At 48.6% G+C, this 137,923-nt stretch overlaps 13 protein-coding genes across 19 annotated transcripts; 6 read left to right on the forward strand and 7 right to left on the reverse strand.

Annotated features, from left to right (window-relative positions):
• Positions 1 to 4,456: 4,456 nt before the first annotated feature.
• On the reverse strand, positions 4,457 to 8,792 carry LOC108938870 (tissue alpha-L-fucosidase-like). The gene is made up of 8 exons (XM_018759836.2): positions 8,065 to 8,792; positions 7,806 to 7,940; positions 7,252 to 7,389; positions 7,037 to 7,142; positions 5,957 to 6,157; positions 5,586 to 5,776; positions 5,217 to 5,316; positions 4,457 to 4,986 (listed from the first exon to the last, which is right to left on the reverse strand). Exons 1-8 carry the CDS (start codon positions 8,415 to 8,417, stop codon positions 4,855 to 4,857), a joined length of 1,356 nt encoding a protein of 451 aa, XP_018615352.2. The 5' UTR covers positions 8,418 to 8,792; the 3' UTR covers positions 4,457 to 4,854.
• Positions 8,793 to 9,301: 509 nt separating this feature from the next.
• zbtb8b (zinc finger and BTB domain containing 8B) lies at positions 9,302 to 13,482 on the reverse strand. Its single transcript, XM_029248537.1, has 4 exons — positions 13,330 to 13,482; positions 11,510 to 12,534; positions 10,377 to 10,555; positions 9,302 to 10,297 (listed from the first exon to the last, which is right to left on the reverse strand). Exons 2-4 carry the CDS (start codon positions 12,525 to 12,527, stop codon positions 9,992 to 9,994), a joined length of 1,503 nt encoding a protein of 500 aa, XP_029104370.1. The 5' UTR covers positions 12,528 to 12,534; positions 13,330 to 13,482; the 3' UTR covers positions 9,302 to 9,991.
• A 12,638-nt stretch (positions 13,483 to 26,120) lies between these two features.
• Positions 26,121 to 29,608, forward strand: heyl (hes related family bHLH transcription factor with YRPW motif like). The gene is made up of 5 exons (XM_018759867.1): positions 26,121 to 26,200; positions 27,669 to 27,735; positions 28,279 to 28,362; positions 28,685 to 28,766; positions 28,942 to 29,608. Exons 1-5 carry the CDS (start codon positions 26,121 to 26,123, stop codon positions 29,571 to 29,573), a joined length of 945 nt encoding a protein of 314 aa, XP_018615383.1. The 3' UTR covers positions 29,574 to 29,608.
• Positions 29,609 to 35,857: 6,249 nt separating this feature from the next.
• On the reverse strand, positions 35,858 to 41,595 carry LOC108938886 (plasma kallikrein-like). The gene is made up of 14 exons (XM_018759857.2): positions 41,350 to 41,595; positions 40,922 to 41,078; positions 40,477 to 40,592; positions 39,920 to 40,079; positions 39,614 to 39,732; positions 39,236 to 39,395; positions 38,729 to 38,835; positions 38,435 to 38,594; positions 38,140 to 38,267; positions 37,794 to 37,995; positions 37,017 to 37,180; positions 36,699 to 36,794; positions 36,212 to 36,351; positions 35,858 to 36,105 (listed from the first exon to the last, which is right to left on the reverse strand). Exons 1-14 carry the CDS (start codon positions 41,414 to 41,416, stop codon positions 35,947 to 35,949), a joined length of 1,935 nt encoding a protein of 644 aa, XP_018615373.2. The 5' UTR covers positions 41,417 to 41,595; the 3' UTR covers positions 35,858 to 35,946.
• A 282-nt stretch (positions 41,596 to 41,877) lies between these two features.
• Positions 41,878 to 47,767, forward strand: LOC108938912 (plasma kallikrein-like). The gene is made up of 10 exons (XM_018759912.2): positions 41,878 to 41,978; positions 42,122 to 42,278; positions 43,081 to 43,193; positions 43,356 to 43,515; positions 44,917 to 45,032; positions 45,187 to 45,319; positions 45,491 to 45,597; positions 45,841 to 46,000; positions 46,597 to 46,700; positions 47,302 to 47,767. The coding sequence occupies exons 1-10, from the start codon at positions 41,918 to 41,920 to the stop codon at positions 47,310 to 47,312; spliced, it is 1,122 nt and encodes a 373-aa protein (XP_018615428.1). The 5' UTR covers positions 41,878 to 41,917; the 3' UTR covers positions 47,313 to 47,767.
• Positions 47,768 to 47,824: 57 nt separating this feature from the next.
• Positions 47,825 to 50,371, forward strand: ppie (peptidylprolyl isomerase E (cyclophilin E)). The gene is made up of 10 exons (XM_018759913.2): positions 47,825 to 47,984; positions 48,196 to 48,294; positions 48,389 to 48,432; positions 48,580 to 48,606; positions 48,748 to 48,829; positions 48,923 to 49,023; positions 49,151 to 49,274; positions 49,464 to 49,649; positions 49,771 to 49,913; positions 50,138 to 50,371. The coding sequence occupies exons 1-10, from the start codon at positions 47,954 to 47,956 to the stop codon at positions 50,204 to 50,206; spliced, it is 906 nt and encodes a 301-aa protein (XP_018615429.1). The 5' UTR covers positions 47,825 to 47,953; the 3' UTR covers positions 50,207 to 50,371.
• Positions 50,372 to 51,139: 768 nt separating this feature from the next.
• LOC108938911 (homeobox-containing protein 1) lies at positions 51,140 to 57,363 on the reverse strand. Of its 4 annotated transcripts, none has more exons than XM_029248239.1 (11): positions 57,006 to 57,363; positions 56,631 to 56,733; positions 55,615 to 56,014; positions 55,136 to 55,221; positions 54,431 to 54,541; positions 53,481 to 53,609; positions 53,019 to 53,172; positions 52,820 to 52,902; positions 52,347 to 52,442; positions 52,026 to 52,120; positions 51,140 to 51,821 (listed from the first exon to the last, which is right to left on the reverse strand). In XM_029248239.1, the coding sequence occupies exons 2-11, from the start codon at positions 56,707 to 56,709 to the stop codon at positions 51,675 to 51,677; spliced, it is 1,380 nt and encodes a 459-aa protein (XP_029104072.1). In that variant the 5' UTR covers positions 56,710 to 56,733; positions 57,006 to 57,363; the 3' UTR covers positions 51,140 to 51,674. The 4 variants fall into 4 exon arrangements, with proteins under 4 accessions (XP_029104072.1, XP_029104071.1, XP_018615424.1 ...); XM_029248238.1 differs by having other exon boundaries at positions 52,026 to 52,150; XM_018759908.1 differs by lacking the exons at positions 56,631 to 56,733; positions 57,006 to 57,363 and adding an exon at positions 56,394 to 56,462 and having other exon boundaries at positions 52,026 to 52,150.
• Positions 57,364 to 59,223: 1,860 nt separating this feature from the next.
• Positions 59,224 to 60,020, forward strand: LOC108938868 (gap junction beta-4 protein-like). The gene has a single exon (XM_018759833.1). The coding sequence runs from the start codon at positions 59,244 to 59,246 to the stop codon at positions 60,018 to 60,020; it is 777 nt and encodes a 258-aa protein (XP_018615349.1). The 5' UTR covers positions 59,224 to 59,243.
• A 4,156-nt stretch (positions 60,021 to 64,176) lies between these two features.
• Positions 64,177 to 64,974, forward strand: LOC108938867 (gap junction beta-3 protein-like). The gene has a single exon (XM_018759832.1). It carries the CDS (start codon positions 64,177 to 64,179, stop codon positions 64,972 to 64,974), a length of 798 nt encoding a protein of 265 aa, XP_018615348.1.
• A 1,534-nt stretch (positions 64,975 to 66,508) lies between these two features.
• On the forward strand, positions 66,509 to 70,241 carry tmem54b (transmembrane protein 54b). 2 transcript variants are annotated; one of them, XM_018759920.2, is made up of 6 exons: positions 66,509 to 66,849; positions 67,601 to 67,797; positions 68,073 to 68,132; positions 68,480 to 68,662; positions 68,859 to 69,005; positions 69,231 to 70,241. In XM_018759920.2, exons 1-6 carry the CDS (start codon positions 66,819 to 66,821, stop codon positions 69,444 to 69,446), a joined length of 834 nt encoding a protein of 277 aa, XP_018615436.2. In that variant the 5' UTR covers positions 66,509 to 66,818; the 3' UTR covers positions 69,447 to 70,241. The 2 variants fall into 2 exon arrangements, with proteins under 2 accessions (XP_018615436.2, XP_018615437.2); XM_018759921.2 differs by having other exon boundaries at positions 69,234 to 70,241.
• A 1,013-nt stretch (positions 70,242 to 71,254) lies between these two features.
• hpca (hippocalcin) lies at positions 71,255 to 91,424 on the reverse strand. The gene is made up of 5 exons (XM_018759922.2): positions 91,195 to 91,424; positions 74,868 to 74,985; positions 73,271 to 73,552; positions 72,104 to 72,209; positions 71,255 to 71,975 (listed from the first exon to the last, which is right to left on the reverse strand). The coding sequence occupies exons 1-5, from the start codon at positions 91,347 to 91,349 to the stop codon at positions 71,878 to 71,880; spliced, it is 759 nt and encodes a 252-aa protein (XP_018615438.1). The 5' UTR covers positions 91,350 to 91,424; the 3' UTR covers positions 71,255 to 71,877.
• Positions 91,425 to 103,801: 12,377 nt separating this feature from the next.
• nt5c1aa (5'-nucleotidase, cytosolic IAa) lies at positions 103,802 to 112,498 on the reverse strand. Of its 3 annotated transcripts, none has more exons than XM_018759887.2 (7): positions 112,033 to 112,498; positions 110,607 to 110,651; positions 109,237 to 109,404; positions 108,529 to 108,658; positions 105,992 to 106,114; positions 105,658 to 105,842; positions 103,802 to 105,467 (listed from the first exon to the last, which is right to left on the reverse strand). In XM_018759887.2, the coding sequence occupies exons 1-7, from the start codon at positions 112,174 to 112,176 to the stop codon at positions 105,111 to 105,113; spliced, it is 1,152 nt and encodes a 383-aa protein (XP_018615403.1). In that variant the 5' UTR covers positions 112,177 to 112,498; the 3' UTR covers positions 103,802 to 105,110. The 3 variants fall into 3 exon arrangements, with proteins under 3 accessions (XP_018615403.1, XP_018615404.1, XP_018615405.1); XM_018759888.2 differs by having other exon boundaries at positions 111,006 to 112,111; XM_018759889.2 differs by lacking the exon at positions 110,607 to 110,651.
• A 2,472-nt stretch (positions 112,499 to 114,970) lies between these two features.
• On the reverse strand, positions 114,971 to 127,874 carry hpcal4 (hippocalcin like 4). The gene is made up of 4 exons (XM_018759890.2): positions 127,741 to 127,874; positions 119,168 to 119,335; positions 118,682 to 118,897; positions 114,971 to 118,495 (listed from the first exon to the last, which is right to left on the reverse strand). The coding sequence occupies exons 2-4, from the start codon at positions 119,327 to 119,329 to the stop codon at positions 118,298 to 118,300; spliced, it is 576 nt and encodes a 191-aa protein (XP_018615406.2). The 5' UTR covers positions 119,330 to 119,335; positions 127,741 to 127,874; the 3' UTR covers positions 114,971 to 118,297.
• Between the last annotated feature and the right edge of the window lie 10,049 nt (positions 127,875 to 137,923).

Raw genomic sequence — 137,923 nt, forward strand, 5'->3', positions numbered from 1 at the left:
TAATACATTTAGTTGTAATAATAACATAGGGCTGCTGCTATTTATTGAAATTGAAAAGAAAATATGAAATATATAGCCCATGCTTTCTAACATCACCATGGGTTGTATATTTATTTTGGGACTGTAATAAAAAAAAGATATTTTTAGATCCCACTACTACCACCAATACACTAGGCTCTTGTATGTTAACTTATCTTTTTTTTGAGGTGGAAGTGTGTGTTTTCCCCTCTGCAGTTCCACTTGTGGCCACAATATGTAAGAGCAGAATGAACTGCAATACAGGAGGTCCGGCTTTCCTCAAAATACCCCACTTACCTTAAAAAGAACACTGTCCTGTCCAAAAGATGAGGGCATTGTTTTACTAATCTGCAGCAGAATCTAACAGACGTGTACTATTTTATGGGAGATGTATATTTTTAAATGTGTAACGTTATCTACCTTTTTAGATCAGAATAGCATATTTAACTATATTGTGTATAGAGAAACGTGAAATATATGAATGAGAAACTGCATTAATAGATAATGTAATTCAATCGAAATAACAGATGGGATCTTTAACGACGGTACATCCCAGGGCCGTAGGGAGGAGCTTAAGTCAGTTTCTACAGGACGTGCGTTTCTAGTGTGCGGTTATCCAGGTTCACAGGGTTTGACTGTGCCAGTCACAGGTGCCAAGTGTCGCTCTTACTCTGTCTACCGCTCCCTTGCCCTCTCTGTCTCACCTGCTCTGGGGATGGCTGGTCACCTGGTCACCCCTTGACTTATTACCTGTAGCGATGCCGGGACACTCCGTTTTTATACTGAGCCAACAACACGTGCCTGAAAACAAAGATTTGTGTGGCTTATTTCATAGAATATAGAAAAATACTATGTTACCTTCAGATTAAAAGTGTATATAGATTTACGTATCATACTGAGTAATTTTTCAACAGAATGGACATTCTATTGTACAGAAACTTTACTGTTTTGAGAACTGACATATGAATACACACGCATACATGCTGCACCTTGGCAGTCTTGGATTTGCATTGAGATTTGTATATAGTCAACACTCATTCTCCTTTTAAGTCATGTTTAAACTCATTTTCTGCGGGATTACCGAAAGGAGACCGGGGACTTTTACACCAACATCATGTTTTTGCACTTGTTTCTCTTTTAATGCAAAGGGAGAATTTTTGTTGTCCGCTCCTGTATATAAGAGCCTGTCACAGCATTAAGGATGTTTGGTGTTTAACTTTCTTTGGTTCCTCACCAAGACAGAAATTTGGCTGACAAAAGAACAAATACCAGTGCCAAACACAGCTGTTTTTGCCTATACTTTTTTAAGAGAAGATTTTAAAGGAAAAAAGAGCTTTACTTAGAATGGCTGAGTTTTGCATCTGCCTTCTAATGTGGTAAACTGATCAATTTATGGATTGAGAGGGGTCCCTCAGGGGTCAGTCTAAGGATCAATAACAAACAAGCAAGGCAGTTCATCGTTGTAAATTTGGCCGATTTTCTTATTTACAAACAATATTCAGTACTGCTGAATCCCTCTTCCAAAGATTCTGCAGGTCTGTGCTTTCCTAGAAGAAATGTTTTCTATGTATGCAAAGGATTCATCCTTTTTACCACATACCTTTTCTCTCAAAATGCTCAGTAAGAACTCAAGCTGTAGTTTCTATAATAAGCACAATGACTTTTGGCACTACTGTTTGTACTTAAATGTGAAGAACTTTCCGTCACTGAAATCACCACCGCTGTCCAAGGACAACCTTACACTCCAAGGACTTAAGAGTAATACAAAGAAAGAGATCAGATCTAGAGAGAAAATGAGCTGTCTCGTTGATTCACCTGGAGCAACAGCTGTTCTGACTGGTCTCATGTATTTCACCAGGATTTTCACCTCCTCATTAATTCAGTAGATGACCTATGTTTGGGACAAAGGGGCATCTTTGGATTTAAAAAAAATATATATATAAAAAATTTAGACTACTTCAGAAACATCCAGCTTGCCTTTAATGCGGTCCTTATTAGAGAAATGTGCCCATTTCATACCCATGCTTTAAGAATTTATGACAGTCTCCATGGAGATGTAAATACTCAAGGTCAACAGTCTAATCAAGGGTCATCTGAGGACAGCGATAGTGCTGAATAATGTCCTTCCTGCTGCATGATGTAGCTTACCGAGGGGTACAGTCTCCGATGCTTGTTCACCTGGGACACTGAGCCATGAGCTTGCCGTCACTGCGGCCGACTTTTACATCCCATGGGGAGAGAGAAGCTTCTCTCCAATGCTGCTGAGGAGGTATCATTGCTAAGCCCCGCCCAAACACTACAGTACCTATTCATTCTGTAGACTTCAACATTGCCCTCCTAACACACGCTGACATCACACGCTGTACGCGTTGTCACCGTTAACAAACCCCCATTACAGGAAGAGACAGTGACACTTCCTCCCCTCTCCCATACCCTACGAGCAGTATCTCCCACATAAACACAAGTAGCACTGAGGACTCTAGTCGTGTGCCATCGACACACTGTGATGTTGACCTTTTGACTTAGTTCACACACCTGAAGCACCTGAGCACTGAGAATTACACGGGTCTTACATGACGAGTAATTACTGTGTAATTACATATACCTCTCCCGCTCAGTTTTATCATGTAAATATCTCTGTGGTTATGGAAGTTGCTGTTAATGCTAATTAATATTCTGTGTATTACTATAATTATTACTACCTTACTTATTACTATCACTGTCAGTATGAAGTGTTATTTCAATTACTATTAATCCAACTCTGTATTCAACAGCAAGTTTGTAATAGAACAAATATATAAGAAGATTAATTTTTATTGCTGCTACCAAGGGCAATGCTGGGACTGTGTTAATGGTCCTCTGTGCGATCGAGGCGGTTCTCCTGCGGACGGTTGCATCAGGAGGTCCGGACAAAGGGCTCAAACACTTGGAGGCGAAGATCTCACAGCATGAGCTAAACTTCCCATCACCTAAGGATTCTTGGACCATTTTAGAGCTTGTACATATGATGGAAAACAAGACATGGAATTATTAGCCGATTTTTCTTTTTGAGTACAAATGTTTTGTATGGACAAGTCGGTCATGTAGCAGAACACACCCTTCTATCTTCCTCTCGGTCTTTACCATCAGTTCTTGGAGACTCTGGGGTTGGCCGCACAACGAGCATCAGTGGAAGACTGATCCTTGCAGGGGGCTCCACTTCGTTTGCTCGATTTCTGATTGATGGAATCACATTTTTGATAGTTACCTGCTCGTCTTACGAGGTGCCCACTTAATGACACCAAGAGCTGAAAGTATCCCCCCCGCCCCCGTCGCTTTAACTGGTCTAACCCAGATCAATTGCTCCAGCCAATAGCAATAGTGACATCCTAGAAGATGAATCACCTGCCTTTCGTATCCAAGGTCTCACATTTCAAATAACGGTGGCTGTCCAGTGTGACGCAGTAGGAGCAATTTAATAGAGTAGCTGAAGTACTGTAGCGCAGCTGAGGTGTAACTCAATCACATCTATTGATCCTGTTTCAGTCTTTGTTTCCTCATCCAGGGGCGTGTACTGATCAATGTCTGCTGGCGCCAACACGGAGAGCTGGCACACTGTGATGTGGTTGACCTCACACAGAATGTAACACTGTTGCCATTGTAAACATTTTATATTACTATAAAGCTATTTTTAGCGAGGAAAGACCCGTGTCCGTTTGATTTCCTTCCTTCTCCTTGTTGGAGTATGTCTTACCTGCAGTGAAAGGCACCCTCCCTGCACCCTTTGGAGGTGGTCATTACAGGTACTGGGCTGCAGGTGGCACCCTAACTAAAGAACTACACTTGGGCACGTGCACATGTTGATGTCTGGGATTGAAAGAGCCCTGTAAGGAACGTGAGGGCGTCAGGTAGTGGGATGGAATGATGTCACATATTCACTGACGGTTCAGCCCAATGGCAACAACTCGGCCAGTTCACATCTGGACCTGTTTCCCAGGAGCAGCCTGGTCTCACATGGACAGGCTCATGTTCACCAGCTCTCACAGGAACAACACGCCTCATGTATCTGATCCACCACTCATGGGGTTTGGGGGTGGAAGTCAGAGCTCAACCAATAGAAAGACATGATGGCGGGGGAATTGGAGGGAAAGAACATCCAAATTAAAACGTGAGCTTCACACCAACTGTAAACAATTACCATAGAACAATTGGGGGGGAAAAAAAATGCAGTTTCTCAAAAAACACAAAAACAAGTTTATGCATTTCATAATTATAGGCACTCAGAAGACTGGATCCACTATTATGAAATTTTGTGGGGACATTTGTGGACAATATTCAAATTTACTGTACTTGTGAAAAGTACACACTTTTTTAGGGAAAACACGTTAACCGCAATTAAAAAAGTGTACCGTACTGCTGAAGAGCAGTAAAGGCCACTGATATTCATATTTGAAGCTCCTTCTACGGATGCAAAAGCATATTTTATTCTGAAGAAAACATGTCATTGGAACAGCCAAAGATTTTAAAAAAAAAGGGAAAAGAAATGATAATCGAGTTACCTGCAGACAGACTTGGCACAATAAAGTATAATGTGAAAAAAGCAAGGTAAAAATTAAACCTGAGTAAAAGTGCACTTTCCACTGACACACATCCTGGAGGTGTCAATCAGTAGATTTGGTCGGATCTGATGTGAATCACGATTTACAATCTGTGCGGTTTTTTGTTTTTCTTAGATTAGGGGCCCTGCACAGCCCTAATGTTCTTGGCAGCGCTGAGGAAACACAGTGGTCATTACTGCAAGCAGACCTTCACCACCCCAGACAGAGAGGGGCCCTGACCACAGCCCCTCCCTCAACCTCATGCCACGCCGTCCAGTCGCAAGGTCCAGCCATGACCACCGGCAAGGCTCGTGACAGGCAGAGTGACCACCAGTCCAGAGGGCTGCAGGGCTGACCACTTCAAAGGCGCTGGGTACCCCAGCAGTGTCACCTGGGAGCATTGGAGGTAGGGGGAGGGTGTATTAGCAGACCAGGGGAATGAATTGGGATGAAAACAGCAGGAAAGACAGCACGTTGTAGCGGGACTTTTAAACTCCACCCAAGACAGCGTTGTACTTATTTGATCAATGTAGCTTATTTTGACAATTTGTCCCTTAAAGGGCCACAGTGCTGCACAATGATTGTGTCCCAGAATTCCTCACATTTGACCAATCTACTCACATTAGTTTGGGGCAGCGTGAGCGGAGTGCTGATCTCAACTGTGTAATCGGAGGGCCACGCCAGTAGGATGGCGTAAACCTGCTGGCCTTTGGATGTGAACCTGAGGACGGATAGGAACAAAACCGAATTAAATGCAATGACGACAACAGAACGATGCGAGAGCAGCTCTGGCAATGACATCATGCATCGTCTGACCAGATTTCCACATGCGAACCCGAGCTCTAACGTCCACTGCACAGCCTTGGGGATAAAAACAGTGATAAACGACCACTGGAACGAACGCGAAACTTTACCTCACTTACTACGGTGGGTTTTAACATTAAAAAAGACCTGCCGCGTGGCTTTTCCAGCAGAGGGGCCGCAACTCACCACAGCGGCACAGAGGAGTTCTCCATCTGCACCCTCCAGGGTCGCGAGGCGTAGATGGCCTCACCATTGACGTGCAGCCAGTCGCCCAGGCCACGCAGGCGCTCCTCGAACACGGGCGGGATGGTACCGTCCACCGTGGGGCCCACGTTCAGCAGGTAGTTCCCCCCCAGGGCTACGGTGCGCGTCAGGTCCTGCTCGGACATGCGGGAGAGGAGGAGCTCAAAGTCAAATGACTTGTCCGGAGGAGCCGGCTTCAAGCACAATCTGCTCACGCGCTGTGAATGCTGGGTAATACCAACAAGCCGTCACCAAATCACCTAATAGGACCAATCAATCGATATTCCTGAAGAGGCCGCACATGCTGGACTCACGTCTATGATGTCGGGCAGTCGGAGAAGCTCGTCCAGGCGCATGTTCCTGCGGTTGCCCCACGAGTTTGTGTCCACGGATGTGCACTTCTCCCACTTGTGTTTCGGCAGCTGACCCGGCGTGTACTTGTCCTCGCAGTTGTAGTAACCGCCGTGCTTGCAGCTGCACCCATCGCCCCACCGGTCATTGGTCACCACCGTGTCCTGCGAGCAGGGTCAACGACACACTGTAACGTTCCAAACTACAGCTTTGACAAGTTGTACCGGTCGACACATGGCTCCATGTACCATCCAAGGTCCAAATAAGTGCGGAACACACCTCAACCACTTCAATTAATACACTTCATAAAGCGGTCACGCAATTTGAGCATCTCGATATGACTACTAGCACGTGTTCTCCAGCATAAGAAATGTCACTGGGCACCTGCAGGAAGAGAAACTCAACATAGTGGTCAACAAAGGGTCCCGATCAGCTCCTATCTGAACATTTTCACACCAGACCTTGTGATTTAACCTCCAAATCCCCGAGGTGACAGGGATCCAGCTTTCAGTGTAACTCTCATGCTGCAATGCAGATAAGTGGGTCCTGTGCAGAAATTGTCACAAAGATGATAAAAGATACAGGTTTCACCATTTACAGCATCTGCTTTGGCCTTTTCAGGAATTTCAGGTGTAACTCTGCGAGTCTACAAATGTCATACATTTACTCATTTAGCTGACGCTCTTCTCCAAAGTGACTTACAATGTTAAGGTACTTTACAATTATTCACTCATTTATACAGCTGGGTAATTTTACTGGAGCAATTTCAGAGTAAGTACCTTGCTCAACGGTACTACAGCCAGAGGTGGGGATCGAACCTGTGACCTTTGGGTCCAAAGGCAGTAGCTCTAACCACTATATACTTACCAGCTGTCCCATTTATTTCCCCATTAGAAGTTAGGGTATTTTGACTCCCGCATCACACTTTAGGGTTATTAATTCCAGGGAAACCTGTACTAAGATGTTTTTTGTACACTTTCGTTTAAAACACAACGCCAGCAGTTGATCATGGCGAAAAGTAAAAGGAGAGGAGCATCACACACCTTCACGGGGCTGCGGTTGTAGAGCCAGGCAAGGAAGCCGGTGGAGTTCCAGTACGTGTCCTTCGCCTCCCAGTCTCCGTCCGACCAGATGAGGTCCGGTTTGTACCTCGAAGCAAAAAAAAACTTCACACGTAATCTTTAAAACCATGACATGTGACAGACACACACACATCCCGCTGTAATCAAAGCCAGGCAGGACGGTTCACCTGTGTTACCTGTTGACCAGATCGTACAGCTCTGGCAGCACTTTGTGGAATACGTATCCCTGGGTTCGAAAGCCGGACTTCTTGTCAGCCAGGTAGAGGGGGTTGAACCACTCAAAGAGGGAGTGATAGAGACCATAATGCATCGACCTGGAGGGCAGCAGAATATGAGCGCGCCATAAAACACCGCATGATCAACACATGATGAGTGGCTAATGTCATAAAGTCTACCACTTCTAGAACACGGTTAATGGACAGTCAAACGGTCTCACAGTCACATTTGGGCTCCCAACTTTGAAAGGGAGCATTTAAAAATTATTGTCCACTTTTGGATGAGTGCGGGCATAAGACAAGAGTCACTGGGTCACTGATGTCGTATATGATCATAGTGATTCTCTATAAGAAACGTTTTTGATGAATTTGCTCCACCTAGAATGTTTAGTTTGAATAAGCACCTTTATTTCACCCTTTTGACTTGGCTTCTCATCCGTCACACCTGTTCCCCACCTAACCATCAACGTCTACAAAGGAAGCGTGTGCACGAGAGCGCCCACGCACACACACACCTCTTCCTAACAGCAGCGCCGAGCTCCCCCACAATGTCCCTGTGGGGTCCACAGTCCACGGAGTTCCAGTTCCAGGAGTGTGCCGAGGGCCAGTTGGTGAAGCCCTCGTGGTGTTTGGAGGTGAGCACCACGTACCTGTGGAGGGGTCAAGCACGGTAAGGTGGATGCGTGTCCGGGTGCACGAGGGAAAAGGACAGCTGACAGGTTCAGTACACAATCCCTCGCTGACCCTGCGGTTGCGGAGGAGAACCGCGCTCACTTTGCACCGGAAGCCCGGAAGATCTCGGCCCACTGGTCCGGGTCGAAGAACTGGGCGCGGAAATCGGGCGCGAAATCGGGGTAGCTGAACCCGGGGGGGTAGTTCTTCCGCATGAAGTCCACATAGCGCGGGTCCTTGGCCCCCTGCCAGTGCCACCAGAACCACTCGCTGCCGAAGCCGGGCACGGCGAACACGCCCCAGTGCACGAACACGCCCAGCTTGGCCTCGTCGAACCAGGCGGGCAGCGGCCGCGAGTCCAGGCTCTCCCAGTCCGGGCTGTATTGGCCCGCGGCCCCCGGGACCAGGACCGTCGCCATGGCGACAGCCACCAGGACCCCCCACTCAAGGAGCATCCTGAGGAGAGCAAAGCCGGAGACCGAGCTGGACTGACGGAGCAGAGTGGTGGGGGGGAAAAAAAAAAAAAAAACTAACTGCAGAACTGCGTCTCACGCAACAAAATGTGGGTAAATCGAACCGAATCGAGGCAACAAAACAGATCCGGGCAAAGCCGAGATGAGCTTGGCTGAACTGAACTGAACAGAACTGAGTCGCGGAACAGAAACTGCAGCCGCTGGGGCTACAGGAGACGCGCGGGCAGCGGAAGCGACAAACAGCACCTCAGCCGCGCGGCGCCTTTTTAAAGAGCCGCTGCCTCGCTTTTTCACGTTTTTTCTGACTACGCTGAAACGCCTCACGGCTCCCCTTCGCCTGCTGACGGCGGCACAACTCGAAACAGCGGTCACGTGACCTCTCGCGTGACTCGCTCACGTGACCACCGGTGACGGAACCCTGTTTGGTCACGTGATTCAAATCAGCATCAGCGCTCCGCTGCCCCGCTGTGCGGTGTAACGTGTCTTCGGAAGATACGGCGCAGCGTACTTTGACAGCGTTAAACACTGAGGGATGGAGAAAAGCGTCCACAGTTCGGTTACTCACCGACATTTCATTGCCGAATAAATTCAGCGCACGAGCCGCGCTCGCGCGTGTCCTTCCCCCGCTGCCGCGCTGTGCGCGCGTGCTCGTCTCCTCGCTCGGGGCGGTTCGAGAAACCTGCGCTCAGAAGCGTTTTGTTCCGAAACGTTTTCCCTGTCCTTTACAAGTAAGCCGGTAAAAATGCAGATTTATTACCGCAATCACAGCTTTACAATAGTTTAACACGTTACAGACACACACCGAGGGGCTGCGGCAGAATTTTCCGACTTTTTTCTGTCAGCTTCCGTACCACAGGCAAACGGGGCATGGATTAATCTTTATTTAACATTAAATAATTAAGTTTACATTAATCACTTCGTAAACATGGCAGAAGTCCGAAAAATGGGGACATGAGAATCAGTAATGACCTGCAAAACATCACATGTAAATACAGTACAAAAAGTAGTGAACAAGAATACCAAATAACCAAGCACTTGAAACTGAAGGGAGAAAGAATTAAACACACAAGCTTCCCACCGCTGAACGCTGTTCAGCATATTCATTTTCTCCAAAAATGTTTTTCAAAACTATACTTTGGTATATTACCATGTCATAAGGTATTTACACAGCATGATGATCTGCAGCCTGTCTTTCGTCCATGAGGAAACGCGCTCAGTGAAGGACACTTCTTCCAACATGACACCTCATGACACACAAAGGGGAAAGAAGAAAAACTGAAGTATTTAAGCAGGTTCCTCTCTATCGACACCCTCTGACACGGTCCAAACGCATCTGTGGGCCCAGATTCGGCGGCTCGGGATGCTTCCGTCCTTTCCTGTTCGAACCCGTCCTGCTGCGGTCCTTCATAAAGACGGGAACACCAAGATGAATGAAGCGCCTCGAGCGACGCTTGTCGGACTGCCCCGAGGACACGAGGGAGGGAAAGGTGGGCCGTCTCCGCGCCCCCTCCAGGAGACGACAGTGTCCGTAGGTGCGCGCTACTCCCCAGCCCACGCTACACAAGCCCGTCGTTCTCTGACAGCTGCCTCTGCAGCTCCCGCTTGTCCTCCACTTCATCGCACTCGCCGCTGGGCTCGGCCTCCTCCGCATCATCCATGTAGATGGGCCAGTCGCCGTCGCCCTCACCTCGTTCTGTCACCTCTGATTGGCTGCTCAGGTTAATGGGGGTGGAGTCCTCGTGGGTGGTGGTGACGCAGGTGCAGCTGTCACAGAGGCCGAAGCGCTTCAGTCCGTGGGACACGACGCCCGTGAAGGTGCGCCGGCAGCCCTTACACACGATTGGCCAGTTGGAGCGGTGCACCTGAAAGACACACCCACGCAGGTCAGTCAAACCGATGTCCAACGCACACGTGCATACACACACGTGCACACGCACTCACACTGAGCGAGTGGCTGCGCAGGTGCTCCTGACGAGTGAAGCGCTTTCCGCACGTCTCGCAGGGGTACGGCCTCTCCCCTGTGTGGCAGCGTATGTGTCTCTTCAGGATGCCCTTCTGCTTGGCTGTGTAGGGGCAGAAGGGGCAACGGTGCAGCTTCACCGGCACCACGAGCCCATCGCCTGCGGGAATAGATCAACACGGGCACCGTGGTCACTCCCTGACCTGGGCACTGGACCTGAACCCACAAGAAAGACGCTTGGAAACAGGTCAAGACTCTGCAGCTGTAGGGGGAAAAAAACCACTTGAACACAGCTGTTCTCCTCTCCTCTTATTTGGTTTTTACACAATTACCCAGAATCCTCAAGCCAAGAGGTTCTTAACCTTCAAGAAGATATGGACCGCTTCAGGCATCTGATGAAAGCTAAGGATGAGTTCTAGAGAAACAGCCATGAATAAATCCAGAGAAAATATTGCGCAGAAAATTAATTACATCCACATAAAAGTATGTCAGACAGTAACAGCATAGTAATAATTTATTTTTACCTCATTTTTAGTGACAGTCTATTTCAAAGCAACCCTGCGCGTTGAGGAGCTGGGTTAAGATCACCACTCTAGTCTAAAATATGACAACGATGCAGGGAAATTTTAACCAAACTATGACAAGAGACTTCAGAGTGTGTTTTAGGTAGGCATTAAGCAGCATAAACCACCCTGGACAGATAAGTTTTCAGCTCCCCTCATAAATTTCGCATGAGCTAAGCTGCTTAACGCCCCCCTCGTCGTCACGCCAGCTATACAATCGCATCACCAGTACCGAATCCTAATTCCACCTGCCGCACACAAACAGGACCCCACCCACACGGCGTGTATCTGAACACACTTGCCGTCCTCCGAAACGGGTGTGTGATGTATCCTGAGAACAGCTACGGAAAAACACTGAGGTTTAAAATAGCAGTCCAAACGAGGATGGTGGTGGTGGCGGCGGCAGGCCTCCCTCCGGAACATCACGCAATCCTCAGCAGCTTCAAGAAGTCAGCTTTTGTGGTAAAATCAAAGTAAAAACTGCACTCGGGTAACTACTTGTATGTGTGCCAGTGCGTGCGGGAAGGTGTCACGTGTCGCAATGCCTTCACCTGTTTCCTCGCCGTACCAGTCGCTCTGGATCTCCATGATGGAGGACCCCCCCAGTCCGAGACCCTCGTCCACGCGGGCCCCTCCCACCCCCGTGCCCAGGCTCTGGGCAAAGTGCTGCACGAGCTCCTCCCTGCGCTGCTCAGTCCCACCCCTCAGCAGCACTTCCAGGAACTGCTTCATGTGGTAGTTGTCGTAAGGCAGAGACGAGAGTTCGCCACCCGGCGTCTGGCTGGAGGGGTGTGGCCTGTCGTCCAGGGGTGCAGCTTGAAAAAGGGGCAGGTCCTTGTCCTCAGAGGAGCGCTCCGCCTCCTCGTCGGGGTCGAACTCCGTCTTGGGCTGCACCAGGCCCAGGAGGAAGCCGGAGGACGAGTTGACCTTGTCCCCCTGGCTGCCTTTGAGCGCTAGGTCCACTGGGAGGAAGCTGGGAAATTCGCCACGGGAGCTCTCGCTCTCCGAGTCCCTGCCGACAAGGGCCGTGGGTGTGGCGGCAGGGGGTGTGGCCGCCGAGCTGGGCGCGTCCGAGCAAGAGAGGGCACCGCCATCTGCCGGGGAGTCGGAGGAAGCAGCTGCGGCGGCCGGAGTGCCGCTGTCGGCCAGGCCTTGGCGCTCCCTCTCCTTGTCGCGTTCCCGCTCGCGGTTGCAGATCTCCAGCGAGGAGCGGATGTAGGCCTTGCAGAAGCTCACCACGTCGGTCATCTGCAGGTAGCTGGCGGCCGACATCACCTCGATGACATTGTCGCTGCGCAGGTCCAGGCGGCCCGAGTACAGGAAGTCGAGCACGAGCGAGAAGGCCTCGGCAGTGACAATGTCCAGCGAGGCAGTGCTGTGGCGCTGCCCGCTGTCCTGCAGGTAATGCACGAGCAGCGCACGGAAGTAGCCGCTGCCGGCGAAGAGCACGTTGCGGTGCGCCTTGAACACGCGGCCCTCCACGATAATGCTGCAGTCGCAGAAGAAGTCCCGCTTGCGCTGCTCGTTCAGCTCGCACAGCAGCTTCGACTGGTACGACGGCACCTCCATCTTCTCCCTAGTCGCGTGCCGCAGACCACAGAAGAGCGTTACTGAACACGCTCGTTCGGTGCGTCATGCCATTCCCTGTCCCACCCACACGCGCCCACGCACGCACACACAATCCAATGCTCCTTTGACCCCTGCGACTCTGCGAAACCCCAGGGTATCAACTTGGACTGCACTGAGCGGTCAGTGGTCTGAGCCCCCCCACCCGAAATACCTAGATGGTGGTGGTGGGGGTCCAGGCCTGATCCCATCCGACAAACCGTAGTCGTTCTGGGAATCTAAAGACAGCAAGAAATCTACACACAACAACACACTGATTCCACACTAGACTAGTGACAGTGTTCTGGGTCCTTCTGGATCAACGAAGAACCAATCTGTCAAATCAATCATCATGTATCAGTAACGTCAAGAAATACACTGAAAACAAACTGATTGTGGTAAAACTGCTGTAATAAATAACACCCTAACGCGCTAATAATACACCAGTGTGAAACACCACTTCCAGACCAATAACAAATAGTATTTGAAAATGAAATACTACAGAAGAGAATGATGTACTAAAGCGCACAGAGCAGAGGGGTTCAGGATGAAAACACACACACGAACACAGGGGTCCGACTCTTCAGATTATCATATTTTTAATTAAACGATTTGAATTAGTTCCTTGCACCAAATGCAGACGTGTAAACCCACGGCGAAGCCCCACGCGCATCCTCCCCCCCACCGAGCTCAGTGTGACACGTCTTTAAACGGCGACAGTGAGTGAGAAACAGACACAAACACACCGCTCTCCGACTCGTGTTACCTGGACGTCGAGGACCGCCGGACTCTTGCCGTTTCGCTGCTCACTTCTGCTATTGTCGCTATTGTCACTATTGTCAGTACGGCTCCTGCTCGCACTCCGCTCGCTATTCCCCTCGCACGGATCCCCCGAACGCCACGCCGCCGCTCGCGCACGACGCCGTCAGCTGGCACGCACAGGTACTGCGCCGAGATCCAATCAGAGCGCGGGAAGTGCGCAAGCGTTTTCCCTGCTTCTGGTATGCTGGGAAGTGCAGTTTTTTTGTTTGATTCCCCAAGTTCTGCGCCTACAGCGTTTGTCAGTGATCAACCTTGTCCACGCAGCTGAAACCTTCCCTTTATGTAAGGTTTCTCTTTCCGTTGTCACATCACAGCAAAACACCGATACAGACGAAGGAAAAAGTGTACCACTGTAGTAAGATTATTGTTACCACATCACGAAAGGCTTTTATTTTTATTCTCGGATGGCACTCCGCACAAAAGCGAGAAGCGCTGAAGTTAAAATACACCGAATGTGCAAAATGGGTTTATTCCGCATGCAGTCAGTTTGCATTGTTATTAACCACCAAAATACTGATTTCAGTGAGTTTTTAATTTCAGGGTCATTCGATATTTGTAAATGTGCACTGGTAAAGGCATTCTAAATGAAAAAAAAAAACGTTTTCCTGTATTCTCAGACAGAAAAGGGGTTAAAAATAAAGCAGTGTTCGCAGCGATCTGCTTTTATTCCACTTCGCTGAAGGTCCAATAACCGAGGACACGGTGGTTTCCGCACCGCCTGTGTTTTACATTGTGGCCGACAGGGGGCGCCACAGCACCGGTGTGAGAGTGCCCTGATTTCTACGGTGCCATGAAGGTTTTTTCTGCTTATAATAAAGGCTCCAGTTCCAAGTAGGGCAGCGCAAGTAAATGAGAACAAAACGTGTTCAGTGTTCAGAAGGAATAAATGACAGCCTACAGACGTGCAGAGCGAAAGAGAAGATGCAGCTTTGTTCTCTTTGGGAGATGAAAGCGCAAACCAAGAAAGCATGTGAAAGTGAACTTTGAAAATGAAAACAAAAACAGAAACGTCCCACAAGCACGACCGAAATCGTGATCCCGCAGTAGGAAAATAAAGGGTGGGCGAGGCACGAGATGGGCGCATGCAGAAACACGCGGGGGCTCACGGGGGGCCCTTCGAAGGTGGTGACATCTGTTCCAAAACAAAGGATCCCCCCCGAGCGGCGGCACGGGATCGACGGGGGGGCCTCGCGACGGCCCTTTCTTCGCTGGCCTGTCCCTCGCTGGCCTGTTCCTCACCGGTCTCTCACCCACATTGTCCCCAGGCGGATGCATGTTTACACGCTTTTGCTCGCAAGGAAAATAAGTCCTTTTTCATTCCCGGGCCGCGAAAGTAAACGCGGCGGTTCCTGCCCACCGCGCCCATGGCCTGCTCCGCCGTCCGCCAGCTTCACAAGTCTCTCTCGGAGGTCGTCGGGTTACTTGTTTGTTTAAGGAATTTTCCCATGGTAAACAGAGGAATACTGCCTCGGGAGACACATGGAACACAAAGGCTTTGTCGTGGCTTTGCGGGCCGCGTGGTAGACATTCATGTATGGCCCCCCCCTTTGAACACGGTATTTATAGACTCCCATAAAGTCGTCTTCGTGAACGCAGTCTGCACAAAAAATAATAATGATAAATTTCTTTGGTCTCAGAACTTTAATCATAACCTGTTCTTTGGCTGCAGCTGTGAACATTCATGAACCAGGCCTGGAACCCGGTCGCAAAGAATGGAGCTGCATGACCTGCCATGAAGAAAAAGTTTTACCTGCAGCTCCATGTGATACATAAGGCTCCCTTGCGTTACTAATGATTACCACCCTTAATGTGGAGATCATTTTTACATTGAATTTTTAAGGGTCCTGTGATTGGCTGCTTGGTGGTCCTACATTCAAGGGGGTCAGAGCAAAAAGTCTGTCAGTTGTCAGTTTTGGCCCCAGTGTGGTGTAACAAGCTCCCTCCGTCCCTCAGAGCTGCTGAATCCCATTCAGCATTCAAGAAGGGGCTCAAACCCAGCTCTTTCGGACTCGTTTCCTCTGCCGATCTCCTGTCAGCTACATTAATGAGTCCAACACTTACATTACACGTGCAGTGCGCCTTGTAGTACCCAATTCGGGTATGTGTATGTGCGACAAATAAGCAGACAAATTTGCATAGTACAAAATTCTGCAATTTGACAGTCATGCAGCTCCATTGTGAATATTGTGAACATCCTTTATTCAGTGGTTAAACTTTTTGTATTGAGTGTTTCATTTTAATATTAATCTGTACTAGAGTTAAATATGGTAAGAGTGTACCCAAGTGTTCTAGTGCCCTGAGCGGAGACCTGAAAAGAAAGGCTGCAGATGCTAGATGTCATAAAACTGATGAAAACAAAAGAATGTGACACTGTTCATTAAACAGGTTTTATAGCATATCATAGTCGTGCACCATCAGAGACGATGCTCAAATAAGAGCTTTTTTTAAATACAGTATTTATTGTATTTTATTTAATGTGTTCTGCCCCTAACCATGTTTTCCTGTTGAAAGCAATATTTTGATTCCACAAATAATATTAGAGCAGATATGGCTGTATTCACAAGTTGAACATCACTTCTACAGGTGGCTGTTTGTAAGGTAGCAGGTAGCGTAGTTGTTTAGGCTGCTCCCTTGTACTTTGGAGACCAAGGTTCAAATCACCCCTTGTGCTGCAGTACCCTTGTTTAAAATCCCTGTGCAATATTGATAGAGTAAAAATTACCCACCGGTGTAAATTGGTTTGTCAATATGGAGATAAGTGTCAGATAAATAAATGTAACGGTGATATAAGACAGCTGAGCTGCTTTGTTGGTCCTCCTTCTGTATCCAGAGCTCTTTGCCTGTTGATGATGCACTTTTCTTTGCCCTGATTTGTGCATCGCTTTGCAGAGAAGCACCTTCCACATGCATAAATATGAACTCACAAATAAATACGAATGTAAATGCGAAGAGTTCTGAGAAAACGATAAACCACCGATCGTTTCTTCATAACCAGATATAGGTTTTTTTCATGTTCCCTTCTCTTCTCATTCGTCTCATTTTCATTTGTTTGCGTCACAAGCGCTTTTCTCCAAAGTGACGTGTAACTCCGAGTAAACAGAAGTGTAAACGCCGGCAGGGAGACGCAGTTCAGTTCGGAGATGCAAGTTCGTCATGCGGCCGAACCCGAGACCTTTGGGGTAAACAAGGAATTTGGAGAGAATGAGCACAGTGTCATCGGTGGGACGAGAGCCAAGTCGCACCCGAGCCGTGGAGGCCTACGGGGCATAAGAGGACGAGGGAAACCCTTTCTGTCTGTAATTACCTCTTGGTCGTCCTCCACGTCTTCGCCCCCCATGGCTCCTCTCCTCCAGAAATAATCACGTCCCCCTTTTATTATCTCACATTCGGAGCGATTCGAGAAAAGGGTGACGACACGAATGCAGCGCCCACACGAGCGTCCGCTTGGACTTCGGTTCACCTCACCGTGTCCTTTGCCATCTTTTTGTCCTTACCACAGTCACTCTTTTACATCATTTATTCATTTACCTGTATCTGCTGACAATGATTTACCCCTTTATTCAGCTGGGTAATTTTACTGCAGCGGTGCAGAAAAAGTACTTTGCTCAAGGATACTGCAGCAGCAGATGGGATTCGAACCTGGGTGCTTCAGTTTTAAGGTAATGGCTTTAATCGCTACGCCACCTGCTACACCGCTAATGTGTGTTAGAACTTGCATTTTAACAAATTAGAAATTATCTCAATGGTGGGCGCAGCGGCGTGGTCTCTGGTGGGTCTGGGGTTTGAGTCCTGTTTGGGGTGCCTTGCAACGGACTGGTGTCCCGTCCTGGGTGTGTCGCCTCCCTCCTTGGCCTTGCGCCCTTTGTTTCCGGGTTAGGCTCCGGGTCACCGCGACCCCCACTTGGGACAAGCGGTTTCAGACAGTGTGTGTGAGAAATGATCTCAAAGAGGTGCTGAGTTGTTTAAAAGGGTCCATCTGGATGTGCAGGTTATGGGCTCAAATCCCCATGTGGGATGAGCTGGCAGGGACACTTGAGACAGACAATGCAGCATAACTGGCCTCTGAAAATAAGTGATATAAAACATTGTGGGAGGGAAAAAAACCTTTTTTTTGGTGCGTGTGCTGAGAGAACGAGCGAGAGCCAGTAAAGCCATTATGGTAAACCTCCCGAGAGAGGAAACGGGCCTCTCTGTGCGCGGACCGCCAGCGCCAGCGTCTCGTACCTACTGCCCAGCCGCCGCTGCGCCGCGCTCTGATTACAGGCTCGCGCCTTTGTAATTAAGTTCAAACATAGCAGCGTGGCGGCGTGGGCCGGAGCCCACAACCCCCTGGCCATCGCACTGCCTTCCTCTGGACCGCGCCAGCACCCTGCAGCCGTCGTTGCTCACGCAAAGCGCCTCGGGCCACACACTCGGCCCCGGGGAGGGAGCCGACCGCAGGACGCGCCGGGACCGCTGACCCACAGCCGCCTCGCTATTGCTTTTCCCACCTCCCGTCAGGCAGCTGCCCTCCATTTATTTTATTACTATTATTTTTCCCGCTGCCGTCTCCAGCGCGTCCAGACCTCTCACTTGTCACCTTCTCGCCTTTCTTCCACTTCTCCTCCACACCCTTCATAATCCCACTCCCGCCGATCTAAAATTAACTCAGAACGGCGCGAGGTGGGAGGCCGATGCCTTTTGGATCACCGCCGCCTGGGAACACACACTTGTCCCATATAACACACATTCGTACAATTGTGCCCCAAGCGCTGTTCATCTTTAAAGGCATTCTTTCATAACCTGTGAGACCGCAGTAGAATAGCTGGACTTTAGGGTTAAGTTTAGGGTCAGGGTTAGGGTAATGGTATGGGTAAGGGCTTAAAGTCATGGTTAGGGCTAAATTTAGGGTTAGGGGTTACGGTTATAGCTTAGGTTTAGGGGTTAGGGTTAGGGTTTAGCGTTAGGGTTAAGAGTTCCTTCTCGTGTCTTTGTGAGTCGAAGTCAGATTTAACAGTGTGTCTGTTGAGGGGAACCTGTATTGTCAGCTGATCCACATTTATTCAGGACAGGATTTTCGAAAGGCGGTCAAAGGGTCTCCATCCCTGTAGGATGTGACCAGTCCCCACAACCCATCACGAGCCCAACCCTAACCCTAGCTCTTTACCCAAACCTTGACCCTATCCCTAACCCTAACTCTGACACTAACCCCAACCCTCGGCCGCTTGGTAGTCCCACTTACAGTGATTTTACAACCAAAAGTCTGTTTTTTGGTGTGGTGTAAAGGTCTCCTTCTGCCCCTCAGAGCTGCCGAGTCCCCCTCACATTCAAGAAGGGTCTCAAACCCAACTCTTTGCTAGGCAGTTCTCTCCTGATCTCCAGGTCTCTCCATAAACAAGTTCAACACCATCTACTACGATTATCTATAAATTTGACATTTGAACGTTACTTCTGTAGGAGCTACTGGAGGGACGTGAACCAGCAACACGGTGGTGTCAGGCAATCAGGCCGTCTGTCGATAATCCTTCGTCCGTATCTGAAGCCCTTGATCGGATGTCGAACCAGTCGTTCGCTCGGAGTTGCGCATCGTTCCGGGGGAAAGCGTTTGAAGGACGGATGCAAATACGAAGGCGAGAACGCGCTTTACGTCCAAGAGCTGCAGGCACGTTCCGCTCAGAAACTCAGCGTCCCGTCACCTCGCCTGTGCCGGAGCTCCAGCCGCAGAGAACGCGAGGTACGGCGTCGGAGTAACTCAATAAAGGCGCTAACTGGCAGCACGTTCCCTCGTGCGTGTACGGTACTGCGCGCACAGCGGACGAGCTGCTCACCTACGGTTGCAGGGTTGCAGTCGCCCTCCTTAAAGTAATACTACAAACTATTTCTGCAGTGCAGCGTGGGCTAAGAAAGCAGAGCGAATTATTTTTATTCCTTCATATTTCCTTTTAATTCTTGTGCTGGGCCCATAAAAGCGGCAGCGCCGCATGTGATGTGGTCAAAGGCCTGAGTCACAATGAACTGATTACGGTCGAGTTTGAAATCCTTTGAGTCATGGCACTCAGTGACATTCTTTAGGCTCTTAAAAATAGTAACAGCCTCCTTTTTTTCACTGTTGTTTTTCTCTCTCGGTGTCTGTGGGGCATCCTTTCTTCGTTTGGAGACCAGAATCATAACCAGATATACGTTTTTTTCTTCTTCTTTTTTCTTTCTTTTTTTTTCCCTCTTCTTTCCTCTTGCGCTCGTTCCTTCTGTTCTTAAAGCCTGTTTAATCTTGAGGGGAAAATTGACTTAGCGTGGGAACGGCGGAATTCCTCGGGGACGAGGTTTTGTTGTTTTAGAGTCGCATGTTTTTTTTTTTTTTTTTTTTTAACCCCCCCCTCCCGAAAAAGGAGACGCTTGTGCCAAACCCCCATAAAGTGAGTTTGAAAAAACGAAGAAGAAAGGGAGAGGGAAGCCGCAACGCCGCGACAAAGATAGGGCCTGTCTGCAGCTAAAGAGCTTTACAAATGACAGTGTTCGAGGGGGGAGAGCAGCAGAACGAAGAGCGGCGAGGGGAGGGGAGGGGGCGCAGGAAAGAAATGTCGACGGGCTGGGGGCGGAAACGTAGCCTGCGCCACATTAAAGAGATGAAAAAGAAAACAAACAGAAAAACATGTCTGACATGAAGACGCTGGTTTCTGTAGCGACGCACAATGCCCGCCTGCAGCCCACGGAGGCCTCCCCGTCCCGTCTGGGCCCCGGCACCAGTGAAAGTTACCGCAGTCGGGCCCTCGTTCGGGGGTCTGCTCTGTGGGAACGGCCTTGAAAGGGACCCGCGCGGGGCCCACAAAGGGCCTTTTTGCTTCCCCTCCTCGGCTTTCGCCCCTTCATTGATGCGCCGGAGCCGGAGGAGGCGACCCGCGCCGTCACGGTGAACGGCGGCACTTTCCGCCGCGGAACGGCGTAGATGCTGCGGGCACGGCAGAACCATCTGGAATTCCGCTGCACGTGTCCATGGGACAATTCCACGGGCGATACGACGCAGGACACGTGGAGCCGTCGCTGTGCAAAAGAGGGACCTGGGTTCCAATCCCACCTCCTGCTGTACCACTTCACCAAAGTACTTAGACGGTCAAATTTGTCCAGCTGCGCGGCGGTGGGAGCTGCTGATTGTAGATCCTCAGGCCAGCGGTTCGAATCTCACATACTGTACTCCAGTAGCACCCTTTGAGCGAGGTATACTTACGCCGCACCGCACCGGGTAAATGGTTGTGAGTCGCGTTGGAGGAAACTGAAACTGTCCTCTAAACCAGTGTGAATCGGTCAGTGTACGAACGAAACATCGTAAACTATTTTGGTGAAAATCGTCAGGTAAATTATTGATAGAATAATGTGCGCTGGTGACTATGGGGTGGCACGGGCACTGATGGGTGAGGGAACCACACAGCGTTGGGGAGAATCGATGGACCCAAAACTTCGAAAGAACTTCGGCCCACTGTTGGCCAGTAAATTCGTTCGGTTATTCGTCGGAGCGAAGGGCTTTAGACTCGTTCATTTTGTCCGCCGAAGGGGACATGAGGACGGCAGAGCGATCCCCACAGTGACGGCCACGGTAAACGCTACAGCGCACTCGTGAACCGCACGCTGCTGAAGAACCTGGAGCTCCCAGAAGTGCCCCGGCACCTCCGGGCACCAAAGGTGCCAAAGTCAGCTGGGCTCGGCCCTCGGGAATCAGCGCGTCGTCAGGTGTTCGCCTGCATCGCTCAGCTTTTCCATCACGGGTCTGCAAGTTCTTCTTCTCCTCATAATCCCAGCTTCATAAAGGGGACGTTGGAAAGAAAAGGGCGACGGTGCCGGTTGTCTATCCGCACTCATTGTTACTTTTCCACCGCTGTTATTTGCATATAAATTTGTCTGCTCGTTTCCAGCTAAAATAAAAGAGGAGATTACAGAAGGAAACGAGCAAGATAGCAAGCGCCACAGATGGACACCTGGTTGCCACGATGATGGACTTTGCGGGGCTCTGCAGCGATGGGACGCTTCGCGGTGGGGCTCCGTTCATCGATAAACAGACGAGTTGCCATGACAACGGACAGTCGCAAACGATGCATACGTCGATCCGTGCGTCCCGTGCGCGTCCTCCAACATGCGTGAAATTGTCTGTCTCTCTTCACATGGTGCTTCTTCCGCTCAGGAAGTTCACGGCAGTTTAGGGGAGTTCGAAGCGGTGGCTGGAAACCGCGGTACACAGAGTGTAACGGATATCGTATATTGGACAGCAGAATGGAACAGCTCTGAGCAATAATAAAACGGTCTGCTGTTTCATAACTGCAGAATTAATCATAGCTGCAGGGGGGACACAGACGATGGACACGTGAAAGGTCTTCAGGGGGCGCAGTGCTTAGGGTCGATACCTTGCACTCGAAGGACCTGGGTTCAAATCCCACCACCTCCTGTAGTACCCTTGAGCAAGGTACTTACCCAGAACTGATAGTGTACATATTACCCGGCTGTATAAATTGGTACACCACGGTAAACTGATTAATGTGGTAAGTCACTTTGGGAAAAAAAAAGATGTGAAATAAATGTGTGAATGTTATTTGGCTCAATGCCCTGGGAAGTGTCTCTGCTCACGTCTGTGTCTGCAGGAGGCAGGGTTTCTGCGTACGAATCCCTGTGGGGGGGACAGTCCCCGATGGGGCAACCGGGGTAAATTATGGGGTGTAACTGCCATCACAGTCATTCACATGAGGAGCCATAAGGGTGCGTCCCCAGAAAGGGGAGGACAGGCAGCGGGCGCCGGGACGCCTCACTGACTCAGTTCCGTTTAAAGTGGTTCTGATGGAAGGGAAGCATCACAAAGAGCACATTAACAAGGGGCGGTGTGAGTTATTATTTGCATGAAGGATGTTTTAGAACTGTGAGAATGGCGTAAGCTGCGTCAAACAGCACCAGCACTGGTCAAAAGTTTGAGCACGCTTGCTGGAAACTTTTTTTTTTAAAAGTTTGGCATTTGTTCGTTTAAGCTTTACACTTCATTTAAATTTTTCATATACAGGACACTATACTGTACGTTAAACCTAAGACAACCTTGAAAGATACATTTAAAAAGACAGATGATAAATGTTGTTCTAGTGTTAAAAAGTAAATGTTTATAGGAAATTAATAATGGACTTAAGGGGGGCGCAGTGGGTTGGACCGGGTCCTGCTCTCCGGTAGGTCTGGAGTTCAAGTCCTGCTTGGGGTGCCTTGCGATGGACTGGTGTCCTGTCCTGGGTGTGTCCCCCTCCAGCCTTACGCCCTATGTTGCCAGGTTAGGCTCTGGCTCCCTGTGACCCCATATGGGACAAGCGGTTCCACGTAATGGGCTGAATGAAAGGCATAAATGCAAAGTTGAAAAAACTTATTTGTAACATATTAAACGTTTGCATCCCACCATTTATGCAGTCAGAGAGGTTTTAAAAATGTTACTGCATCATAACCGATGAACCGCTCGGTGGAGACAGTGTTCGTTCGTTCGCCAGCTATTGGTGTCCCTATGTTTCCAGGACAGACTCTGGACCGCTGGGACTCTGATTGCAAAAGGCGATTAAGGACAGCGAGTGAGTGAGAGTGAACACGTGATAAGGACAGTAACGGGGGGGTGTTTTTACTTTCACTCTCGCGTCCAGTTCATCCCATACAGATTGTTGCCCAGGTCACCCAGGTGCGTTCACTGGTACCACTGGTTTCACTCTCAACCTGCAATCCACACAAAGAACGGTCCACGTGAAACGACCGGGACCGTAGGACTTCCCTGGCGCGGCTCTCGAGATTGGAAGGGGGCGAAACTCGGAGCGGCCCGCCTGATCGCCGGAAGGCTCTGGATTCGGAACCTTCCGGAAGCGTCGTTCAAAATTCTTGCCGTTGCCGGAGACATGATTCCTCCTTGGAAAAAGGTCCCCCACTACGACTTCAGCCTAAGAACGTGACCCAACGTCCCAAAGTCTTTGTTATGGAACAAAAACACAATGAAAAACACAAACACACATCTCACACACACTCGCACACAAAGAAAAACATAGCTGCACTTTCTTCTCATAGCTCATATTTTTCATAAGAGGAAAAAAGGATTATTCAATAAATAAAGGAGTGTAATTAGAAACACTTTGCCGCACTTTGTGTGTGTGTGTGTGTGAGTAATAAAAATATGAGCTTGTTAATTTCAGTCGAGAAAGATGCCTTGTTGTGGCCGGGAGGAAGGGCAGGCAGGAGGCATTGAAGTGGCCCGGAACAGCAAGAAGTCCATGAGAACCGCTCCTCCGCGGCCTGCCAGTTTCCAGCCCCCCACCCTTGAACGGCTTCAACACCAACTTATGGACTCTACTTGCTGGAGTTCCTCATGTTTGGAGCAATTTTGTGTGTGTGTGTGTGTGTGTGTGTGTGTGGAGGTGGGGGGAGTGTAAGCCTGTATAGACATCAAAACCAGTGGGCTTTGGGTGTGTGTGTGTGTGTGGGGGGGGGGGGGCGCTGAACAGGAAAAATAATCCGAGCTCAGAAGGAGAAAGCAGAGCTTTTGAAGTTAGGAGCGATAGAAATAAAAAAGGGAGTCATGATGGAGCCTCGGCTCCAGGATTTCACTCGTCCTTCTCTTTCCTTCTCTTTGGGGGGGTCAGAAAATGAAATCCAGATCTGGCCGAATCAGAGGAGCCCCACTAATGAAGGGATCTGGAGTTGAGGGGATCGAGGGGCTTCGTTTGCGCCGCCGCTGACTCACGCAGAGTGAAGTACGACTCCGGCACGGTCCGAACTCACCCGGTTAGGCCACAGCGCACGGGCGCCGAGCCGGGGGGGGGGGACGACGACACATCAGCAGAGTCTGGGGCGCGATGGTGACGTCTTGTGGTGACTGAATGGCAGCCTCACGTGACAGCCAACAGAAGGCCGCTGGCGATCTACCGGTCGAACCAGGGAGCTCAGCAAGCGACCAAGTCATGTTCCGGTCCAGCGACCGCGATTTAGCTGAACGTGCAGCTGTATGGTGTAACATGATGCTACGCTGAAACAAAGCGCTCAACGGCGGTCAACTGCTTCAGTGACAAGTGTCACGTTTACACAGAGGCACAAACATACACCTAAAAAGTAAAAAATTACCCAAACATGACCTTTTATTCCAAAAACTTCACATTTTATTCATCTTTCACTTTTCTGCAAAGTCACTCAAAATACTGAGCTGCTTATTATGATGTACCTATTTATACAGCTGGGTCATTTTTACTGCAGCAATTCAGGGTAAATACCTTGATTAAGGGTACTACAGAAGGGCTGGGACTCAAACCCATCTCCTTCAAGTGCAAGGCATCAGTTCCAACAACTCTACGACCTGACATCCTGCATATTTTACCATGGTTTCTGCTTGTTGTCATTTGCAGCATTACAAATCAGGCCAGCAATTCGGGACTAGAACCCACACCCTTGTGCTCACCTCAGTCTGTGCCCTTAGTTGTCCTTTCTGCATCTGGAACCCATGGCCCATTGTGAGTAAGACGGGGTTCTCGTACTGGACATGGTGGGATGGAGGGTATGGTGATGTTACTCCCTCATCTGGTGCTGGGGGTGGTCTTCTGTTGCCATGGAAACACATGCCCAGCAGCTTCACACAGTTACAGAGGAACTGGGCGTCGAACGCTGTGAAGAAAGGAGTTTATCCTGTGTGTGGTGGAGGTCTGTGTGTGTGTGTGTGTGTGTGTGTGTGTGTGTGTGTGTGTGTGTGTGTGTGTGTGTGTGCATGCGTGCATATGTGTGTGTGTGTGTGTGTGTGTGCAAACACACCTTGGACTAATGTCCCCCTGACTTCAGGTCGCACACAGCTCAACGGAGTGTGTAAAAGCCATCTAGGTGGAACAGGTGAGGAATGACTGACGGCAGGAAGTGGTGTGTGATACACAGTAAGAGGGGATCAGGGGGTTAAAGCCCCCTGTTAACAACCAGAAGAACCAGGGTTTGAATCCCACCTCCTGGTGTTGTGCCTTCAATCAAGGTATTTACCCTGAATTGATAGAGCTGAAATAACCACGGTATATAAATGGGATAAATCAATGTAAGTAGTTGAGTTTACAAACCTGTCTCCTTGGGGAAACGTGTTGGATTAATAATCAATAAATAAGAAATAGAGGGACTTATAGGAGCAGGTTTGAGATACAGGATCTACAAGTGACCTGCGAGTGCAGTGATTCCTGCTTCAACACACATGCACATGCACACACACACACACACACACACACACACGCACACACTGTGCGTGTGTATGAGAGAGAGGGACTTAGAGCGACAGAGGAGCAGCAGAGTGACCCCCAGCAAGGAGAGAGAGACAGAGAGAGAGGGAGAGGCTGGGGCACCAGCGCTGGGGAGGGAAACTCGGGGCCCCCACACAAAGCTGCACAGCAGGGGCCTGGGGGGGGGACAGGCGAGCGGAGCAAGAGGCAGGGAGAGAGAGTGACAAGGACAGAATGACACACTCTGGGGGGCACAGAGGGAAGGAGGAACACACCCAGTGCTCACTGACAGCAGGAGAGTGAGTGAGAGCGAGAGAGAGAGAGAAAGAGAGAGAGAGAGAGAGAGAGTGGGCACTGCCACTCGGGGTTGCCCACTTTCCGAAGCTCCTCGCTGGAAGCTCAGACCAACGAGGCACCATACACTCGCACTCCAAAGACCAGCCGGCGCCTCCCTGGAGCATCCAGCCCGAAGCATCCCGCACATCGCCGGCCGCTAGCGTCACTCCCCCCGCCTCGGGTCCCGGCCATGAAGAGACCCTTCGACTACAGCTCGCCCGACACAGACGGCGAGGAGCTCATCGATGTTGGCCAGGAGGACGGATACTGGTGAGGCCGGATGACTAACCGTGACCTGTTAACCTGCACCTGTGTAACCATAGCAACCCAGTCACCCTGAACATCAGGGAACCTCTCACAGTCCTCAGTGACTGGAATCGTAAGGCAATTTATTTTTATTTATATTTATACCTATAGTTATACAGTTCTATTTATTTATGTTTATATTTCTTTTTATATTATTTTAAATGTGTGTGTGTTTGTGTATTTGTTTATTTTTATACTTATGTTTATCGATGTTTGTTTTTCATATATTATTTTATTTATTTTACATTTCTATATATGTTTATATCCATGTTTCTATTTATATGTTTCTTATTGTTAGAGAATAGGAGCACAGTAGTATGGAAAACATCTTTCTCTCCTCCTCACAGAATTCCTGACGTAATAATTTTTCCTAACTTTTGTTTTCCGTTTTGCGTCGTCGACTCGTGTTGTGAATGCTTAGAAGACGTGCGAGAGCTCTAGAAACCATGTGCAGATTGGCACCGAGAGCGATAAAAGATGCCCAAGAAATGATGTAACAGTGGAAATGTGCTCCATTGATCACTCAGACAGGGGGGAAAACGTCGCCTCTTCATTTTGAACTTTAAAAAGAAAAATAAAAAAAACAGAAATAAGCAAAGGATTTCCTCTAATGTCCATGGTTTCAGCTTCAAAGCGTCTCAGCCGGGGTGTCATTCCAAACTGGACAAACGTGCCAGAGACCGGGAAAGAAATCTCAGGAAATAAAACTTTTTTTATGCCGTTTGGGACTCATAATAAACACAAAAGTATCTGTGCCGGAGGAGCCTCTCAGGCCAATTGCACAGAAAATATCCAGAAATAAAAATATACGACATAGAAAAACACCACTGGCTGTGATGAAGACATATATATGTACTTTATAATAGAAAATAAAATACTTTATTGCACTGACTGTACAAATTAATGCAGTTTCTAATTACAGTGCATCCTGGACATTGTGTTGCGCAAATACAAACAGATTATTTTTCGTGAGAAGACCCTCAGTGTCTTCATTTCTCTTTGACTGTTTGCATATGATCATATTTCTATATAATTTCCATAACAATTCCGAAAGATGACAGCTAACCTCGTTAAGGTGGATTCCTGCTTTACCAGAAATTATTTCTAATTTCGGAACAACCTGTTTCAATAAGCCTGTAAGATTTATGGATGATTTTTCAAATGAAATTAAATTAAATGAAACCAGAATCAAATGAATGAATAAAATGAGATCAGTCACTTCTGTCTCAACAAGATAATAGTTGCTGCAGGTTTTTTTTCCTCCTTATTTCTATTAAAAAAATATGTGTATATACAGTGTATATATATATATATATATATATATTGCAGTATTCAGGGATTTTAGCAGGTGGCTTGTTGGATCAACGTCCACACTGCTTTCTATGTCATGTCGGAGGGATGTTGATGCTGTCCACCTGCCTGTTTTACACAGTCCCGTCACTGGGTCCATGTCCCCTGGGAGCGCCTCGCAGATTCTGGCTCGCAAGAAGCGCAGAGGGGTAAGTGAGTTCTCTGTTGCCCTGCTGCCCTCCCTCCCCATACACACACTCCCTCGCTGTCATCTGCTGACCATTGACACATTTCTGTACCTCCAGTTGAGCAACAAGTGAACTAGTATCGTTACCCAGGGGTTGCAGGTTCGACTCCTGGGGAGAAAACCTGTAGTAATTCAAACAAGGACTTCTGGTAGTGTAGTGGTTAGCGCTGCTGCCTTCGGACCCAAAGTCACAGATTCAAATTCTACTTCCAGCTGTAGTACCCTTAAGTAAGGTACTTACCCTAAATTGCTCCAGTAAAAATTAGCCAGCTGGGTAAGTCATTGGAAGACACTTTGGGGAAAAAAGTGTTTGATAACTGTAACTGGGTCATTAAAATGACAGCATCGAGTGGTTGTGTTTTTTCAAAATCTGCATCCAAAGTGCCTCACCTGTTGAGAAATGCCCGCTCCGAACTGTGGGAGAAGAGCGACAAGAATAAGCGTCAGTGTAAAACTAATGGTTCTTACCGCCTTCATCGCTTCTTCTCCCATTTTTCCTCCTCAGATCATTGAGAAGAGGCGCAGAGATCGGATCAACCACAGTCTTTCGGAGCTCAGACGTCTTGTTCCCAGTGCTTTCGAGAAGCAGGTGATGACCCTTCCTCTCGGATGACCGCAGTTAAATCACCTCCACCTTGAGTAGTCAGCAGAATCGTTTGCTCCACAGACAAGTCTGACACGGTGACTTCAAAGTTCACCTTTAGCCGGTGGACAAGACACGGGGAAGGAAAATGTGGTAATTAACCACATTTACGTGCTGGGAGTAGCTAGTTGAGTTGAGCTCTGTGTGGCTTTAGAAATGGAACACTACATTGAGCAGAGTCTTGGTCTATTAGAGAGCGGTCGATGGCATAGAGTGAGGAACGCACCCTTTCAAAGCTGAGAAGAAGCCCATGTTTCCCCCACTGCAGGGTTCCACGAAGCTCGAGAAGGCTGAGATTCTTCAGATGACTGTGGATCACCTCAAATTGCTCCATGCCATGGGGGGAAAGGGTACGTACACCTGAACCATACTTACGATTTTAGCCCCGACCTGATCTAGGGGTTCGTAAATATGAAGGATGGAGTAAAACATAGAGCGTATGAGGACCCGGGAAAGGATTCCGGTTTGTGCAGACACTTCTTTTCCAGCCGATAATGATTTGTAGCCACCTTGTCTCTTTCTCAGGGTACTTCGATGCCCGCTCCCTGGCTGTAGACTACAGGACGCTAGGATTCCGGGAGTGTGTGGGGGAGGTAGTGCGATACCTGAGCTCCCTCGAAGGAAGCGAGTCGCAGGATCCCATCGGCGCCCGGCTGGTCTCCCACCTGAGCCACTGTGCCAGTGAGCTGGACCCGCTGTTGCAGAGCCCTACCAGCCTACCGTTTGCGCCCTGGCCATGGGCCGCCTTCCCCCAGCTCTCTGTCCCACCTGCCTCCCCCTCGGGACCCTTCCCTGGGGCCACCCGCAGGGACCTGCCACCCCATGCAGCCACCCTGCTGGCAGCCTACCCCTCTCCCGCTCTGCGTGCCGCACCCATTGGCTGCCTGCCGGCAAGCCCACCCACAGCCGTTCTCAGTCCAGCAATAGCCTCGGTACGAAGGGTGCCTGCCCTTCCCTCCCCCACCCACAGACTGCCGCTGCCCTCCCCGGAAGCCCGGGGGACACCACCCCTCCTGGTGTCTCCATCCCCCTCTGCTACGACACAAGTGTCATTCAGGCCCTTTGCTCCGCTGGGTTCCAGCAACGGGCAGCGCGGGGCAACTAGCAACCCTGGCAAGGCCTCTCAGCCCTGGGGCACGGAGATCGGGGCGTTCTGATGTTGGACAGGGTGCGCACATGAGAACACCAGGAAAAGTAGACAGGAGAGCATCGTGTATCAAGAAGGTCTTCTCCGCCCTTCCTTGCTTCAGGAAGACATTGCTGATCTATGTAAGACCTCTACCCTCCATCTCCACGTAGAGATCAGCCCAGTTTGTCCCGTCTTCTTCTTCGCTTTGCCAGCATGGCCTTTGGAAAACTGGATTTTATACTCTAACCATGTCTGCACCTTCCAGTTAAAAACCCCTCAAGAGACTGTCGGTGAAGAAGAGGAAAGGAACCCAATGCCGTAGCTCTAGACGTTAACCTCATTAGCCTCCATGACAAACAGCAGGTAGGGGCAGCAGATGGGGCAGTGCTTAAAGCTGTCATCTTGCACTCAGAGGATGCACTATTCAGCCCCCACCTCCTGCTATACTACCCTTGATCGAGGTCCTTACCTTGAATTGCATCAGTAAAAAATTACCCAGCTGTACAAAAGGGTAAATCATAGTAAGTAGCTACACTTTGCTGCTAATGAGCAAATGAACAAGATCTCTAGGTGGAGCTTAAGCAGGGCTGAGATGTTGGAGATGACGGAGAGAGGGGAGAATGAGGCAGCAAGGTCAATGTGCAAGTTCCACTGTCTCACCCCAAGGCTGAAGGGAAAGAACACCTCTTGGGTCAACCACACACACACACACACACACACACACACACACACATACACTTCCAGATCATCCTATCAAAAGAGTGCCTTCCCAGCCAGAACGTGCATTTACGAAATTTGTTTGTTTGTTTGATGGGTCACTTGTTTGGGTGATGTTTTTGTATCCCTTTCATTGTGCTTCAGCTTTTAAAAGCATTTTATTACTCTGAATGATCCTTTTTCTATTTGAAATTTGTTCAAGGCCTTTATGTTGTGGGCTTCTTGGATGCCATTAAAAGAGATTCCTGAGAAGACTAAACACAGAGGAGAGATTTTTTTTGTGTGCGTTCTCTCTGCATGTTTGTGGTTCTGTCGTATATGTGTGTGTGTGTGCGTGCGTGTGCCAGACGGTCCCACTGCTGTTGAACATCCAAACATTTAACCAACGACTGTCTCAAATCCACCTCTTGGTCTCAGTGGCACGTCCAGCCCGAGAAGCCAAACATCACGGTTTCCTTGTGACCGTCATGCAAACAGAGAACATAGTGAGCACGGTCAACATGGTGAAGACAGTGAGCACAGTTCAGCGCTGCATTCCACATGTTCCTGGAGGTTCCATTTCGAATCTCAAATACATCTAGAAGCTTAAAGCCCTCACAGCATTTAGCAGCACGTGGATGAAAAAGAAATAAAAAATGTACCGCATTCAAGCCCATTTGCAATAAACTGCTTATTTATATTACTGGATCTCTACACAGCGTCAGTCAAAAGTTTGAGTACACGTGGGCAACTGGGGCAGCATCTGTATGGCTCAAAACGGACCGAAGCATGACTGCAAAGCAACGCACAAGTGTGCAGCATCTCTGGGAACCGCCGCAGAAGAGCTGCAAAGAGATGTGGGTTGGGAAGGGATACCAGTATGAGGAGATATGCCAACAGGGTACTTCAGGATCTCAAAACTTCTTTTGAGATTTCCCTCTCGGACTTGTTAACAAATGACGAGGAAAGGCTAGTCTCTAGCTGGTGTACTCAAACTTTTGATGGGTGCCGTACATTTATGTGGAACACAGGGACAGGGCAGCTCGAAGTCGGCCTTGCCCTGACGCGAGGTGCGAGCTTGTGCTTGCCGACCGCGAACGAACCCTGGGAAAAGCGGGGCGCGCTGGCGCAGCCCGTCATTTTGGTTCGGTGGAAGCGAGCCGCCGCCAGCTCTGTCATTGCCCGCGCCTCACGGTTTGGTTAACCCGAGCGCGTCTCTCCCTGGTGGGAACCCCAGACAATGGCAGCGAGGCCGGAGCCATACCGCAGCCTCCCCGCAAGCTGCGTTCCGGCACTCCCACCCGGACATAAGTAGAGGGCACCGGGACGGCGTTCGGAGGGAAGTGGCGCTGATTATACATTAGCCCACGAGGGGGTGTCTGCTCTGTCTGCCTGACGGGCCGAGGTCACGTGACCGCAGTTCTGCACAGCTTGGCACATGACGGCGGCCAAAGTTGCCAATATTAGGGGATCGTGAGCTAAACCGCTAGACAGCACAACGTTGTACATTTACCTGCCAGGACCAGGGTACAAAAACTGGGTACAAAAATTCTGTATCGCAGACAGTTTTGCTGGAATTTTTGGTTCACGGGCCCAAGGGATGAGCAGGCGTTGGGGAACTTTCACTGGAGGGATCCATCAGAGTGTTTCCTACTTATGCTCCATCTGTTATTTTCCTTTCGGGAGCACAAATGTTTAGTAACCCTAGTTTTCAGACTAATCCAAGGAACCCAGCAGCTCTTTGCCACCTGCTGCAGGAAAAAGATTAAAAAAAATGAAAGATTTTCTCATAAAGTCTTCTAATATTCTGCAGACAAACACTTGACTTTTAACTGAATGTAAAAGAGACGCTTCCAAGTACGAGTGTAGCGCTGCTTTGCCCCGTAGCGTCTCGTTTGTTTCCCACCGCTTTCGGCCATTTTGGGTGTCGGAGGAGGATGGAAGAAGGTACCGGAACAAGGGTGGAGACGCCAGTGCACGATGGGGAAACTTTCAATGAAACTTTCAGAAGACGGCGGTTCGTTGAGTCCAGCGCAGTCGGTCAATGAGCTGAAACATTTGGATCACAAAAGGGGAACGCGTGGCTGCAGCGCCGCCGTGCTAACAGCTAACAGGGTTTCCGCTGGGAGCTGGCAAGGACGGGGCCCTCTGTCGAACATCAGCCTCATGCAGCAGCGTGGCCCTCAGCCTCAGTTGTTCAGGGGCCCTTTTTAAAGACAGGCTTTGGGTGAATCCATTGCTTTGTCTTCGTGGAGGGATCCACACACAGAACCTGCAGGTCAACAGTGGTCCCTCATTTTGGGGTCAGGAGCCCCTGGGCTCTTTCACTCCGAGATGTTGAGAAAGAGGGATAAAGGCCAACTGAATCACATCGAATGACATGACGCACTTTAAATTATTCCAGTGCTAAAGCATGTGATCGATGGAAAAGCCAAAGAAAGGTTTCCTCATAAGCGCCTAGAAATTGCGGAATTGTCTATTTGAAACGTAATTTCGAACATTTGGTTGCGTGAAATGTCTGTGTCACAAGCTATTTCCTTATTTTTCCACTATTTTCTTTATTTTTTTCTGCTTTTTAAACATTTTCCCTCATCTCCAGGCCCCAAAATTTCATAGGCCCCAGACACCGAGCCCGCAGTGTCTCATGGGAAATCCGGCACTGAAAGGCAAAACAGGTCTGACGTCTGAATCAAACTTCATCTCAGAAGAAGGAGCCAAGCTCTCACACACACACACACACACACACACACACACCGTCCCCCAGCATTCCGCAGCAGTGCAATATTCCACAACAAACGCGTCACATCCAAACGAAGTTCAGAGTCAGGCGACCCCCAGCGGACGGGTTGGCGTTCACCTTGAGACCCTGTTGGCGCCCGACTCTAAACAACGTGTAGTAAACAGCGCGAGGCCTCGCCGTCAAACTTTCCCTCCGCCCGGGCACGCTTGGCGCGCTGCGGCGCTGCAGCGGCACGGGAAGTGGACAGCGGGCGCGTCTGACAGACGTCGGCGGTGTGTGAGAGCGCGGGTCCTCAGCGAGTGAAGTGGTCGCCCAGCAATCCCCAAAGCGAAACAAGAGCACATTCCTGGGACCGGAGGGGAGGCCTGTTTGGTGCCAACCGAAGGCTTGTTTACCAGAGTGGGCCTCACTCCCAGTGTTTGTGTTTGCGTGCGTGCGTCCGTCTGCGTGCGAGTGTGTGTATGTGCACGCGTGGCCGTACGTACGTGAGCGGCAGCGGCTATATTAGGCGTCCTTCCCAGCCTTGCGTACACGGGTGTGAAGGACAGCAGCGCCGACGAAGCGACTCGCAGGTGGACGACGGAACCCTGTTTGTTTTTCGGGCGTGCGCCTAAAACGGCGCGTTTACGAAAACGCAGGACTCGTGTTCTGATTTTATCTTTCGGTTAAAGTCGCAGTGTTTGCGCAGCTTCCCACAAAAAAAACGGGTGCCGCATTCTGCCGGTTGTCTCCCAACACGCTGCTCGTGATTTGCCCGGATCGCCGTTCCCCCGTCATCATCTTTTTAAAATAAAGTACCTTGAGACGGTTGCTTTTTAATTAAGGTGGCACGCGATTAAAATGGCTTCGGAAGTCGTCATTTAGTTGTCTTGCATAATTCTAGTGCGGCAATAACCAGAGGTCCGTGCTCACCCTGGGAACTCTTGTCTTCCCAGCAGTGTTAGAAAGAGTGTGTGTGTGTGTATGTATAAACTGAAGCGTAATTACATGGGTTAAGTGTATATTAGTGCCAGCGTAAAGTACTGGGCGGGGGACACGGTGGTGCTTGGCGGGATCCCACTCTCCGGTGGGTCTGGGGCTCGAGTCCTGCTTGGGGTGCTTTGCGATGGACTGGCGTCCCCCCCTTCCCAGCCTTGCGTCCTGTGTTGCCGGATTATGCTCCGGTTTGCCGTGACCCTGCTTGGGACAAGCTGTTTCAGACAGTGTGTGTGTGTGTGTGTGTGTGTGTGTGTGTGTGTGTGTGTGTGTGTATGTGTGTGTGTGAGAGAGACCCCACATTACCTTGCTATCTCTCTGTGGTGTTTTGTCTGTTAAAGATCGACCGTGTCAGTGCATGGCTGCAGTAACAAGGGTCCGTCTCCCTGTAAACTGCATGTGTGTGCGTGCGTGCGTGCGTGCGCTCGTGTGAGGCCGGAGCGTGCATGGGCCGCGAGGGCTGGCGTCGCGGGGGCCGAGCGGCGGTCTGCCCGCGGACTCTCGTGCGAGCGGCGTGTGGAATGCTGGCGGAGCTGTCTGTGAGGCTGGCACTGCTCTGGCGACAGACGCAGCCGCGGTACCGCAGCTTCCAGGAAGGGAGACCGCAATCACACAAGAGAGGCTTTCCCACGGGGAGGGGGCCCTGCGAGAAAGCGAGACCGTGGCGGTGCATGGGGCTGGGGGGTGTTGGATACACACACACACACACACACACACACACACACACAGAGAGAGAGAGAGCCATCCTGCTGTTCCCTTCTTCAAATCCGAACAGAAATCATCGTACATGTCCGTGTAGGCATATGTCAACATACATGTCAGAGGTTTTCATCGTAAAGGGACCTGTATTTACTGAAATTAATGCAAATAGAAGTTATAATTTTAATACCGTGTCAACTGGAAAGTTTATGGATTGGAAACTTTCTATACGCGTTATTGGAAGTTGTCAAATGACTGCATTTCAGTTACATTAAAATCAATAATCGATACATTTTTTCACATAATAGTAAAATTTTCCAGATTGATTTAAACGTTCAAATAGCCGTTTAAAGCAGACAGGAGTAAAAGACCGCGCTGGACACTGAGGACATCAAACACAACTATAAACCGGTTAAAAACTAAAGCGCTGCTATTGCGCAACACAACCATAACCCTGTCAACACTAACCCTAACCAGGACTAACCATGACCCCGAGTACCAGTAATGCTCACTCGGAGTGACAGTAGTTATCATTTCCCACTTGTGCTCAAGCGTGAAAAACCGCATTTGCACCTATAGGTTCCTCGCTGGAAAACTGTCCAGTACAATGTAAAACAATGTAAAACAAGGTTAGTAAGTAAACGTGTGTGAAAAAGACTGCCCTCTTGTGGAAGAAAGTCATTACACACACACACACACACATTTTCAGAACCGCTTGTCCCTTACGGGGTCACGGGGAACCGGAGCCTACCCGGCAACACAGGGCGTAAGGCCGGAGGGGGAAGGGGACACACCCAGGACGGGACGCCAGTCCGCCGCAAGGCACCCCAAGCGGGACTCGAACCCCAGACCCACCGGAGAGCAGGACTGCGGTCCAACCCACTGCGCCACCGCACCCCCATAGAAAGTCATTACATTTTTGAAAAAAAAAAAAAATTAATAATAAGAGTAATTATGTAATTACTGCTGGAGTAATTAAAGTAATGAAAGCACCTCTGTGGTGTCTGCCCCCTCGTGGCAGGAGCCCCCCCGGTCGCTGCAGTACCTGGGCGGTACCTCACTATGGAGACAATCATGGCAAACACACGCTTCAGCCTTTGCAGATCACCACAGATGTGCATCTTTATATCACAATTCCAGAAAACACTAGTTTTTCTAGGAAGAAAATTACGTCCAGAAATAGGTTTTTCCTGAGTATATAGACTCCACGAGAAGGTGATTCTTCCTTGTCCTTTATTGCAGATATTAATATGACTGTAAGGTGTTCCTGTACACCTGCCCATTTGTACAATCAGCCGTTGACGGAACTGAGGATCCAGTCGGTGAAGCTGGCTACTCGTGCGTACACACCAGGCTTCTCCGCCTCACCGCATCCATCCCCCCAGCTGGTGATACCTGTCAGGTACCACTTGCCATCAGCCTGGCACACCAGCGGACCCCCAGAGTCTCCCTGGAATGCAGAGGGGAAACACGGTCACTCGACACCAGCTCGACTACGAGAGAAAAGAACGAGTCTACCTTCCTCAGGAGACCAGGTGATGGAGTGTGTACTGTACCTGGCAGGTGTCTACACCTCCCGATTTGTATCCAGCGCACAGCATGGTGCCGTACAGTCGACTCCCTGGCATCAGCGATGCACAGGCATCAGGTTTGATGAGGGGTACCTGTGCCTGCTGGAGAGCATTGGGGAGCTCACCTGTATGGGACACACAGGACAGGACCGTCTCCGGGGTAACATGGGACACACACACACACACACACACACACACACACACACACACACACACACACACACACACTGGCTGAAGCCACTTGTCCCGAGCGGGGGTCGCTGCAAGCCGGAGCCTAACCCAGCAGCACAGGGCGTAAGGCTGGAGGGGAAGGGGACACACTCAGGACAGGACGCCAGTCCATCACAAGGCACCCCAAGCGGGACTTGAACCCCAAACCCGCCAGAGAGCAGGATCTGGTCCAACCTGTTGCACCACCGCACCCCCCACGGGACACACACTGAGGGTAATTTTCCAGCAATAGGGTTACTACCTGTGGTTATTTTTCCCCATCCGGTCACCCAGCAGCTCTGGGACCAGAACCCTTCCTCCTTCTGTGTGCTTGCGAGGCAAATCGGCTGCTGAGTTTCTGCAGATATGAAAATCATTTAGAGGCGCTTGTATAAAAACGGAACAATACAAGGAATGACCGACAACAAGTTGATGGGTCCGCACACGATGTTCAGCAAAAGCAGCCATCTCCAGGTGACAAAGAATTAAATGGTGAGGGTGAGGTTTACCGAAACGTCTTGGGCGGGCGTTTTCACCAAAGTACACATTTCTCCGTCGCTCATTCTGACGCACTGCGTACCTGAGTATTCAACAGGAGTCTTCAGTTTGAAGAGGGCGATGTCGTTTTCAAAAGTGTTATCATTAAATCCTTGGTGCTTGACGATTTTCTCCACTTCGTGGGACTCCTTCGCTTCGGACAGTTTTATCATTCCCGTCACTACACTGTAGCTTGAGGGGTTGGACCTGCAGTTGGAAACCCAAGGTGAAAAGCTTCCCAAATGCCCTTGCAGGATCATCACATTGTTTATATGAATTTACACAGTTATGGCTGAGTTGTAAAAAGTTTACAGGTACCTGACATTTTAAATCAAAGCAACTTACAGTGTTAAGGTACCTACAGTTACCTGCCCATTTATACAACTGGCACAATTTACGATAAGTACCTGGCTCAATGGTACTACAGCTGGAGGTGGGATTGAAACCTGCACCCTTTGGGTCTAAAGGCAGCAGCTCTAACCACTATGCTACCAGCCGTCCCAAGTTCAAGCAAACATTGATATGAGATGGGGAAATCTTGTGGATTCACCTGCATAGGACTGATATAAACACCCATTTCTCAAGTTTGGTTTGCTGAGCTTCATAGTAAATAATTGAACAAAGGCACATGTTCCTGGAGCGTGTTATCTGTTACAGTCATGCAATCCTTCACGTGCTATCTGGGCATGCTGGGTTAGCAGCTCAGACACATTCTGTGACTGGATGAGACACCCCCCTTGACCTACCAAACAAGTCACCTGTGAGTGTTGCACCTGTGATGCAAAGCTAGCGAAGATGTGGAAGGGGCCAGCAGGTTTACCCTTTCAAACAGTGAGCAGCAGTGACCACCCAGCGTGGGTTGATGATGGAGGCACCACACAAATGCATGTCCTCCCCACGGCTGTCCTTCAGCTGGAGCGAGGCCTGCCAGGGCCATGAGCCAGCCTCCGCCTCGCTACCTCCCACTACCTTCTCCTTGTGTTTGTGAGCCAAGCCACAAGTTCCCGCTTCAGGAAGCACTCCTGTCGGACAAGGAATAACATTCCAGTTTAGTTTTTTCCACTTCCTGATTCCTTTATGAAAATATACTCTTAAGCATTTAGTTGTTAAAATATCCTGGGTGAAGCAAAACTCGATTGATAAGTCTGGTGAATGCTGATGCCAACCTGGCAATTTGTCTTCCTCACTCGGTTTTTTGCAGGTCCTCAGGTGAAAGCCGGACACCACGCTCCTCTTGGCAATTACCTTTGGAGGAGAAGGAATTGTAATCACCTGCTTCAGGTAGCACCTATTCCTGTGGAAAGAGACCAGAACAGGGTTGGAGGGCACAAGGCTCTGGTCAACAGGCCCTGGTCATGTTCAAGTAATAATATTCATGTCTGCTTCTCCAAACAACATAGTCAGTCCTGGGTTTGCGTGTCTGCTGAGGTGCTATTGAAGATAGATGAAGGCAGAACACACCTGTAGCTGGGGTCATGGAAGGTGCTATAGATGTATGTGTAAAACTGGCAGTCAGGATCAGCAGAGCACGTCTCCTCGCACTCAGTGGCACTGTTACGTATGACATACTGCCTGTCGTACCCCAGGAAATCAACATTCTCGTACCTCTGTAGTGTACAGACTGGGAGAGGAGATAAAGAATGCATGTTCCAGTCCATTTGTACAAGGGACTGGAGTTGAGAAGCTTTTAGAATGAGCCAGAAAATAGAAGGGACAACAATGCAATGGGAAATGGCCTTACAGCACAGATCTCACCATTTGAAGGGTCGCAGAAACGGGTTGGGAACCCTGACATTATCTCAGCTTTGGAGATGGAAGGTCGCTCTATTGTGTTGTGCTTCAACCAACACAGCATTTTATACCTATAGGACACATGCAAAAAAGCTGCACCAGATATCTTAAGTCATTTGGCTCCGAGGGGTAGGAGGATATAATAGGGTAGAACTTTATTAATTCCTGCAGCGAAATTTGCAAGAATTGATGGAACAAATACATGGTGGGACCATAGGCATAATGGGGCTGTGTCCCAGTGTTCAAGCAAATCTAGTATGTCTCCATAAAATTTGTCTATGAGGTCTCTGAGAACTACTGGTAATATTTTTACCCCTCCAATACCTCAGATGTTCTTATACTTCTGGTTGAGCTGGTATCTGAAATGTAGTTTAATGGAATAAACATATGCCCAATGACAGTAAGTGCCATTGTGAACCAACAATCCCACCTCTGCCACCATTGTCCATGTCTCCATCCGTCTGCTCATACCTGTCCTCACTGGTGTCATAATTCCCAGTGGAGAAAGAGAAGAAGGTACATTTAGGGTGGTCATTGCACAGGATGCGGCAGTGCTCAGGGGAGGGCACGTGCACTTGTTCAAAGTCATTTCCAGGAAAATCCGTGTTTTTCAGGATCTCTGATTGGCATTCTGTACACAGGAACACAAGGTCATGAGTCTACAATACAGAGGACCACATGTCCCATTAACACATGCTGATGGTGTAGTTTGAAAAATCCTCACCACTCAGTATGACCTGAGGATCTTAAGTCAGTGTGAATGTCCAGTTTTGTGTTTGTGTCTATGTATGTGTGTTGCTCATACTTTTACACAGCCGGTGTGTAGGCATGTGTGGATCTCCACATTACCAGCATTCGGACCATACAGGCTGCAGAGTCTCCTGGAGAAACCTGATACCACACCCTTTAAGACCTTCACTGTTGGAGGGGTAGGGAGGGTCCGACTGTACTTCAGGTGGCACTTGTTCCTGGGGACAAAGTAACGGCTTTGGAAGGGTGACATCCTCTGCTGAGAAATCTCTAAGACGAATGCCCAAGAACAGTTTGTCTTATGTTGACTTGTCTATGACTATGACAATGACTTGACTATGATTATGTTGTCTAGTGTTGACTTATGACTCCTGCCCTGCGCAACTCAAACAATTGAGAACGTACCGGTACTGAGGTGGGTCAAAGTCATTTGTGCAGAAGGTGAAGAACTGGCAGCCTGGCTCCTTGGTGCAAGCCTGCTGGCACTGCTTGTAAGTGTCGGTGAAGAGGGCGATGAAGTCAGCCTCAGGAAAATCAACATCCTGGTACACCTGGGAGAGACAGACTGACGCAACATGCATTTTTTACACTTCATTTACCTTCTTTCGGTCCAAAGCCAAAACTCAGCTGAATATATGACTGGGGAAGTTTTATGGTGAAGCTCGTGCGGTTGATAACTTTGCAGATGTGACAAGAGGTTTCATGTGTTCTCCTGCAACCTCAGTTAATGTTGTGACTATCAAACAAGGTCAGCAACAGAGGCTTGTGGGGGTTTTTAAAATTTGTGGACCAGTAGTGATCCAGTGGTGCAATCTGTAGCAGATCTGTGAGAGCAAGAACATCATAACTAAACGACCGAATTCTTTTCAAATCACATTAAAAGTGAGTGTGCAAGACCTTTAATATCAACAGTTAGAAAGCCAATATTTTAAGATACTCTGGAGTAGTTCTGGTATTCTTACCCTTGCTGTGATCATCACCACAGTGTCTGAGGGAGTAGCCAGATGTGACTCCTTTCAAATTAACAATCCTAGAAGGTGTCCCTGAAGTTGTGTGCTTCAGGTAGCAGTAGAATTGACTTGGGGAAAGAAGAAAGAATGTGGGCTGTGAATACAGTGTCTTCATGTTCAAGACCAAGAAAGATGTCCTCACGTCTAATCTAGACTGGCACTTAAAGTCAACAGTGAAACTGTAAATTGTGACAGTTTAAATTTCCAAGACTGGGACATGTGTTTTAAATTTGTACTACAGGGTCATCTTGGGAATTAAGAGAGTCTTGGAGCTTTTGGGGGTTCTGATTAAAAGTTTATTATTAGATATTATACAGCTCTCACAATCCTTCTGTTCTAAAAAGGACTGGACTTTCATTTCTCACTTTGAGCATTATTTGCTGACATAGTGAGGTACCGATTGTCTGTTTTCCAATCGGGTCGGAGAAAAGAGAAGAACAGGCATAAGTGGTGCTGGGTACAGGCCGTCTGACAGTGAGCAACATCTGGAGAGTAGATCTGAAGAACATCATCTCCTGTGAAGTCTCTGTCAACCAGAAGTTCTTGCACACATTCTGGGAAGAGAAAGATCACACAAGTGATGCTATGAAAGACGGCTCTGTGAAATTAGAACAACCCATAAAATGTTCATCGCTCAAAGTGTTGTTAAAGTTCCTAGCTTAACCATGCTACGAGTGAAAGCTGGTGCCCGAAAGATTGATACAAAGAAAAATAGTGGAAATACGCAACTTGAAAGCACTCCACTTGCCTGTGCAAAGGTTAAAAAGTATCACCAAAGTAAAAGAGCGATAAAATCCCATTTTAATAAAAAAGAAAATCACCAACCTTTGGTAAGGGTAAGAGTGTCTCCCCAGAGACCAGCCAAATACAGCAGCAAAAGGCACGTTTTCATTCCTGAGCTGCAAAAACTCCTTTTTACAGCTACACACCGCAGAACAAAGCAAACCAAGAGCCCTGCAAAAAAGCAAATCCTTCAGTTCCCCAAAACACGAGTCACCAGAGCAAAGTCCTTTCAAACTCAGGTCAAAGGTCAAAGTAAAACACAAAAACAAACTATTAATGAGGCTTCAAAGTCACCGGAGAAAAAAGTAGCGATTGTACAAATATTCAATTAATTTATGTTTTGCTTCTCAATGCAAACCAATAAGTAAGCTCAATAAACTGACTCAAGTCCAGCTTCTGTACATTTACATTTAAAACTTGGTCAAACTCCAGAGCTCTTCACACACAGCTCACCATGGATGGTCAAGGGTCTTGCAAACAGAGATACTGCAGATCATAGTACAAATATAAAACAATGTTTATTTTGACTGACTATATTGATTTTCTGAGCGCCAACCAAAAATCCTATGACTTCCTCTTGACTGCTGTCATTTTTCACTTTGGCACCAAAATGAGAAGGTTTCTGCAGGTCCTTTGTCTCCTGAGTCTCAGTGAGGGTTCGCTCAGTCAAGGTATAACACCATAGTCCAAAGAAAAGCAAGAACTGCTCCTGCAGGGAGCAGCAGAATTCTACTCATCCATAATTAGAACAGTATCAAATTGCATTGTACGTGGAAGAAAAGATGATAAATGGTGTCTTCTTTATGTTCCTCAGAATGTGAAAAAGAACTGAGCAAGAATGTGGAGTTCATCGGGAATGATGTCCTTCAGATTTTCTCTCCAGACGCTGTTCACTGTCAACTGGCCTGTACACAGCACCACTTATGCCAGTTCTTCTCGTTCTTCCAGTCCGACTGGATCAAAGACAACAGGTATTGCACTACAGAGATAAATTTATTATTGAAAGAAGTATTACTAATTCATGCTATTATTGCCTGAGAAAAAAAGGCAGGAAAAGATCAGCAAACACAGACTTAATTTAAAAATACTGTTACTGGATAGTGAAACAGTAGGTCTTACTGTATTTCATACCTAGTTCACTATACAGTGCATGCTGATGTAGAGACAATGTGAGTAAAATGTAATGTATTTCGAAAAGCCGTTGAAACTACTTAAATTCGCAGTTGTTTCATCGATCTGCCCTCAAAAAATTCTGCTCCAGCTGTGTGAATTTGATTTGGATGACTGTATAATTCCAGTGCTGTGCCGTTTTTGCTCACAGCTAATGTTAAATCTCACTATTGTTAACAACTCTGCCCAACTCAGTGTTGGGGGAGTCCAGATCCTATTCCAGAAGCACAGGGTGCAAGACTACTTAGGATGCACTGAGGACAGGAAGAAGGTCCATCACAGGGCAATGTCATGCACTACAGGCAATCTAGGGTCACCAGTTCACCTGAAACATTCCTTTTTGCCGTGAGAGGAAACCAGAGAACTCGGAGAAAACCCATGCAAATACAGGGAGAACATGCAAACTTCTCACAGATTGAGCTGCATTTGAACCTATGTAAAAACAGCCCACGCTGCCATGCTGCCTTTTCTTAAATGTATAATGTATTTAATTTCTAATATTTCCATCATTAAAACACATAGTACCTTTCCACCATATAGAGCATGTATTCATTTCTCATAACTTTGAATCATTTTAACGTTTTTTTTTTCCCCACGCTGTAGAAAATTCCACTGCTATTTGAGAAAGACCCAAGAAAATAAGCCCACCAAGATAAATGCGGAAAACGGAGTGACGTCCGGCTACGCACTGAGGAGCTGCGGCAAGCCTGGTGAACGTAAGAACTACCCCTAGCAAAAGTCACTTAATGGGAAACTCATCAGCATGGGGGTGATGCAAATTACATTGTTTCCATGCCCATTCTAGGGTGAACTGAAAGTTAACACGCCAATATTACACTTCACTGCTGTCCCTCTCCCTGTGCCTTGTGTGTGTGCAGCCTGCTGGTCTGTGGTGTACAAAGACGTGGTGTTTAACGGCTCGGACTACTCCACCCTGTTTACCGACAGCTACAAGAACTGCCAAATCACCTGTAACAAAGACCTTTCCTGCATGTTCTTCACCTATCACACTGAAGATTATAACATTGCTGACCAGAGGTATGTGATCCAGGCATGCCTGCAATTTGGAAGTCATTTGAATTTTTGTTATAGTATTTACTTGCTGAGATTTATTTTATCATTGTTTTTAATCTATATTAGAAATAAAATTCCCTACAGTGTACAGCTAAACACCTCAAGGGATTGTAACCTTGATGCGGTGTAGAGGCTTGAGAGTCTTAGGGATCCTGAAGTTTTGGTGGGGTAATCCATGTCAAATCTGAAAGTCAGGGGCCACAAAAAAGAGATCACAGTAAAATACTCCCATGAAAGCTAAAAACAGTAATAAGAGTACCTCACAAAAAGTGGTACCGGAACCCACAAGGGGAGCTGGACTTGGGTGTGGTGCTTGCCAGTGAGGACCTGGTGTCTTAGTGGCTCACATAGTCCAGTCTGGAAAGATTTCACAGGACCATGTAGTGGGATCAATGTACTGTATATAAAGTAATGTTTTGGGTAAAATGCTTGTTGGGTGACATAGGGATGGCAGAGATCTAAATGGCTTGGATTAACTCAATGGAAAGTGGCTTTTAGGTAACTGAATGCGTGGACAGTGACAGCAAAGGATTTGGAGCTCATTTAGGAAGTAGAAAAGTATAGCCTAGATACAGTCGGTCTTACCACCACACACAAGCTCACTGGCACTTGAATGGGTGCCACACAGTTTGAGTTTGACCAAGAGAATCGGAGACTTGCGCAAAGTCAGACAGTTGCGTATGCTTATGCATGTGCAGAGTATCAAGCCATTCTGAAGATGGCGGACACAGTCATAGAGAAGGAGCCACCTACAGACTTCAATGCACACAAGAGAAACGATGTATAAAGCTAGAGGGGTGTAACTGGAAAGAATATTCTCTCTAACATGAGGCTAAGCTGTGAATTGTTGTTGGACTTCTGTGCAAGTCACAAATTGGCAACAATAAGCATTCAGTTTGAGCAGAAAGTAGACCACAACAAAGCAAATCAGGTTGAAGATCAATAACTGAATTCCATACTGGGGTCATCTGACCTCAAACCTTTTGTTCTGGACACTGAAGACTGTGGAGCTCTTAACAGAACACCAGCCGGTGGTGAGCTGGACCAGGGAGATGAGGACAAAATAGTGAGGTCCAAGTGAAAAATTAGAGTATCCTCAGAGAAAGAGAAGTTTGCCCTGCTCATCCTGCCATTGTGACCCTCACTAGAATGGAAAATGAATAGATGGGTGGACATACAATGAAGCAAGCAATGTAAAAAGTGCTCTGTAAAGTCAAGGTACAACAGTAGTACCACCTGCGGGGCTCATATCAGTGATCACTTGATTACTTGTCCTATCTTTCGGTACTTATGATCGCTCACTGTACATGTGACTCTGCGACAGGTGCGCACTTTTCATCTGCCTTTCTTCTGCCTTTCCATTAGATACCAGTGCCACATGAAACATAGCAGGACACTTCCTGTACCCCCAGTGATCAACCCTGTGTCTGATGCTGTTAGTGGTTTTTCCCAGAGGCCATGCCAAGACACCCAGTCAGCAGGTAAATGCACACTCATGCATCAGTGAATTTAATGACATACTAGTTAGGAGATTAGATTAGGTTACAGTTTTCTAAGAGAGATGTGAAGATGCAAGATCTGCCCTTCAATTAGTTTTATATTTTTTTCTTTCAATCTTTTTTAATTGTCATGCAGGTTGCACCCCGGTGTTTCATGTACGCGTTGATTTTCCCGGAAATGACTTTGAGATGCTGAAGGCCCCCTCAGCGAAATATTGCCAGCTGCTATGCACTGCACATCCTCGATGCACCTTCTTCACATTCAACTCGTATGCACTCCAGCACTGTTCCTGCAATACAACTAACTGTGACCACTGTGGTTAAAAAAAAAAGACAGTATACACCTTAATCTTCAATAATACCAATTTTTAATGTCTGCTTAACTTTTTTACAATTCTGGCATTAACATTTAGCTCTTGATGACTACCGTCCTCCTTCAGCCAAATCAAGAACTGTTTCCTCAAGCACAATAAAGAGAAATGCCATTCTAATCCCCATGACGATGGCATCTCTGGATTCCCCAACCGACACTGTGGCCTCCCAACAGGTACATAATGGCAGGATTAGGTCTGAAGAGTGATTCTGCTCTCACAAACATAAGCAAAGTTCCAGTTTTAAAAAATATAAAGTGTGAAACAGTATGTATATATAAGCTTGGATGGGTATACTGTACAATATTGTTAATATCACACCTGAGAGTCTGGTTGGCTGAGGTCTTAGGTTAAAGAATCTTTTGGCTTGAACGTCTGTCTATACCAAGCTTCATCTATTTTTTTCACCTTTTTGACAGGCTGCATTCAGGAGAGGTTTGAAAACATAGACTTTAATGGGTATGACCTACACTCCCTGCGTCTGGATGATGTCCAGCAGTGTGAGGACACCTGCACAGCTGACCCCTTCTGCCAGTTCTACACTTATGCTTACAAGAGCATTGCAAACCCCTATTACAGGTCTCCATCTCTCATTTGAGTGATCATTTCAACACGACCCAAAAGCAAAAGAGTTCTCTGCCATTTTAGTCAAAGTAAAACTGTATAACATCATTCATCATCATTATTATTATTATTATTATTATTAAGCTTTGGCTGCACAGCTGTAAACATTCTTCGGGTAATAACAACACGAGAGAACGACTGCTCATAATGTCAGAAAGCTCATGTTCAAAAGGTTTAAAACCAGTAGAGAAAACGGCTTTGGTTACTGCTCGCTACGAAAATGCAGCAGCAGGTAAAGCCTCAACTATGGACAGTTGTGGCCATCACTTTGAAATGTGAAGGATCCTAATTAAAATCTTCCTCCTGCAGCAGAACCCTTGAGCAAGGTATTTATCTTGAACTGTTCCTCTAAGAATATTCTGCTGTATACATGGGTAAACATTTAAGTAGCTTGTACTATAAACCAACAATTACAGCTAGTACAGGCATAGGTGTCACTAAAAGAAGTTAAATCTTGATGCCTAATTGGTACTTAAAATGATCTTTTACACCTACCTGCTTGTGTCAGATTAACCATAATTCATAAGGTTTAACAGTCTTTAATGTTGCAGGCAACTTTGTCACCTGAAGCGTGTAATGACAATTCCAATGCCGATCATCGTTGGACCTATGCTGGGGACGGTCTCAGGGTTTCACGAGCGCGGCTGCAGCTCAGGTGGGGTGGATCGTGGCTAATGTTCACACCGAGTGGTTCTAAGCTGTTTCAAGGATTGTGCCCATGAATCAAACTTAACTTAGAAAGTCGCTGAAATCAATATGCTGTAAACGCATTAAGAAAGTCTTCAGGTTGTCCACATTGAGGTTCATAGCATATTCTTTATAGACTGCAAATGTATCTGGGCATTTTCTATCTAAATCATGGTTACAGCAAGAAGCTGGTATAAAAATTTAATTTTGCAGAACAAGAATTTCAGAATTAATTTTGTGCCAAGCCATGTGCACAGTGGTGTGTGCTCCAACATAAATGTTCCAATTATTTAAATTGCCTTTGAAGCACAAACATTAAAGACTGCAGATTTTCTTAAGTATATCTAAAATGTATTGCTTTTTGGCAAGAATGAACCATTGCAAGTTATAAATCATAGAAAAAAAAATCTGAAACTAAGACACACCTATGAGCTTGTCATCCATGGAGCAGATTTTTGAGGACAGATCTCTCACTCCCTTCTTGTCAGCTGTTGTTAACGGCACGGCATCGATCACTGTGTGGGGGAAGTTTTAGATTAAAAGTGCTCCATTGCCGTTTCTTTCAACAGGAGAATTTTAGCGTGGACAGACCCAGGGCAGCAAGATACATGATGTTCACACAGCAGGCTTCACCAACTGGATCCAGAGCTCCATCTATGGCTGACTCCACAGACAGATACGGCTACACTGAGATTCACGCTAAATGTATAACATGTCCAGGTTATGGAAACAGAAACAATGCAAACAAAGTACAAAGAAGGGTAAATTTCTCTTGGAGCCTGAATCATTTCCTTCTCCAGAGGTTTGTGGTTTCCTGGAATTTGCAAAATTTTTCATCAGCACAAAACTTTGAAATATACAGATGCATAGTTGAAGCAAAACAAACACAAGCGTAGAATGTTGTCTAAATCTAAAAGACTTTAGCAGAGAAATAATGTCTGCTCTTGAAACTGACAACTAAAATCGCTGTTTTAGAGTCTTTAAAAAGGTGAGAAACGCAAAAAAAAAACCTTAATAAACCTATCAGAAAATTAATATGAAGCTGTTTTTGAGTTTTGTTTCTTCTCAGTATACAGCACACTCCCACATAAACACGCAAAATTATAAAATAGCCTAAAAAAGCTTAAATGAAAGACCGCCAGAATTCCCTCCGGGAAGTGACGTAACCACGTACGGGCACGTTGTGACGTCATAGTTCGAGGATGAGAGGTCACAGGCAACATGGCGGCCAATAAACGTGTACTTTATGTTGGTGAGTTAAAGAAATGTAAAAATTGAAACGAAAGTTCTGTTTCTTGAAACTATAAGTTGTTTTTTTTTTTTCTTCTTCTACAAGAATAATGTATCCTTGCAATGTAAACTGGTAATTTTGTGGGCTAGTTGTTAAGTTGCCAAGCAGCATTTGTAAGATTAAGATTTGTACATCATCATCATGTCATGATAATTGCTGTGTGTGGGGACAGGTGGTCTGGCCGAGGAGGTGGATGAGAAGGTGCTCCATGCCGCTTTCATTCCCTTTGGTGACATTACTGATATACAGATTCCTCTAGACTACGAGACAGGTAACGCACGCACGCCCGCACAGACACGTTTAAATTAAAAACGCCCTTGTTTACATTCATTTGTATGTTGCTTTTTTGCTGTGTTATGTTTCAGAAAAGCACAGAGGCTTTGCGTTCATCGAGTTCGAACTAGCTGAGGTAAGTTATCAGAAGGTCCCTGGTTTTTTACTGCTGACCATGAATAGTTTAATCTGGTTTGATATGTTGCAGTGATGTCGAGAACTTAGTAAAACCAGTGCTTCTTATTTTTCTGTCCCTTTTTTTCACCATTTTTCTCTGTTCTAGGATGCTGCCGCCGCCATTGATAACATGGTACGTGGAGCACTCGTTCAGCAGCAGTTTACCTGTTGTCTCATTGTAAAAAAGTAGCTACACCTGCTGCCTAAACTTCTGGATACTCATACGGGGTCACATTGAAACTGAATTACACGTACATGGGTCTCCGTTTGGCAGAATGAGTCAGAGCTGTTTGGCAGAACGATCAGGGTGAACATCGCCAAACCTATGAGGATCAAAGAAGGCTCATCTCGACCAGGTTGGTCTCTGTTCTTTTGTCCAGCTTAAACTTAACTGACTGCATGTACTTGGCTCCTCAATGACCACGTGTTCTCCTGAATGGCCACCATAGTGTGGTCCGATGACGATTGGCTGAAGAAATTCTCGGGAAAGACCAAAGAAGAGGAAGAAGGGACAGAGTCGGCAGGGGAAGGAGTCAAAGAAACACAGGAGGTATACAGTTAATCTCGAGGTGTTATTGATGACTTTGTTATTAATGACTCTGTCTATGATTACATTGGCTGATGTGCACGTGGAGGCAACTGTCTGTGGCAAAACCGGATAACATCGCTGTGTGCAGGGTGAGCCGCCAGCCAAGAAAGGACGGGCCAACCCCCAGGTCTACATGGATATTAAGATTGGGAACAAACCAGCAGGTCGTCTTCGCTTCCTGCTCCGAGCAGATATCGTTCCCATGACTGTAGGTAAGGTGTTTCCTTGCTACCAGCTGAGATTATCGGTTTCATGTGCCATTTTTGGGGGCGGGGGGTGTCGTAAGTCACAGATATGGGCACGTGGACCTGACGTGGGATGCACTCACTCCTTGCGGTTGCTGTTACCAGTGCTGCCTTTTGTTCCTTACCCACAACGCCTCTGTCTGTGAACCTCAACAGAAAACTTCCGGTGCCTGTGCACCCATGAGAAAGGTTTTGGCTTCAAGGGCAGCAGCTTTCACCGGATCATCCCACAGTTCATGTGTCAGGGCGGGGACTTCACCAACCACAACGGAACTGGTGGCAAGTCTATCTACGGGCGCAAGTTTGATGACGAGAATTTCGTTCTCAAACACACAGGTCCAGGTACAGAGGCTTGTACTCTTACGTCAAAGGTTTTAATTTTGATAGCAGTAAGGTGGGGCTCGTTCAAGAAGAAAAGTAATTACTACTGATACAGTTGATTGACCCACTGCTCCATCTGCAGGCCTGTTGTCCATGGCAAATTCTGGTCCCAATACCAACGGCTCACAGTTCTTCTTCACCTGTGACAAAACGGACTGGCTGGACGGCAAGCATGTGGTGTTTGGAGAGCTCATGGAAGGCATGGATGTGCTGCGGGCCATGGAGGTAAGCATTTGACAGAGAAGGGAAGAAACAGCCAGTTCTGTTGGGACAAGGTGGAAACAGAAGAACCACATTTGGGAAGTTTTGAACACAGAGGGACTTTCCACAGCATCGGTCTGATCAGCCCATAGATCTCACGGTTTGAAAATATGTGTCCCCAAAACTTTCACTATTAAAAGGTGATCCTGATGGTGGGGTTCCCCCCCCTTCCTTTTCCCCTTCCCCAGGCACAGGGTTCCAAAGATGGCAAGACCAAACAGAAGGTGATCATTTCAGACTGTGGGGAGTATGTGTAACAGTGTGATGGCAGCACATGCACCCATGTGCAGGAGTTCCTGGCCAAGGTCATATTGTACATCTTGGCCATCCACCAGCATTTTCCATGACTTTGTTCAAAGGCTGCTGTTGCCCTATGTGACTCTTGTCAGCAGTCCAGGCTCTCCCCAGGGACCCAGAGATGGTAGATTATAAGTGTAAATACTTGTGAATAAATTTTTTTTTTAGTAACCTTTGCTATTTTTGAATTCTTCTATGCATCTTATGATTAAAACAAACGCAGTAGTCTCATAAGTATTTTTATTTGTCAGCAGCTAGTAGCAGATGGAAAAGAGCCTTACATGTAGAAATATTCAGGAGTTGTCTTTTTTTTTTTAGTGTCCTGTAGTGTTTTAAGTTCATAGAACTCCTCACATATTCCCGTTAAAATCCAACCTTAACACATATCTCACCAACTTGAGGCCGAGAAGCACAGTCAGACAGGTTCTTGTACCTGTCCGACTGTGCTTCTCACCACCAAGACACAGCAGAGACATTGCCAAAGGCTGGAGAAAACTGACTTGTTAGCAATATGGAAAAGGCTCATGCATCTTACAAGAGCCTGACTGTGTGGTTACATCCTTAGCTTAGTAAATGGTTAAATTCCTCTGAGCTGTGAAACACACCTAACATTCTTGCAGCCAGAATTAGAGCACATTTTCCTCTGGTGGGGATATCACTCTTTATATAAAAGGTGCAGCTACTGTTCAAGTGGAACAGGAGCCATGCAGCAGCAGTCTGTCCTTATGCCCTGTTGTCATCCCTCCCACTGCACCACAGACATCTTGACCTGGCTTTTCTTCGCAATATGTAATAGTTCTAGCATAGTTGTGATGGTGCAATTTCCTTAACTGTACCAATGGTCCACACCTGTCAATACTGGGGCATTGCAGGGGTAACAAATTAGTTTAAACTTTTTTTTTTTACCCCTTTTCTGTTTACCTGAGAGTCCATCTTCTATGAATGCACTCTGGTACTTCATGATAAACTCCCACTCCTCAGAGAGCATAAACACATGCAAAGGCAAGTGTTCAGCATTAATCAAACTTGCACATAACACCATACTCAATTTTCTCTCCAAGTTCATGTCACGTAACCATCCGTGTTGTAGCCATTATGTGGACGCTCTGATATCTGATGAAATGAGTTAGGAAAATGAAGGCTGTAGCTGTAGGGAATAATTTCCTCTATAGTTCCCGATCTCTTCTAACAACTTCCATACCCTCCATAGATTTTTTTTTTTCCATAAATCTCTTAAAATACATTATATGGAGATTAATATTGCCATTTATAGTAGCATAATTACCAAGGATATATAGTGGTCTCCACACCACTAGGGGGGTGCAAGAGGCATCATTTCACTACTGCAGCCTCTGGCCTTTCCTTCTCCAGCTATCAGGGCTGGAACATCAAGCCAACAGTACAGTCTACACCCTGATATCCCAACGGTCACGCTTCATTGGCCACCTCCCTCTTCGACTCTCCTTGCTCCTGATTGGCCAGCTGAAGGGGAGGGGTGCTTTTGAGCAATATTTCCGGCTCGACAGCCAAAGGGCCTGTGTCCACCTCAGTGTCCTTTTCAGTGGAGACTTCCTCCTGTGTTAGATAGAGAAATTTGCCTTCACATTTTAATTTAAAAATATCACCTTTTGTTTAAGCTGACAGTGATGCGAAGCACCCCGCTCAAGGGTACGACGACGCTGCCCCTCCTGAGATCCGAAAGAGCAGGTGTCAAGTTCACAAGCTGCAGTGAAAAGCACTGGGCAAACGGACCAATAAAAACGCTGCGAGCAAACTCACCTGCTCAGCAAACTCCGGTACCTCTACCTCCTCTCCGTTTGATTGACAGCTCGGACTCTGCACCTCAATCCCATGACTCTCCAGTATGGCTGCCTCTGGGGACACACGCGAGAGAGACACTGATGCTGAAAATGAGATACAGATACAGTGACTCAATGTATGTGAAGTCTAACAAGTTCAACTATATATGACTTTTGGACCACAGATGTACCTAAAGCTGTGCACTGCAAGTCCTAAAGGTAAAGGGACATCACTGTCAAAAACAGAGTAAAAGCACACAAGTAGATATTGCACAGCATGTCCAGAGGCAATTGTACCAACCTATGTTGGCCCGTCTCTTCATCTCCTTCCTCCGATTGGCAAACCAGTTGTACACCTTCAGTGCCGTGACCCTCTCAAACTCGGACAGTTTGCATCCTGCCAGACATCATCATTGTCAGTTTAGCTTCTTAGCAGCAACTCAAAATCTGCATATTTTCCAGCCTTGGGCTTCCTCCAGTTAAAGAGCTGTACACTTCTGATGAAGTAATTTAAGTTCTGCTCATTAGCTCCTCATCTAGGGACTTGACCCTATAACCTTAGGAAAAAGATAAAGTATTCCTGGTATTCGCTGATTCATTTTACATTTAAATTCATATTTAATCCAATCCACTAAAATGTAAACAATCCATTCATTCACAGGCATATCAACATACTCCCTCCTGCCCAATTTTATGAGCCCTCCTAGAACTGTGACCCTGATTTCAGCACAAGACACCAGCAAGGCATTGTGGGACTGCTGTACCCTGGCTAACCTGGCTTCTGGATCACAAAGTTGCAGGCATTGGCGATCTCCTCCCGTTTGGCTTCATCTGGGTACTGGTTCTCTACAAAGAAACTGAGATATAAAAAGGCAGCTTGTCACCATGGTTACATAACCTGTTCTTATCCATTCACTGCAATCAACAGCAATCTCAAAAACTGATGCACAACTCGGTCACATGGTGGCATCACCTCTCCATGATGGACTGGCATTCCTTCCTCCAGGTGAAGCGGCTCCCTCTCCGCAACCTCACGGGACCATTGACAGCCCCACTTCCCCCAGGACTGGTGCCTGCCCTCCAGTCGGGCTCCTCTTTCACCAGGGGGCGCAGTGACGTGGCGGAGCCTGCAGGGGGCAGCCGAAAGAAAGATCGGTTCCAACTAGCTATCGTCACCAACTCGTACATTAGCAGGTTTTGAATAGAATGATGAATATAAATTTTGTTGCATAGGACAGTTACATGAAATAAAACTGTTAACACTGTCGATGTATTAGCAATCATGTCTGATAAATTTAATGCTACACTGGTGAGTAAAAGTATCTTTTTATATCAAAAATGTGAAAATTTCTGGGTGACTTCAAACTATTGACCGCTAGTGTATGTTCGGGTATCTTGTACCGATAACATGTGACAGTTACCCATGTGTCATCACCTGGCTGGGCAGAGTGTGAGGAGTACCACGGGAGAAGATGAGTGAGAAGCTCCCTCTGGCGGCTCCAGGGGTTGTCTGCTCGGACCCGAGGCACCTGTGCGTGCTGGCTCTCGTTCCATCGGTACCCTCCTTAACCCCATCCGGTGACGAAAAAGCACAGAGTTGACATTCATGTCTTCCAAGCCAACATACAGTTGTAAGAGAAAGTTTGAACCCTCTGCAACTATCTGGATTTATACATAAATGGCTCCTGAAATGCAATCTTGACTTCATCCAAGTCATAATCATAAATAAAGTTCTTATTCAAGAACACACATTTTACACTGCCATATCTTCATTGAACAAACGTTCAAACAACCTGGGAACCTCTAGAATAATGAATGAAACATCATTCATGAGAGCGGGACATTCGCTTTGGTTGTAGCAGCACACCATAACAGTCCACTGTAAGAACACTAAACAAGAATGCTGTTCATGGGAGGTGACCATGGTGTAAACCACTGCTCTCCAAAAAATCATTGCTGCCCCTTTCAGGGTCTCGAAAGAGAACCTAGATGTTCCACAGCACTACTAGAGCAATGTACCGAGGACAGAAAAAAGCTTAACTTTTTCGGTGAATGTACATGGTATTGTTCTTGGAGAAAATGCTACATTTAAACACCAAAAAAATCATCCCAGTTGCGAATCATGGTGGAGGGAGTATAATGGTGTGGGGCTCCTGGGCTGTCTCAGGGCTTGGATGGCTTGCAATCACTGAGGAACCATTCATACAAAAATCCAGATAGTTCACAGCTGTGAAAAACCAGGCCCTTGATGTTACATGGTGAGTTCTGCAGTTTACTGAGCACAGCTCAGACAGAGGAATTCAAAGTGAGGAGCTTAGAGGGAAGTCCTTACAGAGTTGCTTAGCAATTCCCCTCCTCCCTGGTGGGGGCGCCAGAGAGCCCTACCTGGGGTGTTGCGCTCCAGTAGGTACCAGCGGTAGAAAGACCTCCGCTTGGATTCGCTCATCTCCAGGCCCTGCTGCAGCAGCCACTGTGAGATGTAGCTCTGGCTGATCCCTGTCGGACACCAAATGGGAAGTACGCCACAGGAAGTGACCGTCATAGGAAGCCTCAGTCATACAGGTATCAGCCTCACAGTCTTAGTCACAGTAAATATCAGTAAGATGAAACAACAGTAACAGACAGCAAAATTCACAGTAGATAATCACCAAAAGTCAGTCACAGGAAGTGTCATTAACAGGAAGTTTCAGTCATAGGACAGGACACAGGAAGTGTGAGTTTAGGAAAAGAAAAAAGAAAAAAAAAAAAAAAAAAACAGGAATTTGTCCATCACAGAAGTTTTCCCCTCACAGGAAGAGACACAAAAAGCATTACGCAATAGTTGGGGGCAAACAAGGAGAGTTTTACTACCTTTATAAATGTCACTTTTCACAAAGCTTTAATGCCATTCAAGTTTTTCACCCTATGACTAATATAGAGATGGAGAAGTAGCCGAGGAACCATCCAGAATTCCCAGAACACCACCGGCCAGCTTTCGATGACACTGAGTCAGCGAACTGATAACCCTGCAACTGGTTGGAGATCTAGACAGCGGCGCACTTCCTGGTGTAAATGGGAGGTGTTCCACCAGATCCCAACTAGCTGCAGTACCTGTCACCTGTCCTACGATGGCCTGCGAGATCCTCCTGTTGTTCAAGAAGGCCTTGATCTCCTCCTTCACCAGACTGCTGTCTCTCCTGAGAGGAAGAAAGATCACCAATAAAACCACGACCATAAACTGATCAGCACTTCTCCATCCAGACAAGCATCATGGCAGTTTTACTTCCACAGAAGAAGGATTTCTTGGCAATGCAGGCCACCTGCAGGGTATTTTTACTGCGCCAGTTCAGGGTAAGTACCTTGATCACGAGCACTACACCATGAGCAAGATTTGAACCTGGAACCATCAGATTCCAAGATAAAAACCCTGACGCTGCCAACTACAGAGTTTTTATTATGTTTTTACTACGTTACCACATTTACTTTTTTTATATTAAGGTGCTTAAATTACTTTCTTATTAAGAGCTTTTGAATTTGTGCTTTTTTTGCACATTTTCATCATCTCCATGACATTTGCAGGCAGCTCCTACCTCATGTACTCCTCCACTTTCTCCTCCAAGTCCCAGTCCTCCTCGACCGCGTCGTAGCTGAACGACTTCTGACCCGCACCGGTCGGGTACAGCGGAGGAGAGGAGGCCTCGCAGCTGTTGCTCGGCGAGAGGGAGGCGTCGAGGGTCGGCGTCTGAGTGGTGGCTGAAGTGAGCGAAGAGAACGAAGACGACGAGGGGGCGGCGGGTGGTGGGGCGGAGCCCGGGGGGGCATGCGTGTCGCAGCAAGGCTGCCGCTGGGGTGTCGGATCGAGCCTCTCCAGCGACTCGAGAGCCTGGATGATCTGGGGCTTGGACATCCCCGAGAGGCGCAGGCGCTGCAGTAGGTCGATCTGCTCAATGGTGTAGCGGGGCTCCACCTCGCAACTCTCCATGCTGGAGTCTGCAGGTGGAGAGCAAAGAAACAGGAAAAACAAACATTAACAGGAAAAAACAAACAGGGAAAAACTAACAGGAAGTATAAACAGGAAACAAAGAGGAAAAAACCATCATGCAAAACAAATAGGAAGGACAAAAAATGAGTGGGAAACAAACAGGAGAAACACAAATGAACAGGAAGTATACACAGGAAAAACACACAGTAACAGGGAAAACTAACAGGAAGTATAAACAGGAAGCATAAAAAGGAAACCACACATAAACAGGAAGAACCATCATGAAAAACAAATAGGAAAAACAAACTAACAGGAAGCATAAAGAGGAACAACAAAAAGGTAAACAAACAAGAAGCATACATAGGAGGAAAAAACAAACAAACAAACATCGCTGATGTTACTTCAGAGCTTCTCTCTCTCTCCTGAAAAATCACTTCTTGCTGAAGAAGGTCCCGCCACAAGGTCACGCAGCCTAACCCTACATACGTTTCATCCCGTATCCGTTTTAGGTCCATTCTTTGTCCAGCTTTAACCGTAACACGGACGCGCTTCACGCGCTGCATCACTGCAGCACGTGGGCACAACAATAGGTATGGCGCGCCGCCTCGAGGTCAACGGCGGCACCTGAGCGCGGAGGGGACGGTCGGCCCGCGAGGAGAGGCTCCGCGCGCGGCGCCACGGCCGGAAGGCACCACTGTCGCATGGCTCGCGGGACCTGGGTGGGCGGCTGCAGGGGCGAGAAGAAGATCGCGCGCGCGCAGTGTGAGAGACAGTCCCGGCACGTGCAATGTCACACAGCCACAGACATGATGAACACTCACTACTCTTTTTTTTTTTTTTTTTCTCTTTTCAAGACCAAACAGCCCGTCAGCGAGAGCGCGAGCCCTGCTGTACTGGCACGAGCCGAAGATGCGCACAGGGAAGCGACAACGACACCGCGCATTCACTCAGTCAGTGATCGTGCACGCGGTCCGCTCGAGGGCTGCTTCCTCGACTTACCTCCCCTGTGTGTAGCGGGTGCAGCTCGAGCGGCGGACCGTGCTGCGCGCGACGCAATCTCGACACCCCACAGGAAGCGGGAAAGCGCGCGGGGAGCACGGGACGCTGCTGTCGTCCTGCAGGCGCGCTGCAACCGCGCGCCGCGATCACGCCGTCCCGGGATGCGGCAGTGAGCGGACTGACCTCTCACCCCGTCCCGTGCCGTCCCGTCCGGGTCCGAGCAGGAAGTGATGGATGCGGCGCGGGGAGGGAAGAATCAAAGTCGCAAGAACGCAGCAAAAGTTGTTCGTTCTTTCTTTCTTTCTTTCTTTCTTTGATATCCGTAAGGTGAAGTGAAGGAGGTGCCAGTCCCCCCCCCCCCCCCCCCCGCACGTGACCCACCGCACGCGACCCACCGCACGCGCCCCTCGTTCCGCGCGCACGGGCGTGGCGCTGTTCCGTGCGGCCGAATACTAACAACATTGTTCAGTATAGAAGTCCTGCCCTGCTGCTCGTCCGCAGAGAAAATTAAAGTTTCTCACTGAGTGTCATCGTGTTTCTCTACCCTTGTAGTGTGTGTCATGGCATTTATTAATAATGTAACAGGGTTAAATTAACGATCCACATTACCACTGTAGTGGAATGAGAAAAGTATAATACAGTAACGCCCTGCGGTTCTCAAAATGTCTTTAATTATGGTATCATGTATTTTAAGATGATTAGCAGCACACTTTACATTTACATTTACATTTATTCATTTAGCAGACGCTTTTGTCCAAAGCGATGTACATCTCAGCAAAAGTACAATTTATACCTTACATTGAGAGAAGGAGACATAGCTGCAGACATGAAAGTCTCAAGCAAATACTTGATGTTTTGAATCTCATTCAGGACTGAAGCAGGGCCCCGAAAAGCATCTCTTTCAGATCCATTTACATTTATTTATTTAGCAGCTGAGGGGCGCGGTGGCGCAGTGGGTTGGACCGGGTCCTGCTCTCCAGTGGGTCTGGGGTTCAAGTCCTGCTTGGGGTGCCTTGCGATGGACTGGTGTCCCGTCCTGGGTGTGTCCCCTCCCCCCCTGGCCTTACGCCCTGTGTTGCCGGGTAGGCTCCGGTTCCCCGCGACCCTGTATGGGAGAAGCGGTTCTGAAAGTGTGTGTGTATGTATGTATGTATGTATGTATGTATATTTAGCAGCTGCTTTTCTACAAAGCGGCTTCCAGTGAACTCTATGTAGTGTTATGAGCCCACACATCTTATTCACCGTGGTGACTTACACTGCTTGAAACACTACTTACAATGGGTCACTCATCCATACATCAGTGGAACACACACACACTCTCTGTCACTCACACACGATGGGGGAACATGAACAGCATGTCCTTGGACTGTGGGAGGAAACCAGAGCACCCAGAGGAAACCCACACAGACACAGGGAGAACATGCAAATGCCACACAGGCTGAGCGGGGATCAAATCCACGTCCTCTTGCACCACCCAGGCGCTCTGAGACAGCAGCGCTACTCACTGTGCCACCGTGCTGCCCACTTCTCTTGATCTCCTAACTTCTCCTTGAATTTACATAATCTGTCAGAATCACATCTCAGTTTTCTATTAATTCTCTGTGCAGCTAGGCGGCTACTGGGTTCCGGAAAAACTGTGCTTCCGCGCTCTCGTTTCTGCATCCGAGCTCTTTGTCTGTTGCTGATGCTCTTCATTTTTTACCCAAGCTTGTACTGTACTTTGCCTTGGAGGAAAGTATCTGCAGAATGAGTGAATGTAACATTTTCTGCTTTGTTTGGACACAAAGTAATCCGTCATCCATCGTCAGTAACTGTTTGTCCAACGCAGGGTCGGAGGGGTCCAGAGCCTATTCTGGAAGCACAGGGCATGCAGCAAGTTTCACGCTGAATGTGGAGAAGACAAAGTAAAGCGTAACGTGATACATACATATCATACTCTGGATGTGTTACCTGTGGTAGTGAAGCAACACGAGCGAGTTGTGTATCAATTCTCGCCGTGGGAACGGGCCGCGCTGTTTGCCACGCCTTGGCTAAAGATTTTTAATCATGACTTATCGCCCTTTGGAGCACATGGGCGTTTCCGCCTTCTCGGGGCTCTTGTGTGCGTCGACCTAGGAGTTGACACAGTGAGCTGTTTCTTTTTATTTCAGCGAGGTTCCGCAGGCCCTCCCTTCAGTCGCGCTCTGCACCTGAGGTCGCCCACACGCCGCGGAGCCTTGCTGAGTTCCCTGGGTCGCGATGAATTGGGTGATCCTCCAGAGCCTCCTCAGCGGGGTCAACAAGTACGCGACGTCGTTCGGTCGCATCTGGCTCTCGGTGGTCTTCGTGTTCCGGGTGCTCGTGTTGCTCGTGGCGGCCGAGAAGGCGTGGGGCGACGAGCAGGGCAACTTCCGCTGCAACACGGCGCAGCCGGGCTGCCACAACGTTTGTTACGACCACTTCTTCCCCGTGGCGCACGTTCGCCTCTGGGCGCTGCAGCTCATCTTCGTCACCTGCCCCTCGCTGCTGGTGGTGCTGCACGTGGCGTACCGCATGGAGCGCGAGCGCAAGCACACGCTCAAGTACGGCGAGGGCTGCAGCCACTTGTACGCCGACATGGGCAAGAAACGCGGCGGCCTGTGGTGGACCTACTTGCTGAGCCTCATCTTCAAGATGGCCGTGGACGCCGTCTTCATCTTCCTCGTGTGGTACATCTACGAGGCCAACGACTTCCCGCTGCTGGTCAAGTGCCACGAGGATCCCTGCCCCAACGACGTGGACTGCTTCATCGCCAGGCCCACGGAGAAGCGCATTTTCACCGTGTTCATGGTGGTCACCAGCATGGTGTGCATCCTGCTCACCCTCTGCGAGACCGTCTACCTGGTGGGCAAGCGCTGCTACGAGTGTGTGTCCAGCCGCAGGCGGAGTCGCCACCTGGTGGTGCCCACCGCGTTCACCGCCAAGGAGGACACGTCCTTCAGCGAGTCCCAAACCCTCAAGGTGTCCAACCACTACGAGTCGCCTGCGTGGAAGTAGGCGACGGAGCCTCGACGAGCTTCCGGAGTTCCTCCTGAAAAAAATTGTAAATTGAAAAAAAAAGTTAGAAATGCATTTGGATCAGATCAAAGTCACCATTTTCTTTGGAATGTAACATTTTTCTTTTTAAGAATTATGCAGGAAAATATACATTTTAATATTTTCTCTTCACCTCCCATGTAACAGCACAGTTTTATAATGGTTGTTTATATCATGTTTGGATTGCTGGAAAAGGTGATTTTTTGGATAATCGTGTCAGTGTTCATGTGTGCTTCAAATGTGAAAAACCTGTTTTCTCTTATTGTTTGTATGCAGGTTGTCAGCGCAGTCTGAAAGGTTGTTAAAATTTCTTTTGTTCATAATCATGTATCGAGTATACATTGATATAATGTGGTTTACAGGGAATGTACAACACATTGCAGGGTTGCTTCCATATGTTGCTGAATTTTGTGTCAAATTAAAAATAATCTTCATTGTTCTACTAAGGGTTTCTGATAAATTGTCAGTTTCCTGTTCCTGTATAGCTCTGGAAGTGCTTTAACCGTGTTTCTTTCTCTACACGTATTTTCCAGATTTTGATTAATTTTATATACGATGAGGTCATGAGCTCAATCCATATTTCTTAATTCAGACATTTTTAATATCGCAGTTTATGTCTTTCCCTAAAATTCAATTTTATATATTTTGAATTCAAAGTGTACAAGTAAAATAATTTCCTGCAAGTTGTTCTGCTATGAAAATTTTTTTAAGGAAACAAGTTATAACAAGGAATAATGTTTAATCACAAAAAGGCAGGAAAAGCACAATTAAGCTGAATAAATGTGGGCTGTAGGTCTTCTTTAGTGCAGTTCTGTGTCTCCTTCCAAAATATCATCCTGCATTCACTGTTTTGTTCGTGTTTTGATAGTTACTAATATTTGTTTATGTGTGATTTTAAATTTAATTACAGAACACAACATCCCAGGAAGAGTTTTGCTTGTGAGTTTTGAAACGACTGCATTCTCCCGCAAAACACACAACATTCAGTCAAGACATTTCGCAGATTGATCATATTTTTCAAGGTGACTTTCTTGCAAAGTTCATGCAAACTGGACCTCATCTTATTATGTATGACAACGAATAATACTTGATTAATTTCTTAAGCACCACAGTACCTCCTTCTGATGGCATTTTATATAAATACATTTTTATTCCCTTGGATCACAGACATTATGGGGAGAGGTGGGATGTTGGCATATATCCGGCAGAGTTTAAAGAAGCCTCCTGTGTCTCCACGCTGTGTTTGCCAATAATACCATATAATACGTTGCCATACCTATATTTGGTAATATTTCTGGCTCTCTGGAGCCTGACAAACTCACCCCTGCCACAGATACTGCAATATTGATTAAATGACACATGTCTGTTATCTGGCGAGACATTAAATGCATCCTGTCACTTTAAAAGGCGTTTCTAAAGGGGTGAAAAGCATTTTTAAAGGTACAGTAGTCGTGTCACTGTAGACAACAGTCAGCTGAAGGAGTTGTCCCATAAAAGTCACCGCGGTGAGTGGCTGGTGTACCAGGCCTTCTGCCATGAGTGCTGTGAGTAATGTGACGGCACAAAAGCCGGGGCGTATCGTTGAGGCCGTGCCCACGGTCTGTGTGCTGCAGCAAACAAGGGACGGGCACAGGGTGGGTCCGACAAACCAGGCTGCTGGGCACCCCAGGAGACATCTAGCTCCATGTAACAGGAAGTCCAGTCACACATGACAAATAATCTGTGCCACATGTGGGCTACACATTGAATGCATTAATATTCAGACGTGCAAATAAACCTGTCACCCATCAGGCCCGTCCTCCGCATCATTCTCCTCTCAGCCCCTTCCTTCAATCCATCAAGGTGAATTTTTTGTTGACTCAGGTGAAAATTAAGATCATTTACTTAGTCTGGTCTGTGATGAGTTGGCATCCTATCCAGGGTGTACTCTGCCTCGCTCCATGTGGACCCTGGGTAGATTCTGGACCACCTTGTCCCAGCGTTGGGACAAGTGGTTCAATAATAGATGAGATGTTTGATTAATTAATGAAAATTAGTGTGGTGTTTGCAGAGTTGCTCTCAGCAGCCACCCACCGCAGTGACTTTCACTGGACAATTCTTCCACCAGCTGACTGTTGCTGACAGTCACACAGCGACTGTACCTTTAAAAGCACCTTAAAATGACAGGATGCATTTAATGCAGCCCTGAACTGCACACGTGTGTCAATCACCCAGTACTGGAGTATCTGCTGTAGGGGTCAGTTTGTCAGGATTTGCCAGGTGGTCCAGACAGGGCACATGCAATTTTTTGTGTTTTTTTTTAAATAATATTTATGATATTACTCTTTGAAGTAACTTTACAGTAGAAGTCAATTTCCAGTAGCAGCACAAATATAGATGTAATTTTGGAACTGAACCGGTGACCTCAGGGTCATCAACTGGTTTTGGTGGAAGGGCTGCTGCTGCACCTTTGAGCTGCATAAGACAATGAGCAAATGGGTCCATCCAGCCTCTTTGGAAAGAATCAAATGAGCTCATGGGTCATATAGTAAATATGCGTTTAAAGTGTTCCGTTAAATTCTGGGCTCACGCACCACGGGCTGATGTGTGTTCCCAGTCCAAATCCTTCCCGCCCGAAACACAAACACATCTCCAGCACCAGCCGACACCAGCTCACTCACCCAGGCGTTTACCGTGTACTCAAATAATAAATCACAGTCTGAGCAACACGGCTGCCAGAGTGGTTTAAATTCCATCGTGCCCCGCAGCCGTGAGCTGTTCTGCAGGACGCACAGCTGATAGGAACAGACCCCCCCCTTTCTCGTGAAGTGTGTTTTATAGACCACACCCCCTGGGTGAAAGGTGATATGCCTTACTAGATCTAACAGGTAACATGTAAAGTATGACTCCTCTATCCTGCAAAAGGGCCTGGAGTGACTAGAAGACCAGAGCAGCGGTGACAGGGAGCTGGAGAACACAGGGAAGGCAGGACCGCGGGACGGCGACGCAGACCGACCCTAGAGAAAGTTTTAAGTGAGTATGTACTTTTTAAATTAGTCAGTTCAGATTTTAATACCCTGTTTATTGCAGGATAGGAGATGAAAATAAGGCATCAAAACCAGAATAAATTACTGTAGCTGCAGGAAAGCATACTGGGATACACTGATTGATGGATATACAAATTTTTATTTTTTTTTCAGTTATGATATCCTGTTTGTCGGTTTATGTAGACTGATGTCTATGAAATTTGTATAAGAAAAGGATTTATGTTAAACATGGACAACAGTAAGCCCTCCTGCTATGAATGAGACAAGGGACGTCCATTAAAAATAATAAGAATAATCGCCATCGTTGTGCCACAACCCTGCATTGGACAGGCAGCTACAGATAAGTAAAGTTTGATGAATGACCATTATCCTTGCAATCATAGCCTCAAATACAGACAAAACAATCAAAATCTAAGTTCACGGGAGACATGTCCATGAAATCCACAATTTACTGTACTTTGTGTCACCTCTACTGGCATTAACTGCTGCTCTTAGGAAATGGCTGTGACAATTCAGGCTCAAAGGTAACGGATTTGCATGCCAGTTTTGCCGCATTTGAGAAAGACACCCGAGGACCTACCGTTTTGTAAGAACAATCTCAGGGCACCAACAGATACCTCTGTGCAGGGTTCAATAAAACACGGCGACATGGTCACACCTTACTTCGTATCAAATCCTCGCACACCCTAATCCAAACAGACGGCGCTACCGCCACTGTCGCTATCCTGCTTGGTGCGGCTCTCCCGTTCTTAACCACTCTAAAACGTCAGCTAATAGTATAGCTGTTAGGACCGCTGCTTTTGGTCCCAGGTGCTGGAGGATTGACTGAAGCTATAGTACCCTTGAGCAAGCTACTGACCTTAAATTGTTCCAGTGAAATCGCACAGCTACGTAAAAGGGTAAATAATTGTCGGTATCTTGATTGTCTAAGTCTCTTTGGAGCAAAGTGTCAGCTAAATGAATAAACGTAAATGTAATTCAGTTAATTCTGGCTGATGCTGGTGTGTCGGGTCTCAGACCCTTCTGTGTTTCCCAGTGTCTTTAATTGTCAAGTTCATCCGTTGCACAGGTAGTCACCTCCCGCCAAGACCATGGACTGGAACACCCTCCGCAACTTCCTCAGCGGGGTCAACAAGTACTCGACGGGGTTCGGCCGCATCTGGCTCTCGGTGGTCTTTGTCTTCCGGGTGCTGGTGTTCGTCGTGGCGGCGGAGCGAGTGTGGTCCGACGACCAGAAGGACTTTGACTGCAACACCCTGCAGCCGGGCTGCGCCAACGCCTGCTACGACTACTACTTCCCCATCTCGCACATCCGCCTGTGGGCGCTGCAGCTCATCTTTGTCACGTGTCCCTCCTTCATGGTGGTGTTGCACGTGGCGTACCGCGAGGAACGAGAGCGCAGGTACCGCGCCAAGCACGGCGAGGGTGCCAAGCTCTATGACAACACAGGCCAGAAGCATGGTGGCTTGTGGTGGACCTACCTGCTGAGCCTGTTCTTCAAGACGGGCATGGAGATTGGCTTCCTCTACCTGCTGCACCTCATCTACCACAACTTCTACCTGCCCCGCTTGGTCGTATGCGACGTGGCTCCCTGCCCCCCGCAGGTACACTGCTACATCGGGCACCCCACGGAGAAGACCGTCTTCACGTACTTCATGGTGGGCGCCTCGGCCGTGTGCATCGTCATCAACGTGTGCGAGATTTTCTACCTGCTCTCCATGCGCATCCTGCGACTGACCCACAGGGGAAGCCGAAGCATCTCTAGCAGCCGCTGCAAGAACGAAGACTGCAAGGCGTGCAACCTGTCCGAGGACAACTTAGACATGAAGCCCATCTCCCAGGATGAGAAGAAGAGAAGCTCCGCCCCCAACCTGTCCTTCATCTCCTAACAGTATTCTTTCCCTCCAAAAATGGGATTTTATGGAAAGATGATTTCGCCTCTTTTGACGATGGTTTTCGCACTGCGACAGTTTTATTGTGAAATGTCCTTTGTGGTGATGTATATCTGGTGAGTTTTTAATACTTTATAAATCTTTATAAAGCTGGAATAAAAAAATTCCTTTCCTCCAAATATGCTGCGTTCATCCATTTTGTCATTTGCCACAGGACACTTCATGTTTTTCTTAATTTGTTCATCCATTTTAAATTGCTCTTTCTTTATATGTGTAAAGAGAGAGATGTTTGGATCATTCACATTAAATCATGTTATTTCTATGTGATTATGCATTTATCAAATGTACAGAAAGAAAGACATATGACTCATTTCATATCCCTATTTCTTTTAGCCTGTGTGTGAGGTTACGAAGGTGTCGAGACTCCGAGTGAGACTGTTTACGGACAACGCAGATGAAATATTTTGCCAGTGAAAAAAATCTCCGCTTATGAACTACTGACTTTTTTTTTACATCACAGGAAATAGTGAAATATGATTTTGGAACAAAATATGTGTAAATCTAATGTAAACTTGGTCATCTGCTCTAATGAATAAAAGACTATGTGTTTGTGGTATTAGTTGTGCCTTTTTATTTATAAATGTATCCTCTTCTTCACACCACACTGTTGGATAGGAGATGTCGTCAGTCTTTTCCACTCATTCAAACCCGTATCCCAGGTATCAGTGAAAGAAAAGTGCATATTTACATTAATTGATTTATCCAGTGTTTTTCTTCAGAGCAACTTACAGTGCAAAGCTGCTTACAATGAATTAAACAGCAGGGTAATTTTTACTATATCCGTTCATGGTAAGTACCTTAATCAAGGTTGCCACAGCAGAAGCTGGGGTTTGAACTCTATTCCTTGGAAGCCAAAGGGAGATAACCTAACCACTACACCTCCTGCTGCCCCTACGTGTCAAGTTTCCCATGACTTGTTCTCCTCGTTAAACGCTGTAATATGTAAAAACGGTACTTTGGGCTCATAAAGCTATTTGATCACATCCTACCGGTCAATGACAGTCCAATAGGGTGATGCTTTATTTAAAGATTCATTATCACGCTTATAAAAAGAGCCCCTAGTGAGCCACTGGTGAAATGATTATGTGTTTTTCACGCATTCAAGAATAGTGGTCATCAAGAGAGTTGCGCAAAGAAGGCGGTGGTGTTGACTTTGTAGCCAGAGCCGATATCTGCGTGCAGGGAGGGCAGTCGGAGCACCTGTTACCCTCAGAAGGTGCTGGTTTAGAACCGATGCCCCTACCAGGTTAATGAAGGACACCCCAGTGTGTGTGTTTGTCCCGTATGGTCCGGTGTCAGTGTGGAGAGCTTTCAAACACTGCCTACACACCGACGAGATTCCAACATGTGGAGCATGGTCTGTCTGAGCTCATGGACTGGACTTCACCCCCGACCTCCTGCACACCATCAGTAAACAAAGTGTAGAACAGCACCAGTTTTCCTAAAAAAAACCCTGCATTCGGCTGCAGTCCCACCAGTGGAGCGTTCAGTTGCACAGGGTTGCCGTTGCTTTCACATTCCGCTCGGCCACCAGCAATCCATTTAAAGCAGGAAACTATTTCCGGAACCTTCTGCAATGTAAAGGCCGCGCAGCGGGGTCCTTGAAGGGTGGCTGTCGGAGGAAGCTGCTCAGCAAAGTGTCCTGTCTCTTTAATTCACAGATGATGGGCTGAGCTATAGTTTTGAACCCGAAATTTGCCCCCCCGGGTCGACCGACACAGGAACAGAGGGGAACCGAGGAGAACAGGCACCACTTACGACAAAATGGATCGGAGTTAAAAATGACCCGTCGTGCCACCGTGGGCCATATACGTGAGTGTCGAAAAATTAAAATAATATGAGACAAACTATTCTGTCCACCAAAAAAAGACACAAAGAAAAAGAATTTCTTGTGTTCAAGAATTACAGGAAAATAGGCTGTACGGTTACACACCTGGCGCAGGGGTACATCCTGAATAGGCAAGGGTTCAGGACGGGGTGATAACACACCGACAATGATGACTCATTATTTTATGTCTCACGTGTCGCTACTGTGGTCTTCTTACTATTTAACGGATTGCTGCTCGTGTCGTTTACCACGCTCTGGCTGGAGTTGCGGAATGATCCGTACTTCTTTTGTCTTTAGCCTCTAATACCTTAAAACTGTCACATCTGCCGAAATTAACAGAGAAAACTGCCCCCAGGATCCAAGCCTACGTTCTGTGGTTATTAGGGTCTTAATACCATCTTGTATTGGGTTCAAAGCCCAAGTGATTCACTCTCCTGTCTGTGAGCTCTGAAGCTGTCAGAAAATTCACTCTATGCATATAGATGAGCTCATTTAAATATTATCGTTTTTAGTGAATTTTGTTTTATCCAAATGGACTTGTTCAGCTTTGATTTCAGGGTCGAATGGTGTAACTGGGGAATTTATTGTGAAACAAATACAAGTCTTATCAGAGGGAAGTGCGCAGGGTTCGAGATTCTGTGCTGCACATCATAAGATGGCCACATGGTGGCACTGCGAGTCAAAGCTCCTGGCGCGCTTCCTGCACTGTCAGTGACCCACCTCTTTACCTCTCAGGTATGTGCTGTGGGGTCCTGGCGGAAGACGAGGGCCTGATGAGGGCAGGGCTCGTGATGGTCGTCGTTGGTCACGCCATCTTCCTCCTTGGGGCACTGGTGCATGGCATCGTGCTCCGCCCCCTTAGTCCGAGCAAACAGGCGCACGTCAGGGAGTACACTGCTGCCAATGTCGCCGCCCTAGTGGCCGGCCTTGTGGTGAGAAAACGGCACTAGGCCGGTTCTGCTTATTATGGGTCGGGGGAGGTCAGATAAGTACAGTGCTGTGGTCAGACTGTCCTAATGCAGATTTTTACGGTAAATAACCTTGCTGCAGAATTCCATTTATAGTTCAAAATATTAGTAATTTTAACTGTGCTCTTCCACACACCTCAGTGACCACATCCAGGCCTGGCTGGACCACAGACGTCTGTACTTGAGTTCAGCTTTACTTGCTGGGGCAGCTCTCACCTGTTGCCATGGTTTCCTCATAGGGCATCATCATGGGGATATCAACCATCATCGTGCCAAGAAACAAGAGGAGCAGGACTCTGGTACAGTATGTGCGGTAGAGAGATGGTAAAAGATACGATGGTCAGTTTAAGGGTACTAGTAGGTGTGCTCATGGTAAATTCAGACATTTTTTCTGTATTTGTGTCCAGGTTCCAGCATTAAAAAAGAATCTCTATTTTCTGTGCTTTCACGTTCTTTTCGGCTGCAGTTGCAATTCATATCTTTAATGTGTCGCCCCCTAGTGGTGCTGCCACCATCGGTGATCCATTAGCCTTGTTCTGTCGCAGCGCTACATCAGTGCCCCCTTGTGGTCATTGCAGGAACTGCACAGTTGTCATGTGCTGTGTTTCAAAGTGTTGTGGTTTGCGAACCTGTCTCTGCACTCCAGGTGTGGTTCCTGCTGGGGGGCAGCTTACCGGGAGCTCTCCTGGCCGCCGGCTCGGCCCTGGGCGTGACCGTGACCTTAGCGAAGACTGTGGTGCGCGGTCGCCACAGCCTGCTGCTCCACTGCCAGTCCCCGAATGTGACCGATGTCCCTGGTGACTGTCCCTTCAACCCGACCCACATCTACGTGAGTGTGAGCACACGTGTGTGTGCATGCGTGTTGGTTCCCACTAGGGCCCAGTTGGCACCCTCTACCCCCATGCCATGTGGACCATGCTGTTACCCCATCACTCATACGGGTTTGCCTCAGGGTTCTGCTCCAAGTGTCAGTGCATTTAGGGAAGGGCAGTATTTCACACCCCTGCGCCACTGCTGCCCTCTAGGGTACAGCCCTGGCTCTCTGGCTCCCCCTCCTGGTGATGTGCGCAGTGGAGTCAGTGTATTTGGGGAGGTGCTCTGTGACCTGTATGTCCATCCTGCGCCTGCCACGTCCACCATGCCCCCGGCAGAGAACCTTCGTCCACAAGCAAGTACGTCACACCACTCGTATTCCCTCCTGCTCATCAGTCGTCCTTCACACATTCTTGGCATTCTTGCTTTCGGTCATCGGTGCACCGGGGTATGGATGCCACACATTACCACTGCTTTCAGTCAAAATCTCGGAAAAATTTGGGCATTTTGCCCTAATAATTGTGGGTGTAGGTCTTATATTAGTACCACCTTGTTATTACTTGTGTACTGTGATTCCATGAAAGCAGGTGTCAGTGAGAAGTCCAGAGGAAGCAACATCAGATTCCCGGGTGGAGCCTCAGGGATTGGCCAAGGGACCTCAGCATCACTGGGTGGAGCCTATGGGGCTGGAGGAGGAGCCTCAGCAACACTGGGCGGAGCCTGAAGAAGAGGAGCCTCCTGAACGTCACATACCACTCGGTCGACGCCCATACTTCAACAGATCGAGCCTCTGCATATGAGCTCCTGAGCATTCTTTGTGCTCTAGCTGGTGATACATTTCCAAAGCGGTGGCGAAAAGATCTCCCTCTGTCACTCAGAACTGCTGAATCCCTCTCGGCGTTACAGAAGTGTCTCAGAACGCATCTCTTTTGGGCCTGTTCTCCCCTTACCTCCTACGTACTCAAGAAACACGTACCACGCTATCTGTTTAATCATTTAAAAAAACCTCCATGCAGCAACTCATGTAATGTACACTGGTTTATACCATGATATGAGACAAATTCACTGTATTTTCGAACCAAGCATCTGCATCCAGATCCGAGAGGTCTGCCAGAGGAATAAATGTAAAAGTAAGACAGGGAAAGCTGCACAGTTCTGCGGTGCGATGACTGCGCTCACACTCACGTCACACACACCTTACGCTCCTGACAGTGGACTGCAGTGTTTGCCTGGACAGCTGTTGATTCTCCAGGGGGAAGGAAAACATGAGGACAAAGACAAGGTGTCCTCTTGCCCTCAGGGAGATATTAATGTCTCACAGCCCTCAGCTGCAATCTGTCAAATCATCATCATATTCGATATCATATTTGATATTGTGCTCTGCCCGAGTGGAAAAATAACCTCTATGTGCCTATTTCAGGCAGCCAGGAATGGAGGAAGGTATATTTTGTGACCGTTCCGTTCAGTGTGTGACGACAGTCACATTCCTACCTGGAGAAGTGACCGATGATGAACGGCCCACCACACATTTACCACAGTTACCATTTTACCGTATCCCCTAGGCATCCTGCTTAAGTTTGATTTTTTACATTTTTTTAGTTTATTTTTTTTGTTTTCGGGGTGGGGGGCTTCATGCCTGAAGACATGACATTCTGTAACCACCGTAATTAATTAATTTTCTTATGCTACTCGGGGTGGGGGGGTTGGAGGGGGGCATCCCGGCCAGCACGTTTTTTTATATTGCCAAAAAATAAGTTAAGAAAACTAACACTCTCAAAATGTGCACACTAAGTATATTTTCACAAAATTAGAGGTGTTAAACAGGGCATTCTCATGCAAAAAAAAAAAAAAAAAAAAGAAAAAAAGAACTAAATTACACGGGATCAGTGGAATTATGGAAGAATAGCGGTGCTGGCTGTTCCACAAATGGCACAAGACCCCTCCGGTGTTGAGGCCTGCGCTAAAACATGGACAGCACCTCCACCCTCCACAGACCCCCCTCTGCTGTGGATTTCAGCGCTTCTGTCCATTAGCGGAGAAGTCTGGAGCCACGGAGAAGGGGAGCGTGCGTAAACGAGACATTTAATACATTCCTTCCCTTGTTGTTCAGCTGTGTCCTGGAATGAAGGCGTGTGATATGAGGGCGTTTGTGGTACAGCGTGCAGTTCCTTGTAAACACGCCGCTCAGACTCGCAATGAAACGGAACGCAAAATACTGCAGCATTACCCCGAACGCTCACTTGCACGCACACGCGCACACACACGTATACGATGACGGTGCCCCCAACTAATCTACGCTGCACCAGTTTCATTAATCCTACATGTAGGCTTTACAGGGGGGGGGGGGGAAAAACTATAGCAAATCCTCCCCTGTAGCAAATCCTTCCCACAATTCAGCGCAAAGCCACGGAAATGTTAGAATTCGGTTACTGGATATCGGATCAACAGAGAAAAATCAGTTTTACAGTCTCTCCTCTCAGCGGCCGTAGCGCGATTATCGTCCACAAAGGGAGAAAAAACAAAAATAAAAAAACACCAAGAAAATAAACTGAAATATACAAAAGAAAAGCAAAAAAAAAACAATTTTTTTTTAAAAAAAAAAAAACAAAGAAAAAACAAGGTCTTCCCCTTGTTCATCTTGTTTTCCTGTAAGAAAAATCGTGAGCGCCAGTCGGAAGTTCCAGGAAGCGCCGTCCAGTTTTCTACTGGTGTCACCCTGCTCGGCTGTACAAATACTGCCGTCGCGGCAGCCGTGTATATAAATACATATTTAATCACGCTTTCGTACACACATGTAATATACGCATCGTACGTGGAGCCTTCGATGCAGTTCGAAAAGTGGAGGGAAATCCGTGCATTCTGGAAAGGGAAAAGGAAACGCGGTACTGCAGGCCGCGCCGGCCGAGCTCCGTCCGCACGGTGGGTTTTCCACCCCAAGCTGTAGATTCTGCCCGACGCCGCCCGCTTCGCACGCTCTTCCACCAGCTGCGCTGGCTCCGCCCACCGCAGACCCCCCTCCGGCGGAGAGCGTCGGACGACGGACTGTCGGCAGCGAGCTGACGTCCCGGCACTTTCGACTTCCTCTCGTGAATATGCGTCCGCTTTTTCGAGAAACAAAATTAAAATGATTACGCTTCGATTATTTTAAACGCTTCCCTCCGGTACACAAAAAGACAGGAACCTTCATGCACTGTGTGTTTGTATCCCCTCCCCCGCTGGGCTCAGGGGGTCTCAGAACTGCGACGCGCTGCTGGGGTCGCACTGCAGTAGCCGCACGATGGACGGGTCGCTTTTGGCACCTTTGATGAACTCCTCCAGGGACAGCTTGCCTGGAATGTAGAGTGACAGCATGAAGAGACGCCCAAGTAAGAATCCATCTCTCCACTTTGCACTCACGGTGAGAGCGACGCGTCGCCCCCTAGGGGCTCACACTGGTACCGGAACCCGTCTCGCTCACCGTCATTGTTCAAGTCCATCTGTCGGAAGATCTTGTCCGTCCTCTTCTCCGGGGTGGATTCGTCCTCCGGCATCTTCATCACCGATGACACCATCTTGTAGATGGCCTAATGTTAGGACAGAGGGTTGGAGCAACTGTTTCTTTTTTTTTTGTTCATTTTCACGAAGATCCCGCAGGCTGATTGCTCCCGCTTACGAGAACACGAGGCGTATTTGGTCCGATACCCAAAATTTCTCTGTTGCCGAAGGAAAATGCCCTGCATTTTCACTTTCCAGCATTAGGGGCAGTAACACTCATTATTATTATTATTATCATCATCATCATTATTATTATTGAGTACTGTTGTTCTTGAAAACGATGGATTATTTTGCCCGTTTTCATCAGATATTTTCAGAAGATTAATCAATGACTGTTAGTGAAGGGCTCCTTGGCGTTAGCAACGTGGACGGCGATAAAGTCACCCTGCTGCTTTTTCTCAATGGGGACGGATGACAGAAATTAAGGGAAGCAGGACAGCTTGTTAACAGTTTGGCCCCCGAAGGAATGAGAGCTACGAATCCCGGGTGCCAGGCATGCCACAACTCCGACCGGCCCAGGGATAATCCACTGATTCTGCACGTTCAGGGATAAATCCTGGTTAAATTTACCGCTCTAATCCGGCAGCGCAGAGCTCCGCTGGCCCCCAACCCCCATCCCCTTCCCGCAAAAGGCCTGTGCAGCATCGTGCTCCTGCCCACCCCGGTACCCCAACTGTTGTTGACGTTATGCTCCGCCGTAACTTTTACTTATGAACCCTGTGTTGTTTACCCTGCTTCTACATTCATATTGACACCCAGCAGACCTATAAACAGACTCGGGAAGGTAGACTGAATTATTAAGTGTTCCATGGTAGGAAGTGTTATTATTAATAACACGCTGCACTCAGATAATGACATAAAAGTACCAGTTCTACTGGATAAAAGCAACTCCCTAATGCCAGGTTAATGGCCACATCACTAATCATACTTTACACAATTATCCAATCTCAAGGTCAGGTGGGGTGAGGCAATGAGAACCCTGAGGTCACCAAGGGTTTACGTTCGACAGTTGCCTTAAAATCAATCACGAACCCCGGCCAACGTGCAAAAAAAGCGGTTCGGCGGAACGCAAGAGCGGCGGTTTCCTCACCTGCACGATCTCCAGCATCTCCTCGCGGCTGATGTAGCCGTTACCGTCCAGGTCGTACATGCTGAAGGCCCACTTGAGCTTCTGCTCCAGCTTCCCGCGCGACGTGACGCTCAGCGCGATGATGAACTCCCGGAAGTCTATCGTGCCGTCGCCGTTGGTGTCGAAGGTGCGGAAAACGTGTTCGGCAAACTTGGAGGCGTCGCCGTACGGGAAGAAGTTGGCGTAGATCTTCTTGAACTCCTCCACGGTGAGGCTGCCGCTGGGGCAGTCCTTCAGGAAGCCCTGGAGGAGAGGAAAGCGTTTGGATTTGGTAGGAAAGTGACGATACCTTCGGCTCCGTGCTCTTCTTCAGAGGGGAGCATGGGACCGGAGTTTACACCCCAGGCCTGAATGCCTGAACAGAGAACAGTGGTGAGACCATCGGTCGAAAAAGAACATGTCACAGAACCTTTGTCCGGATGGGAAAAAGGCCGAAAGATTATTTACCGCTTGCAAACATCTTCTTTCTACTGCAGCAAATTGAAAATATTGCCATGTGGATTAACGAAGAAATTTGCACAGGTGCATGTATTTTATGTATTTTATTATATACACTTTAAACTGTATTTATCTATTTTACCCTGACCAATGAAGTACAGTAACATACAAAATGCAGTAAGTGGCGTTGTGCTTCGAGCCTCTACCTTTGGCCTTGAGGGATCCACGTTTAAGTCCCACCCCCTGCCTTGATCAAGTACTTGTCCCTGGATACAGTAAAAATTACCACGCTGAATAAACGGGTAAATCATTGTAAGTTGTGTGACAGTGCATGCTGCTTTGGGCTGGAGTGGTGGGGGTGTTGGAAGCATTAGCTAAATACATAAATGCAGCAATATGGTTCATAAAAATGTGGCAGAATGGTGCCCCATCCAGGGTGCAGCACACCTTCTGCCCTGCACTGCTTCAGATTTTCTCAGGACCACTGCGATGCCGAAATCGAGAAGCGGTTACTGAAAACGGATGAGCGGATTAATCTTTAAAACAAACTAAATGGATTTATAAAAAAAAAAAAAAAATGTTTGCGACAAGAGTATTAGACAGATCCCCTAACTTTCAGCAAGAAACTTCCCCGGTCCCACCTGCGCTGCTCTCAGCATGCCACCGTTGCCCCATCAGCCCCTTTCTTCTCACAAAAGAGATCTCAGCGGGGGGTCGACAGCCTCACCCAGTGTCAGGTGGTCCTCTCAAAAACGCACCGAAAGCCAAAACTGAAGACCGACAGGTATCCCCCGTGGCTATTATTACCGTCGAACACCTTGAAATGCTGAATATACCATCAAACACGGTAAAAGTGCACAGGAATTATCTCAGCGGAAGAGACAGAGCAGTGAAAATGGGCAGCAGGTGGTGCAGTGGTTAGAGCTGCAGCTTTACGCTTCAAGGACCCAGGTTTGAATGCCACCTCCTGCTGCAGTACTCCTGACCAAGGTACTTACCCTGAATTGATGCAGTAAGAATGACCCACCTGTAGAACGTGTCAATGTATGGTAAATCGGCGCACGTAGCTAAAAACCATAACGCAAGTGCAGCGTGCCGCCTCCGCGGGCCCCTCGCTCACCTTGTACCACTCTTGCAGCTCGTGGTCCGAGAACTCCGTGTTCTCCCGGAGGTCCTGCAGCATCTCGGGCCTCAGCTTGCTGTTCTGCTTTCCCATGGCGGCGAATCTGTGCTCACACCTGCGAGGGAGAACCGCGAGAGATGAAAACGGAAAAAAAAGTGCGTGTCCTCCGCTCCGCCGCCTAATTTGCAACACGGGCCCTGTTCCGAAACCCGAACGAGAAACTTTCCGCCATAAGGACTGTCCGACAAAACGACCGAAAGAAGAAACACGTTTTTATTAAATTCCTGCCGCAAAGACTGTAAGTGTCACCCTGGGTAACCACTTGAAAATTAAATTCCAAAGCTGCAAAAAGTGCGTCAATGTTCAAACCCGAGGCCGGGGGGGTACTGAAAAACTTCAGCACGTCAGTGTAGTGGCACACGTTTAATTCCTCTTCACCCGGGGGGCAGAACATTCAAGGCATGTACTGTACATCCCACGGTATGGAATGGGTGTGACACGAGGGCTCAGTTCAACCAGAGGACATGGTTTAAGGTGCAGAAGACGGTGGACACCGGACACCTCTTTCTGGACCAGTTCATTGGGCCGTGAGGTCCATTATCTTGGACTTTTGACCACGTGATACCAGTTGGACACGACGTCACCAAGAAATTAACTTACATTTACTCATTTTTCACACACTTTCCTCCAAAGCAACTTTTACTTATTTATCCATTTACACAGCTAGGAAATTTTACCAGAGCAATTCAGGGTAAGTACCTTGCTCAAGGGTACTACGGCCAGAGAGGGGGAATCAAACCCGCAACCTTCTGATTCAAAGATAGTGACGCTAACCACGACGCTATCAGCTTACGCTTTAATTTAACACAAACAGCGTGGGTCACCATCCAAGGCTTGGGATGCAAAAAAAAAAAAAAAAAACAATTTCAGTCCTTTAAGTCTTTCGGATAAAAGCGTCTGCTGGGCGACCGAATAACGACCACAATTCCGATCGAGGGGAGGTGGCTCTCGGAAAGCTATGGAAGAACGTGAGGGTGGCGCATTTATCCTGCAAGCTATTTGCCGCGGATTAATTCCTGGCAGACCACGGATTATTTTCATCGTTTTCAGCCTTTGACTCTTGCCTCCTGATCGTCACGTTACCTCCGCGTGGGAGACGCCCTTTAATTACAGACAACCTGAATTTGTGTGTCTCTGCAACCGTCTCCATCCCTGCAGCAGGAGTATGGAAATACAGCTCGCTCGGAGCCACTACCTAAACACCTACAGATGACATCTTCTACACTATGACCAGTAATGGGTACTGCCTCTTCAACTTTAAAAACGCCAAAAATAAAAAAGAGATGGCTTAAAACGCTCTTATTCCATGCCGAACATCGACCGAGTCGTCTCACGAACACGTAGGGCCGTCGTCGTCGCTGTAACACTCAGGAAGAGCAGACACAAGCTATAAACACTGGGGAGGTAAATTGAATTTACGTGGTCCCACACCGCTCTTCTCAGTGTGCTTTACTGCCATCTATGGGACAGTTGCGGAAATACAGGCTGCGTTCACTCCGCTACACGCTCAACTTTTAACAAAAGGAAACACAATTAGGAATGAACTAAATTAAGTAAATGAATTGGAAAATGTTCACGTCTCTGGTCGCCCTGCAGCTTCAGCTGGCGGCTCGTTGGCATCACTTCCTGCCTGTTGCAAAAGTCACCCGGCGTCGGTGACCACAGCATTAGCACTGCGATGGTCCCCTCCATCGGTCACCTCTGTCCTCTACATCCCTTCCCTTCTCACTCCTCTAGCCTCAATCCTTTCAATTCTTTGTTTCCTCGCTCGTCTCGAACCCGATCCCATGTCCTCCCACTCTTCCCAGCGTACCCCGGCACTGGTGGACGTCCAGTGTGCTGCAGCGCCGCGGCTGATTCCATCCCTTCCCAACATCTGGCCTGTTTTTTTGTACGAAAAAAACAACATCTGTGCCATAAATCCCGACTCTGTGTTGAAGAGCCAGCCATGGAGGGTCACAGCGGTTACGATTCGGAGGAAATAGCGAAGGCCTGTAAGCCGTAAATGTGCCCAACAGGGTAAAACCTCTGAATAAATGGGCCTCATTACAAGTGCCTCCCATTAGCTGGACAGGCCAGGGGCTCATGGTCCAAAAAGCTTGACAAATAAGGAGAAGTCTATAACTGAGAAGAGCCAGACACCGAGGCATCGTGTGGAAAGTTCCGGAATGGCAGCGGATGGCAGTCGTTAATTCATTTATCTCTCACCCTTTCGCTAGACTGATCAATCAAAGCGATAGCATGAGCTGCTGAAGGCCCTGCCAGAGCACATGGTCGCACGCATGAGAGTTTGCCAAGTTCTCAGTAAGTGGCGTGCCGCTGTCGGAGGTAACCGAAGCAGCACGGTAAGCGCCGGAAGATCGACTTCCTGATACGTCGAAGCGAGACGGGTTTTCGCGGGTAGAATCCTGACCCAGATCGCCGACGAGCATTCCGCGCAGGGTCTCGGAAGGCCAGAGAAGGAGCTAATCGAGGAGGTAAAAATAAGAAGAAGGCTGCGTCTCCGGGGGGGGGATTGAGAATAGCAGAATGTAATAGTGAAGATGGGCTCAATTCCCCCTCGTCACGTCCCGGCTGGGACCGCCGTCGGCGAGCGAGGAGCGGACTGCAAACAGGAGCGGTCGACAGCAGACAATTACATAGTCATCGAGATCCCGCCGTGACGTGCGGTCAGCCAAACGCGGCGCCTCTGATTACAACCGCGGGCCAAATGGCCACGCGCATTAAAGCGTATTACGGCGGTAAGAACGCAAGAATGACCACCGGACCCAGCGCGGGGAGCCGGTGTGCACAGCTGTGGCTGGGAGGATTTTGTCGCGCACTGGGAACGAAGCGCTTAGCGCTACGTCGGACAGAATAGGATTTTACGGAACGTTCCAAGGGGGTTTGGATCTGGAGCGGCTGCTACTCGTTGCCTCCTGCAGGACTGAAGTGCTTGGAAGATCTTGCTTCTCCTGCCATCTGGTTTCCAGTTCTGGTTTGGCGTCCAACTCCTTACACAGTGACACATGGGTGGGAAGTGGGAAATCAGGGTGAGTTCCTCAGTCAGTGGTACAACAGTGGTGTGTGTGTTGGGATACCCCAAGTGACCCTCCGAACAAGTCACACAAAAAGAGGATCGCCCAACCCTGCATCATCCCCAAATCTAGAGAAACCGAGCAAAGACCAGAACTGTGGTTGCTGTCACAAGTGTTGGGCATCACGGGCCGCGGGGGGAGGGGTATCCAAGGAAACCACAAGGTTCAGTTGCAATGACGATTAGGCTCCAGACCTCCAGTGGGTCTGCCTGCCGAGACCCTCCGGTATGACAGGAAGGCATGTTGGTTGCTTTTGCTGGCCGGGCATAATTACACATGCACCAACATCCATGCAATCCATGCGTGTGTGTGTGTGTGTGTGTGTGTGTGTGTGTGTATATGTGCGCGTGCATGTCTGCTCCAGAGCCCAACGCCGTTCTAACATCACAACGATGAACATAATCATCACCTTCCCACAGCACATTTGTGCCAGTCGACCATCAGAAGGCAGGACAGGCTCTCCGAAACCCCACATCCTTACACACACTAGGTGTCGTTTACACAAACAGAACCTCCCTGATTTAAAATGCGCCTTTGCAGCTCAATTTTCCCTGTTTTGCTTGTTCTGGGAATGAAACGCTGCTTTGTTCCCTCCTGCTGAGGGACGGATCCTGTGGTCAACATGCCCTTAGGCCTGACATGACCTACATTTTTCATGTTTCTGTCCCTTTAAATGAACAGAGACAACTTTCACCCACAGCAACGTATTAAGCCTACAAACACACCTGCTGCTGATATTTTTAAAGGAGACTAATGTTTCAATTACATTTATTTAGCAGATACTTTTCTCCAAAGCGACTTCCAATGAACTCTATGCAGTGTTATGATCCCACACACCTTATTCACTGCGGTGACTTACACTGCTTGATACACTACTTACAATGGGTCACTCATCCATACATCAGTGGAACACACACACACACACTCACTCTCTCTCTGTCACTCACGCTCTATGTGGAACCTGATCAGCATGTCTTTGGACTGTGGGAGGAAACCAGAGCACCCAAAGGAAACCCACAAAGACACAGGGAGAACATGCAAACTCCATGAGTGGGGATCAAACCCATGCAGCGCTACTCGCTGTACCACCTTGCTACCCAATTCACCTTACTGACCTCATAGGAGCAACTTAGCAAGAGAGCTAAAGTCCAGTGTCTTAACCACCATGCTCCCACTGGCTGAGTGAGGCACTGCTGTCGGGACCTGTGTGAACCTTTCCCAAAATAGCCTCTGGCTGGAGATTATGTTTAACCTGCCAACACAGCTGTGATTTTAATTACAAGAGATAGAGTTAAACGGGGCAATAAGTAGATTTCGGCACAGGATAGAGCAATGCCAGCAAACCAGCCCACTGCCTGAATACAAAACTGGATTAAAGTATTAATTCATGCTTATTTAATTTGAGGGCCGTTCTGGACTGAATTTCTGGCGTCTCTGGTATCGCAGTGGCAAACTGCAGGATGCATTAAGACAGAGGACTGACTTGGAGACCTCTAGCAGAGGAACTGATGAGTGATGAGCCGCCCCACCACGATCCTTTGGCTGATAAGAAAGGCATGCTGGGAAGTTTGGCTCGAAAGACACGACTGCACTTTCGTTCTATTTTTAACTGAACTTTCTTCAGCCGCGCCCCGGAGTTTTTAACATTACGCCGGGCGGCTCTAGCCAGGTGTTCCACTAATGCAGAGGAGGGCAACCGTCATCCTCGAGGGCCGGACACCTCGCTTCACGAAGTGTTCCTTCCCAGGCGGGATCGCACCGCGAGAAAAGTGTGGCAAGAATCACGGAAGTCCTAACAAGGGCGGAAACGGCCAAAGAAGCAGCCAAAAACAGATGTTGAGGAGAAGATTTTGGGGTCGCAGTCGTGACGGATGCAACTTCGTGACTCACGTGCCCACCCCCGACACAGCGTCCAGCATCCCCCACCTCCGGAAATGTCATAAGTGAGAGATGGCCTTTAACACATTTATCATGAGAGAAGGAGATGCCCGAATTGAGATGCTGTTAACGCGCTCCTAATGCATCGTGACTGTCGAAGAGGTGGCGTTTATACCCTCTTTTACCCTTCTTTTTTTACCATGACGCGCTCTGCTCATCAGGAAACTCAGGGTTCAACGATGGAGCTGGCATTTCTAGCGTTGCCGACACGGCTCGAGGAAACCGATGGGGAGAATAGGAGCGACGGCGTCGACGATCCAATGTGGAGTGAAGGACTCTCAAGTGCAGAAGCTCAAAAGCACATGAGGCCCAGAACGACCTTCCACGAAAACACACACAAAAGAAACCAGCAAAGCCGACCTGTTTGTAATGAAATCTCTTTCAGCCCAAATTTGCTCATGAAGGGATTAAAAAAAAAGTGTTTCGAACTCTGTGGAAATGTCTCAGAGTTTCACCAGGTGAGCCAGAAAAAAAGTGGTAACTATGAAGGAAAACACCAGAATACGTGGCACTAAACCTACGACCATCCCTTGGACCGGACGAAGACAAACCCTCTGCAGAACAGGATGCTTTTTTGTTTAGAAATGACAGAAAGATATACAATATAAATTCCTACGCTTCTCATTCGTCATCTCGCTGATGACATTATCAAATATTACCCGAGACGGTAAATATAACTACAATATAAACAGAGCTTCTAAAAAACAGCTCACAGGACAGTGACTTAGCAAATTTCTCTTTTTTAATGCATTTTTCCTGTTCGCATGAGAAATCGATACATTAGTGCGGAATAAATCGATAAGCACATGTTAGAGGAAAGAAGAAGAGCCACATAATTTCATTTTTGTGCCAGTGTTGGTACACTGACTAGGACATGTTTCTCTTTGGCAAAACAGCCCAGTGAGCCTTGCCAGTGACGTCACTGCAACATTTTCCGTGCTCTTTCAGAACCGCTTTTTCGGAGCAAAACGATGGACCAGGGACGTTTCCATAACTCGCCTGAATAACACGGGAGACACAGCTGCTGTATTTTATAAAAATGTACAGTGTCGCTCCAAAGTATGTGAACCCCTCGTGTCCCGTAGTTTTACCACAAAGTGCTTATTGACCGCGAATCTGTGTTTCCCGTGTGACATAATATGTGTGTAATGACCAATTCCATATGTTACTTTAGAGGAAATCGTGTGTGTAGTAGAAACATGCAACTAGTGCAGGTGCATAGATGGTGAAGCCCAAGTTGCATTGGTTAAACCAAGTAGGTAGTAGAATCAAGGGTGGAAATCATAGTCATTTATTCATTTTATAGGTTTATTTTAGAGTTTAACTGTTAGATTTATGTGGGGGGTGCGGTGGCGCAGTGGGTTGGACCACAGTCCTGCTGTCCGGTGGGTCTGGGGTTCGAGTCCCGCTTGGGGTACCTTGCGACGGACTGGCGTCCCGTCCTGGGTGTGTCCCCTCCCCCTCCGGCCTTACGCCCTGTGTTACCGGGTAGGCTCCGGTTCACCGTGACCCCATATGGGACAAGCGGCTCTGAAGATGTGTGTGTGTGTGTGTGTTAGATTTATTGTTTATTTTAATATTTTATGCAAGAAGACCGACCATCCCTACAGGGTGCACATACTTTCAAGCAGCGCTATATAAACACCTCCTGTTTCTGACTGCATCTCATGTGCTGTGATTTTTTTTTTTCAACGCTTCCCTTGTTGACAGCGCCAACAAAACCTCCGAAGGATCACTTAGAAATCACTAGGAATGGCGCTAGATGGTTGGATTAGACGCACGAGGCATCATCACGTCCACATCAGCATGTAGCGGTCAGTACAGGTACAGCGCAGGAGCGCGGTGCCAGATGTTAAAGGAAACGCGTGAGTCTGGATCAGATGTATGACCGTGGTCTGAGCCACAAAGTCCTCGTCGAACATCTGGGTTTGAACCTGGAGTTGGTCACGGACTAGGTGGAGATGACCGCAGCGTTACAAGTCCACCAAGCATTCCGGTTCCTATAATTGAACTCTGACCAGGAAAGAGTGACCAGACCGGGTTTCCTCCGCGAGACCAGAGAGCGAATCATCTATGCAGCGAAAGATTCGGTTTTGCGTCCGAAAAGACTGAGCCGATCTTCTCAGAATAGATTTCACAGCAGCGCATTTGTTTCGCTTGCGTGCGGCATCGCCGTTCCCAGCCCCCTCTCCCCACCCTCCCCCCCGGAGTGAGACGTGATTACTCTGCCGATGAGGTTATATCCATTTATGTAAGGAGCGTGGCTTTTCGAGCCACTTGGGTCTGGGGACGAGCGGCGGGACGCGCACGCAAATCACATCAAGCACGTCACACGCCACCTGGGCCCCTGCGCAGTCTATTAGGGACTCGCACTGCCAGTTCTAAACTTCCTCCGCAGGTAAGAACCATGAATCGGCCCAGAAAGAGGCGTCCAGCGTCCACCGTCTTCTGCACCTTGAACCATGTCCTCTGATTGAACCGAGCCCTCCTGTCATACCGCTTCCGTACCAAATTCCACATGTGGGGTTTGCGCGTTCTCCCTGTGTTGGCGTGAGTCACCACCAAGTGTCTACCTGCCCGTCGTGTCAATAAAGACGTGTGTTTCGGGGCAAACCGAAGACTCCACGTTGGCCTTTGCGTGGGGCTGTGTGTGAACGAACGAGTGCGTGTGTTTGCCTTGGGAATCGAGTCCGTTTGCTTGCGGTGCCACATGACCGTGTTGCAGGACTTCCCGCTGCAAGGATCCAAGCCATGACCGGCAAAGACACGGTCCACTGCTTCTGTGCATTACCCTGGATACGTCCAGTAACCCCCCCGAGCCGGCATTAAAAATTCAGGCATCCATATCTTGCTTTCAAAATGTTTCAACCCGCACGATGTACCCTTTTTTTTTTTTTACTCAAAACCCCACATGTAGCCAGACAGTTGACCACAGGGCTCTCTCTCACCCAGGTTGACCTTGTCCAAACTCCCTTCCTCGGCCCCTCGAATCAGTTCATACACAACCCCTCCGATCCTCCGCCCCGAGGCCTTTAACATATGGTGCATCATCCTTTCGGGAACGGGTCTCCAGTCCCGGGTCCCTCTTGCTGCCCCCTACACCTTGCACCGTCATATTTACCGCTTCTGTGTCACATGAGCCCATCTGCCTTTCCGACAGCTCGAGGCTCGTGACACGTTCCATAAAAATCCTTCCTTTTTATCGCAATCGCACCTTGGAGTCGCGGCTCCCCATCTGCATGCGGCACGGCGAGGCCGCAGGGGCGAGAACTTAATGACTTAATGACATTAGCGAGCGAAATCGTGAGCTTGCAGGAGCTGCGAGGAGGACACCTGGCTGACGTCAGCGCCGCGGGACGCACTGCTGGCGAATGCGGCACCTGGAGGGAGCCGGCGGCTTTCGTTCGGGATGTGCCTTTGGCGCACAAACGCGACAGCGAACACGAAGAGGCACCGACACGCACTGCGTCATGGGAAGCCAGCATGGGGACCAGAGGGACAGAGAAAGTGGTGGAAATGGAGAGGTGGTGGAGAAATGACATGAAGCTGGGCCTGCTGGAGCGGCAGGGATCAGACACATTTCAGTCCAGAGCTAAATCGAATTTCGCCTCATACGGTACACTGTTAGCAGAGGAAAAAAGACCCGCAGTCACCGTCCACAGGATATTAGCGGGGCTTTATGAAGAGGACAAGAGGGAGCAAAAACTGTCCATATCAACCAGACACAAAGGAGACGGAAAAACGGGCATCAGAGGCCTAGTGGCACCGTCAGACCCAAACAGTATGCATTCATTATTATTATTATTATTATTATTATTATTATTATTATTAACATCGTCATACAATGAGAGGGCCTTCTTTCAGTCACAGGCCCCCCTTCAATTACTGCCTGCTGCCAACTACAGCGCCACGCTTGTGCCTGCCGTATTGTGCAGAAGATCACGCTGATTATCCCCAGGGTAAACCCAGGGTAAGTTTCAAGCAGCGCTCGCACCCAGATATCGGGATTCCATCTCGCCCGCAGCCAGCCACCTGCCCCACGCTGTCGATACTATACGCACAAGTGGCACTCACCCGGCAGCCAAGCTGAGGACCACGCCTGCTCCGGCTCCAAGATGTTTATCACATCAAAGCCCGCGGTCCTCGTTAGGCCGAACCGGCGCTCCGGACCGCACCCTAACCCTGGCCCTTGAGAGCTCACGCTCTTTCTCTGGCGCTCGAGAGCTCACGCCCGTCCCGCTCCTTGTGTGCGGCACGACGGAAGCGAGGACCCCTGTGAAACTCTCATCGCGGAAGAAATCCCAGCTCTGCCGGTGCGCCAGGACCGAGGTGCGGCGTCAGGTAGAGTGCTGCAAGTGCGCACGGTTCGAGATGAGCTCTGCACTCAACATGAATCTGCTCTGAGGTGCTTGCGTAACGTCTCCGTGTCCAGCCCCCGGTACGACGGGCAGATTATCTCATGGATATCGGCACAGATTAAACCAGCTAATAACTCCTCGCAGCAACACGCACACGGAACGCGTATGGCCCTTAGCTCGTCCGTAAAGCCCCCGCAGGTCAGAGGTGTGTGTCCGGCGCTGTGAGAGGGTGACAAGTCCACGTGTGGATCTTCGCACGCTCTAATGACACGTCTAAGTATGAAATAAACCCAATACAGTCGGATACACGCGTTCCCGCCAACGAGACGCCGGGTGCAGGAGCTCGTCACGGTAAAATCGGCGCATTCCTGCGTTTTACACAAACTCTCAGAGGCAGTTTAACTCGTTGAGGGCTTTTGATTGCAGTGTTTTCACTGCCCTTCTCTGTTATATCTACACGGCAAAACATTTATTCAATGGAGATGTGCATCACGATGGTACCTGCTGAACACATCAAACCTATATACAAAAAACTACTTTTTCCCAGGCTTGCTCTTTTCAGTGTCGGGTACTACATGGTGAAATGGCTTCAGGCTCCAGCCTGCACTTTGGTTAACAAGGGACTGAAAATTACCTCTTGTCAAAAACCAGACATGATGTCTGCAATTTAGTCCTTCTTCATTTCCCACCAAGATCAAAGCAAAATTGATGGTTGTGCAACAGTTTCACAGATATACAACAATTTCAGGGTTTCTGTGACACGCCCCCCCCTTTCCTGTATCTCCTCTTGGAAAATAGCAATAAACATAGGACGGGGGTCCATAACAAACCAGCCGACCCTGTTATTGCTCCCGTTTTACACTGTTCTACCGGATTCTGAATGTGCTATTAATTGCAAATTGAGCTGCTACAGTGAAAATGGCTTAAAGAGGGAAAGATTACTGTGAGAATCGGTAGGTGGGGGCCTCCAGGGGCCCACTTCAACAATCATTGCATGTTAGTAAAAAGAAGTCCTGCACCTTCCACTCGCCAGTCACCCCCGCCTCACCCATTCCTTCTCCAACCACCTCTTCTCCAAGGCTTTGGCTCTCCATCTGAACCCTTATGATCTAGATGGCCGATGGCCTTTCGCATTAGGATGTGGGCTCTCCTGGAGACCCCGTCCATCTGCGGATCGAACTTTAACCGTGCTGCCGTGGAGGTGAAAGTCTCCGGCTGCATCGTCTAAGAAAGACGCACGCTGTCTGGCGCCTACAGGGTTCGATGCAGCTGCTAGCCGATGCGTCTCTGAACGCCGTTGCTCGCCAACCTCTCACCCCGTGCTCACATTCACAGCACTTAGCCAGGGGGAGACGCTTTGGAGGATGCTATCCACGAACAAACAGGGCATGTTTGTTTCTACTCTCTTGGCAGGCACTTTGAAACAAAGCAGCCCTTGAACTTCACCCTTTTATCCGCCACATTATTATATTTTACTCCAATAAAATGGGAGGTCAAGTGTATTTCTGTAGGTCAACCTCCTCCAAAGCCAGCAGCCTTTGGATTACAGATGGAATGCTTTAACCATTACAGCTACAGCACCTTTGAGGATCACTTTGGGATGGACGAACGTGCCCTCCCCACCCCACCCCACCCCACCCCGTTTCAGGTCCACAAATCCATGCGAGCGGGATTTGTGCAGCATTGTCTGTTCCAGCTCAGAGGGAACGCAAATAGCATCGCGCTGTTCTCACCACCAGGCTGATCTTCTTACATGCAGAACAAATCAAGGTTGGGAACAGTCAGCATTCATGAGACCAGCAAAAGCATATATCGAGAAGGACCATCTGCTGGATTCTGCTGAGTGTGCATGTGTGAGGTAGCCGGCGCTTTGGAGAATAAATCCGAAAGAGGGATCCCTTTCCTACAGCTGACTGCATCACGGCGGGACTCAAGCTGTCAAATGAAAAGTTCCTAAGGCAGTTCTGGTGCAACCTGTGGTGACATAAAATCAGCCAAATGTAACTCAAAATACCAGGTTGGTCGATAAAAGACTCCTGGAAAAAATGAGAAAACAAAAACAACGCGAGAACGAAGGGCAGAACGTGATGTAGAGGTTAGACTTGTTGCCTGCTACTCAAAGGACCCAGGTTTGAAGCCCAATTACTGCTGCAGTGAACTTGTTCAAGGAACGCATCCAGAAGCGATTCGGTAAAAATTACCCAGATGGGTAAATCTGTTCAAGTGGCTCAACATTGAAAGCAGCTTTGGAAAATAAATAAATGTAAATGTTGGCATGAGCTCCAGAGGACAGAAGTGTCGGAAGGTCACATGACACTGGTTTAGAGCTGTCAAGATCACCATTCCAGTAGAAAGTGATCCGAGAGGTTGCCGGAGCACTTTGAACACACCCATCCCTTTAGTGCCTATGACTCCTCCTCTTTCTCAGCATGTTATCGACGGATAGTTGCCACTTCAGCGCACTGCATTCTACTCGACGAGATGAATAAACATCGACGTTCTGCACTCACGCTCCTCACCGGATGACTTTCGCCAACCGCTTAATTGACCCCTTCATACAATGCAAGCTCAAGCTCAGCGTTGACAACGACACTATTGCATCCCATCCGTCCCAACCCCCACTCCACTGCAGATCGTCTCCTCGCTGATCCTTGCTCTGTGTGATTCATCTGAAACCATGGTGAGATACCCTCAGGCAGTATGTCTGCAGTTCTGGAGCTGAAAAAGAGCAAGGCGTGGAGAACAAGGCGTGTTGTGTCCATGTTGAGGTGAGATACCTTTTCTTAGGCAGTGACCTCACTGCACCCCTGAGCGCCACAACTGGACACCTACCTTTGCTATTGGGTTCTCTCACATCGATCCACCAAACCTGAGCTCAACCTTCGGAAGCAGATCTAGGGTTCGTGTGTCAGAAAACCCTCAAACGAAAGTTTCTGCGGTGTGTTTTATGGAGCAGAACCTCTGACCTCAAACTGTTGAAGCTTGAAGAACCAACAGGCCAGGTCTTGACCCGTGATTCACTGAGCCTTTGCAGTGGTCACACTTAGAGGTCTTCGCCGGTGGATGACTGTCTTTGTCCACAAGCTGTTGGCTATGAGACACCAAATGGTACAGCAAACATGAGCGGGAAATATTATTCCCAAATAAGGTGAAAACATCCAGTATGTACCTCACTGGGGGAAGCAGTGCTCCAGCTTTCAGTGGCTAAGAATTTAAGGGGTTTTTTTCTTTCTTCTTTTTCAAATAGCTGCATGCATACTTCATATGAAATCCTGTTTGTTCCTGTCAGGCTGCAAGAAGTGTATTAAGGCCAAATGCGAGTTGCACACTAAGCGAATTTGTACCTCATTCCAGGTTTATGTGGAATCAAGGCAGAGGCCTGGACCTTGGCCTCCTTCCCACAATGCATTGCTTTAGCCTGCTTGCATTTCGGTGGTGGAAAACATGCTGTGCATGTCCATTATCTACACTGTCCCACAATAAAGAGCAAAAAGCCTATTGGCAGGGGGTAATTTTATTAGCTGCAGAATGATCAGAAATAACGATTTTTCGCTCTAGTCAAAGTCCTTTTAAGGGATGGCGCAGTGTGTTGTTTCAGGGGGACTCGTGAAGCTAACGGGTAGAAGATTCTGGAAGCGCACTGAGAAATGTTCCTGCAGAATACAGATTTGTGGGTCTTCCCCCCATTATGTTCTTAGATGACTCGTTCTGTCTCCGAGAACAGTAGAACCTTCCGGCTTGTTCATGTTAATAAAACCTGGATCAGGCAACCCTTCTGCAGTCTTCAAGCTTCATCCTCTCAGATCTGAACCAGCTTCTAAGCCTAATGGGGAACATCTCAGTCATAGCCCTCTGGGTTAGACTGGAGTGATGAGGATGGTGAGCGGCAGGTGACGCGGTCAGTAGGTCCGGATTCTAACAACTCCATTAGCGATGAGGGTGATGCTGCAAACCCCCTCCTACCCCAACTCCTCATCTCTGTTTTCCATCATGCTGCTCACTCCAGTGCATTGGGGGGGGGGGGGCATTTTTCTACCTTTTCATGTCTCAGGGACCTGTTATCATGCACCTATGGAGCATAATGTTTGCACAGCATCAAGGCGGGCTGGGAGCCCTTCTTGTGCCCGATCATCACTTCCGTCCTTTCACCTTCGTACCCTCGCAGTCCTCCAGCCCTATGAGGAGAAAAGAGGACTGCAGCAGACACTACTGAACGCCCCCGAAACGAAAGGAGGAACGGGGGCCGAAGTTTCTGAAGCACCACAGCAGGGGTGAAATAATAGGGCTGTGCTACCGGCGAAGGTCATCTTCAGCTGGAGGGATGGAAGCAGAACAAGAGGGGGCCACAGGGGGCTTTGTGGGTAGGGCTCTAGACACACAGCCAGGGGTTTGTGCACTCACACAGCGGGGGGGGGGTGCTGCTCCTGCAGGGTGCACCTCGCTGATCTGCCTGACCCTTCACGCTAATATGGGAAGTGGCACCATGGTGACGATATTTGTTTGGTATCAGTAGCAGGAAAAGCATTTCTGGTGCATTAGCGCAAAATATAATAGCGGATAGATATTGCAGGCGAAAAATAATTCCCTTCCTGTGGTTATAGCCTGGGGGGCTTTGTGATCTTGAGAGAGGCTTTAAAAGGAATTGACGCGCACTCACAACCGAGGGAAAGGCTCTCAGCTACAAACCAGAAATGGCTGCCGAGAGCCCAAAACGTTTGGCATTTTCATGCAGGCCAGAAATTAAGTCAAACCCATTTCCTTCGTTTCCACAGGGATGATGCCCAGCCTCCGCGTTTCTCACAGCGGGCCCGTCGCCTTCTCCAGAGTCCTTGAGGATCTCCAGAGGCTGACCCTTCACACACAGAGCGAGTACAGTGCTGACTTTACTCCGCGTGCCTTTACCTGATCTCCTTACGCAATGAGGATGACTGGCACCGCGAGTGACCCGCTCAGGAAAAGGGCAACCAGCTGTAAGGTGACACTACAATCTGCAGCAGAAGGAGCACCAAACGGCGACAGTTATTGGCACTGTGGCTCTCGGTTGGCTCAATCATCCGTCAAGGACCCGCCCACCAATGAGGACCCCATCCTCAGACAAAATTCCCCCCAGAAAGACCAAACTTCAATGGAGACAAGTTAGAACCTCACAATGCTCTCAAGGTCTCTATCAAAGTACCAGGGTTTACAATAATGCATCATGGTGAGATGGAACTGCAAGGGTTTTCCTAGCTTTTCCCCAAAGGGATGAGACTGGAACACCAGCCGTAGCTGGACGCACAGCTTCTTTAGGACGGCATCACTCTCCGCACAGCTTCGAGACGAAGGCACTGAACTTGAAAAGCGCATAAGGAAAAAGAGCACGGACTCATTCCAAAAACTAATGATCGTGTCCACATTTACAACGGTATAACAACCCGTCAGATATTCGGGGGACCAGAAAATATCAGTAGCGCTCAGCCGAGTTACACACAATAAGTATGGGACATTAGAGTGTGTTAAATGAGATTGGCTTGAACACCGGAGTGCACCTTGTTATTCCCATACATTTATCAGCAATCACTGGTATTTTTTCTTAAAAAAACTGTGCTTCTAAAGAGTAACAATCATTTCACCGATTGCCTTGCTTCATTTGGCATATGCATATACAGTACACTTCTCACTGGAATGACTGTTCATATTCCACAGCAGCTCTGCTGAAAGCACTTTGCTCCACCGATACAGGCTGGGGTTCCCAGCATCTTTATTTTCACTGTATCAGGCAGCCTGTGGACACGTCACATGTGCTGATGGTGCAAAAGCACAGTTTGCTTTTCATGCCTCTGCATCATCAGTGCCGCTGCAATGTGTTGAACCTCGCAGACAGACAGTAATAATAATGTCCAGTTTCTAGACATCCATCATTTTATTGGGGTTTATTAGAGCTTCCAATATAGCTGGATATATCCAGTATATGACTGCACCGGTGCTTCACGTGGGAAAATACTATTACTAATAATAATAATCCTAATAATAATTATAATAATTCGATCAAGTTTTACAAATGAAAGTATAAAGCAGATGCGATGTGCTGTGTGATAACAACATGGATATGTGCAGAAATGCGGGGACTTACATTACATGGCACTACATTACTTCACATTATAATTTCTATTACATTATTTTACATCTGCCGCGCGGTTAGACAGCGGACCGACCGGTTTCTATCACTAAGGCGAAAAGCCCGAACCCGAATCGTCCGTTAAAACAGACAAAACGGAGCCCCGATGGGGTCTGTTTCTTCATCTCGATGCGGGATGACGATGATGATGATGATGATGATGATGATCGCTGCAACAAAAGCATCGCAAATTCGCATCAGAGGAGAAGAAGGTGCTGGGTTCGAGCTGCATCGCATCCCGTCCCACTCCATGATTCATTCATTCATTCGTTCATTCGTTCGTCCGCTCATCGCGTGTCCGTCGCGCTCCGGACCGCAGCAACAAATCCGGCCGCGTTTCGAACACAATAAAAAAAAAAAAAAGAAAACGGAGGCGAACAAAGCGCAGCCGCGCGACGCTTTTCACCCACTTTTGCGTCCCGACGAAGCGCACGCGGTCCGATCCGGCAAAAGCGGCAAATAGGAGCGTTTCCTCGCACCTGCGAGCGACACGCGAACGCGCCTCGGTAATAAACATGGACTGGAGCTCTCGACTCGCGCACAGAAATATCTTCACTTCATCAAACATCCTCCATCCATGTCCTTCTGGTGAGCATTCCGTGACCGAACGGCACAAAAACACAGGGACGCGCGGCGCTCACGGTGGATGGAAACGGAACAAACAGGGAAACAAAGGCACTAAATGAGCGTTTCCCAGATTTCGAAGGCAGTAGCAGAAGGAGATCCATTCTTACCTTGTCCAAGTACCCCGGCTCCCTCTCAGTGTGCAAATGTGTGTGTGTGAGAGAGAGAGAGAGACTAACTGCTGAAGGGTTCTCTCTGCGTGGAAGATCTCTCTGTAGAGTCTCACACTGAGAGAGAGAGAGACTGGTGAAGGGTCTCTCCGCATGTAACATCTTTCTGTAGAGTCTCACACTGAGAGAGAGACTGATGAAGGGTCTCTTTCCGTGGAAGATCTCTCTGTAGAGTCTCACACTGAGAGACACTGATGTCTCTCCATGTGGCTTTTCTTTAGGAAATGTGTTGTCTGTTTTATTTACATTTGTTTATACTGCTGTAAAAGTGACAAATTATTATTTGCAGTGAATCAGTAAATAGTGTTAATTCATTATTAATGAAATTAATGAAATTTCAGACTTCACTGATAGCAACACTATAACTATAGGAGATGTAATTATAATTAAGATGAAAGTGAAAACAAACGAAGCCAAATGACCACCGGTTCACCGACCTTCAGATTTTCAGTAACAGGTGTTGCTGAACTGAACTGAGGCACAACTCAGCAGGTACTGGGAGCGAAGGTCCAGCAGGGGGCGTAGTGTTTAGGGCAGATGTTTTGTGCTGAAAGGTTCAAATCCCATCAAGAGAAATCTCATCTGGCACTTAGCTTGAACTGACCCAGTAAAAACTACTCATCTTTAGAGATGGGTAAATCACTGTAATTAGCTCCAAAGTGTGTGCCATTTGGTTACAAAAAGCATTGGCCAAACAGTAAATAAACACATAAAATTTAAGTTAGCTGAATTTCCACCTTGCATTCACATTGGGATCACATCGACATGGTTTGAGACGTAGGCCTAGAAGGAATAATCCCAAAAAAGTGATTAAAAGCAGGTTTTGACAGCTGCTGCTCAGAGCACCGGTCCTGCATTAGGAGTTCTGGTGAGTAAGAGGTTTTCTTCCAAGCTAATTTTAAACTTTACAGCAACAGCTTCCAGTCTAGACCAAAGCCTTTATCTTCAAAAGCCGCTGTCTGGGTGGACTTTCCTGCGCACGCCACCCCCTGCTGGGAAGAAGATGTGACTGGACAGTTAATGCTGATGTCCAAAAGCCCCCCTGTTGGGAGGAACCGAGACACCATCTGACATGAGCCTACAAAGGGAGTTCACGTCAAGTCCGCTATGGTTTCTTGAGCCTGAGAACTCATTCGTTCCAATACCCCACCTGCAGCTGTGGTCCGGGAGACACTACCAAGGTACGCTTCCCAAAATGAGCGAATGTGAAGAGATTTGGCTCTTTACTTCCTGTCAGCCCTATGCGGTTGACGGTTCGTAGCTCGGGTGGAATCACGGGGGTTGCGATCACTGGTGGTCCTACACCATGAGTCTCATGGGCGGTGTGGGGGTTGACCCTGCTGCTGATGGGGTTGAAGCAGAGGTTGTCGGTGGTCATGAGGTGAGGGATGTTGATGTTTGGTGAAGGTGGAGTTGGGTGTGGGAGGTATCGTCAAGCTCCACCTGGCTGTTGAATCCAGGCTTTGGCAAAGTCTCGATTTCATTAGTGCTCCCGCCGCTGCCGCCGTCCCTCGCTATGTGCGCGAGCAGCGGAACCGATGCGATCAAATTACTGCCTCGTTTTCCAACGGCTGGCTCTTTTGTGTTTCAGCATGGGCTGGACGTCCCTGTGTGCTGCGTGGTAACATGGCAGACCGCTCCGTGTCATGAACCCCACCCCATCCCGTTATTATCCAGCGACACACGTTATGAATGAGTTTGGTGGGATGCTAATCAAGCTAACAAGCTAACACAGCTTCAACACAACAGTTTATCGCAGAAATGCGGGACAAGTTTCAGTTTTATTGTACTGTGTAACGGTTGGGATTTGTTTCCACGTTCTTTAGCTGGCAGAAGTCGGGACAACGGGCTAGTTTTCACATCCTCCAGTAAGTTGTTTCACTCATATTGCCTGTTACGTGCGCCCTCATTCATACTGATTATGATTGCATCATCCAGACCTTCTGTGGGGGTGCCTTACAGCCCCTTGGTGATTCCTAATGGAAGGAATCGCTGACGTTTCACCCCGAAATCCCTTTAGTCGTTACGTCGATGGGGCTACTATTTTGTTCAAACCCTGCTTGGCAGTGGTGGCATATTATGCATCGGTGGAATGAAATCATTTCTTCACGTCTTGCACATTTCTTTGCCATTGGGCGTCTTCGAAAGAGGGAGTCTAATTACCGTGCGCAGTGTATTTTTCAAGCTCTTTACCAGCATTGAAAGCTTTTTTGGGAGCCCTTTGGTCCTCTGCAGATCCGTTCAGAAATTAATTTTATCAAGCCGACTCCTGCTCCTGGATCTTAACTGGTAATGATGGGCGCCTGGAACTGGAACCCCAACACGCCTCTTATCAAGCTACAATGCGTGTGGCCTAATGAATAAGTGGACAGCGATGCGATGACTCAATATTCCCTCCCACCAGGTGGGGGTTTTCTTGCCAGCAGCCAAGACCGGTCCATGGCATGGGTTAAGGCTGAGCTGGCACTGCTACAGGTCCTGGGACACCTCTCTTGGCTTCCTTCCTCAGCTTGGCGAGAAGTAATCTTTAGGTGGCTATCACCTGGGCTCAGGTAGGAGATAAGCAGGCTGAGCTATTTTGGGAAGGAAGGACAAGCTGCTGGTAATCCTTCCAGGAGCCTGACCTCTACTCCATCTTCCCACCCACTTCTTGTGACCAGGGACTCTTTCATAAATCTGAGTGCAAAGGGACTGTCCAATGAGGAGAGACCTTGAACTCGTCTGGTCCCTCTTCTGTTTGAGCTGCATGGGTATTTGGGGATGGTAGGACTGCGTGAATGGACGTCATGCAGGAGCATGTTGAACATCTTGAGAGAACATCTCCTTCCACAAAGTCTGAGTCTCAGAGGAGAAGCAACATGCAGGTATCCCTTATGAGATCTGTAGGAGACATCACCTCCTGGTTGTATCCATCCTATTCTAAAGCCTCCTAATGACAGCTTCCCTTTCATTAACAGGTCAGACCAAGATGATGAGATGGATGTGTTGACATCTTTTTGTCACCACTCAGGCCTCTCGAGTAACTCTGTGGCTCTGTTTGCTGCTTCTAAGTGTGGTCTCCATCGCTCTCATTCATCTGAAGTCTCACTCATTGCTCGATCACAATCCAATTACATAAGTAGCAAAAACCTAGAGGATCTTGAGGACAAGGCAATTAGGGCCATTTGTCTCACAGAAGGGATACGCAGCCCCTGAGAGTGCGGTACTGTACCGTGTTGAAGCTAACAGGTCAGCTCAGGTGTGACAGCACAGTCGTTTCAAGGACTCGGTACCATCCTGATTTTCTTGGCGAGCGAGTCGTATCATCTTGGCCGTGGATCCCGGGTGACCTCGGCAAGCGACCTGAGCAACTGATCCTCATTTCAACCCACGGCGGTCAGCAGAGCCCTGGCTGGTTGCCTACGGTCTGGTGGTTACGCAACAGGACCAGGTTGCAACTGCCCCAACACGCAGGTTACCGCCTGAGCATGGCGGTTGAGGGCACTCCGCGAGGCCCATTGCTCTTAGCCTGGTCATGTTTAAGAAACATGTTCTTCCTTATGAATGAGCATTTCATGGACACATAAAGACATACTTTAGATATTGTTCCACATCGACCACCACACACATTTTTAAAATATGCACATTTGCATTCATCTGATGCTTTTCTCCAAAGCAACTTACAACATTAATCTACCTACCATTATTTACCCATTAATGCAGGCAGGTAATCACTTAGTGGAGTAATTTAGGGTAAGTACCTTCCTCAGAGGCACTACAACCAAAGGTGAGATTCAGACCTACAAGCTTGGGGTCCAAAAGCAGTAGCTCTAACCACTACACTAGCAGTTGTTCCCTCTATGTATTAGTAGGGTTAATAAACTTTGGTTTACAGACAAAGGTGTCTTTTCTGACTTTATTCTAATCAATAAATTTTTTATTTTCTGATTACAACTGATACAAAAATAGATGACAAATCACTTTTTATCTAGAGTATGTAAGTATTAGAAAAGACAAAGGCTCTTCTTACATCTTGATTTGACTATGATTTATCACACCCTGTTGTTCAAGATGTGGGCAGTTCTCATTTTTGACAACTCGAAGCAATTTTTTGCAGTTATGCTGTTTTTTCCCCCTTGTTCTTCAAGGTGTGGACACTGACTGCATATTTTTAGTCCCCGATTCTGACGATGATGAGCAGCCGGTTTATCATCTTGACACGCAGCTGTTGAGCAAAGGCTGGCTGGTCGTTTGTAATGATGCGGCAAAATGCGTCCTCACACACATTCTCTAGATATGACCAGACAGCAGTGCATTGTGGGAGGGGTTCTACAACCTCCTCAGAACCACTGAGACCCCCTCCCAGGGACCAGGACCAGGACTGCCCTCAGAGGACCTCCACTTGCCATTCAACATGGTACTTTGGGTTTACCTTCCTGACAGAGAGAGGAGCACCGTGGACGGTCACGGATACCAGCTCTGGGTGTCACGGCAACCGCATCCTTGCACTGGCATCACGGGCAGCCTGACTGTAGAGCTTCCCGTGGCTCGAGCATCACGCAGCAAAGTTACAGGGAAGAAAAAGGATAAATTAATTATGATGAGGCCCTGAAGCAGTGAGGGCAGTGCTGCAATATTGATACACATCCTCTGAGTGGCTCTTTGAGGTTCTCTCCTCCAGCTTACGATTCCACGCATGTGCTATTTCTGTTCGAGTTTGGTAAGATCACAAAGGGCGGGGGGATGCTGGGGGTGCTGGCTGTTCAAGGATCAACCCAGCAGGTGGAGCGGGCTGCAGGAGCAGGTCCTGGCTGATGCAATCATCTCGGTCTCAGCGGGGCCTGACGCCCAGATGTGATGAGCAGACAAGCCTCGTGGGTCAGTGTGGAACACGGATTAGCTGTGAGAAGACAGAGCAGAAGGGGGAGCAACAGCGACCGTCAGCAGAGAGCGAGTTTGCGTTCGAGTGTAAGACTGGAAGAACAAGCGTCTCACATCGTGACCACGGTTCATGGGTGGGGTCGCCTGTCTCATCATCTCTCAGCCACGGGACCCGAGTGCGCCTCACAAAGTTCCCCCCACCTGCCCCGATTCCAGGAGTCCGTGTCATTCGTGTCACTTTTATGGCCCGTTGTGGGGGTGGGGGTGAGTCAAAGACGGTTCTAGAAACACGCATCTGGGCTCTATACTGGCGCAAAATACACCATCTACTTCCTCGCGGCGCTGGGACAGCTGAAAATGAGAAGAATCGTGACCGCGGTCAAGTGCCTCGTGGAAGTGGATTCTCACGGTCCACCCCGGGTGCCGACTGAGGAGGCTTTCCGAATTCAGCGCTCAGCTGCGCAACCCGAAATCAATACCCTTGTGTGCGCTGCTAGCAAGGGCCCCGTTCACCGGGACGCCTACCATCACCGCGTGTGAAGAGACCGTGGAGAAACCGCACGGTCGCCTTCATTAAATATGGAACAGGAACTTTAGTGAATTTGCATCCTAATATACTGAGGGAAACGACAAGAGGAAACACGTGAAACACGGGAAATGATTTCCTGGAGTCTATTTTCTACACCGTTTCCTGGTCTGATGCAGTGAAGCGATGTAATAAAAGGGCTTTTTGTAGGGACCCCCCACCCCTCCCTCGGGAAAGAAACCTGAATCCCTCCCTCATTAGCATATGTGTGGAGGGCGGCGGTGTTGAGTTCAGCGGTCAATCGCGCCTGGGCAGCTCGGCAACAAATGGGGCATTTTTCAGGGTGGCATCTCGTCACCCGAACCATGCAAATGAGAGTCCGGAATTAGACAGAGCTCCGCTGTTGCATTTATTCTGACACACACACACACACACACACGCGCGCACCTACTTGCGCTTCATGAAAATTGGACTGGACCGAAGAACTGAGATTTTGGGAAAAATTCTCTAAGTTTCACAGAGTAATGGTCCAACAGGAAGCCCCATGTCCCCTCTATACAGGAGTCCTGATCTAGAATTTTCTCCCGCACCTGCACACAAGCCCCCCTCACCCCCTCCGTGACGTCTGGATGCGGCTCGAGGCGGAATACGGTGTCGTGACTTCACATGGGCGCATTAACATTGACCGTCTCGGTCCTATGATACGTGCAGCCCGAGAACGAATCGGTATCGCTTATCACACAGTATCGCTCATCACACAGTCGCCTGCATTCAATACAGAGGCCATGAATTAATGATGAGAAGTAATGCACACTTTGCCCGTGTCGCAGAGCCGTTATATTCAAAACGGAGACGGCTTTCGGGGATTTGTCCGGTCCATGAATTAATCACTCGGCTCGATCGGAGCGGTCGAGGCGTTTTCTGCAGATCGCATTCCCCGCGATGAAAAAGGGGACCATGGCGAACCGGAAGCCATCGGGCGCTGGCGGAATGTTCTGGAAACACCTTGGCGCCCAGGCCCCGCCAGAAATCAATGATCCTGACGGGAGGGGGAAAGCTCTTTAATCAATGCCCCGCTGGGTTGGAACAGAATGCAGCCCACAGGCGGGGGAGCGTGTCACAGTCTCTCTGAAACCAAACCGTAAGCGACCGAACTGTGCCTGCTGGTGTGGCGCCCCCTCCCCCGAGCCATAACCCCGAACCCCTTTCCCCCGCATTAAGTAACTTTATGAGCGTTTTCAAAAATGCGGTGCAGTTTCAGAGCGGGGAGACCACGACGTCTGGAGAAACGCACCGGCTCAAACCAGCAACCCGCTGGTGCCGTGACTTCAGTGAGCTGTGACGTCAGAGCGCCGCTCCAGCTGTCGCGCACTCATTTTTTGTTTTGTTTTTCACATGTTGTTTTTCGGGTTTATCTGCTTATCAGTGTAATCCGAAGCCCATCTCCCGACCCCAAATCTCTGAGGGCAGTAATCTTTTGGCTACCTTCCCTGCAGTGGAGCAGAACACACCCCCAACGCTGCGCTCGTGTCAAAGGGCATCAGACGGACGGTCGACCTGGAAACCTTGCCGAGCAGTGAGAACTTTCTAGAATTTATTGCTGGCTTTCATCTCACAGCCGCACCTGAGAGTCAGAAAAGAAGGACTTCGCCCCAACTATACAGTGTGCAGGAGGAAGGCAGCGCCCCTGAGAAAGATGTCTGTTGGGTCCTCCATCTCACTGGAAGACCCTAACCCTAAACCCTAACCGTAACCCCAACTCCTAACCCTCAACCCTGACCCTAACCATAACCCCTAACTGTAACCCCCAACACTAACCCTAAACTCCGCACCAAGCAGACATTTAAATCGGAAACCCATCTGAACCCATTCTCCTCCCAGCCGGAGGGTGATTCCGGAACGCTCTCGGTTCAGTCATGTTTTTTCTGATAGGCCTCGGGAAGGGAAGTGGACCAGAGCGCTTTTACTCAAATGGGTCCTGATGGAGTTGACAAGCTCCGATTTAGCAGTTCTGGCATCTGCAAACGTTGACACTTTCACTAAACGGCACTTTCTGCGGGGGCGGTGGTGGTGGGGCTTCAGACGGACAGGAACGCTATCAGTGGGTCCGTTTTCGTTCGTTTGCTTGTTTTTGGACAGTTCTGGGACGGCTGTAATGAGGGCCCACTGAGTCAGCGGAGACGTTGAGGTGGACAGGGAGACGCACACACCACACAGCGACCCGATCTCGAACCTCTTCGGCCGACGGCTGTAACGGACGGGGGGGGGTCAGCGGGACGTGCGACAAGGACAAAAGACACGTCCGGCGAGTCGAGCGCGGCCCGGTCCATTAAGAGCGTTCACTTTGTGTCACGCAGAAAAGTGTCGAAGGCAGCAGAACAGGATGAAAGAGCTGAACGGTTAAAGCTCAACTTGGGGGTGGGTGTGTGTCCGTTGCGCTTACTCAGGCATTCCGGATCCTGCGCGGTACAGTGGCCTTGCGGTCAGCGGTCGAGGCGTACCGTACAACAACCCCGTTCCCGTTCACTTTGGTCACATTAAATAAGGACAACGTGGCAGCAATGTAAGGTGGAGCAACAGGGAGCAGAGGGACTAGAACCCTCACCTTGAAATCAAAGGGCCGGGGCTCAAATCCCTGCTCCTGCTGCGGTGCCCTGGACCCTGGCACTTAACTCGGACTGATACGGTAAAAATTCCCCCGGTCTATAAATGGATCGTTCAGTTTAAAGCTGCACGTCTAATATAGCAAGTTGTTTGACAAAGACGTCGGACAAGCAGCAGGTGATACAGTGGTTAGGTATGCTGCCTTCCACTCAAAGGACTCGAAGGAGGTTCGAATCCCACCTCCATATGTAGTACCCTTGATCAAGGTATGCACACAGTAAGAACTTGGTTCCTTGCAGTGGAAGGTGACAGTACTGACCGCTGCACCACCTGCTGCCTGAGACGTGGCGTTGACGGTGAAAGGAAAGTGCGTACCGTGTTCGTACCTCGCTGCCGTGCCCCAGAGTACGCAAGCAGGTTGGAGACCCTGGTGCGGACCCTCCCAGTGCTAGGAGATTTAAACCCATCGGCTGCGAAGCTTTTATGAATGGAACTTGCACCGTAAGAACCTGGCCACCGCTTTCCCTCCGTCGCCATGGAAACGCAATGCAAACCTCCCACTACAGACTGATTCATAAAACCAGGGGATAAATGCTTTTGTGAGTGACAGTGTCTGACCACACGTTGGATGAGCATACGCATACACGCGCACGCACACACACACCGCTCTTAGCTGGGATGCTCATGGAGTCCTCACTGACCCACGGTTCGAATCCAAGACCACTGCTTTAGGAACACACAAAGTGTCACCCTGGCACATTTCACTCCAAGGTAATAATTTTAGGGCGGGGTGGTGACACAGCGAGTAGCGCTGCTATCTCACAGCGCCTGGGCGATGTGAGAGAATGTGGGTTCGATCCCTGCTCAAGTTTGCATGTTCTCCCCGTGTCTACGTGGGTTTCCTCCGGGTGCTCTGGTTTCCTCCCACACTCCAAAGATATGCTGTTCAGGTTCCCCCACAGTGTGCGAGTGACAGAGAGAGTCTGTTCCACTGATGTATGGATGAGTGACCCAGTGTAAGTAGTGTCTCTAGCAGTGTAAGTTACCACGGTGAATAAGGTGTGTGGGCTGGTAACACTACATAGAGTTCACTGGAAGTCGCTTTGGAGAAAAGCGTCTGCTAAGTGAATAAATGTAAATGTAATTTCCTCCGTCAGAGGTTTTTCACCACTAGGGGGAGTAACCAAGAAGAGGTTTGTCCAGCAGTTTGGAGGTGCAGTTTGAACACAGGTGCATGACGGTGGTGGGCTTGCAAAACAGGGGTTCACCCCAAGTTCACCGCAACTCATGCTCTTCGGAGCTGCGGATAAACATCCACATGATGAGCGCTGGGATTTGCCCGTTTCGTGGAGGCCGCTGCGCCGCGAGGGCGTCTGCGAGCGACGATTTCCCCTGAAAGTCCCTGCAGCGAAGACCCGATCAGTCCGACCTGAGCAAATAATTATTTTTCCAGGTGACAGAGCGGAGTCGACACAAGTTACTGAAGTGATGAAGGAGCTGGACTGCGGCCAAAAGTTGTTGGTTCAAGTCCCAGGAGGGGTCAAGCTGTTGGACCCCGCGGGGAGGTAATTGACCTCTATGGTTCCGGGTGAATAGAAAGATAAAGTGTAAATAAAATGGACAAATTGGTTCCTCTATGTTCCAGCTGAGCGATATTAGCAGAGGTTAAGGTTCAAAAGCACAACAAACTGTGATCAGTGTCCGATTTTTCTCACCGTGGTATTTTTGTCCCGCCGCCACCCTCGCCCTTTTCAGGCGCGGTCGACCGGCACTGACACACCTGAGGGTTATGACCACCCTAGCGCTGCTGTGAGACTCGACCCCCGACGAACCCGACCCGCTATCGCAGCTTATCCGCTCCGCTGGGATTCAACCTGTTCCTCCTGGAACTTGAACCTGCAGCACTGCGCTCACAAGTCCAGGTTAGTAAGTGCTAGGTTACCCTATTCTGGCCCTTTAAATGAGGACCCTGTGAAGTCCTGAGGGACCTGTGGAGCGGAGACAGAGGGTGTATTCTGCAGCGACACACAGCAGTGCTGTTCTCGACTCGACCTGCGGGGCGTCACGGAAGCCCCCCAGTGGCCCGCAAACCATCCGTTGGACACGCGCCGACTGGTCGCCAGCGCCCCCTGGAGCCGCCCCGCATCCTCCATTTGTCACGGACGCTGCATCAGGAAGCCGACGGACTCATCAGGGCTGCAAAATCGACACTGATTGCTTCTCCTCTCCACCCGTATGCCGCACGCACCTCGCCTTCGCTGCCACGAGACTCCCTCGGCTCGTTGCCATGGATACGCCTGTTGTCCTGAAGCAGTGAAAGCAGGAGTCACACCAGCTTGTAAAAGTTTAAACAGTGCAGTCCCCTCCTGCGCACACCTGCAGATGCGTCCCGGGTGGCAATGAATGCGTTTCATCTACGCTTAACTTTGAGTAAGGGAGAGAACACTTCGGGGTACAGCAATACCTTTCAAACACTCTTTTAAGGGTCCCGCTGCTCCAATGTGCTCTTTTCTTCAGCCTCCTACTAAAATCATGCTTGTTTTTGATTCAAACCACAAACATTGCATTTACCGTGTAAGTAACAGGGTGTCTTACCTCCATGCTGCAAACCCACGTGCTCTGCTGCCCCTTACTGGTGCGGAGGCCACAGCGCGCCCGTCCTGCAGGTACGTTTGACGGATGTGCGGCTCACAGGTGCGTGTCTTCGCTGCGGGCAAGACGTGTGTTTAACGCGCAGTTTACTCTGTGTAACACGGTACGGTCAGTATCAGTCCCACACCAGAGCCAGAGCTTCTCCACACGCAAGTGAAACGCAGCCACCGGATCGATAAAAAACTACTGAACGTGAGATGACCGGTACGTGACCCCGCATCGGTAGGTGCAGAAATTAATATGTCACTTAATGTATCATTTAATATATCAAGACAGTGAGAAAACAATACTAACGAGTCCAGTTTCGTACAGTCCTACTATCCCCCAGTCAGGCAAACCCTGGAAGTTTGAGGTTGACCGCGTGCTTTGGTCATACGTCGATTAAGATCGAAACTAACGGTCAACTACGTTTGCACATGCAAGCGAGCTGATGTGGTGGGCCGTCTTTTCGACACGTTCGACACACGGGGCAACGCCAAAATAAGAATGCGTAACCATGTCGTAGCAATCTCTGAAGAAAATGTAAAACTATATACCGTGAAACGATATAAACACATACAACGTGTGTGTGATCATATCTAAGTAGCATGAGCATAGAAGTGGAAACGGGAGCAAGATTAAAAATAAACATGTGTAGATGGTGACACTGATAGAAACACTGTGCTCGTTGAACGCATGTGATCCCTGCAGGACTGGACATTATTCGAGTGTGAATCATTAAAATACATTTATAAAATCTAAATATTAAATCTTAAAATGAAGGTAGAAATTGAATAAACGACTATGATTTACTTTCCTGCTTGGTTTAACCAGTGCGACTTGGGTTCACGTATTTTTGCACCTGCACTACTTGCGTGTTTCTACTACACACGATTTGATGTAAAGCAACACATGGCATTAGTCATTACACACGGATTACGTCAGATGGGTCAAACTCGGGACGCGGTAAAACTGGGGAACGCAAGGGCTTCACATACTTTCAAGCAGCACTGCATTACTTTAGGATGTACACTATGCTGTTTTAGGGTGGCGCAGTGGGTTGGACCGGGTCCTGCTCTCCAGTGGGCCTGGGGTTCAAGTCCCGCTTGGGGTGCCTTGTGATGGAGTGGCGTCCCGTCCGGGGTGTGTCCCCTCCCCCTCCAGCCTTACACCCTGTGTTGCTGGGTGAGGCTCTGGCTCCCCACGACCCTATATGGGACAAGCACTTCAGACAGACTACGCTGTTTTATTTATATATAAAGTAACAGAAAGAATGAACACCGGGTTTGAACACCGGAGGATTTATTTAGGGGTAAATACACAGAACACACACACACGCGCACACACTTGAGGAGCTGAGTTACTATAGATCTCAGTCTTACAATAAACGGAACACACAGACGGGCTTCTGATTTACCACAGTAGCTGCATTTCCCGAGAGTCCGACGAAGCAATAATCAATATCATTTCCATATCGGTACTTTGTTTTCATTGTGGAGTAAAGGTCTGCAGCTCACAGACTATACAGTTATTAACAGTCATTTTAAATGATGTATTTGTCCAAACCGACTTTTAGTGTTAATTAATCTGCTTACAGTGATTCAGCCATTATACAGCTGGGTAATTTTTACTGTCTCAGTACCTCATCCAAAGGTACTACAGTGGTAAGGGAGCTGAATCAGGAGCCTGCAGACGGCAAGGTGGTTGCCCTAACCGCCGCGCCACTTGCTGGCCCCTTTGAACCGTATCAAATGCCGAACATGTGCGTGAACTCAGTGAGATGAACATGAGATCCCCAAATAGAGGGAGATGTAAATTCCCATACAGGTCAAAATGAAACTAAAAAGAGACGAATGTCGAAACACGGAAGCGACACCATTAAACGCGTTAAGGAAAACAGCGGGAAGAGTTCAGAGTTGGGAAAGCAGTAGGTTGCGGCCCACGTTCCGGTGCAGACGTCAGGGTCCAAGGGGGGCGATCGATGGCCTGCGTTGCGTTGCGTAACACAGGAACTGACGGTTTCGCACCTCCCGAAATAATCGGGACACCGTGTCTCTGCCGCCACGCGCAGGGCACGGCCTTAAAATAACACGTCCGAGGCACTTCGTAAAACCGACTACAAAAAAACGATCGTGTGGACAAATAATTATTCTTAAATTATTATATATTTATTACAATAAGAGCAATGGTACATTTGTGTGCGGCAGTCCTGTGAGCCGGAGCCTCGGCCGGACGAGAAGCGGGGGACGCCTGTAAAACTGCTGTCGTGCGAGAATCCGAGCCCCCGCCCCCACCCCCATCCCCACCCACGGTCACAGACAGAGGATGTTGTTCACACCCTCGGTGCGATGACAGCCCGTCTCCAGGACGACCGCAGCAGCAGCGGTCCGAACACACTGAGAAGACCACTCAACTCGACTCGTTTCACCCCTTTCGCCCTCTTTACCCTAATGTCAATTCACAAAATATTATACTTTGAATATTTATATTATATCTTATTGCATTCATATTTACTTTTGTACATAATATCCACTGAAGTCCTGGGTTTATTGCAACAGTGCTGTGTTTTATGAATTCGACACGATGACGGTGGCCGTGCACAAATCACGACTGTTGGTGTGAACCAGTAAGGCACCCGATGAACTGGGGGGGCTCGTGAATTAGCATTTAGTAGTTTCATTAGTTGCGCCCTCAATGCCTCGTGAGGACGCTGTGTGATTGAGCATTATGGATCGTTCCTGGATGGCGACGTGTCTGCGATACTTTGTCAGCCGCTCCATCTTCATCCGTTAAAAATATTACAGACACAGTATAATGTACAAAAGAAGATGCTGTAAATCAGACATTTTTTATGCAGAAATCTATTGCACGGTGCGTGAACCTTCCCTTCATTCCTGAATTCCTGGAGGTGCAGAGGAGGTATTGAGGAGGAGACGAGCACACGGGGGAGCGACCACACGTGTGTCCAGGGGTAACGAATCCATACTGCACCCTTGCGTGTGTGTGTTTCCGTGACAAAGGGAGGCACAGAGAGTCGCTGTGTGTTCCCGATCCCTTGAAGATACACACATCAAAGTTCCTCCTGGGGTCCTTCTCGTGATCCTCCTCGAACAAGGTGCCGTTTAGGGAAATAATAAAATAGCGGTGACCAAAGATGTGACCGGAAGTGTCGTCCTGAGTCTCCCAACCTGGGGACCGGGGGGTTGTGGGTTCTCGCCCGGGGCCTTTCCCCAGGCTACTTGCTCTTGCTGGAGTCCTTCTTATGGGGGTGTTTCTGGGCTATTCCGTAGGGCACGTGGGCAGCGATGGTGCCCATCTCGGCAGCCCCCTCCACATGGAACATCTGGTCATCGAAGTAGATATGGGGCCGGATCTTCTCCAGCATGGGGCCCTTGGGGGCCCCGGCTAAGAAGAGCGCCTCGTCCGTCTCCAGACCCCAAGCTCGCAGCGTCTTGAGGGCGCGGATGCCCGAGCTGGCAGCGCTGCGGGCCGTCACCAGGTAGGTGCGGATGGGGCAGTCCAGGCGATGGCCCTTTTCATAGAACTTCTTCTGGAGCTTTCCCAGGGCCTCCAGGAAGCCCTTGAGTGGCCCCTATTGGCCAGAAAAAGAAACACTGCACTGCCTATGTAAGACCACAAGGGGGCGCTCCTGCACACATGAGATGTTATGGGTTGAAACAGGATATGCGGTGGCACTATTTCTGGCCAGGGTCTACGTGCAGTGACACCGGACGCATCAGCAAATGTGTAGCGAAAGGCATACGGTTAGAGCTGCAACGTACGTGGTCCAGAAGTTTGTTCTCGTGTTCCTTCTCGTGCTCAAAGAACTTGTCCAGGCCGTGCGTCTTGAAAATGCGCTCCGACTCGTCGGAGAAGAGCACGGCGTCCCCGTCGAAGGCCACGCGCAGCTGCGTGTCCGACACTTCGATCAGTTTCTCCGGAGTGAACATGGTGGCCGCTGCGATGCCTAGAGTGAGAGTGAGAGAGAGAGGAAGGAGAACACACACACACACACACATACAAACACACATAGAGCACAAACACAAACATACACAGGAAAGTGCTTCCATTGTGGGACAATCCACCTTTCCCGCATTGCATACCGGGCACGCTCACCTTCAGCCAGCGCCTCCCGAACCTTCTCCGCATCTGCAGACAAGTACAGGTTGGTGTGGTAGGCCTTCAAGTAGCCAATGGGACTGCTGCCGCCGGTCATGCAGAAGCGCTCAATGAACAAGTCTGTGGGCGAAAGACTGTTGATGAACACTTTGGGTCTTCATACTTTCACAACGTGTCACCCTGTGCAGGTGAAGTGATGGTTGACGGGTAAATTTAATCAAAAACACAAATATGAATCCCCACGTCTCAATAAAATCATCATCACACCAAAACAAAATAATTAAGACCCTTCTCACTTCCACAAAATGATCCACATCAAAAAACACTAACAAAAACTACTAATTTTATAGAAAAGTCAAACAAAAAGTAGGATTTATAATGCAGAAGTTCTGTTGTACCCTGGATCACAGCGGTATAAATGTTCCCGGTGGGTAACAAGATGCGACTTAGTAAAGAGGAAATAACACACCCCAAAAAGATCCCATTAACACAAGGATCGACAGACATCACATTAATGCAGCACACAGAGAAAACTCTCAAATATCCATAACAAAACAAGAACTTCCTGTGCAGCGGAGGGTGATGGGAAGACTCCACCTACTCCACCGCTACATTATACTTCATGGATGTTCACTGATGTCCTAAAATCCCCCAGGAGAAAAGGATACTTGTTTTATAGCTTTGCCTGTGTTCAGATCTCTGTACGTTATCAATAATCCACAAAACGTATTTAGTAGTGGGGGGTAAATTCGGAGAACTCTTTTTTCAGTGATTATTTGCATTCTCTTCAAGCCTGCTGGGACAGCAGAGCTGCAGTGTGACGCACGCATCGCCTGCGGTGACTTGGCGGACGGCGTACCCGTTGGAGGAAGAGGGTACAGAAAAAAAGAGACCGGGAGTCCCAGGCACAGCGGGGGCGTGTGGGAGAGGCGAAGACGGCGGCCACAGGGAAGGCAGGGGCCAAAGGGACACTGGGGTGGCAGGGCAGCTGATTCCACTCGGATGTTTTCGCACACTGACCCTCCCCCAGGACCACACAGGGACCCGAGAGACCCCCGAAGCACATTCTACACTGTGTGCCTTTCATGTGCGTTCTGTGATCATGTAAAGTTTGCTTTGACTTAATATCATATTCGCTCGTTCTTTACCCAGCTACCGCACGTATCCACAACACATAATGCAGTGGTTATGGAACTGTGGCAAGAACATCACGTTCCGCAGGTGAATGAAGGGGTTTGCAAAACAGCTCGATCATCAGAGGCATATTGAGATGTAACTGCATCAAGATGTAACCACATATCCCATTTGGAATGTAACCGCATCAACACGTAACTATGTAACCCTATGTAATTGAGACATAACCCAATGAGACGTAAAGACGTTGAGATTTAACCTCTTTGAGATGTAACAGAATCAAGATGGAACCTCATGGAGATGTATCCCCCTTGAAATGTAACATCATCTTGATGTAATAGCAACCAAAGGGACCATATGGAGATGTAACCCCTTCAAGATGTGACAACATCTAGCTGTAACCATGTGGAGATGTGACCCCACTGAGATGTAGCAACACTGACATGCAACCACCCGTCACCTAATCTTAACCTTAACCTGGGATGTAACCCCCCTCAAGATATAAACCCCATTAAAACATAACCCCATTGGTATTTAACCCCACTGAGGTGTAACCTGATCATGATCATGCTGCATGAGACGCCTACTGTAAAACTGTTCAGTTCACATTGTGTTGAAACGCAATTGAGGCTTTTAAACCCCCAGCAAAAAGACGATATTTGCCCAGCACAGCTTATATATTGGCTCCGTTAAACGTACTGTACATGTTCAGAGGACCTTGCCAAAGCCAGAGCACAGCAGGAATGTTCTCTGAGAAGCTGTGTTGTTGTTCCACACTGTACCAAACAACATGCCTCTGTCCTGCAGGACCTCCTGTGTGGAAATAGAGTCCCCCTCGGCCGCCCTTTCCTTTGTGACGGAGACCCCCTTTTTCATCCAGGCCGTGGCGGTCCTTTGATCTGGCAGAGAGGGCTGAGGTGCACTCGGCCGAGGGTCTGCTGAGCCCGCCCGCTGACCGTGACGTGGTTTCTCAGTTCCTCTCACACAGATCAAAGACTGGGATGCAGCTGGCCCCCAATGGGTGGGGGACAAGGAGAGGGAACAGGAAGCGGTAGGCAAGTGGCTAGCGGGTTGGACGTAAGGGTCAAGGTCCCTGAGCCTGTGTGGGAAGCAAAGGCCCGGCTGGACACCAGAAATCATTGGCCCCAAGGTGGGGCAAGCAGTGTTTTCCTGAAAGTTCCTACCCAACCGTAACACGCTGCTGCAGTGAACAATGGCACGTCGAATTGATGAAAAAAAATCAATCAACTAATCGATGAAAGCAGAGGATACTCCATTCTCTGAAGTGATGACAACAAATGATTTAAAGGTGCTGTGATGGATACTGGATGGGTGTTCGCTTGCCTGTGGGTCCTTTGTGTGTTCATACAATTTTTTGTGGGATCATGGATCGGACTCACTGTGGTAATTGATGGTGTTGATTAGCCTCACTCCCACATGAGCATGATTGTAGGTCACAAGCACAATGTCGAAGAGCTCTTCGCTGTCCGGGTAAAGCTCCCGAAGTTGCGAGTTCACAGTCTCCAAGGCCTGTGGGGTAGAGAGGATTGGGGGATGCTTTAACAAAGAAGCTGAAGGTTTCAGCTTTGAGCTCCATTCCTCACTGCTATTGCAGCAGCCTTGAACAACACAAATTGCTACCCTAGGTGACCCTTCGCTCAAGCTAAAACACCCAGCTATACAAAGTTATGAAAAACTGGAAGCCGCTATGGGAAAAAGTTGTCAGTCAAGTGAAGCTTCAGTCCTCATTTCACACAGCAAAAACTCAATCACTTGGTCAGTCGCTCTCAAAACCTGCTTGTCTGGTTCAGGAACACGGTGGTCCAGAGCCCATCACAGTAGCATATGGCACTAGGCTAGGCAAGGTACACTCTGGATGGGAAATCAGTTCATCAAATGCCAGTGACACCCTATCACACACACTATGGGCAGTCTGAAGTCACCAGTTCACCTGAAACATGTCTTTGGACCCTGGCAGAAAACCTACACAAATATGGGGAGAAAATGCACACTCTGGAGATCCCTTTGGCACCTTGGAACTCGAGTTAGACCTGGATGGGTGCCAACTGAAAAATGAAGACTGAGGACCGTGTACATGTGTTGCTGACCTTGACGAAAGGGAAGGCAGGTCCAGGGGCAAAGGGCTCATTCTCGTGCTCCACTTGGTATTTGAGGTATTCCTCAACCCCCCTTTCCTCAAACACCTTCTGTTCTGTCTCTGTCCGGAAGAGCACCCGCGATGACACAGCGATGGTCACGGCATTCTCCGGCTTCGGCTGAGGGAGAGAAATTCAAAGTGAAACCCCCAAGGAGAGCTCTCTCCGTGGTGGAGGAGATGCTGGGAACTACAAAAGATGGATGCTCCATGTCAGCACTTTGTTGGATGTAGAACAATCCGGTTTGATGCCTTGTACCACTTTTTGTGGCTGGAGAGAAGGTTGCACTAAATACACTTGGAACATGCCAACTTTTTGGCCTCCACAGGCCACCCACAGGGTTCAACATCCACTTAGCACTTCTCATCTTCCCAGCCTTCCATCTTCACGCCATCAGTTCATCGCAAAGTGCAGTCCAAGGCGCAGATGGCAGATGCAAACCAGCACAGTGATTCAGGCACCCAAATATAGCAGGAGTGTTTACTGTACCTCATGAGAAACTCTGGAGGTGCAGGGCTGGGGGCTTGTGAGCCCAGGACACCACCAGAGATTGTGCTCCCTGGCAATCAGTGTGTGAAAAAGCGGCGTTGATGTAACATGAGAGCAGTTGTGACGGTGTGTGTGAGATTTGGGGAGGGGGGTTCGGTAGGACTCAGTGCCTGCCTGCAGGGACATTCCAGTTGGGGCAGCCGGCAGGCAGTCAGTCACCCACCACAGGACAGCCTCCAGCGGCTAATTTTAGATGAAAGGGCTTCGCTTAGATGCCAGCGGGTACATGGTTGCCTAGAACTCTGCATGCAACACGGTAATGTAAAAAGACCATGCAAACACACAAGACGACAGCGATCACAAAGGCCGGGTCTGTACAGGGGAACCAGTCCCCTCAGGGTCCCACAATCGTGACACATTTTCTACTTCTCATTGTGTTGTTTTTTTTTCTAAATAGGCATTATTGTTAAACTAAATGTTAAATATTCATTTAATTACCATGCCAGGGTATGAACCATAACCAGAATTTAGACGACATGTCTGTTAATCTTTTAATGGTGCAGAACGAGAGGATTTTAGAAGTTGAAAAATACGTCACCTGATTTATCTTACCGAGGTCAGTCGGAAGCAGCAACATGCAAACGTATTCCCGAGGGAACTGCCTATTTCAGGCACACGCTTTGCATTAAAGCCCACCGGTCATCCTCAGTATCAATGCACTAAAACTGTGAGTCGGCATTTCCAGAAGCACACATTTAGATCAAACTGTGCAGCCACACTTCAGTCAGACATTGAATGAAGGTTTTCCCGAATGCTCTCGCAATGATACTTACAAAAAAGATGCCGCCCTCCACCTTCCGGGCTCGCCGTACTGCCCCCTTTGTAAAAGGACAGGTGATGTCAAAACTGGACAATCAGTCTCTGAGTGATCTTGGCCTACTTGAAAATTGACAGTTTTCAATAATCGCAAGCCAACGGTGACATAATCCAGCACAGCTGGGTGACGTAATATTGCTGTTACATGTTGACTTTTGTGTTAATTTTAAGTCATGCTGGCTAATGTATTAGAAGACAGACACTAAGTGGTAAAAAGCAGAACAAAGAGTGAAGTATATAAATTTGAAGAGGTACTTCCGAGCTAAAGAGAACCATAATTTTAGATATTTTCATTTACATATTAAGTATGGCCTAATTAAAGCCTTTTCAGTGAAAAGACATTTGGGAAATATTACATCTTGCATTTTAAGTCTTGCGTGCAGAAGGAGAGATCGAAGCTGACTGAGTGTGACTTTTAAAAAGAGCTGTCCGTAGAGCAAGTTATTTACTCGTGTCATTTGCTGGCTTCATCTGAAATGGAAGAGCAACCCCTTGGCATGCACTTAACTCCGAGAGCACGACAGGTATGTCTCATGGCGTAACTGAAAATATCGCAGCGGTTCTTTCCAAAGAAATCCATAAACAGTTCTCTGTCATTACAGGCGAATGTTATATCTCTTCTGTGTGCTTTCACACAAACTCTACTTGTCCATCTCACTCGGGCACACTCATAGACAAAAATCTTCAGTGGGATGAAATAAAAATGAAAATGTTCATGAACGTGTCAAAAAAATTGAAAATTATGGGTTTTATTTTCCATTGCTTGCCACGGTCTGTTTCAATCGAATGTAGTCCCATTCGGTACGCTGTATGCACTCTGGCTAAGCTAACAGCAGCTGAAATAAAGCTGCACCTGATGCGGCTCAAGTAGAATTATCCCCCGCCACTTATAGACCTTGTTTAACAGGCACTGCTGCCCTGTCCTCGGAGCCGCCTGTCAGCATCGATTCCAAGAAAACATCACCAGACCTCCAGTCAGAAACTGGCATACACAGCAGCAAGGACATCCGACAGCCAATCGCTTTTCGGCAAAGGCACGGATCATGGAATCCTTATTTTAATCATCACAAATCCCTGTCATTGTCCCCTCAGGACAATTTATGACAAGCTGTAAACAGAAGCAGAAATGGAATAAGCGCTAGTGCACACAGAACTCATCGTTGTCCCAGTTACTGATGTGCAAGGTGGGAAAAGGTACAGGGAACTCAGTTAGAGGTGTGTGGTGACAAGAGGTCAGTCCATCTGCATGCAGGTGCTCAGTGTAAACGTCATTCCGATAGAAATGGCTCCAACATCTCGCCCTCCTCTCCACATGCAGCTGGTGCCAGTCGTCTGCTTCTGAAGAGTAGTTTAGCAGTCGAGAGGCACAGAAGGCGAACTCACCGATTTGGGTTTGTTGACAGGGCCGCTGTGGCCATACGAGTCCTCGGTGTCTCCCCAGGAGCCTTTGCTGTCCCCGTTGGCAGCAACACTGGCATCTGCTCGGCCGTCATGTGTGGCGACAGCCTGCCTTGAATCGAGGCTCATCCTTCCTCTTCCCTCCGTCTGCTCATTCACCACCTTGTGTCGCAGTTTTCCCTCACGATGTCCAGGACGGCACCGATCACGCTCCGAATTGCTCCGCGTTCACCACGTTCTAGGTCCCGCTCTCCCCTCCCCACGTGGGCAAAACCACTGGTCTTCACTTTAACTTCAGAGCGGGTAAAGCAGGGGATTGGAGGTAAAGAGGATTCAATTCGGGGTAAAAACCCACCCTGTTTTTCTCCGCACCTTTGGCTCGTTCCCCCAGCTCACCATTTGCTCCTCAGCACCGATGTGCCTCCTTTCCTTTCGCTCGCTCTCCACCGCCTGGGATACTCTTACTCTGAACCAGCTGACAGGAGGCCCGCCCCCAGTCCTTAACACTTTGCTGCCTGCTAAATGCACACACGCACAGTTTGCTGGACACTTGCAGGTAGCAGCCAACGGCCAGCACGCTTCCAGACAACACACACTGTCTCTTACACTGCTGGCTGCTCTGCACCATACATCGCTGATTATTTTCACCAGAGGTTTGCCAGCTGGCGTTCATGTCACACTGACCAGACATTTCAGTCTGCATTTCTGCGCTCCCTGTTACACCCTGCAAACTGTTCAGCTGGACGGAACAAGGAGTCATCAATACATTTCCAGGAATACCTTACTGTCTTTAGGGAATTCATAGGTTTGCTGTGTACTAGGGGACCTGCAACTTGGCCGAAGGTTATCAGAGTATTGAAACTGGGCAGTTATTTTTATACATTTACATGTGTTCATTTTGTTGACCCTCTTCTTCAAAAGTGACTTGCAGTGCTAGGCTACTTACAATGATTTATCCTGATACAGCTAGATATTTGTTTTTTTTTTTTTATTTTTTACCAGTTTTTTGTTTATTTCTGTGTTTTGCCATAAAAATAATAATCAGAAAACACCTATTGTCTTCGGATATGAAACAGAAACTTGTAGAATGGGATATGTAGTATTGTAACATTGTGAGACTGCCTGTAACATAGAATTTGATTTTGTAACACTAACATTGTGAAATTGAGTCTGCACGGAATTTGATGTTTCCACAGCCGTCAGAAAATTGTTAGCCCGTATTTTTTTCTCTCTTTCCTCTGCAGCTCCGTTATTTCACTGAATGCTTTTTAGCCCCCCCACCAAACTCCCCGGCTACCACTCTAATAGGATTGCGTGGCGTGAGGACCAGTTGCTAAGCAGCAGTCAGACTCCCTCCTCACAACTACCAAATGCTGGCAGCCTATTGGCTGCTCTGAGTTCCAGCTCTAACAGTGGAGCGGGTGTTTATGGGGGTGCTTGTACACGGTGCTCCAGCTGCCCCCTTGCGGCCACGCAGAAACATGCCACCTGCTGGTCGTGTCGCAGAGCAGCAGTGAGAAAACGAGCAGGTGAGGAGTCAGCAGTGTGACCGTGTGGTAAGGCGAGATGGGTGGTTGAAATGCCACTACTTTCCTGCACAGCATGCTCAGAGCTCATCCCCTTATGCCACAGTCGCCCACGCCGCTGTACCACTGATGGACACCTTATACTGTGCACCCAGAAATAGTAACATTTATGAATACAAGCACCGTAAAATCCACTAAACAGATGGGATGAAGATTAATCTTGAAGGTCCCTGCTCTTCCTTCACCAGCTCTTCCGTTTTGGTTTACATTCATTTTGATTTGCACGCTATGTCTTAAAGGTTGTTTTAAAAGCCTAATAAATTCCAAAAAACCTGAGCAGCCACTGTCAAAACAAAGCTTTTTAATTAATGAATAAAAATGTAGACAATCCAGCTATCAGTGATGAGCTAATGTCTTCTGATGGTGACCTGAACCTTCTGTATCCCTAAGGAGCAGCATTGTCAGTCTACCTGTCCCAAGTCAGCTTCTGTTCCCATGGTAACAATGCTGCATACTGCATCGCAAAAAGAGCTGTGGCTCATGCGCAAGAGTGATGTTTGGACAAAAAGATGCTCTCATACTTTGTGTTGTTGTTAGCGACAAAAGATAACTGAATCAGAATTTTGCTGCAATCACAGTGAGATGTATGACCTCTTAATATACACATCACATTACATTATTCTGCAGAAAAAATATGGGCTTAAAGTTTCTGCTGTGTGAACGATGATCAGTTGTGTGATGTGTGATCAGACCACAGACCAGAGGGAAAGCAGTCAACCTCAAAGGCGATACCAAGGAGGAGGAGCAATAATCACATGAGGAGGAGCAATGGGTCCAGGAGGCGAAGCAGACAATTAAGGGGAGGAGCAGTTGATCAAGGAGGCGGAGCAATTAAATAAGGGGACAAAAGAGTTCTCAAACTGATCGGGCTCTCTGTGGATGATGTGAAAGGGTGTGAGCACAGCTGCCATGTGCTCTCTTACAACCTCATAAAACTGAAATGAAAACAATAAACACAGAGACAACTTGCAATCACAGACAATCATATTTTTAATTCTCTATGTATTAAAAATAATTACACATCTCTTTGCTATAATAACCGTACAAGAACACTGGAAAATAACAAAGCTGTGGTTGTATTCATCTGAAAAGGAAACTCAGATATCACAGCGCATGAATTATGCAAAACTGAATCATATTGCACAGGCGTGTTGCACAAATCTCATCTCTGATGCTATCGTTTCGCTTGGATAAATATGCATGGAGTTTATTATACAGTAGTAAATAGATTTAAAAGGGAGTAATTCAGCTCTCGGCTGATTTCTAATCAGATACCGTATGATCAAGTCATTTTAATCCAGTCGTTTTTCTCTCTGTTGTTCAGAGTCTTTGATTCATCTCTCATAGTTATTACTGTGGTTTCATACCCCTGGAGTGTCTCTGCTGTCAGTCGACAGCCACTGTCCCACTAGGAAACCCCCTGCAGAGAGTGAATCCATGGCTCCCTGTGCAACCGAATCCAAGCTGAAATTCCATGACAGCTGTGAGGTTGAACCTCGAGAAGGTAGGTGTATTGCCTTATTGTTCCCAGAGCCACACAAGTGAAGCTCTGGGATAATGAACTTTCAGTACGCTGGCTCCTCATGTCACAAACACAGCAGTATCGATGCCCGTCTGTTTATTTGATGTGTAAGACACTGAGGAAGTGAGCTGAACTTCTGTGCTCCGACCGGTTTGGGAGCTCTTCACTACCATCCGTCAGCTCTACAGGTTGTGTTTGCTCTGCTACGGACAGAGCCTTGAGAAAATAAATAAGTGAATAAAGCAAAACTAAAAATAAAGCAGTAAACTTGAAAGAAAAAAAAAATCACTGTACCTTCAAAAAATCGTAACTGGAATGTTTGTAACACGAGGAGCCACTATATTCGCTTTCCGAAGATGTCGGCGCAGTCGGTTGAGTTTTCTACAAGGAATGGCAAATAAGGTGTGTTTTTTCCCCCCATCTGGAACATTCTTTGTAATGACAGTTTCATTTCATGTCTCCATGAATAAATGAGGGGAAAAACCAACATACGGAGTTCACTCATCCCCACACTGAAGATGTGATAAACCCATCGGCTGCATCCACAGAAGAGTTTCTTGCTGCTGCTAAAAATGACTTTACAAAGTATACTATATTTCAACAAAGCTATCACAACAATACCAGTCAGTTAAGAAAAAATATGCTATTTTACTTTCACTATTGAGTAACAGTTTCACTTTAAGGTGACAGAACTATTTAAATATCCTGACTGCTTTGCTGGTCCCCTTTGAGACACCGGTATTGAACAAAAATTAATGTCATGAGAATGTCATATATGAGCTATTTGTAACTATTTTCAAAAATGCCTGAAACATTTTTCTCATTAAATTACATCTCAGTGGTGTCAGTGTCACAGAATTACTGCACATGGAACAATACTGCTGCTCACGGGTTTGTGTGTCCAGCTGCATGGGATGAGCGGGGACATGTATAGAAATGGCTGTGACCCCCCCAGCTCCAGGGGGTGGGTTGGGAGTAACGCAACCACAAGTCCCGCAAGCCCTCCTCGGCTGACGCCACACTGACGGAGACCCACAGGTGCTCGCCTTCCACCAGCCACGTGCCTCGCACTTTCTAGAACTCCATGGGCAATTTCATGGAGGACTTTCCACAAATTTACACTGTGACACTGGCGATAGTGGGGTATTGCCGGAGGGGAAGGGCGGGGGGGGGCTCGGCGCATCCTAGTGAATCAGGATAATTCACATTTCTGTTGAAATACACACCAACATTAACCCTGAGATCACCTGAACATGCCATCATCACCATTCGGTTGTGATTGAGCATGGAAATGTCCGGAATGTGACGGTGAAGAGAAAAAAAAAAAAAAAATAGAAAAAAAGGTGACATTATCTGATTGGTTCCAAAAACTGCCTTTGACACACCGCAGGGAAGTAAATGAAAAATCCATACGGAGCATCTTGACGCATGCGGCAGTTGACCACTTGTACCCCTAGGGGGCAGTACAGCCCTGCAGCCCCATCAACATTGCAGCATAGCGACTGAAAGGTGGCACCTGGGGGGTCTGTATTGTTCTGTATCTGCCCTCGTCACAGTTTCGTGTGTGTGTGTGTGTGTGTGTGTGTGTGTGTGTTTATTTGTAGAAAATAGCACTGACACCCCCCTCCTGTGGTGAATCTTAAAAACATCCTCTCCTTGTGGGGCACCACTGGTACCGTACTAATTTTACTGGTGTAAAACCGATCTGTACTGCCAGACGACAAGCCTCCGCTAGGGTCGCAAGGCTGATGCTCCGCCCACAGCAGTGGCCTGTGTGTCCTCCATCCTGCGGTGTGTGCACACGCTTAGGGCACCAAACTGTTCGGTGAGACTGTTTTTCTCCAGCACACACACGCACACACACTCTCACTGCTCTATGAAATGTACTTGAATTGAGCGTAACATTCACATAAACATATTAATACATTTACACTTTTATATTCATATATGTGGTTATTATAATACATTGTCTTAAAATTTTGAATATATAAGAAAAACAGGTAATAGCGTCCCCTCCTTTCTCGTACTATGACAGCACGACACCTCTGAGTAAAAGACCTTTAATTTTATAGGTACAGTTATGATTATTAATCTGACATTGTTGTCCAGTTGTTAGACAATTTACGTTTTTATACAGCAGGACATGTCGTTTTTACTGTTTCAGTGCAGGGTAAGCACCTTGATCAAGGGTACTACAGCAGGAGGTGGCATTCTAACCTTCAGATGACAAGGCATTGGCCATAACTGCTACGCCACCTGCTGTCCCCCAGACGAGCGTGTGTGTGTATTTACACACGTATATTTATAAATGTATATATTTGGCAGCAGCTGCACCATCCCTGTGCTCAGTGTCGAGTTCATTTTATGCTCATTTTGCTCTCCTACCTTCCAGCCTCTGCTACAAGAGTTGTGTTATTGTGTTATTGCACAGCGATAAACTGCGTGTTTCTGCACCCACGCGTTCTCTGGGAACCTTCCAGAGCACACAAAGAGTGTACGGCTACACGTTCATTTTTCTAATTATTTGTGTTCCTTCCTTTGTGGGGGAGCGCTCCACGCCACCGTGATTCCTGCTGAGAGTCAGAACAGCGAGGGGAGACGTGTCAGGGGTTCAAAGCCGTTCGCCCAGCGGGTCCGTGGGGGGGCAATCATTTGACTGGCCACAGAATGAGCTGTTTCTATAACCAGTCGAACCCGTGACCCCTGAGCTCTGGGAAATGCCGGTTGACGTAACCGGCCGTGAGCCTCCGCGGCCACGACAGACCGTCACAGGGGGCCGTGCGTCTGACCGCGGTGCGGTGGACACCTCTCAAGCAAATACACAGGCCAGCTACCCAGGACTGTCCAGTTTGGCTCTACTCATCTCGAATCATTAAGGGATTTTGAGAAGACCGTGTGTTGCGGTCACTCCGGGCCAGGAGGCCGGGTGAGAACAACCGCAACCTGTCTGCTCAGAAGCCCCACCCACAGCATGCCAGCCAGGGGAAAAGAGATTATTCTGGAAAGGTCTTTACCTCCTTCCCCCTCTGCCTTTCGCTCTCAGTTTTCAATTCCGTTCAATTGTCCTCTCTCTGTTCCATTATCTCCTCATTCTTCTCTGTCTCTCCGTCCCGACCCCCCCTACCCCCGCCCCCACCCCCCCTTACTTCTGCATGTCGCACTGCAGCAGGAGCACAATGGAGGGGTCGTTTTTGGCGGCCTCCTTGAACTCCTCCAGCGAGATCTCGTCGTTGTGGTCCTTGTCCATCTTGCTGAAGATCTTGTCCACCCGCTGCTGCGGGGTCAGACCGTCCTCGTTCATGCGCATCATGATCACCGTGCCCACCATCTTGTAGATGGCCTGGGTGGGGAGGAGTGGGGGGGATGGGATGGGATGGGCGGGAGGAGACGCAGTGAAAACCAGATCACTGTGCCACTGCGGGGTCCGTGACAAAGACGAGACTGACAGGCACGACCGTCGTCGCTACATGTCACATGCCCAGATTCTCCGGAGACGACAAACACACCGGCACGTAGAGCACCTCACCTCGATGATCTCCAGCATCTCCATGCGTGTTATCTTGCCATCTCCGTCCAGGTCGTACATGTTGAAGGCCCAGTTGAGCTTCTGCTCGAAGCTGCCGCGCGAGGTGACGGACAGCGCGCAGATGAACTCCCGGAAGTCGATGGTGCCGTCGCCGTTCTTGTCGAAGGTGCGGAAAGCGTGCTGAGCGAACTTGGAGGCGTCGCCGTATGGGAAGAACTGAAAGCAGGAAGACAGGCAATCTCAGCATTGTGGGTAACGTGACACATTCAGTCCGTGCCTTATGGATGCAAAAGTGAACACTGTGTGTGTCCACAATGACAGCAGTGCAGTGGTCCACAATGTGGAATACAAAGCATCATGCACAGCGGTTTTTGTGGGCATTTCGCACTGTCGACTTGTGGAGACTCCGCAGGTGGAGTGTTTCCAGAATGTTCTGGGGAAACGGGGTACCCAAAGTTCAGCAAAGCGGAGAGGATCGCTCCCCACCTTAACGTAGAGCTGCTGGAACTCCTCGAGGTTCAGGATGCCCGTGGGACAGTCCTTCAGGAAGCCCTTGTACCACTGCTTCAGCTCGGCCTCGTTGAACTCGGTGCTCTTGATCAGGTCGTCCAGGACCTCGGGGGCCAACTTGCTGTTGTGCTTTCCCATGATGCACTGGGGACGAGAGCCAGCAAACACAAGCTTCAGATGTGCGTTTGCATATGGATTATGATTCTGGAAAGGGCAGTCAAAGCCAGCACTGTCACCCTGTTTCCGTAGCGTCTCCTTTCTGAAAAACAAAGCATTCATGTTGAGAATGACAAATATAACAATCATAACCCCCCCAGACACTCTAGAGCCACTAAGAGGCAGCTCACACTGGAGCGCTGCAGGCCACCTACCGCTCGCTGTAATCACAGGGGGCCGTGATTGAACACCCTCGCAACGTACCCCACACGTGTACAGCAAAAAAATAAAATAAAATAAAATTAAATAAAATAAAAGGGGGGTGCGGTGGCGCAGCAGGTTTGGCCGGGTCCTGCTCTCTGGTGGGTCTGGGGTTCAAGTCCTGCTTGGGGTGCCTTGCGACAGACTGGCATCCCGTCCTGGGTGTCCCACCCAAATCCCCCCCGCCCTCCGTCCTGTGTTGCCGGGTTAGGCTCCAGCTTGCCACGACCCCTTTTGGGACAAGCGGTTTCAGCCAGTGTGTGTGTGTGTGTGTGTGTGTGTGTGTGTGATCTTCTGTAAAGCTCCAGCCAAAATATGGGCAGGCCCTGCCCACAAGCACTATCTCCTTTCACAATTTTAAGAGGCCCCACCCACATTACAATCAAGCCCCTCCCACAAATGAGCAGTTCAGTGCCTCGCTTTGGTGGCAGGAATTCGACACACACCTGCTATACACCCACACAAGATAATTAATCCCAAAAAGAAGTAAACGGACACTAAAGGAAAACAATGCTGGTAGCAGCAGGTTCGACTCTGACATACTGGTGTCATACCCTTGAGCGAAGTACTTACTCTAAAGAGCCTGTTCCCAGGTGAGGCGAGGCCTCGGACACCTTCCTCTCCCCCTCAGTTAAAAAAAAAAAAAAAACACCCAGAATGGATAACTGCAGGTGGATTAACACCATAAATTGCTTTGGAGAAAAGGTTGGATAAATTTATAAACGTAAAACAAATATCACAGAGAGAAAAAGCAACAGCGATGCACAATTTCTATGACATGACCCACAACAGGTAATGCGGTAAAGGAGCGGTACTCAGCTCCACAACTCGGCAGAGACACGAGAGGCGCTGCAGATGAATCCCATGTCACAAACAGCCGAGCCAGCGAACCGACTGAAATGTCCACTGGTCACACTTAAAAACATTAACTTCCCACGACAGTCTCGATTAGTGATGTCAAACTCAGTTGCAGCTGTGCTGTGCGGTGCGGTGCCTGCTCTCATTCCAGAACACTCCCTGACTTAATTGGTCCAATTACTGCTTAATAATTCGTACGCTTCCTAGCGATGGCACTTGCCAAAAATGATGCGTTGAGATACAGTCTTTGCCGAACCCGTGTCTGCATTCTTCAGAGTGCTTCATGTGCCCCTCCCCAGAGTGACAGAGTTAAATAATGAGACCTGCTTATTTGGATGCCCTAAATCGAGTTTGACAGTTTGGTTTCGATGGCTGGGCAGGAAATCATGATTGTTTTGACACACTTTTCGCTTTGCGAGGTAACAAAGCGGGAAAGGTCTACAGAGGGATCTCCGTTTGACCTCACAGAGGTCGAAGGTCATGAGCGTCTGCAGAGGCGGTCGTCACGGAAACCAGTATGGGACAAAACCGAAGTACGAAAATATCACGGGAAACTGAAGGCGACTGCTCCGCCAGGTTGCCGCCGCTGCGATCAACAGGAGATCCGAGCTGCGCGTTGCAAATAGAAATATAAAAAGTGCAGTAATGGGTAGAACACTAAACGGAAAATCAATCTTCACACCTCTAGTGCTATGTTGTTTTTAAAAAGATCTTCTGGAAGTGCCGTGCATTAAGTGGGTCTTCACCGATGGCGGAAGACAAAGAGGGTCGTGTCTCTCGACACACGCGGGCCCTTCTCCTTGGGATCGCCGGCAGGCGCCGGGGGTGGCAATCACGCCTCAGGTCGGGGTGCGAGGACACCTGGGAGGATGGCTGGACGCTGCGAGCGCTGCCACCAGGAAGTCATAGTGCACAGAGCTGAAGTGGAGCTCAGCACCCAGCAGAGGGCGTAACAGTTAGCACCGTCACCTTGCAGTCCAGAGGTTTGAATCCCCGCTCCTGCTCTAGAGTGTCCCCGATCAACATCCTACTGTGTAAAAGGGTAAATCATTGAAAAGTTGCTTATCTAACACGGTAAATAAACTTTGGGTAGTGGTGCCCTATAAAAGTGACCCTCCCTGGGGAGGACTGGTCAGTGTAGAGCGACCAGCCCTGGGATCATTCCTGTTGGAGTGGCCACTAGAGGGGGCAGTGACACTGGGATGAGTCGCAGTACAGGGCACGGTGAGATTCTCCAATTTGAGTCTTCCGGCACAAACCAGGAGGACCACCTGCAACGTCACGGTGAGCCCTCGTGTGGTAGGCAATCAATGTGGAGTACCACCTAAACAAAATTACCCTGCTCGCTTAGTAGGTAAATCAGTGTAACCTGATGCATCGCCACGGAGAAAAGTTTCAGCTCAATAAAGAATAACAACTAACATAATGTTTTAAAAAAAAAAAAAAAAACCCCACAGGCATGGTTACCTGTTGTCTGTCACAGAATTACCCGCTCCGTGTGGTTCGAGTGAGGTAAACAGACAGTTGGACTGTATGCCATGTGTTGCGTAACTGTGTCGCTTTACATTTATTGATAGGATAAAGTGTGACTGTGTGACTTCAGTGAGGGCTGGTGCTGTGCACACTGGAGACCCCAAACACACACATGCCCATCCAGCAGGTCAGCGGGTTCACACACTGCATGCATACACCACCCTGCTTGATGTCTGTGTGTATACATTTGTGAGTCCTTTTGTGATGGAAAAGTGAGTCATGTGATGTGCAGAGGGGGATGGGTGGCAGAGTTTCATTCAGACAGAGCTTCTGCATCATCGGTTCCCACGGCAACAGGCGCCACCAGCGGGAGACGCACCGCCACAGCCTTGGCCGTGGGCTCCCAGCGAGCGCTGCTCGCACCACGCGAATGCGGGGCCCACGGGGCGTCAATCGCTCGGTTACCCACCAAACAGTTTGGTGCTTGGAGTCGCACCCACGGCTCATGCCGTCCACACGCCAGTCCGGAAATCAACTAACCATGCAATTTTCTGAAAATTTTAAAACAAACAACAGGACACTTGTGGAGTGAAGGTCAAGCGCATGTTTCAGCTATCGGGCCGAGAGCGACTTCAAAGGGGTCAGAGCGCAGCCCGGAGCTTTGAAGGGCAGGTTAACGAGGCTTTTCAGCGCCGTCGTCCACGGAAACTGGCAAATATCGCGCCGTCTCCGTCGCACGAGGAAGACGCAACAAAGCACTCCAACAATCGCATCTCCACAACCTCACAGGGACTCTACCCCAGCATGGATGGCTGGATGGGTGGATAGAAACAAAAACATCCTTTACCTGGCAGTGCCCAGTCCAGTCCAGTCCAGTCCAGTCCAGTCCTTGAAGCCACATTAGTCTCGTGGCTTTGTTACGAAAGGTGACGACATTAAAGCTTCTTCAATGCCTCTTGTTTCTTTTTTATGGTTACCTAGGTTACCTTTCAACTTATTGAAATCCTGCAGAGGTAAGGACGTCATAGACCCCCCCCAACCTAAAAAAAAATTCTCAGACTGAACTGGCAAAATTAGCACAATAATCACATAAGTAGGGGTTCTGCCGTTACACACTGTTAATGCTGCATTCCGAACACGTGATGCTTTTCTTCTAAATTAAATTACATGCAGTCGCGTCAAAGCATTTTCTGCTCTTTCCCCCCAACGACACCAACGTCCACAGCTGCACCAAAGCTGATTACGTTCTGCTCATCCCCTCCGGGTCCAGATGCGGTGCTCGCTCACCTGGATTGTAGGGGGAAGGGAGGAGGAGGGGCTGACAGATGGATATTTATTGGTTCAGCTTCTCAGGTGAATCGGCATCCATCTCACCGGGACTCGGGTTCGGCAGAAACGCGCCCTCAGGGCCCCCAGTGTGACCCGGCTTACGGGTGGAGGGCAGCTTTCAGAGAACCCGGGTTCGCCAAGGTGTGGAGATCATTCTCCATATTACTCTCATGATTGTTGGATTATTGGAGCTGCTCAGCAAACTTTTTTCAACCATAAACACTTTGGTTACAAGACATGATGTTACCTGCATTTTTCATATTAGTAGAGTGGTTAGAACTGCTGCCTTTGGACACAAAGGTTGTGGGTTTGAATCTCACCTCCAGCTGTAGTACCCTTGAGCAAGGTACTTACCCTAAATTGCTTCAGTAAAAGCTACCCAGCTGTATAAAAGGGTAAATAACCGTAGGTAGATTAACACTGCAAGCTGCTTTGGAGAAAAGCGTCAACTAAGTGAGTAAATGTAACTTTCATATTATTATTAATTCATTTATCACTACGAGTGCCATGTTTAAGGGTACAACAGAAGGGTTTTTAGAAGCCTTTCCCGGACTTGAGCATGAAACCTTCTGTTGACAAGTTGACGACGCGGTGCTCACGATCGGCCGTTTGATGAACGCATCGCAGTGCCATGGCGACGGGGGAGGTGCATGGGGACCTGGAGGGAGGCAGCTGGGCCTCGGTGCTTCTACGCCGCACCCTGGGGCCTCCAGGATCCGCCCACCTTCTACCAACAAGGAAGGAGTCTCCGAGATGTCTCGCCCTTCCTCTTCGCTGGCGTCAGCCGCACAGCACGGGGGGTTCGCGTGGGTGGGGCATGTCGCCAAGGTCCTGGCATCCATCTGGCAACCCGACCCGCAGAGCTGCTCGCCGTGAAATGGCCGCAAGGCAGCAGGGGGGGCACGACCGATCGGAGCACACAGTCAAAGAGGGGATGCTGCAGAGACACACACGTGATGAGACACACTGCTGTCAGTGGACACACCCATGTCCCCTGACACGGCGCACACCCTTGTCCTTTACCACCACCACAGTCCCGGTAAATCGGAGCGCTCTATTTCGGGAATCCTCTGTGTAGTGTTTCCCTCGAAGGAAAAACCTGCTACCGATTCCAGACACAACCCCCCCCCCCCCACGTCCCCAGACTGCGCTCAAACCCCACCCTGCGCCAGGCATCACGACCAAGGGCAAGCAAACAAGAAAATGGTAGTTGCTGCTTCCTTGTTCTCCTTTCTTGGATCCATTTATTTCCGTAGAGTCACCTTTTCACATTTTTACCGTTTTACGGGTGAAAATCAGGAGTGGTCAGGGACACTTGGACATAGGTACACTTGCTCTTCACGCTTTAGGGCTGCAGACACTAGAGGCAAAGTAGTTCTAATACCACCTTGTGCTGTAGTACCCCCCTGAATTGATACTGTAATAGATACTGTCATAATTACCCAGCTGTGTTAAAGGGTAAATCGGTGTACAAACCTAACAATGTAAACCACATTAGAGAAAGGTGTCAGCGGAGTCCAGCTCACAGGTGGTCTTTCCAGCTATAAGGCTTAGAGAAGCTGAGGTGTCTGACCCACTGACCACAACACAGTCAACACAGGGTGTATTCTCTAGGCCTCCTGGGAACAGATGTGTAGTGCGACATGGTTGAGGATTTGAACCCTGCTTCCTGCTGTAAGTTAGTTGAGGAATCACTGGGAAGCCCAGGTGACACTCCACAGGCCTAAACATCCTCAATGTGGTTCAGAAGTGACCTTCAAACCACATGATGTTTAATACCATTATTCCATTATCCATAGCCGCTTATCCGACGCAGGTCCTGGTGGTCCAGAGCCTATCCTGGAATCATAGGGCATGAGGTAGCGTAGATGCTGGACAGGACACTTGTCTATCACAGGGAAGTTTATGAAGATGACGCACTTGCTCAGTCTAACAATTCCCAGGACTCTAAGAATTTTTCTTTCTTTACAATTTTCTGTCATTTCTGTGTGGTTCAAATTAGACAGGGGTCACTTCCACTGAACCACCGTATCTCGGTCCCCGGGTGTCTCGCCCCACAGGAGAAACATCACAGAGTTCAGCTCTCTGTTACCGTGAGCGCAGGTGGGTGTGAAACAGGGGACTTTAACCATGTCGCACGTGGCACACAAAAGAACCGTGTGAAAAAAGAACACCGACTGTGCATCAAGGATGACCCCCACCCCCCAAGCCTTCCGCTACCACAGCGCACCCCCCCCCCCCCCCGTGCCATGTGTTGCGCAACCCCGCAGAGCAGTCTGCTGCCCGTGTCCAACACATGTCCCTAGGCAGGATCAGATGAATTGGGCAGTAAAATAGCTTTGACGTTACATCTCATTAGAGACATCTTTCATTACAGTGGCCTCTCTATAGACGTTAGAACGTACAGCGCGGTTGGAAAAAGAATCAGCAGCGACAACTCCTCAAAAGTCGACGAAAAAAGAACAGCAGATAAAATTAGTCCATAATGAAAGCTATATTTTGATATTTAACTTGTAAACCAGTTTTTTTTTTTTTATTGTCTTTTTTGGAAAAAAAAAAAAAAAAAAAAAAAAAAAGCTTAATTACACCGTGCTCTCATTTGCATATCTCGGTGCCATTGGACGAAGCCTCGCTCAGAGTGCGGATCGAATGCCCGGCCCCATTAGCACCCAGCACTCGATGTGCTAAAAGCGACAAAGAGGCCTCTCCGGGAGGCGTCCGCAGAGGTGCGTTCCCACTCCTCACGCCCACTCGGGAAAATCTATTCCTCTTCATGGGCAGTAAGGTCAACACGTTATCTAAAAGGAAGGGAGCTCGAGTCTGTGTAAAGGAACTGTACGCGTGAGCTTGTTCAATACGTAGGAGGAAATGTCCCAAGAGATATGTTTAACTAAAAGTGCTTGGGATTTCAACCTGCAACCTTTGGTTCCAAAATAAGCCGTTTTAACTACTGTGCCAGCAGCTACATGCTAAAACATTTTAATTATGGCTTATAAAGTCCTCTGCTCATTAACTCTTCAACTTGAGGTAGAACAGATGACCAGGTGATAATTATTGCGTCCAGTTCTGTGTCCGATGATGGACGACGGTTCAGTGACCTGTGGTCATCACAGCTGCCCGATCCAACCGGTCACAGTACGGCAAAACAAGGTGAGGTTTGCATTCCACGGGTTACCCAAGACATGACTCACGCAAACATAAAGAATGCCCCGAGCTGCGCGTGGCGTCCTTTGTTGCACCAAGTTAATTAACGTTAATCGACAGAATGTTCCAGAAAGCACTGCTGCTTGTGCTTTTAGTGGACAGGACTGATTTACCACCTTTTAATGAAGGACACACTCATTCTGCTTAACCCTTATAATACGCAATACACTTCTTCAACTCTACATTTACCCTATTTTACTACAGTACACAGCACTTTGGCCTAATTGTACATGTTCTTCTAGACAGCAGGTAACACTGGAGCTGGTTGAGTCTGGACAGGCGAACTCAGTTTTCCTGCGACCGGAGTGCGATAACTGCACACAATCCTTTGCATGCATTTGTCACACCCCCCCCCCCAACCCCCCGCTGTGCCGCAACACTCATTACTGTTACCGTTTATTAATTAGACCCCGCAGTAGGAGGAGCCGCAGCAGCGAGTCGCTGCTGGGGACACGAAACGCGCCGCTGTCCACAGGTAGCAAGGCAAAGTCAGTTTGAACACCTGGACGAGGGACGAAGACATGGAGGAGAGCATCGACCCGCGTTGATCGTACACGCACGCGCACACCTAAATGTGTGTACACACAGCCAGCCCTGGATGCACGTGCTGAACTCTCCTTTCTGCGGTCAGCAGCGGCTCTGTAATCGTCAGGTTTCGGGCCGGTCGGCCGGACTCGGTCACGCTTGTCCCAGCAGAGTGTCGGCGTCCATCGGGGAGCTCCACACTCCAGTGTCCTCGTCCGTTCCCGACGGATCCGGTTCAACTCTAGACATTTTCCAGTTCACAGGTGTGTCGCCGTGGGCCTCTTTGACACACACACACACACACGATGTATGAAGACATACCGAGACGGGACAGAGTCATCACCTAGTCATCACATTGTCGTCACAAACCACTGCAGACACCTGAAGCACTTGAAGGACCCGCGTCACCTCACGCACAAAAAACACGTACAACACGGGAATAGAAACAACACACGCTGCACAAAAACAATACACGACACGGTACACACACACACACACACACTACGTGCACAGGGACACGTACAGAAACAATGAACTGTATCCATTATATTTCTACAAAGCAAGGGAAAAAATTTCCTAATGCAATTATGGCATTTTCGTTTGCTTTGTACTTCTCTTCAATCCAGCGAACCGCGTTACAGACTCACCGTCACGTTGTGCGGCGCTACTTACGGTATTTTCGGCGAACTGAGGAGAAAAACGAGACGACGACGGCGCTCAACTCGTCCCGTCTCTCCACTCACCCGTTCACGTCGAGTCCTTTTCCGTCGCGTCAGGTCGCGCAACTGCGCTCCCGCCAGATGTTGTGTGTACTCGTGCAGCTGCAGCACCTGTGCTCGCGCATACAGGCTCTCCGGCGCGCGCTCCGTCCACCGTCCCCGCCGTGAATGAACGGACCGCCCGCGTCTCCCAGCCGATGCTCTCGCTCGAGCACCGCCTCCTGCGCTCGCCCATTGGCCGCCGCGCCCGCGCGCGCGCCTTCCCATTGGACGGGGCTCGGAGAGTCAGTTAAAGAGTGATTTATAACGCGCGCGCGCTCGCTTCTTTTCGCTTTGCGGAGCGGCAGCTGATGGTTTGTGTTCGGGTGGTTCTGAAGAAGTGTTATTTAGTTTACGTACTTAATGTTGATGGTTTTTACCACTTATTATCACTAACTGTTTTCTTATTTAATTCGGAAGTATGCATATGATTAACATTTGCATGTAAATGCGATCGAACATTTTGTCCTTGTTCATAAATTCATGGAAAATGCGGTCACGTGCCCTACTTCAGTCCGTAGGCGACCGAAATTGTGTTTCGGTATTAAGGAAATGCTGCGTTTTTCATATTTCCATCGAAGTTAACATGGGTGGCACCTTGCTCTACTGAGTCTTCCAGCCAACTGGTTTCTACTTTCTGGCGCCTTCTGGCTCCTCATACATGAGCAGGATGCTTTCCTCACACAATGTGGTAAAAGAGGGACCTTGTGATCAGCACAATGGGGGAAGGGCGGAAGCCACGGAGTCTCGCACCAAACCACTGATGTCATCCGCTGTGCGGCCATTCGGTCTGAGAGTGGTGGCAGTTTGGTTTCCTTGGGTGCGGCCAGACCTAGAGGAATGTAACGTTCGCCACACTGTAGCCTAGCAACCCCTTTTTAGATGCCTGGGCCTACTGCTAATGTGGTTAAGGTGGCTGCTGTCATTGCGGGAGATGAAGGTTTGATTTTCCCCCACAGAAATCCTGCGTAAAAATACCCTGTGATTCATGGTTCTGGTCTGAGAAGGTCAGTAAGTCCGTAAGGTTTTCTGCTTCAACACTCGACTCGTGAGATTCAGCTCAGCAGATGTGGAACTGCGAGTCCATCGCAGTCAGTCGACCAGAATCGCTCTGGAAACATCTGAACGTCTCCAGAGCTTTAATGTCCCTCCAGCGGAAATAGCACCCACTGTATTAAGCAGAGGGCCTGGAACCTTCTCACTGAATTCAATGGACATCTTCCAGCTTATGGCATAGAGTGCAGCTGCTCCAACGTCAGAGGTCTGAACATGTACGCTTGCACTTGTGTTTATGCATTTGACAGCTGCTTTTCTCCAAAGCGATGTGGTGGTGAAGGACAGACTCACACAGGGTTCAGGAGCTTGGTTGGGAAATGGGTCTAGAAGAGATTGTGTCTTAGGCCCTTATTGAGTCCTGGGAAGGATTCAGCAGCTCTAAGGAGCAGAAGGAGTTTGTTCTTACACATCAGGGCCAAAACTGAGAACCACTGTGCTTTGCATTTTGGGTTTAGGCTTTGGAATGCCTGCAGGTAATGTAGTGGTTAAAAAGCTCAACGTGTGACCAGAAGATTACACCTTCATTCCCAGGAAGGGAAGTGCTGCTGGAACCCCTGATGCAAGTATGGTTTTATACCTTGAAAAGGTGTGCGTGCATGCCGGGCAAAGAGATAATACAATAAAGTAACTAAAGGCAATTGCAGTAGCTTTAACTCCCCACACAGGAATCCTCCTCCCCGTGGTTCACGGTTGCCCCACTGTCCCCACTGCCCCACCCCCCTATTAGAATATCCCCACCCTTGTGAGCGTTGCTCCACTGTTGGACATGCAGCAGAGTGCATTCCTCAGACACAGCCGCTCACTTTGTTTTTCTTACTTTATAAATATCGAGGCTTGTAAAGTGAGTCATCGGAAGTGTATGCAGCACCTCCTGATATTATTCACCTGTCATGCTGTCTTGTACTTCATAATAACTTGGTGAACGTTCAGTCTCGCTGATGCCGACTAGACACAAAATGGGCGTACTCAAACAGGGTCGACCGGGAAATGTGAAGTTGACAGATTTCTCTCTCGCCTACACTCCCTCACCCTGATTCATGGGCCTGTCGCATCCTTCTCATGCCCCCTCCCACCACACACACACACGTCACTTTACCTATCATTGTTGGGACTTCACACTGACACTTGCTTTAACAAATTAATTCCCATTGTTGCTGTTAAGCGTCGTCGAGTCAACGTCGGCCTTGGCAGCCACACGTATAGAGCATATCCGGAACGTTCTGTGCTCAACTGGCGTGCTTGGTGTGGCCACAGGTCAGCCACTTTTGTCTCTTGCATCTTTTCCAAGCACCAGCATCTTGTCGAGAGACTCCCATCTTCACAGGACCTTCCCGCAAATTTTAAAATCAATAAAACGTTTGGTGTTTCTCAGTTCTGAAGCTAATTAGCATAAAAAGGCTTTTCACCTCGTACAGGTGTATTTGATCTATTTACTCTCTTTGAGGGGCCGTTTTCATCCAAAACAGTCTGAGAAAGGTCCAGAAAACATATAAGGAGCACAGGGACCCCGACCTCACTGAACTTCCCTCACCACCCATCACCCACCCACACCAGACACGGATGACTCCGGCCGACTTGTCAGCCCCTCTCAGGATGGAACCGCAGCTTGACTAGGAAGAAACAGAGTCATCACAGGTTGGGGGCGTGTCCCTCTTAACTAATTCCCACCGTTCACTCGCTGACACCAGGTGGCGCTCTGCAGCCCACACCTCTCTGCGGGGCGCGCCTTAGGAGCCAATGGACTGGGAAGCTTGCCAACCGTCACCGGGAACTAGAGTTCCTCTCCAACTGTCTAGAACAGGATGTCAACACCACGAAACACATCTCAAGCTGCTCTCTAGTCCCATCATCCCAGCTGACCCCACGTAAATGAGCAGGGAATCAATTAAACGTCACACATAAGTTTAATAGGTGCCGCGAATACAAAACATTCAGTATTATTACAGTTCTGACAGGCGTGACATTAGATTCGATGGATAAAATTTGTCACCAATGCCGCGTTTTTGGAGCCACGCAGATTCTCCCCAGACGCTGCCGCTTCCCTGGCATCTTGTGACAGCGGCGGCGCTTCGTCGATTTACTGCATTGAGAGGGAGCGCCATCAGCCGCTCTCAAAATGGCGTCGGACTCGGAGCCGGTCGTCCAGCGCGGGGTGCGACTGCGGATTAGAACGACCTTTCCTTTTGCCGCAAAGGGCACCGCACTCACCGCCACACCCCCTTTCTCCTTGAGCAGCTCTTGTACGGAAAACAAATTAAGGAGCATCTAGAGATGGCAATCCGTTCCACCTGCTCATTACGAGTGGCAATAATTAAGCTACGGTGGCGTGATGTGTGGGCGGGGCCCGAAGCACGGACCAATCTGCAGCCAGGTAGGTAGGCACAATGCAGGGCCCACAAAGGCAGTTCTGCGGCCCACTCGATACTCTGGTATGCTCCACTTAGCCGAACCTGTGACCTTTACTGCACAGAGCTGATTCGTGGGGGGTGGAAGTGCGGGGGTTTCCTCCTCTGGCTTGGGTTGTTGTTTCTCCTGCTATTATAACCTAGGGCAGCAGGTGGTGCAGTGGTTAGAGCTGCCACCTTGCAATCAAAGGAGCCAGGTTTGAGTTCCATCCCCTACTGTAGTACCCTTGATCTTACAGTAAAAAAGTACCCAGCTGTATAATGGAGTAAATTAGTGTAAGTAGCTTAACACTGAATGTCACTTCAGGGAAGAGCATCAGGCTCAATTCCTAAATGTTAAAAACAAAACACTGTTCTTAATACTTATTTTCTTGCCAAATTTCCCTCTTTTGTTAAGCAACATGCATTTTAGTGAAGCTCCAAGTTCGAGGTCTTCCTCAGCAATACAGCAGCAGACCTGCAACTGGGCGTTCGACCAGTGGAAACCAACTTGTCCACCACCTCCTTGCTTTTCCAAGTATTTCATGTCAACGTCAGCAGCACAGCAGATATTTTCATCTTTGAAGAACTATTTGCAAGACCATTCCGAGACAGAAGTAGTGATGACACCGAGGAAGAGTGATGACGGACTGAAGTTGAATGGATGGTTAAGTGTGGTGGTCTTCCATGAGGTTGAATGAGTGGTTGATCACAGAGGGTGATGCTCTTGGCCGTAGCGTGATGCTGGATACACTGCTGAGCTTTGGACCAGGTCCTTCTCTGCGAGGGACACTTTCGGAATAAGGGCTTCATCAAGATCACCCCCAGGAGAAGAGATGATGGATGGCCTGGCTGTACCGCACCCTCACATCCAACACGTCGCGGGGCGTGTGTGACAGTCCCTCTGGTCTACAATTAATTAATCCCCCATTAGGTTTTCTGTCTTCGCAGTGGGGGAGAAGGGGGGGGGGGGTTCTGACAGGAGGACTAATTGCTGTCTGTGACGAAGAAACGGCTGCAGGACAAAATAAGGTGAATGGACAGTGTGGGCGCCTCGCTTCCCGAGTCACCAGAGAGGAGCGCCGAGCGCCGATTCCCGCTGGACCCCTTTTGGGGACTGGAATCGTACGTCACCGTCGTTACCCCTTCCAGCCAAACTGATGGACACTGCCACCGATTATAGTAGCGTTAGACCACTTCTTCATGAGACCCCCGTCCTCCTGTCATATTTTCCTCCTTCCACGATCTCTCCAGCCGCCCCCTGCCCCCCTCCCCAAGAGAGGAAGGCCTACGCTTGTTACGTGTTCTATTCTGCCCTTTACCCTCACACTCCTCCTCTGCTTTTCACACTTTTCTTCCTTTTCTCTCCATCACGTCTTCAGCCAGCTATCAGAATTGCACTCCCCCTTTCCGCCACCTCTTTATACACCTGTCACACATTCGAACACAACATGCTACAAGGGCTGCTGTGGACCTGACCCCGGTTTCCACAGCAACGGCATAGGGACATCAGGCCTAGCCGAGCATCTGCCAGTCATGCTGAGGCCTCCCTGCGATGTTTCCTCCACCACTGGCTCCGCTCTGCCTTGGTGGACTGGTGGAAGTAGCGAAAGGACCATCCATGTCCTCACGGACGGGGCACGTTGGGGTCTGGCAACAACTTCCTGCACGGTCAGCGCCTCATCCTCATCGAGCAATCTTCTCGCTGTAGCTTCTCCCCAAACATCTACTGTAGGCATCCAACTCATTCACAGATAGGCGAGTGTGTCTTATTACCATGCATCTACACCAATCTGTTTGTCTCACTCTCTCTCACTCCTTACTCCTCACTCTCTGTCCTCAGCAGCACTTAGTAATCATCATGACAGGTTCTGGAATCAGGTCCTCCAGGGGATGGCAGATATAACAGGTAGTCGACCACATCTTACTGTCATTTTCCTCACCTTAATTTCCCGTCTCTCTCTCTCTCTCACCACGGCCCCCGGAGTCGGGTCCTCCTGTGGAATGACTCACTCTATGCAGTGTCATGGACCTCCAGGCTTATTTGAGCCAAACACTTCCTCTATGTTCACCACGATGCCAGGAGGTCTAGAGTTCCTCTTCCGGCCCACGGTGGGACAGTGTGACGGTTTGGGATTGTATTGCTGCCGCAGCGCCTGGGTGCCTTGCTATTGTTGAAAGGACCGTAAATACCGCTTTGGTACCAAAAAAATTTCTGAAAGGGGGGTGGCAGGCCATCAGTTGATGAGCTGAAGGAGAAACAGAGCTGGATCACGCAGCAAGACAACAATCCTAAACATGAGGGCATGTTAACGTGAGAATGGCTAAAAAACAGAAAGTTACGTAATGGCCCGGTCAAAGTCCTGACTCGAATCCAACTGAGATGTTGTGGCAAGAGCTGCAAAGAGCTGCTCGTGCTGGAAAACCTGCAAATGTTTCTGAGCTAAAGCAGTTCTGCATGGGACTGTGGGCCACAATTCCTCCGCAGCCACATGAGACCCTGATCGACAGCTACAGGAAGCATGTAGTTGCAGTCACTGCAGCTAAAGGTGCCTGAAAGTACTTTCCACTCCTATTCAGGGAAATGACACAATACAAGAATATTACTGTCCCTCTGAAGGGCTCCATCCATATACTACTGGAACTGATGAAAAGGTCGTCAAACATTATGTTAAAAAGTTGCAAAAACAGAGAAAATTTCAGAGAGCAAACACTTTTTTTTCAAATACTTTATACATATTTTATATAATGTATGCAAAGTCATAATAATAGAACAAGCTGAGAGAAAAGAGCGCAGTGATTTAATGCTGGACTTGATGTAAATCAATGTACGCATGGACGGCACGGAGACTGTACGCATCCATCTCTTGACCCACGTGTGACAGCAAAGAAACACACCTTTTGCCTCACATATTTATATCGCAGCCATTTTAATAGGTGTGCATTTGCATAATTTCGGAGAAGCACCGCTGAACCGAACAGTCGGTGCGAATTGGTGTCTAAAGAGCACAAGAGCGGTGACATCCTGGACGAGTGCCACGAGTGCGTCGTGCAGCCTGCGGACGCGGGGGGCGGTTGCTGCGGAGGGCAAGCAGGGACTCTAAAAGCAGGGCAACACGGCCAAGCGCAGGGTCCGAACCCGGCGGAGGGGCAGTCGGGAGAGGTGCCAGAGACCTCCACTTCAAAGGCACATGGAATCAGAGTGCAGATTAAAGCCCAGCGTGTATCAAAGGGCCTCAGGTGGTCTGAGGCTGGCAGGTGTCCCTGTGCCTATGTGCCAGCGGCGGGGGCTTATTTCTGACGCTCGATGTTCTGGAAGGTACCTGTGTAGGTGTCTAAGCTTGAGCTCTGTGTGTGCGTGAGCGAGTGAGTGCTGTTTGTGTCGGTAATCATACGTTATGTGCGCTGTTATTGTAGCTGTCGGTGGTCCAGGGTCCGGCCTCCCATTCAGAGAGCGACGGAATCGGCCACCCTGGCTGACAAACTGTTAGCGCAAATATGAAGGAACCGAACCACTTTGATTTTGTCATTATCCAATTGTCTATATCCAGCATGCAAAGAGAAAGGAAGGGGTGTGTGTGTGTGTCTCTTTAAAAGGGTCAAACTCCAACATCAAACAGGTGTGTGTATATGCAGAGGGCTCTCCTTTTGTATGTGATGGCTTCCCAGCACCAGGGGATGCTGACTCCAGAACACTGGCACAAGTTGTTGTGGTCTCGTCGTCACGGCAACATCATGGCACCGACCCCACTACAGGCAGCATGGAGGCAAACAGGCCCATCCAGACACAGATGCTCTTCATCCATCCGTCCGTCCATCTCGATAATTCCCAACTATCGATCTGTCGCCGAGGGTGGGGTGAGGTAGGGTGGGGCGGGGCGGGCCGGGCCGTTGCCATGGAGACGCACTCACAGAAACAGGCTTGTCTATTTATAACCCTGTGAAGGTTGGCACACGGAGAGTGCGGAGACGTGCGGAAGCGCCAGAGGGCGTGTTGAAGCTTGCAGGGAGTGCGCTCGACCGGTCCGTGTTCTCGGGGTGGGACTTCGCACCTGCGTAACGGGCCGTGTGTTTCTGTGTGTCTGCATGAGAGGAGTCCACCGCTGCGTTTCTGCGAACACCTAGGGCAGCAGGTGGGATAGTGGTTAGAACCAGAGCCAAGGGGCCTGGGTTCCGTTTCCCGCTCCTGCTGCGGTACCCTTGTTCAAAGTACCGATCCTCAATAGGTATAGTAAAAGTTACCCTGCTGTATACAGGGAAATCTATGTAAATGGCTTAGTATATTTAGACAGCTGGTACAGTGGCGGTTAGAGCTGTTGCCTTTGGACCCAAGGGTCACAGGTTTGAATCCCACCTCCAGCTATAGTACCCTTAAGCAAGGTACTTACCCTAAACTGTTCTGGTTTACCCAGCTGTATAAACGGGTAAAAAAAATTATAAGTAGCTTTGGAGGAAAGTGTCACTTAAATGAATAAATGTAAATGTAGTGTGCAAACCAAATACTGTGGGTTGCTTTAATAAAAGACTTTCTAATAAAGACCATAAGAAGTTGTTCCTGGGGGTCGGTCCATCAATCAGTTTAAAACACGGTACAGGATACAGCACCTCCTGCCTCCAGCATGCAGCCATTCCGTCACTGCCGAGCTGTAAGTGAAGTGTGAGGCCCCGATGGTGCGAGCGGCCAGCCCACTTGGGCCCGGTGTGGAGAACCGCGCCGTCCTGCATCCGGGGGCGGGAACCACAACACCGCTCGGCAAACTCTCCAGCGCGCTTACGCAAGTGGGCCATTATCTGCTCGCACAGCGCACTTGACCTCCCCGTTTCCCAGGTAACGTAGACCCACGGGTGCTTCCCATCTGATGCTCTACACCTCCAGACCTGCGGTGTGGCTGAGTGTCGCTGGTGGGGCTGGGCTGACAGGCAGGCCACGTAGGGGGTGTCGTGCTGGAAGGGACCCGCAGTTTCTTTCAGTGATGACCTCCCTGTGCCTTGTGCGTGCTAAGCGCCTGTTTGTGGTGGCTGGTTCGACCTGCCGCCAGCCAAGGCATCAACCCCCCCCACCTGCACCCCCATCCCCTCCAACAGCTCTGCAGTATGGCCTGGCTCTAAGTGGCCAGAGGTTACCATGGCAACACAGCGGAGGTCTTTCTCCAGCATAACGAGACACGCTGTGCGTTTCCAGCCCACGGCAAGCCTGCGCGCACAGAGTTACAGATACACACACAGACATAGCAAACACACAATCGCAGCAATGATTTACATAGAAGAACACAAATAGTTAAGAAAAAAACTTTTTTTTTTTTTTTTCGAAAACACAGACCTACACTCCTGAGACACTGTGTCTGGTCTCTTCCCCACAATTATGAATGTACAACATTTACAGTACATCAGTATTTTACTTTCATTTAACTGTACTTGCCTTCAACACTGTTTTTATGGCAAAGTAGCCAGAAAAGGCGGTAAAACAGGGAGAGAATCCGATCCTGCGGGGAACACTGCCACCTAACGGACACCTGTGGAAAATACACAGAAAATCTAGATTTTGTACAAATAATACAGTAAAATATAATAAGAAGTATTAGAACCTGGCCTTGAAATGTTCAGCAAACCTCCACCTTCCTCTGCTTTGGACTCTAGAAATAAATGTGCTGCTGCGATTAGAAATAACCTCAGCTGGAGTCATAGCGACGCTCTCGGTGAATGAGCCCACCTGCTGCTCTCGGAACGACCTTTCAGACCCCCTGAAACACCGAGGTTTGTTTGCGGCATCGTCGGCTCGGGTTTCGCTGATATAAAACAAAAACTGCACAATCAGGCTCGGAGAACTTGAGGAAAAATCTCATAATTTTCCTCGTCGCAGAAGTCCGACATGTCTCTTTACTGCCACCTGCTGCCTGGAGGACAAATTACAATGGAAGTTCAGCCTGACTGGGACCTAAGTACTGTACTGCTTATCACTGGGAGGCTGAAAAATACTGTGCCCTCACTTACAAAAATTAAATACCCCATTGACTGTAAAATAAACTAGGGTAGAAATGGAGCGGTTTGGCCTGTGCCTGCTTTCCGGTGGGTCTGGGGTTTGAGTCCCGCTTGGGGTGCCTTGCAACAGAGTGGCATCCCGTCCTGGGTGTATCCCCTCCCCCCCAGCCCAATGCCCTCCGTTGCCAGGTTAGGCTCCGGCTCACCGCGACCCTGCTTGGGACAAGCGGTTTCAGTCAATGCGTGTGTGTGTGTGTGTAGTAGAAATGGTTTTAGAGGGTTAGTGTTTTTTGTGGAAAGTGACCTCTTGATACCACCGGTGCATCCGTTGCCATGGAGGCCCTTCTCCGCCCTTGTATATGATGATTTTTGTTCCAGTTAATTATTTTGCTGTGATTTAAATGAATACTTTGTGACTAAATGGATTAATGAATTAATTATCTTCATGTCACTTCCCATCATGTACACTAGATGGAGACAAAACACCAGGAGTTTTCCAGGGTTGGCAAAGTGTTGGATGTTCAGATGGGAGTTTGATTGCTGTGGAACAGTATAATAACATAAATAAATGAGTAATTGATTTAATTAATTAATTTGAACACTGAATTTTATTATTGTTCCTTATAGTGCATTGTTTCCATGGTGTTTTGTTGTATTGTCATTACTTTGCACTCAGTATGAGACTGAGCTCCTTGGAATGACTGTTATTCTGAGTGTCCTGATCGATATTTCATAAGCACCCATTGTTT

This window comes from Scleropages formosus, chromosome 23 (genome assembly GCF_900964775.1).
Source record: "Scleropages formosus chromosome 23, fSclFor1.1, whole genome shotgun sequence".
NCBI classification, from domain to species: Eukaryota; Metazoa; Chordata; class Actinopteri; order Osteoglossiformes; family Osteoglossidae; genus Scleropages; species Scleropages formosus.

Excerpts from the sequence above, each read along its gene's own strand:
- LOC108938870 (XM_018759836.2), bottom strand. The coding sequence starts at position 8,417 with ATGCTCCTTGAGTGGGGGGTCCTGGTGGCTGTCGCCATGGCGACGGTC. Across the intron at positions 7,143-7,251 it reads CTGTACGATCTGGTCAACAG|GTACAAACCGGACCTCATCT; the intron begins GTAACACAGGTG and ends TTTTGCTTCGAG. Across the intron at positions 4,987-5,216 it reads TCACGCTGCCCCAAACTAAT|GTGACACTGCTGGGGTACCC; the intron begins GTGAGTAGATTG and ends CAATGCTCCCAG.
- zbtb8b (XM_029248537.1), bottom strand. The coding sequence starts at position 12,527 with ATGGAGGTGCCGTCGTACCAGTCGAAGCTGCTGTGCGAGCTGAACGAG. Across the intron at positions 10,556-11,509 it reads CTGGTACGGCGAGGAAACAG|GCGATGGGCTCGTGGTGCCG; the intron begins GTGAAGGCATTG and ends CTATTCCCGCAG. Across the intron at positions 10,298-10,376 it reads TGCGCAGCCACTCGCTCAGT|GTGCACCGCTCCAACTGGCC; the intron begins GTGAGTGCGTGT and ends TGTGTCTTTCAG.
- heyl (XM_018759867.1), top strand. The coding sequence starts at position 26,121 with ATGAAGAGACCCTTCGACTACAGCTCGCCCGACACAGACGGCGAGGAG. Across the intron at positions 26,201-27,668 it reads GGCCAGGAGGACGGATACTG|TCCCGTCACTGGGTCCATGT; the intron begins GTGAGGCCGGAT and ends TGTTTTACACAG. Across the intron at positions 27,736-28,278 it reads CTCGCAAGAAGCGCAGAGGG|ATCATTGAGAAGAGGCGCAG; the intron begins GTAAGTGAGTTC and ends TTTCCTCCTCAG.
- LOC108938886 (XM_018759857.2), bottom strand. The coding sequence starts at position 41,416 with ATGAAAACGTGCCTTTTGCTGCTGTATTTGGCTGGTCTCTGGGGAGAC. Across the intron at positions 38,268-38,434 it reads TTCCATGACCCCAGCTACAG|GAATAGGTGCTACCTGAAGC; the intron begins GTGTGTTCTGCC and ends CTCTTTCCACAG. Across the intron at positions 37,181-37,793 it reads GCTGCTCACTGTTTGAAAGG|GTCCAACCCCTCAAGCTACA; the intron begins GTAAACCTGCTG and ends TTCCAACTGCAG.
- LOC108938912 (XM_018759912.2), top strand. The coding sequence starts at position 41,918 with ATGAGAAGGTTTCTGCAGGTCCTTTGTCTCCTGAGTCTCAGTGAGGGT. Across the intron at positions 43,516-44,916 it reads TATAACATTGCTGACCAGAG|ATACCAGTGCCACATGAAAC; the intron begins GTATGTGATCCA and ends CCTTTCCATTAG. Across the intron at positions 46,001-46,596 it reads ATTGCAAACCCCTATTACAG|GCAACTTTGTCACCTGAAGC; the intron begins GTCTCCATCTCT and ends TTAATGTTGCAG.
- ppie (XM_018759913.2), top strand. The coding sequence starts at position 47,954 with ATGGCGGCCAATAAACGTGTACTTTATGTTG. Across the intron at positions 48,433-48,579 it reads TCGAGTTCGAACTAGCTGAG|GATGCTGCCGCCGCCATTGA; the intron begins GTAAGTTATCAG and ends TCTCTGTTCTAG. Across the intron at positions 48,607-48,747 it reads CCGCCGCCATTGATAACATG|AATGAGTCAGAGCTGTTTGG; the intron begins GTACGTGGAGCA and ends TCCGTTTGGCAG.
- LOC108938911 (XM_029248238.1), bottom strand. The coding sequence starts at position 56,709 with ATGCGACAGTGGTGCCTTCCGGCCGTGGCGCCGCGCGCGGAGCCTCTC. Across the intron at positions 56,015-56,630 it reads ACCGTCCCCTCCGCGCTCAG|ACTCCAGCATGGAGAGTTGC; the intron begins GTGCCGCCGTTG and ends CTCCACCTGCAG. Across the intron at positions 52,151-52,346 it reads GAAGAGACGGGCCAACATAG|CATCAGTGTCTCTCTCGCGT; the intron begins GTTGGTACAATT and ends TCTCATTTTCAG.
- LOC108938868 (XM_018759833.1), top strand. The coding sequence starts at position 59,244 with ATGAATTGGGTGATCCTCCAGAGCCTCCTCAGCGGGGTCAACAAGTAC.
- LOC108938867 (XM_018759832.1), top strand. The coding sequence starts at position 64,177 with ATGGACTGGAACACCCTCCGCAACTTCCTCAGCGGGGTCAACAAGTAC.
- tmem54b (XM_018759920.2), top strand. The coding sequence starts at position 66,819 with ATGACCCGTCGTGCCACCGTGGGCCATATAC. Across the intron at positions 66,850-67,600 it reads TGCCACCGTGGGCCATATAC|GTATGTGCTGTGGGGTCCTG; the intron begins GTGAGTGTCGAA and ends TTTACCTCTCAG. Across the intron at positions 69,006-69,230 it reads GAACCTTCGTCCACAAGCAA|CAGGTGTCAGTGAGAAGTCC; the intron begins GTACGTCACACC and ends ATTCCATGAAAG.
- hpca (XM_018759922.2), bottom strand. The coding sequence starts at position 91,349 with ATGCGGAGAGACCCTTCACCAGTCTCTCTCTCTCTCAGTGTGAGACTC. Across the intron at positions 72,210-73,270 it reads AGATGCTGGAGATCGTGCAG|GCCATCTACAAGATGGTGTC; the intron begins GTGAGGAAACCG and ends TCCTAACATTAG. Across the intron at positions 71,976-72,103 it reads GATGGACTTGAACAATGACG|GCAAGCTGTCCCTGGAGGAG; the intron begins GTGAGCGAGACG and ends TCTACATTCCAG.
- nt5c1aa (XM_018759887.2), bottom strand. The coding sequence starts at position 112,176 with ATGAGCCTCGATTCAAGGCAGGCTGTCGCCACACATGACGGCCGAGCA. Across the intron at positions 110,652-112,032 it reads CTGTCAACAAACCCAAATCG|GGGGCAGTACGGCGAGCCCG; the intron begins GTGAGTTCGCCT and ends CCTTTTACAAAG. Across the intron at positions 105,468-105,657 it reads AGAACAAACTTCTGGACCAC|GGGCCACTCAAGGGCTTCCT; the intron begins GTACGTTGCAGC and ends TCTGGCCAATAG.
- hpcal4 (XM_018759890.2), bottom strand. The coding sequence starts at position 119,329 with ATGGGAAAGCACAACAGCAAGTTGGCCCCCGAGGTCCTGGACGACCTG. Across the intron at positions 118,898-119,167 it reads TCCAGCAGCTCTACGTTAAG|TTCTTCCCATACGGCGACGC; the intron begins GTGGGGAGCGAT and ends TCCTGCTTTCAG. Across the intron at positions 118,496-118,681 it reads AGATGCTGGAGATCATCGAG|GCCATCTACAAGATGGTGGG; the intron begins GTGAGGTGCTCT and ends CTCCCCACCCAG.